This window comes from Mus caroli, unplaced genomic scaffold (assembly GCF_978045245.1).
Source record: "Mus caroli unplaced genomic scaffold, Mus_caroli_1 scaffold_2, whole genome shotgun sequence".
NCBI lineage: Eukaryota > Metazoa > Chordata > Mammalia > Rodentia > Muridae > Mus > Mus caroli.
In genome coordinates, this window is record NW_028227257.1 from 100,612,221 (window position 1) to 100,756,399 (window position 144,179).

A 144,179-nucleotide genomic window follows, 5' to 3' on the forward strand; every position below is an offset into this window, starting at 1 on the left:
ATATCTACCCACTATGCTATTAGAATGTACTTCCCTATGGAAAACCTTGAGTTATTGTTTACTATGTTTAATCTGGGCTGCTCTTAACTCCAATTGGCCAGCTATTAGGGCCACATTTTTATGACTCACCTAACCTATAGCAGCCTCTCCTCTTTCATCTTCTTTTCTCTCTCCCTCATGGTTCTCCTCCAACCCCCAGTCCTGGAATTCTAAGCCTTGTCTATGTCTCTTCTGCCCAACAATTGGCTATCAGCATCTTTATTTGCCAATCAGAAATAACTTGGGAGCAACACCACATAGTGTTACTTGGCTCTACTCTCTCCTCTCTGGGGCAACCAGCTCTTGGTGGCCTCACTTAGTATTACAAAACACAGCAAAAGACCAACCCTTAACAGATATACATGCAATAAAAATACCCATACATATAAAATAAAAATAAATAAATCTTTAAAGGTAGTTTGTTAGTCTATGAGTCATATACATGTAATTAAATTTAAAGTAATTGGAAAAAGTCAATATGACATTTACCTAATACTAAAGCATATGCACAAACCAGTCCTCTGAATTAATAATAACAATAATAATATAAATAAAGGTGTCCCTCGTACGTTACTATACCAAATGCTGTTCCTGTATTAATTTATTTTATACTGATACTGGCCATTGCAGTTTATCCTATTGCCAACTATGCTTTTCATTTCAAATGAGAAACCTGTGAAACAAAGAGTTGAGAGAATTTGTTTAAGTTCTTCCATTTAAATGAACAGCAGATACATTTCAAATCCAGGCACTTTTTTCAAGGCCTATATTTTTATCACAAAACTGTCATTGTCACTATCTAATGCAACAGTCTTGGGAACAGTTGGTGGAAGCCACCCAGAGCTCTACAGCCACCTTTCATCCCATTACATGTTCTCCACAGCATGTGAGTTAAGAGAAGAAAACGGCATGTGTGCAGGATATTGGTCACCATGAAGATCATCTAGAAAGTTGGCCATGGTGCCCTAAATTGACTAGTAGGCAAAGTTTTTTCTTTCTCTTTTAAAATAAGGACAGATTTTTATAAATAGAGATATGAAAAAAATCTAATTTAATGGAAATCCTAGAGTGTCTTTTCAAAGTAACTACTACTGTGAGTATAAACAACAAAGAGAAGATGAAACACGGCCATTACCCTTTTACTCCATGCTGTTAGCCTAAACTGCTTCTCACAGTTCCTTAAGATCCTCTTATAGGTTACGTCAGTGGTGGTCATTATGTGCCTTCTCCTATGGGCCTGAGAAGACTTCCTATCCTGCCTTCTGTATTTGTATACTATAGATTCATCCTCCAATTCTACCTCCTCAGAATGGGCTGCTCAGAATCACAAAATGAAATTAATCACTCAGTGACTCTCTCTCCTGGTATTTAGTTGTGTATAGTTTTATGTTACTGTACATTCCTCCCCCGCCCCCGTTAACCATGCATACATACTTACATACTACTTTTAAACACAACAGAATCAAGAGTTGGTTTCCTTATTACATTACCAGTTAGGCTTCACCTCCATTATATGTAAGTGAATATAAAACATATGAATAAAATTAAATTTCTGTCCATCTTTTAATGACCATATTTTATAATTTTTATATTTAATGGCCACTTAAACATATTTAAATTTTATTACCTTTTCAAAGAGAGAACAACAACCATATTTTACCCTTTGTTACCATTTTCTAGCTATGGATATTAAGATTCATGTACTATCATATACAAACCAATTTTCTAGCCACACATATTAAGATTCATGTAATGTCATATATACAAAGTTGACCCCCTGAAACTGTTATTATTTCTTGCTCCCCTGACTGCTCTCCAATTACCACAAATATGTAGTTACTATGGGCAGCCTTTTGTCACTTGATATATAGTAAGTGATTTATTTGTGGAAAGAAGAAAAGGGAAGAAATTGGAGAGAAGGGGAGAAAAGAATTGGAGAGGGAGAATGGAGAGGAAAAAAGATAGTCTATTCTTTAAAATCGTTCCTTATACTTTCTTTTTAAAATTTCCTCTATTCTTAATAATTTCTTACATGTATATAATGAAGGATGATCATACACAGACCCTTTGCTTCTCCCCAATTTCCTCCAAAGCCCCCTAAGATATTTTCCTCCTCAAATTCATGTCTTCCTCTTCACTGTATGTGCAACTATGTTCATAAAAACTACAATAATAACTGGAAGCCATTAAAAGGGGAATTATATTGTCTTTTGGTTCCTTATTTATTTGAAAAAATTAAAGATTTGTTTTGGCTCACACTTTCAGAGGGTTTTTTAATCCATTGTGGCCAAAAAGAAATGGAAAAACAGTTTAGTTCATGATGGTTGTAGATGTTTGTGGCAGAAGTTTTACACATTGTGTTGGAGCAGAAATCAGAGATGAAGCCAGGAAATTGACAGGGATAATATACCCATAGGATCTGCTCCAGAGGCACAATTTCTTTTGCTGGTTCTCATCATCACCTAAGATTTCAGAACCTCAAATTAGCTTCACTATCTAGAAACAAAGCATTCAAAGCAAGAGTATAGGCATGGAGAGCATTAAGATTCAGACTATAACATTTCATTGCTAGACTCCAATTGTTCATGGCCAACTTAATATGAAATACCTGAAGTCTGACTTGACTAGTTCACCATAACTTAGCATTTCCACAACGTTGAAAATTCCCCAGTTTCAACCCTGATTTGAGACTCAAGGCAAATATGAGGTCCTATAAAATAAAAAGTTGTGTATTTTAAATATACAATGCTATAGTAGATACAGTTCCATTCCACAAGGGAGAAATAAAAGCATAAAAACGAAGACTAGAAACAAAGTAATACCAAACTTGTACAATACAAACATTAAATCCAGTAGCTCTATGACCAGTATTTTGGAGGACATGGTGACATCATCTGAGTTTTAACAAATTTGGAGTCCTCACCCCATTGATCTTACTGTTTTCAGACAACATGATGTGCCCATTTAGTGCTTTTTTTTTTTCTGGCAGTTTACATTTTCCCAGCATCTCTATCATCCTGGGGTTTCTTTTTGACACTTCACCGTCCACTGTGGTTTTATGTTTTACTTTAGTCAGGAGAACCACACAGGGAATCCATTTCTGCTACACGTTACCTGGCTTCCCAGGATGCTATTTGGAATCTTTGTGCTAGATTCTATGACTCTTGTGTTGTTTCACATGCATGCAAAGTGGGTGTCTCATGAACAATGCAAACTATTGATACTGGCTCAGTCAGTAGATGGGGTCTTGTGAACCAATGCTGTAGCAGCTTCTAAGTGCCTGTGTGGTTAAACATGGAAAAATACCTCCTTCAGGTAGTCTCCTCATAGGCCAGTCTTTTAGATGAACTTGAAGCTTTGAAACCTGTAGCCTGCAATGAGTGATGGCTTCTCAATTCCTGAAATTCCATCAAAGCCTTTTTTTATTTTTATTTTTTTTTATTGTTGCAATGAAAAAAACTTGGGGCTTTTTAACAGCAACAGTCTCTATGACCACTTTGGTCCTTTGGCCACAGAGCTGAGCCCACCTGTGCTCATTTTCCACATAACAGCAATATTTATCAATTTCTGCTCCACTTTTGCCCCTGATTATCACTGCAATTCTGGCCGAAAGCAGCCAGCTATAGCAATTCCACAGCCTGAGAGCTTAGCTGTCTTAAATCTTCTAACAAATTCATCAGTCCATTCCTTCTTATTTCTGGCTCAGTCACAATTTTAGGATATGCACAGTGCATAAACAAATTATTTGACAAACTCTAGCATGAACGTTTAAGATCTACACCAAGATAGAGTTCCCCCATTTGAAAGATCATTACTCTGTCATTAATTGCTTCCATTTCTGTAAGCATTGTCTTCTCTTGAGCTCCATCAGAATCAGACATTCAACTCTGTTCACAGTCTTCTCAGGTTTCTCAAGCCTGCAAACCCAAGCTCTCTTAGATTTCTTCCACAAGAAAGAGCTACATTGCTTGGTTTGATCAGAGCAATGTCCTCTACATCTATGGCACTAGTATTTTACATCTGTTCCTTTTGTATTGCTATGACCATGATACCAAATAGAAATAACTGAAAAGAGAAAAAAATCTATTTTTAGCTCATGGTTTTCAGGGTTCAATCTATCACAGCAAAGAAGGCCTGACAGAGAGGCTCAGGTCATTGCACTGGGTGCATGTTACAGATTGCACGTGCATTCTTGTCACAGCAGACCAGCAAGTTTGTGGTTTCCTTCTAAATAGCCATTTTAAAAATTCATTTAGTGTTTCGGTATTTTTCTAAACTCTGATAGGAAGTTCAACACATGGTTTCTACTTTTATTATGTATGCAATTACATAATTTACACAATTAAAACAGAATCAAAGGCAAGGGAATCAAAGTAGTTATAAGATGAAGTTACTCTTAAGCAACTTCCACTCTACTCAGAAGATACCTGACAATAACGTCATACATCACTAGTGACAGCCATATGATAGCAACATTAATGAAGGAGACTTCAGTGACATGGTCTCCTAAAGTTGTTCTCAGCCTTACCTTTTTAAATATCTTTCAAAATTAGACACTGGACAAAACGTTGTTGGAAAAACCAAATGGACAGTGAGTTACTCCTCCAGCTAATATGTTATCTCCAGATAGTTCTTTTAAAATCCCATAAAACTCCCTAAGGAAACAAATGGCCTCCTCCACTACACACAAGACTTGTCAAAGCAGCTTTGTAAGTCATTTCTAGTCACTGTTACACCATGTAATTGACGTCTGACACAATATGATAACTATCAAAACTTTGACAGACTTTTAAGCACTTTGGTTAATTTTTTGCAGGTATCAGTAAAAACATTTCTGGATCTTTCCTTAGACAAGACTATTTTAAATGATTAAATAAGGCAAGAAAATACTGTACTCCTAATAAAGTGAAGAATTTTTAAAATACATGTCACTTTGAGAGAGAGAGAGAGAGAGAGAGTGAGAGAGAGAGAGAGAGAGTGTACAATGTGTACAATGTTGCTTGTATTTTTGTATTTTTGAAATCATGATATAATTACATTGTTTTAATATTTTTTTGTCCCTCCAAACCCTTCCATGTACTCTCTCCTGTTCTCTCTAAAATTCCTGGCCTCTTTTATTTAATTGTTGTTACATACATCTATAACCCCAAATATATAAATTCAACCCTGATGTCATTCATGTGATTCATCAGATGAGCACTATATTTATACCGCATATATGTTTACCTTTTAGAGAAATTATTTTTTTATTAGTACATCTCTGTATAAAGTAAAGAATTGTTTCTGTGCCCTCCTTGGCGTAGAAAGGCCTACTTTATCAATAAAAAGATAACTTGTTTTCTATATAACTCAGAAAATTGTTAACTTCCAATTGATACAAACATCCATCACTTTGTCTTTTTTAATAGTAACTTTTTAGTTTTAAGATTATTTTTTTTGGTTTTTTGAGACAGGGTTTCTATGTATAGCCCTGGCTGTCCTGGAACTCACTTTGTAGACCAGGCTGGCCTCGAACTCAGAAATCCACCTGCCTCTGCCTCCCGAGTGCTGGGATTAAAGGTGTGTGCCACCATGCCTGGCTATTTTTAAGATTTTAATGACATAATTTTCCCCTCCCTTTCCTCCCAACCCCTCCCATGCAGTATCTCAAATTTATGACCTTTCTTTTATTGACAATTATATATATATGTATATATATACACATACATATGTATATACATACATATATATATCCATATATATACACACACATACACACACATACATATATACACATATACCTAAATATGATTTGCCCAGTCCATATGGTACTTGTATGCATTTAAAAATTATAATTATAAAGGGTTCTTCTGCCTTACCCAGTTCATTTACATGCACATCTGCCTTGTACAGTGTTTGTCCTCCTGTTTGCAACTTTACATAAACACATGAGCAGTTTTATAATCACAAAACCAAACCAAGAGTCAAGACTCTGGAAAAGCCACAGATTGGGGCTAGAAGGGAGATAAGAAAGGGTAGGACCAGGTTACTGTCTAGAATGCATGATATACAGCCATAAAATTGTTAAAGAACTAACTTCATTAATAAAAAAGGAACATTGCTAGCAATGAAGGGATATCGATTAATCCAAAAAAGGAAATATTAAATACATCTGAAAATTCTGAAATTAATGTCAAATGACTAAAGCATGGTTTACACTATTTGGTTTCATGTTGTAATTCAGCAGTCTCTAGCTCTGAGTAGACTCTGAAATAGGAGCTCTGCTGGAGCAGATTGTCTGCATTTCCGTGCAGTGCCTAGGCTTCTTCACGTCCACACATGATCTTAAGTAATGGAGCATTAAGAAGTAGAATAATTTACTGATTAGCATGAGTCACTTCTAGCCAAAGCATCTGCCTTCTTCATAAGAACATGAAACCTGTATCGGATGTCTGAGGACATTTGCCTGTTTCTCATCTAGTTGGTTTGTCATGACTCTGGTCTGGGCAATAAGTCACAAATGCTTCTTGATTTATCTTCCAGCCGTGTGTTGTCAAGATCCCTAGTGTCATCTCAGAGTTTCTGCTTCAAGATATTTTAAAATATTCATCCCCTTTTTTATGGTTTTCCAATCAGCTAGTTTTAAAGCATGTAAATTAACATATGACTCATTGTCCTCTTATGTAATATATGCATGAGGTTCTTGGAAGCGAGACAGTCTCACAGTGTAGAAAGACTGTGAAACTCCTGACAGGCCAGAATGTGCTGAGCCTTATTTTCCAAGAATGAGTCATGAGGTGAAAGTGATGATAGGTGTGGGTACTTAAGAAAACGTGATAAGAAAATCAACTGACATTCTTCCTTGGTACTTTGGAGAAAATAAAAATAAAATGATATTTTCTAGGCGTTTCACAAACCATGTGCCCCTCAGCCACTACTGAACTTTACTTTGAATAACCAAAGGCCTTTCACAATGCTATAGTCTCTAGACAGCAGTTCTTCGTTTGGAGAATCCTTCCATCCCTCTCGTGCAATGCAACAGCCACCTCTTCTTTTAGGTCTGTGCTCAGCGGCTCCTTCTTCTATACTGTCATCTCGGAATTCTCCAAGTAGTTTGTTAAGTCATCTTCTAAGCTTTCACAGGAGTGTGCTCATAAATGTTTTAGTTTTTGTTTTTCCCAGTTGAAAAGTAATTTGGGGGCAGGAGCAAAGGCCTAGGCAGCAGAGCACTTGCCTCTCAAGCATAAAAGCCTGAGTCTGGATGCCCAGACACCACAGAAAAGGCTGGGCCCAGTGGTGCCCACTTGTGATCCCAGTGTTGGTGATAAGGGCAGATGAAGATGGACCCTTGGCAATCAGTGGTAAGATAATCTAGCATATTTGGCAAAATTTCAGACCACTGAGTAACCCAGTCTCAAACTAAAGATAGAATAAAAACCAAGGTGATTGGCTTTTCACCTCTTCATGATTATGCATACATGTACACACAGGTACCCACACACGTGTGCACCCACATATATGAACAGATACATATGAAACTAATATTAATATTTACTGTTATTGATCGATATACATGGATGTTTACATCCAATCCCAAGAAAGCAAGATGCTAAGCATGTCCTTGTACTGGTTACTCGTCTGTCATGACAACGTCGCCTCTTTCTACATAGCCACTATTGTTTCAATAGAATACTTTGTCTTGGATTCAGTCTGTCCACCAAAATGTACCATTTCATAAGCTTTTAGTAATGACTCATGGCTAGTAAACTCTCTTAAGTCTGTGCATTTCTAAAATGGTTTTTGCCCTTCTACATGAGTTAGTTCAATTGAATGAAATGATACAAGTTTCAGAATTTTTGCTTTTTGAACTTTGATAATTCTCTACTGCTAAATAAAATCTAGGACTACTGATTTCATTTCAGAGAAAGCTGTCATGAAAGGTCTGATCTCTTGAGAAACATTCAGTGTATTTTCCCTTAACATTCTCAAATTACACTAGGGTGTGTATGGATGTGGGTGGCAGTTTTCTATTCAAGCTTCTAAAACACTTTGGATTTTCCCAATATTTTAGATGACTCATTTCATCCTGAATTTTTTTCAGTAACCTTGTGGTTTGAGATTGCTATTTATACTTACACTGAGCATGCTCCTCCAGCAATATCATTAGAATAGATTGCATCAGATAGATTCCACTGTCTTACTAAGTGAGTATACATGTTTGAAAATAGAGGCTGTCCTTGGGTATTTAGGAGGAGGATCAAGTTGAGGAAACTTTTCACACAAATAACTTTTTTGAGGGCCTGGATCGCAGGCCCTCCTGGTTGTATGTCAGTTGTTAAATCAACCCCATTTCAAAGCTGTTCAATCTTGTCCTTGAAAACAGGGAGGAGCAGTGCTTCCCCATTTGAGTTCCCTCTTTGCTGTTTGATGACGACTCATGCTCCACTTCCTGACTCTCCAGACCCTGCCCACACATGAGGGACTCTCCAAGGGAAGGAATCTCCCATGTATATTAAACAATCCTCTAGGGTTTATCCTAGGCAACCCCTGCTCTGCCAAATGCTCCTGAACTAGGTATCAAGTGAGGTCCAGAGAGCTGTGGCGAGGGTCTTCTCCTCTGTCTTCATCATTATGAGCTGTTGTTCTTCACTACTTCCTTTGAGAAATGCAGGTTTGACAAAATAGCAACTTCTCCTACAATTCTCTTTTCTAACTCCTCTAAAAGAAGATGGTTCTATCTACAACATAGCTTCCATTATTATACATCAAAAATTTTGATCTGCTGAGCTCTTTCTTATTACATATAATTTATATACACATGCCATATATATTCACACACACACACACACAGCTTTTAGACAATGTATTCCTTTCCTTTCCCTTGGGAAGTCCCTCGTGTGGGCAGGGTCTGGAGAAACAGGAAGGAGAGCCTAAGAGCCTGCGCTGTCTTAGAACAACAAGGAGGGAACGAAAAGAGGAACCACTGATTCCTTGTCTTCAGCACAAGCTTGGACATTGTGTGCGTGCATGCGTGCATGCATGCATGCATGTGTGAATGTGGGTGGGGGTGGGTGGGTATGGGTGTGTAGTACTAAAATATTTTTATCATTGTAATTCATCTCAACAGGTTTTGGAAGTCCAATAGGACAGACAAAAGGATAGCATTATCTTGTTGTTAATTCTCACAAATTTATATCAGTGTACATGTTCTCCATAAGAACACAGTAGTTCTATAACTCCCCATTGTCTGACTCAGCAAATGGAGAGAGTGGAAATAGAAACACGAAACTAAAAAAAAAAAAAAATCATGAAGGAATCAAGGACGAGATAGGCTTGACTTTTCTGGTAGTGGCAAACATCAATGGAAACATTTTAGGAGAGGGACGGATGCTGAGAGTTTGGAACGAATGAGGAATGCGGCAGCTGAAGATCCTTTTGGATGACATGAAGGTTGATCCTGATGCCTTGCTGAACCTCAGCTCTCCTACTTGGAGGAAAGAATGTCTCCTGTAAAATTATCAAGACCTTTTTTTTCTTCATCTTAATTACATGATCTGAATGAAAAATTGGAAATCAATCGAGCCACCTGGTGCCTCCAGACAGAGGCCACGCATGGTTTGTGCTTGTCCTGGAACGGGTGTGGCTGGGCCTTGGTGGACTTTGAAAAGGACTGTCCTTTATATTCCTTCTCTGCAATTTATGAGTAGCTCTGTGTGTACATTTTGTCCTGTAGTCCTTAGTTCCTTCTTCATTTCAACCACAATTTCTCTGTGACTTACTTTATTGCTATGTCTATAAAGCTCTGATAAGGCACTAAATGATAATAAAAGATTCGCCAGATAAAAACTCCGGGTAAATGTTTCTTGTTAGTTATATACAGATTTTTAGGGCAATATTAATCTTTTATTTTTCAAAAGTCTTTATAAGGAGAAAAGTTAACCCCCCCCAAAATCATGTAGTTGAATAAATTTGCCATTATAAAGCTAATTTTCATTTAGATTTTTGGGGCCTCAAATGATGGCTTCTAATTATGACCCCATAAATCAAAACCATAATAAACTTACTACCAAGAAACCCAAAGCCTTTAAAAGATAAAAATCAGACTAGTTAAATAATATACTGCATAATCAAATTGGTTTGGAAAGACAGGCACACTGCTCAAATCATTCTTAAATTACAGTTCCTTGAGTAACAGTCTGTTCCATCCTGCCTGTTATTAGGTCTGTAGAAAAATTATACCTATTTTTAAAATTCTATATTTAACCTAAAATGTGGTTTCTTTCCCCCCCCCAGTAGACACTAAAATGATCCGTTCTTATTCTTTACATTTATGTATATTAAAATATTTCCATATACTTTTGTCAGGCCACCCCAGTCTTAAATTGGAACCAGAAAGTGCTATGGCAAGACTATCATGATTCAGCTGTAACATCGGTGAGGCTCCCCACACTGCTCCCATGGCCAGAATGGATAGCTGATCTCACTTGCTAGCTGAAGGTCCCTCCTCCATTCCAGTTCTATGCATATTTCTTCCCAAACTGAGCACTCAGTCAGTAGTAGAGATTGTGTTTCCACTATAGGAGACAAGTACTTTTCAGTTGATGGCATCTGAATAGCTGTATCCAACCCCTACTCCCCATGTGCAAGCTCCAAAGGAGCTCTTGGGACTAGTTAACCTAATAAAAATCTTAATGGGCATATATAATTCCATAGTACTAAGTTACATAGTACTAAAGTTTGAGTTTTCCAGAACAATTCTTGACGAGTAAGAGTACAAAATGCAAGAGAGATTCTTTTGCTTTGGATCCCGGTGGCTTAAAAGTAAAAGTAAAATTGATCAGTAGAATAAATAAAAGTAGTTAGGTCTCCTTGTGTGTGGGGGGGGGCGGGGGGGGAGAGGGGGGGGAGAGAGAGAGAGAGAAGAGGAGAGGAGAGAGAGAGAGAGAGAGAGAGAGAGAGAGAGAGAGAGAGAGAGACTTATATGCCAGTATTTCTCCAAGTGAGAATTCTAGATTTAAGGGAAGTTTCTAACAAAAGTTTTCAGAGTAATTTAAGAAACAAACCTAATCATTTCATTAATAATATGGGATAATAATGAAGGTTATAGAATACTGAAATTCTTTAATGCTAGTGGGAGCTAAAATGTTACTATTACTTGAGGAAGCTATAAGACAACACCTGAATAACATCTATCTAACCAACTCTATCAGGTATGTTTGCCCCACCCCCACCCTCACAAGGAATTTTACATTTCTCATCACAGCACAAAATTGGAAACAGGACAAATGTTTATCAGCAATAAACTTGTGAAACAACTGTAAAGGAATATTTACGAGCAAGGGGGGGGAAAGCATGGTTTATTACTAAATACCAAAAACAAGAAGAATATATATTGTCTTAGTTACTGTTCAGTTGATATGAGGATATTGCATGACCAAGGCAACTCTTACAAAAGAAAGCATTTAATTGAGGGTGTGTTTATAGTTTCAGACGGTTAATCAATGAGCATTATGGCAGACAAGCACGGCACTGGAACAGTAGCTCAGAGCTTTATATCCTGATCCACAGGCAGCAGACAGAAAGAAAGAAATTGGACCTTGTGTGGACTTTTGAAAACTCAAAGTTCATTCCCAGTGATACACGTGGTCCAGTGAGGCTATACCCACTCCAACAAGGACATACCTCATGATCCTTCCCGAACAGTCCACTAATTGGTGACAAAATATTCAAATATACAAGTCAATGAAACCGGGCATGGTGGCACACGCCTTTAATCTCAGCACTCGGGAGGCAGAGGCAGGCGGATTTCTGAGTTTGAGGCCAGCCTGGTCTAAAAAGTGAATTCCAGGACAGCCAGGGCTACACAGAGAAACCCTGTCTCGAAACAAAACAAAACAAAAAAAAAACCTAGTCAATGGAGGCCATTCTCACTCAAACCAACACACCTTGTATGATTTATTCATAAGAAACTAAAAAGCAGGCAAAGTTGATTGTAATAAGAGCACTAACTACTGTTACCTATGGTATTTGGGTTGGATCAAGTTACCGTAAAGAGTTCTAAAGTTCTTGATCAGTCTATATCTGTGCTTGTTCTGACCTCACGGGCATCATTCACTCACTGTTCTCCCCGCCAAGTTCATACTAGGACAGTGTATACAGAGAGTGCTCCATCCCCAAGACAGAAAGTGTTTTTGCTTAAAATAAAATTCAACTTGATGAATTTCATTGAGAACTAACTCTGGAACGATGAATATTCATCAATTCTCTGTATGGACAGTGAGATGAATGTATTATGATTTAATAGATCAAAGGGACTTGCAATCATCATGAGGTGGATGAGAACAGGACAATTTTTCCATCTTCTTGATGAAACCCAGATGGCTCCATGCATTGAGAGCTGCTGGATGGGAGTTCACAGTTGGAAAGCATGCTGGTGCCACTTATCCCAATTCAGAGAGCTGAGAGAGGCTTTCCTTTCTCTGCCTCTTGCCCCCTCACTATCTATTTTAACATTTAACAATATGAACAGCTGGCATCATGGGCTTCAGAAATAATTACAGAGAATGCGAATAAACATAAAATTATGTAATATTTCACATGGAAATTTCAAAAATAATATACTTCAACTCTATAGCTCACAATTCCAGTTTACTTGTGGTGTCTAACATAGTCTTAAATTGATATTTTACATGATAAATAGTATATTCAGTGGATGGTAATCAAAATTAGCAAAAGAAACTATAATGCAAAGAAAATGAGGAAAACCAAAAAAATTCATAAACACAAAACATGCACAGACTAGACAAGGCAAATCCTCTACAACATATGAGGGGTGCCAAGGAAAGCATGCTAGAACTAGAGATCATTATTTTATTTTTTTGTATGTGTGTGTGTGTGTGTTTGTATATGTGTGCTCACATGTGTGTATGTGTGCCTGTGTGTTTGCATGTGTATGTGTCTTTGTGTGTCTCTATGTATATCTGTGTCTATTTTTGTGTATATGTATGCCTGTGTTTGTGTGTATGTATATGTACAGGTTTATTTGTGCCTGTGTATTTGTGTGCATATGTGTCTCTCTGCTCATATTGTCTATGTTTATGTGTGTCTATGTGTGTTTTGTGAGTGTAGAATATGAATTCACAGTGTATGTGACTGTATGTAGTTGCATGGGTCTCTGCCTATTTGCTCACTGAGGCCAGAGGATATTAGGTTTCCTGCTCTACACCTCTCTACATTGTTCCTTTGAGACAGAAACCATTACTGAACTGGAGCTGTTCTGATGGCCAGCAAGCCACAGAAATCTTCTTGTCTCTGCTTCACACAGTGCTAGGTTTACAGATACACATGGTTTCTTATGTGGGTGCTGGATCAGAACTGGGGTTCCCATGCTTCCGTCTGACCTACCAAGACAAGTTTCCAAGCCCCACTGTCTTCTTAATTCTCAAAAACTTAGATGTTTATGAACATCTCGTGTTCCCACTCAATTTTCTGTTAACTAATGACCTAGTGAGTAAATGTCCATGAACATGGACATGGTTCAGAAAGATCGCAAGAGCTTTGAGTGAATTGGCTGGAGAGATGTACTTCAGTCCTTTCAATTCATTATACATTGCTCTGAAAACACTCTAAACTGGGAAGCCTTGAAAGTAAATAGAACTGCTTTTGTTGGTAGTGGTGATATTTAACAATCACTTTTCTAACATCTTAGATTGACAACTATAAAAGGAAAGGGGTAAGGACATTTAAACATGCATGTGACATTATGTGGCAGAAGGGAAATTTTATTTGTGCAGGACTCCTTTAAGTCATTTCTGTGGGACCTTACATGCCTGGTTGTACATGTCAACCCATGATACAGGAGAAATTATAATATAAAGAACATTTCAGAGAAAGGCACAGCTGATAAAAACATGGTTCTTGTCAAGGGAGTTTTTAGATATCAAGTTTCCATCACGTTGAAAGGTAACAGCTGAAACGCTGTGGGATAGTTTATCTCACTTTTGGCATTTCCTGTGAGTCATGCTTCATACCTTTTCATCAATGAATATTTTATAAACACAACCTCAATAACATCTGCATTCTTTGTGTTGTTGTGTAAACGGAGTGATAAGCTACCAAAGGGCTCATAAAGTTGATGGTCACCTAAGCTGAGGCTGGCTTCCTGTAAGCACCCCTCCCATGATGGCCCGAATTCAAATTTGAGAACTGACCAGTAACCATCCTAGCAATTTAGACTCATGCCTCTAACTCTTTAGAAATGGTGAGAAGAGGCACAGCCCTGGGGAAAATACCTATGTGTGTGTACAGATGGGTCTATAGACATAGACAAAAAGATCTCACAGAAGGAGTCAAGGCAAGCTGCACTAAACTGATGACTAGAGGAGAAGCCAGAAGAACCTGGCTCCCCATCCTGAATACATCCTGTTTACATCTTTGAGAATATAACATAACAGAATTCTCTTGACATTTGAGAAATGGGAAATGTTTGGAATTAAAAAGAAAATCTTGCCAATTGTTATGTGTTGATGTCTCTCAACTCTTGATTAGAAGACAGGTTTCCTGCCTTTCTTAGTGACTCCTTAAGGTTTAAATAAAAATCTCCATGTTCAGAGGCCAAATGAGCTGCCTAGCCATTTGTAAATGTACTCACGTCCCAGCGTCAGAGCGTTTGATGTGGTATCTGACTTTGCTGTACTTTCCCTGGAAAGCTGAACCCACAGTGCTGCTGGAACTTCATGCTGGGGTGGAGGTTACATATGGGCATTGAGTATAGGGTACGGATTTCAGCTCTAGGTGGTATAAGCCACAGAACTGACCTTGAATGGTGACATTTGAAAACAAGTGAAAGGACTTTCATGGAGAAGCCATTTCCTCATTATAGACACCAGTTCTGAAAAGAAAATGCCCAGTGTATGCTTTAAGTTCAGTTTTTACCATATTCTTTTATGGTAGAGAAGGAGAGCAGATGTTGTCCCCTACAGAAGCACATGGGAAACCATCTAAAGATTAGCTATCTCCTCATTAGACAGAAAGGTCTAATGCCTCTTAAGTTTATTTATTCTGTGTTACCCTTCCTTATTCACTGCCTGTGGATTATTCTTCAAATCACATCCAATTAAAAATAATAATAAAAATATGGGCTGCAGATATAGTTCTTGCTTAGCATTCACTAAGGTCTGTGTTCTGTCTCTAACACTAGATAAAGACAGGCATAGCAGTACTGTTACATATTGAGGTTGAGGCCAGCCTGGGCAGCATAGGACACACATCTTCAAACAAACACTTAAGAAATTCAAGTAAATAAATAAAACAGATTTCTGTTCCATACGAATAAAATCAAAATTAGATTTTGTACATAATGTAACTTTGTATAAGATAGTCATTCTTCTAAGCATATTTGAAATGCTTCAGGTAGAAGCAAAACTAGTTTAACTGCAAAGAAGTTACATAAATAGATAGCCTTACCTCGCAGGGACAGATTTCCTGTGGATCTGTTCCCCCACCCCCATGACATTTAGAGGAGCAGAAGAGTTTTGTTTGTTTCATTTATTATCAATGATTAGTTATTCTTCTGAGACACACCAAGGAGCTAAAGGGTTTCTTCTAATCAAGCTTTGTTGATGCAACAGCTCACAGCTTCAGATGGCTTGCTGCAGAGCAGAAGCAAGTAAGTGGAGAGGCAAAGGCGGTGAAGACAAAGAACTTCATTATGTTGAACTTGCTGGTGGGAAAACAGCAGGATTCTCCTCTGAAAAGGCCATCCTGGCTGAGAGGCTGGCTTAAATAGGAGATGAGCAATCAGGAACAGTGGAAGCCTCCTCACAGGTGGAGAGTGTGGCCAGATTTCCATTGATGAGTCATATGATGATGATAGGAAACGTTGCAAATCGCAAAGCAAGGATGTTTATTTCTTCGTGCTATGCTTGTCACTGATTGATTCACCACCAAGACAGTTTCTGACCCTTTTACACAATGGCTACACTAGGGGTGACAGCCGACCCAAAGCCTTCTGGCTGATCTCCACACTTTGAGAAATGGAACCATCAGACCCTCCTAATTGTGATGGAAGCCAACCTTCTCAAGAGATTAACCAGGACGTCCAGCATCAGAGCAGATCTCAGGGTTCAGGCACGGTGATGTCTGATGCTCTGTTTGCAGTAATAGGAACTATCTTTTTCTAAAGGGCTGTTGTTTGGAGTGTGTACTGAGTGCCAGTCATGCTCCAGGCTTAGGGAATGGAGAAAGGCTCTGAGGAAGATGAATCAGAAAGAGGTGGCTCACACCTCAAACACCACCACAACCACACACACACAGACACACACACACAGACACACACACAGACACACACACACAGGTACACACACACAGGTACGCACACACAGGCACACACACACAGACACACACACACAGGCACACACACACAGGCACACACACACAGACACACACACACACAGGAACACACACACAGACACACACACATAGACATAAACACACAGGCACACACACACAGACACACATACAGGCACACACACAGACACACATACAGGCACACACACAGACACACACACAGGCACACACAGGCACACACACACAGACACACACACAGACACACACACACAGACACACACACACAGGCACACACATGCACAGGCACACACACACAGACACACACAGGCACACACAGGCACATACAGACACACACAGGCACACACAGGCACATACAGACACACACACACAGGCACACACACACAGACACACACACAGGCACACACACACAGGCACACACACACAGACACACACACACAGACACACACAAACAGGCACACACACAGACACACACACAGGCACACACACACAGGCACACACACACACAGGCACACACACACACACAGACACACACACACACACACAGGCACACACACACACAGACACACACACACAGGCACACACACACAGACACACACACACACAGGCACTCACACACACACAGGCACTCACACACACACAGGCACACACACACATTGAGGTGGGTTTGGTTGTTATGAACAGGAGGCTTTGAGGACTTGGGAATCAGAAACGTGGAAACCATTCTCTTTCTTTGCTGCCCTCAATGTAGTGTTTTAAAATTCGGGTCAGACTGCCTGCTCTCTGAGCCCTAATGTTCTGATGTTAACACCATATGAGGTTCACTTCAAAGTCAGCTGAAGAGCTGCAGCAACAGAAATAGATCTCAGAGTATAAACACTATGTTATCCAGAAAGAAAACAAAGATGACAGGCTATGTGTTTTAAAATAAACTCGCTTACTGTGGTTTTTAATTCTCAATTATAACCTTGAACTTTATGAGTATTGATTCTGTAGGATAAGGAAACCTATAAGTGCTGCCTTTCCTAACTATTTTTTCATTCATTTTAAGTAAGGTCATTAACTCCCCTTCTCCCTTTGTGACATACTTCAGACACTAAAGCCCAGTGTTGCTGATGGCATGGCAAGAAAGGAACACAAACGTGATGTTTCTTATTTACTTAAGGTCATATTTTAACCGAGTCCTAGGCCAGAGGTTCAGTTCAGGGTGTTGTGAGTGACGACTTAGACCAGGCCACCAAACTCAGAAAGCAGCTGAGGTAAAAGGCAAGAAAGGAATTTAACCAACAGATACATAGTGGGAAGACAAGAAAGATGACAATCAGAGTGTATTTTCAAGACTAGGCTCTGAGCTTGGGTTTAAACAGAGGAGGAAATAGGCAGGGTATGCTGAGCATGAAAAAATACAAAGCAACGGCCGGTCTCTAGTTGGTCATCACTCATTTTAAGTCCAAGGTGACTCTGAAGCAATCTCTATGGCATGAAGGGACATTCTTATCTGCATGAGCTTACTGTCCATGCCTTAAGATCATTCTCCATTTCTATCCTGGGGTGAGTGTTTCCGTTTAATGGGGAATCTCATCTTGGGTGACCTGCTATAACACAGCGAATTGGAACCTAAGGGTTATAACAATCACCAGAGACTTTTAGGAGGTCTGGAACATGGCATTATAAATGCTGTCGGTAAAACACCTCTCTTACTTTACCTTTGTGCTGTCTGCCTTAAATAAAGATGAGATAAATGAGGTATGCCTCGAATGATAAGTATACATACCTACATGCACAGTTAAGCAGGAATCTGACCCATGTTAAGACCAAGGGGGCAGGCAAGATGAGGGCAGAAATGTTAACTAGTAGGCCTTTTAGACCCAGTGTTTTTGTTGTTTGTTTAGTTACTTGGTTTTGGTTTTAATTTAGTAATAAAAATATATTCTTTGATAATTTTATGAATGTCTATATTGAATTCTGATTCTTCTCACTGAAGCCCTTTCTCATCCTCCTCCCGCCCTATGTTTTGTTTGAGACAAGCATTCCTAGTCACCATGCCTGCGCTGGTGTTGACTCACAGTGTTCTTCTCAGCCTCTCCTCCTGGCTCCCGGTGCTGGGATTACAGGTGAGTGACACCACGTCCAACAGATCCAGTGTTTTGACGTGAAAGCAGTTCCTAAATCTGTGTCTGTCAGAGATTTTCCCATTTGTCTCTAGTTATCCTTTCCTACAGGACTGTAATTCCCTGATCTTTAGACAATAAAATTGAAACCCTATGTTCCTACAATAGCAATAGACTTGAAACTAAATCTTACTAGTGTCTCCAAAGTTCTTCTGCGCTCCTCCTTACATGAGTGAGATCCTAGCCCCGAATCCTGACTTTTCAGGATGCCTAGAAAAGGCACCCCCATGTCCCCTCAGAGAACAGGAAGCAGCTTCAGAGGATGAAGGCAAGAACATGTTTAAAGTCTATCATTCTATTACCTCAAAGTTCCCAGACGGGCCACATTCCATCCCTTTCCAGCATTTATTTTACATCGAAACTGGACTTCCACAATCCTGCATTTGACCCTCTGTTGAAATCTGTCTGTGTCCTGCTCAGAGTCACTCCACATTGTTCTTCAGGGTTTGCCCTTTCCCCAAGGGACTCCATTTTTTAAAACTCAATTTTCTTTTTATCCTTTTAAAAATCATTTTTGTCAATTTTTTTCATTAATTACTTTATATTACACCTTCTCCTCCCTCATCTCCTCCCAGTCCCTCCCTGCATATGCTGTGGACAGGAAAAGTTGTGGGTTGACAATTTCGTGGGATGAACTAAAAACCAAGGACAATGGAAACTCCCAGGAATCTAAGAGGGTAACCTAGTAAGATACCTAGCAATAGAGGATATGGAAACTGACACAGCCCCCTCTTATAACCAGGCAAGACTTTCTATGGAGAGATGGAACCCCAGCCCAGGGACTCCATTTTATACACAACATTTGAATCATTATAAGTACAGACACAGAGACAGGTTGACTCTGTATGTTGTGGATATAAACAATACTGTCTGCCCAGCACCATCCACGAGGCACAGACCAATAAATAAATTATCCCTAAAACTATAACTGTATACCACCCTATCAACTTAAGCTGAGAGACTGGGGCCATACGAACACAAAAGTCCACTAAAATCATATTAGAGAAAGCAGGTCCAAGAGCTTATCAAACACACCAAACCAAGGAAAAGGTGAAGCCCACCTCGCTTGGAAGCCATAAGGAACAGGACACCTAACATTGTCATGAAGAAAGACTGCTGATCTGTCAACTAACCATCCAGTGTGTATGTCAAGGGACTCAAAGGCAAAAACATTCAGGACTGTCTCAGCCTTACTGAAGCTCTACTTCATCTGCACTGCTGATTCTGGGTCCTCAAATTACTGTGAGTCAATCCTTTCATCTGTCTGGACCTGGTCATGCACTTCAACTTATCCCCTCCACAATCTCCCACCTCATGTCTGATTCTGCTGCTACTCTACAGATGTTAGAGCTTTGCTCAAACGTATAATCTTTGGCATCTCCAATGACTCTCCAGTAGGACTTGCTATCTAATTTCCCAAAGACCCTTGGTGTGTATATATATATATATATATATATATATATATATATATCCTTCTACTTCTGCCCCCAGTGAAGCCTCTTTGTACATCGTGAACCCATTAAACATGTCTGTCTATATGTCTTAACACAGTGTGCTCCTGACACCCTCCCAGCCTCGGGTTCCTAGTCTAGTCACTTCTCTCCTGAAGTTGCATTTCTCTCTTTTCTTGTTAATCAGAACTACATTAATCTAATCATTCTAAAGGTCCATTTCCCATGGCACTTCCATGTCACGGAAACTCTCAGTCTAAAGCTTTCTTTCTTCAAATGCTCAAGTTCTTTGTTGGTTACCACAGTGCAGGATGTAGGCTAGGCATGTTTCAGACATGTTCCACAGCCCTGGTCTTCTGACGCTTACTAATGACAGCCTGGAAAACCCTCTCTATGAGGCTCAGGATCTTCAATTACAAGGTAGAGAGCAGTCTCTATTTCAGTAATACCTACCTTGCAGAGCTGTTAAAAGTGACTGTATCATTCTTCAGTCAGTGGTAACATGTAAACAGACAATGATGTATTATTTCTAATTATTAAAAAAAAAAGTTCATGGGACTATGACTTTTTAATTTATTCTCTGATGATCTTGTGACCATGAGCAATCCAGTCTATTCCAGTAATGACAAAGCTAGAGCCCACTTTCATAAAGAAAACGATATCCAGTCCCATAGGAAGTATCATTGTTTCCTTACTTTCTGTATGGAAGACCAAGGTCAAATGAGGCAGGGTCATGGCTGGTGTGTTGAATAGTCTCACTATGCTTCTTTCTGTGCTGCAGACACCTGAGTTCAGGTCTCACCAGTGTCTTGCCTCTCTGGTAATTGTGTCTGTTCTCTAGGGCTGCAGGCACATTCTGACTCTTTGGTGTGTTGATTCTGTTGTGTTGGAAGCTTCTATCTTGAAGACCAAGGCAGTGTGCCTGCTCTTGCCTAAACATTCTCTGCTCATTTCCATTCTAAGCATCTGGTAATTTTCCATGGCTTCATGTATCATAGCTCCCTTTTGGAAAAGATCCACTCTTTTAAGATCACGCCAGGTAAACTGAGCCAATGTAAGTAATAGAAACCCCATTGGAGCACTTTTCTCCCTATCATTTGACTCCAGATTTCTCAGACTAAAATGGAACTGGCATTCCCTATCTGGCAGTAGCTCTCAAACTTCCTAATGCTACAACCCCTTCACATACCTCCTCATGTAGTGGTGACCTTCAGCCATAGCTATTTTTGGTTGCTACTTCATAACTCTAATTTTGCTAATGTTATGGATAGAACACATCATTATATAAATGTCTAATATGCAAGATATGTGATTCCTGTGAAGGGGGTCACAACCCACGGGTTAAGAACCTCTGCCTTAATATTTAATACACAGAAATTTTAAAGAATCTCATCATGGTTCTCATTGGCCTGAGCTGGGGGTACAATAAGGTGAGGGAATGTCCAATAAGTCGTATCCAAATCTCATGCAAAGAAGTCTCTCTACTCAGCAGCATGGTCCTATTCCTCAAGGTGGGGCCTAAGGGCAGGCCAGCAGAAGCATTCTCTTGTCTTTTAGCAAGTCACACATGGCTAGTCCAGCATCTCAGTCATCTTCTGAAACATTGTGTCAGAGAAGTAACTTTTCCTTAGACATTGATATATTGTTCTTTATCTTATGAATTCATTTTTAAAACCTTGCAACAGATACTGGGCCCCAGGAGCATCTAAAAGATGACCTTATGTCATCATGGACCAAGGGATCTTTTCCTTGTCTTTTTTTTTGGGGGGGGAGGGGGCAAACACTACCTTAACTTTTTCTCTCCGCTTACAACCAAGTTTGATGGCTTTTCTCTCCCAGGATTCTTCATCTTTCATTTTCCAGTTACACACATCATATAGATCTGTGTTGCACCCAACTTTGATCACAGGAGGTTCTTTTCACCGTGGGTGCTGATTAATGCAGAGTCTTCATAGCTGTTCAATGTGTTGAGTGTACGTAACCGTGAGGACTGAGCTGCAGATGAGTATCCATGGCAACCTTGCTTATCTAAGGCCAAGAGAACATTGCAGAAGAGGAGTCAGAAAGAATAGAAGGGCTGGCAGCTGAAGAATGGTTATAGCCATGAAATCCTGTCTTCTGGAAATGTGGCTCTGCTGCACACCACAGCAGCTTTGGCCCCTTCTTATGGCCTAATGAATCCAGTCAGAATTCCAGCTTTGGCAGGGAGGGCCTCCTGAGACCTTCTCCTTTGAGGAGGTGGCTATGGGCAGTTGAAGTATGTAGAGGGAGGGTCACTGTCCTTTGAGGACATGGCCCCTAGCTAAGTTGTCCATACCCCTAGTAGAAGGTCCCACTGTACATGTGGGCAGCACCAGTTATACTCATGGGGAAATTATTAACGATAGCAATGCTACTTTTCTTGTTGTTCTTTGCTTAGAATCCCTAACTTCCCCATGGCTAGTCATAAGCAGTTGCTTTAGATCACCTACATTTTGTCCATTCATTTTATTTTGAGACAGGGTCTTGCTAGGCAATCCTGACTGGCTTTGAACTTGCCCTTGTTTTAGCTCAGGCCCATACACCCTAGGTCTGTGATCTAAGACAGGTGTTTAACTTAAATTATGGAGATTACAAATTTTTTCCCTCCATCTCCTTGAAGATTACCTAGACAAAGGTGGTCTACCTACCTGAGACCATTCTTCAGAGTCCGTGCCTTGAGAAAGCAGTTTACATGAATGACACAATGGAATCCCACCAGAGAAACCTCAGCTGTGTCATACCCAGCTTCCCAGAAGCCCTGTGGTATAAAGATGGCCACTCTCAAGGGAGGGGGCGTTAGAATCTCATATATCCTTCAAAAGATGAGGCCAGAATTGAATCCCATGGAGCTCAGAAACCAAAATCAATTTTCCCTGTGGCTAGAGAATCACAAACAGCTTATGTCTGGATGAAGTAAGGAGACGTAAGCCAAGGCTCTTGTCTCCCTACTGAAATAAAGAAAATATTACGGAATTAAACACAAAATAATATAAAAACTATTATCCTCTATGGGCCATTAGGGATAGATGCCTGACTAACATTCCCTTGGTTTCACTATAAAAATAAGAACAAATAAAATTCTATAGAGATTCCACCTTTACTCAACATGAGGTCCTGCGTGAACTAGTAGAATAAATATAATATATTTTTCTGCAAGAAAATAACTTGAGACCCCAAAGAAATGACTGCCTATGGAGACCCAGAAGAAATCCACCTGTACAGAGCTTGCACGGAGATGCTCGCCCTCAGCTACGATCCCCATACATGTCCTTCTGAAGTTCGCGAACACAAACAAGGAAGGCTCATTCATTTATAGGTTTACATAAACAAGGCTGACAGAGAAAAAGATGAGCTGCTGATATTTTTCCACTTCATCTTGTGGACACTTCACTCTGGAAATTATCACCCAGGCCCAGGTCTTCGGGATTGCCATAACAAGACTGTTTTACAAGGAAGGCAGATCAGCCGGTACTGGGTGAGTTACTTTAAACACTTCAAATGCACACTGCCCTAGAAAAGGAATACTTCACCCAGAGCCTCCGACAATTCCAAATATGTAGCTGCTTGCAGCAGTTTCTACCCTCCACATGCCAAATGTATAGGGAGGGAATTCAGACACACTTACACTGCAATGCAGCTTCTCCAGTGAAGTGCAGTGATGATCAGAAATCACACTGCATAACTGTCCATCGCCATGCAAATATGGTTCTGCCAAAATTTAGCTCGTCTTAGCCACATTTGATAACATATTTGATTCCTACTTTATTTACCAAGTCCACGAACTAGTCTCCATTACGGACACTACCCTACCATTTCCCTGTAAGAAATTGTAGTGTTTCAAGCATTCTATATATTTTAAGACAATATAATCATCGTGTTCACTTTTTAAAAAATTGTGATAAGGAGTTGTAAGGCATTGGCTTAATTCTGAACCTTGGGGGATCCAGCAGCTTTGCCATATTATGTCATTTCACCTGCCTTTGGTTCACATGTAGAAATTCAAGAATCTTTGAGATTTCTCCTGCCTCTTTTGATAAGCAACACCATTAGACAAAAGCAGGATCCCCAAAGCAGCCCCTCTCTTCTGGTTTCTTTCATGATGTTGTGCGGGTCCTGCAGACCCCATTACTTCACAGCAAGACCGTGGGTGGGCAAGACTTTAAATGTCCTTACAGAAACTTTGCTGTTTGAAATGTTTTATGAGCCACCCCTTTTAGTCCTTCTGAGGTATTAACAAAAGAAGTTAATAACTCAACCTGAGTTTTATCCTTTTCAGAGCTGCATTTTAAAAGTAACTCTAATGAGAAAAAGGTATATATGACAGTTTTAAAGTAGATACTTTCAGGTCCTGTTTAAAGTGGTTTTGTTTGTTTAGGTTTTTTAAGTTCATGTCTTGATCTTTATATTTCATTGAGAAAAAGAAAAGGAAAGAAAAGAAAGAGAAAAAAAGGCCCATTTCTCCTCTTTAAAGATTTCTTCATTTGAGATTATCATTTATCCATTTTCTTCTTTCATTGCGTCTCTCCAAATGCTCCTATGTAACATACTCCTGGCTCTCTTTTCAAATTAATGGCTTGCTTTCCATTAATTAGGATTACATGAATACACACACACACACACACACACACACACACACACAGATGCTCGCACAAGCTCTCGAGCCTTTAAATACAACCATGTTGGTCTGTATAATGTTATTTGCATGTTTTGTTTTCAGGGGTGGTCATTTGGTATTAGATAACCAATTGATGTGCTCTCTCCTGGAGAAGACTATTTCTCCTGTTCTCAGCATGTCTTAACTGCCTGTACTTCTTGGTGCAGGGTTGAGGTTTTGTGGTCAGTCCATGTCCACTTTGGCATACCTATGGTTGTTGTGAGACCTTGTTGGTCTAGCTGCTGACATTATTAGGAGACACAGTCTTAGAGCAAACTCCCTGATCCTCTGGCCCTTAAAATCCTCTGTCTTCTCTTTTAGAAATGTCCCCTAAACCTTAGATGTGGATCTTGTTTAGTAGATGTATCAGTTAGGGTTGGGCTCTGCAACTATCTTACTTTGATTGGTTTTGGTCTTCGGCAATGGTCTTCAATTGCTGCGAGGAGAAGTTTTCTTGACAAAGGGCAAGGAATACAGTTCTATCAGAAGATTTGGAGCAGGGGTCTTCTTTCTCATTTGAGAAAGAACATCTGATGTTTGTCTTTCTGGGTTACCCCACTTAGTTTCTTTTCTAGCTGCTATGTTGTATACTTCACCAGACTGTACATTTATTCAGACACACCAGAAGAAGGCATCAAACTCCATTACCGATGGATCTGAGCCACCATGTGGTGGCTGGGATTTGAACTCAGGACCTCTGGAAGAGCAGCCAATGCTCTTAACCCCTGAGCCATCGCTCCAGCCCCTGTACATTTCTTCTTTGCTGCATTATCACAGATGTTTACGAGGGCAGACTCCATGCTATCATCAGAGGAGCCAGGCTTAACCTTCCTCTACCTTCCAATGTCTTCCTCACTTTCCCATGAGCCTTCACCGAACCTACCTTGAAGCTGTTCAGATTCCCACTAACTCTACATGAGGACTTTTGGTTTCCACGAATGCCACTCCAAAGCTAATGTCGGTGCTTTTGGTTACGGCAGCATCTCACGTCTGGGTACAAAATCCAACAAGAGCATAAACTATCTCCAAATGAGTATACCAAACAGTAACTAGTGTTCATGGACCTACAATTTTGCCAATTTTTGGCAGGAACTACTTATATTAATGTGGTATCACCTCCCCAGGTGCGGTTGGACTTAACTGAAAGCTGGAAAGAACATTCAGTATAACTGGCTCCCAGGATCGGCAATGTGGTGCAGTCTACTGCACAGGGATATATCTAGAGCCGGAGGCCATAAGCTTCTCTTTTCCATGGCTCATTCTCCCAAGGCTCATCTTTCTCTTCCAGAACAGTAGGTGAGACCCAGTGAACATGCATCTAATGAGAATAACATGAAATCACACGACATTATCTTGTCATAATTGTGACAGTAGCAGGCTCTCACCTCCACTTTCCCTGTCCCTCTGCAGCCATAGATACACAAGCAGTTGCAGAGGGAAGACTTAAATTCCTTTAAAAATATATACTTATACGAACTCACAAGTGCAGGTGCCTATAAAGGCATAAGACAGACGGCATCAGATCCCCTGGAACTGGAGTTACAGGTGGTTGTGACCCATCCAGTGTGGATGGCAGAAAGTGACGCTGGGTCCTCTGAAAGGGTAGCGAGTGCTCTTAACCACTGAGCCATCTCTCCCAACCCCAAACTCCAGGTCTGAATGAAAAAAATAACTAAGTTTCAGAAGAGAAAATGGGGGGTACTGTTGGACTCATATTCAGAAAACAGTTTGCTATAGAAAGAGAAAAAAATAACTGCATAAGGACATTGATTTTAGGGATATATTCCTTATTCCCGATGATCAAATTATAGAAAAAAAAACCTTAAAACTCTGTATTATTTCATGTTCCTCTGTGACTAAATATATGTCTAAATGGAGATATAACTATAATCTTTGTTTCTTACATATTCTTGCCAAACAAAACCATACTAAATTCAGGATTATAATAAATTCATGTACCTATTTCTACTCAAGGAGAACTTTATTTTCATAAAAAAGTAATTGTCAAGCTGAAGGCTTTGTATGGATAAAGTTCTCTTTTGATTTTTTTATTTCTAAAGTCATATATACATAAACATCATATACATTACAGAGTACTATGTGATATTTCAAATGATGTGTACATTATTTAAGTCAGGTTAAATGTATACTTCCTATTGTTTACTTTGTTAAAATATTTAAAATTATTTTTATCATTTCTTTTTAAATATGCAGTGCATGGCCTAGTAACTCCAGTGTGTGTACTTTCTCACACTACTATGACTGTAACTCAGGTCTCATCTGTGACCTGCTCCTTTTCCCTGTCAGTACTGGGGATTCAGAGCCTCATGTCAGCCAGTTAAGTGCTCAGACATCTCACCTCCTCCTGCCTCTTTCCTTTTTCCCAGCCTAGAGTAGATACCAGTCTCAATTTCTACAGGACCAACTTTTTTTTTTTTCTTTTTAAATCCCACATGACATACTTACGTAAAAACTTCTGGTAGTCATTCCCACAACTCAAGATAAACAACCAGAAACTACTTAACTTTTTTTGGCAATAAGTATGAAATCTCAGATAAGCCACTTTAAAACCCCACAGACAGGCTGTGAAGAGCTTACTGTGTACAGGAGGTTTATCTAGTATTGGACCAGAATATTTTGAAGATGCCTTAATGTTTCTTGTTTGAACAAGAAACAGGAAGTTGGCAGTTGGCACCACCTCTCAAAAGTGCTCTCTTTTTATTATAGGTACGAGATGTCATGTCAAGGTCATGAAATATAGATATCCACACTTCCTGATTCTGTCTTTTAGACAAGTCACAGTTAAATGTCACTCCATTACTAATCTCTTGGCTGGAACTGCTCATTTCCTTCTACCAAAGATACTGCCTAGTCTAAAGTGTTTTCATAAATGACTGTCTTAAAGTATTTCCAATATCTAGCAATTGAATATTTACTCTATTCCAGATTTGATGCCTTTCAGAATTACATCAAGTTGAAAGTCAGTTGGCTACCACACATCAATTAGAATCTAACATTCTGAACGTTTCACAAAGCAATTAGAGTTTAGTTTGAATATATTTTGTTTGAGATATACATGCTATAATAGTAAATCAACTCATTTAATTTAGAGTTCATAGTAAGAAAAAAACGGGGTTGGAGAGATGGCTTGGTTGGGAAAGCATTTGCTGCCAGGCATGGAGACCTATGTTTGATTCCCAACATCAATGTGGTGCCCTATGCATACAATCCCAGATCTAGGGAGACAAGTATGTCCCTAGAATTCAGTAGCCAGCCACGTTAGCTGAGACTACAAAGCTCCAGCTTCAGTGAGACACATGGCCCCCAAAATAAGGTGGCCAATAACATAAGGAGACACTCAGTGACACACCTGTGGTCTCGAATGCACACACACATATGGACACACAAACGCACACCATAAACAGTAATTGTCTTAATTTGTTTCCTTTGCAAGGACTATCTTCTTTAGAGGCTGAGTCTTACACTGTAGACCAGGCTAGCCTGGAACTCACTATGTATTCCTTCACAGGTTCACCTTGAACTTGTGACACACTTCCTGCCTTAGCTTATCATGTGCTGAAATAACAGGCATGAGCCATCTCACTTAAATAAGGCTTTGAAAGAGTTTATATTTCACAAGAATATTTTTCTAAATATAAAATAATAAAGCCCGGTAGTGATGGCACATCACTTTAGTCCTAGCATTCAGGAGACAGAGGAGGGAATCTCTAAGTGTGAGTCCAGCCTGGTTACAGAGAGAGTTCCAGGACAGCCAGGGTTACACAGAGAGACCCTGTCTTTAAAAAAAAAAAAAACCCTATAAAACAAGTATTGGTGATCTGCTAATGTCTACCCTCTTCCAGCCTCAGTCAGCACCCTCAGCCTTGTGCCACAGCCTTACAGGTACAGACTCACACACAGAGATAAATTTTTAAAAATTAAAGAAATTTTATTATCGGTTCTTTTGATTCCTTTTTCTAATTGAACAAGGAAGGATGGTAAAATAAGTGTAACTGTGATGAGATTTTAGATGAGAAAATAATAAAAATATCAATGTTTAATATTCATCATTTGAATACTTTTCTGTTCTTAAATAAGGCAGGAAGGAAAGAATGCGTGCCTGACACTGCATCCATTCTAAGGTTCAGCCCAGGAGGATCTGACTCTGTTGATTTGAATGAGGATGTATAGCAGAGGCCAGCAGAGGTACCCGCATGAGGATGTATAGCAGAGGCCAGCAGAGGTACCCGCATGAGGATGCATAGCAGAGGCCAGCAGAGGTACCCACATGGATGCATAGCAGAGGCCAGTAGAGGGACCCGCATGGATGCATAGCAGAGGCCAGTAGAGGTCCCCGCATGGATGCTTCACACCCACGGCCAGCACATCCAAGGAGATGGAGCCCAGAGCAGAGGTGAGCATGATTTCCCCAAGGATTTCTGAAAGCAAGCTGGGCAGCTGGGCAGTGAGCAATGCAGCTTTGCCACCAAGGTAGGCACTGATAGCAAGGGAAGGGCTCTCCTTCTCACATCATGCCAGAATGTCATCCACTGAGAGCCCGGTGGAGAAGCAGGTTTGCCTTCACGTGGAAAACTGCAATGTTCCTCATTGCCATCTCAACTTGTCCTCGTGTGCAGAGCTCTGAATAAACATTACTTCTCTTTGAATGCCTGTATTTTATATATATTAATAAGTAATACTGGTATAATCTCTGGCCAAATATGAATCTAGATATTCACAACTGAGGTTTAAGTAATGACCCTAATTATTCTAACTGTGCCCACGCACGCTGTTATATGCTTGTGAGTCTAACTTAGAATCTGCTTTATAATACTTAAAGGTGTTTATGGTTTTTTTTTTTAAATAATATCTTTGGGCTGTAGAGATAATAGAAGGAACCATGAATCATGAATTCATGGACTTACTAAGCAATTACCTCACAAACAGTGTTTAGCGTGGTTGGCCTTGTTTTTAATCACGTAATCGCTTCCTAAAAAGGAATGGTACAGCATGTACTTCAATCTGAGGAGCTGCCCATTGTTGGTGTATCATTCAGTAGACAAACCTTCAAAAATAATCTCAGGGTTTCTTCTGTGCCTTCTTTGGGAAGGCTCTTGGCACAGCATCCTTGAGCTATGAACAATATGCATCTCTGAGAACATCACTCTCATCAGGCACATGGGAATTTAAAATCACTTTTGGTGTTCTGGATAACATTCACTAATGTTCCTTATAACCTCATATGCTCTAGGTCTCCATCTTTAATCTAACAACTTCACCCAAACCAAAAGACATGGGTGGACTTTTCTGACTGCAGTAAATGACACTCAAATTCTGACAGCAGAAATGGGCACTGCTAAGCATACCTTACATTAAAAGATGCCTGTATTTTTTCAGCGCCCTTCACGACTCACTCTATATAGCATGGTGGCTTGAACATGGTAACTTCCCAATAAACCCAGGAAAGAAAAAGAACACCAATGATGAGATTCCCTTTATCTATATGCTAAGTGATTGGTCTGTTGGCTCAGCCTAGTATGCCAGTTGTTAGACCAATGATTTTGATATCAAAACTTGAAATTCTTATTCTGTTAGAAATAACCCAAAATTGGTTTAAAACCTGAATAGCTAAGATTGTCAATGCTTGCATTAGTTCCTATTTGTTTGGAATATCTGGCTTACATGTTTGCCATCACCATCATAATCAGCTTGTTAAACTGCTGAATAATTTGACTAACAATATTTTTCTTCAATTTTTCTTTATTCACTTACTTACCCATCATAGCCCCTCTCCTTCTCCTTGCAGCCTTACCCTTACAAATCCCTCCCCGACCAATGTCTACTCCCCTTCCCCTCCCTTGGCTACCACCCCACCCTGGGACATCCAGTCCCAGCAGGACTAGGCACATCCTCTCCCACTGAGGGCCAACTGAGGGCCAATAAGGCAGTTCAGGTAGGGGGAAGGGGACCCAATTGCAGGGAACAGAGACTGAGACAGCCCCAGTTCTACTTGTTAGGGGAACCACATGAACACCAAGCTGCATATTTGCTACAAACATGTAAAAGGTCTAGGTCCAGGTTCTGCCTGCTCCCTGATTTGGTGGTCCAGTACCCATGAGCCCCCGTGGTCCCAGGTTAATTGACTCGGGGTCCTTGAACCCTCTATCTTGTTCAATTTTATCCCCCCACACTTTCACAAACTCCCTGAGCTCCACCTGACATTTTGCTGTACATCTCTGCATCTGCCTCCATCCACTGCTGGATGAAGCTTCTCAGAGGACAGGTATGCTAGGCTCCTGTCTGCAAGCACAGCAGAGCATCATTAATAGTGTCAGTGGCTGGCTTTCTCACATAGGATATATCTCAAGTTGGGGCAGTCACAGATGGCCATTCCCTCAGTCTCTGTTTTGTCTTTTCCCCTGCACATCTTGTAGGCAAGACAAAATCTGGGTTGAAGATTTTGTGGGTGGGTTGATGCCCTCCTCTGGAGGTCCTGCCTAGCTATAGGAGGTGGCCACTTCAGTCTCTGTATCCCCCTGTGGTAGGAATCTCAGCTAGGCTCACACCCATAGACTTTGTATCTCCTCCCCCAGCCCAGGCCTCCAACTGGTCCCAGAGATGCTCTCTACCTATTTCCATTCTTAATCCCGGCCCCTCCCATCGCCCCCCGACCTATTTTACCTCAAGACCCAGCTATACCACTCCTGGGCATATACCCAAACAATGCCCCTCAGGGACACTGGACCCCAGCCACAAACTGGAAACAACCTAGATTTTCCTCATCTGAAGAATGGATGAAGAAAATATGATACATCTGCTGGATGGAATACTATTTAACAATTAAAAACAAAGATATCATCAATGTTGCAGGTAACTTGAGACTATCCATCCTGAGTGAGGTAACTCAAAGCCAGAAAGACAGGTATGGTATGTATTCACTTGTAAGTGGACATTAGCCATAAAGTGCAGAAAAACCAATAACCACGCTACAATTCACAGACACAAAGAAACTGGGTAAAACGGAGGCCCCAAGGGAGGATGTGTGAATCTTACTGAGAAAGGGAAACAAAAATAGTCCTCAGAGGTGGATGGAGGGGTGGGTCTGGGTAAAGAGGGGGCCAGGAAGGGGAGAACAGAGATAACAACCATATTTTAATATCTGTTCCTTTTCATTCGTCTTTTGAGGCACAGTCACTTGTAAGCCCAGGCTGGCTTCAAATTCCTGACACTCTTGCATCTACCTGTCTGATAACAAGATTATAGGCATGCATATGATACCTGGCTTCTTATCTGATCTTCATACTTTAACTGTACACTTTTTAGTAGAAGTTCAAACTGGCTTAACATGGGATCATAGCCCTGGATCTTTCTGAGCCCAAGAGTGATGTACTGCTGTGTCCTCGTGGTGGTGGAGACCGACCAGGGAGGGAAGGCCCAATAAGCCTTTCAGACTTCATTGGTTAGCCCTCAAACGTAATCCAAATTCTTCATGTCACAGCTCAAAAAATAAATTTAACATTTTAGGCAAAATAAATTCTTTATTGTTTTAATGGGGGTTTTTGTTTTTTTAGAGATCAACCTTTGCGTGATAGTTCAAATATTTATAAACTTTTTAGATACTCTTTCAAAGGATGCTAACCATTCCATTATTCCAAGCATTTTGACTAAAAATTTTCACACAAAGTAACACAATAGGAGTTGAAAATTACAAATACTAAAAGACTAATTTCTAATAACATTTGGTTGTTACTTTATACATTTATTTGACATATATAATACCAGATAGGAAACCCTTTTCTTTTTTTCTTTCAGAAAAACCATGAGTTTTCACTGGTTAAAACTGAATTAAAATCATTTATGCATGAGAAAAACAAATCTAAATCTCATTTGGAAAAACAAAAACCAGCTTATTCATTTCTATTCTATCCATTCAAGTCACAGGCCCCATTATCTTGACAATACTACTTAGTCTAAAAGACAGAAGAAACACCTTAAAGTAAGACATTTGGACAATGCAGAGAGTACATAGTGCTTACCACAAGGCACATAGCTATAATGCAATTACACCGCAGAGAGTACATAGTGTCTACCATAAGGCTCATAGCTATAATAAAATTACAATTGTTGGGGCAAAGCAACAAGGCTTACAGTGTAAGAACATGAAGTAGCTGTAGGTAACCTCATGAGATCTACCCTACTGCTTCTCAGTAGCCTCCTCAAGAATTAAGAGCAATTTTTACAATAGAGCCATTAGTCTCCTTGGAAGTGACCCCAGTGAAGAGCAGTGGAGGGACAAATCATGGGTTGCTTCAAGCTCTCAGAAGACGAATCTGTTATTGCACAGTAAATACCTCATGGAGGTCAGTGTTGTAGAAGCTAGCCTGAAGAAATAGGTCATTTATAAGTTGGTTATGTCTGAAATTCTTCAAGTTTTACAATTAACTCTACATAGGACATCAACTGGGCAAATATTGACATACAAATAAATACTAGGCTTTCAAATGGCCACTCTGATAGTTCAGAAAGGAGTCAGCAAAGTGCCTAAGTTTCTACGTTTGTTTTCTAAAATGTTTATGCATAGAACCGTAACCTGTACAGAAATGCACACTGTCCATTGTGTACAGTAGCCCAGCTCAGTAGAAAATATCTTCCATAGGACAAACACCACCGCCACCAGCATAAATCACTGACAGTGCCTACATTAGTTAATGGGATCCATCTCAACCCTAAAAAGAAGGAAAAATGAATATTAAACATTCTTTAAATACTATTTTGAAAGTTCTTTAAAACAAATGTGAAATTTATTCAAATAAATCCATATATGTGGCATAGATGTTTCTATCTCTATCTATCTATGTATCTATGTATCTATGTATCTATCTATCTATCACCTATCCATCCACTTAACATATATATACAATTTCCTGGGTGTTATACATTTTTGAAAGTTAATAATTTTACCCTAGGTTTTGAAAAGAAATTGTATGACTTGCTAAGACATAATATTTATAAAATATTTTCTTACTTTCCACAGCTGAAATTATATATCAACATTTTTCATATCACTGAATAAACACCTTCAGCTTTGAAAGTGTTGTACACATTATTATTCCTTGGTGTGTTCAATAAACATTGCTATTAATAAAAATATATATAATTTATAAAATACAGTTATAGCTATTATTGTAGTAAGTCACATAAAACAGTCCTTAATAAATTATGATTAGAAGTGGATCTATAGAATATCTGTTCAAATGACAAAAATAATAAGGTAAGGCATTAAAATTTTTTGACTAATTCTCAAATTCTTGCCCACACATTGTACATTTGAAATACAATTTAATTAATATTAAAGTAAGATTCTGGTCTATAGTCCAACTCCAGGATTTATTTACTATAATGACTTTCTATGTAAGAACACACTACAGGCAATTCTGTTCTTAAATTAAATTGTTTATACATATGGGTTGCATATGGTTTTCATACTGTAGGACAACTATGACATATTTTAAAAATAAAAGTTTAGCTAGTTAAAACAACTTCACTAAGAAAACAGACACTTATGAATCAAGTGTCAATGTGTACTATATCCAGTCCCATGAAGACATTACTAAACGTTACCGAATGCGTCCCGCTCAGTGGCTGTCCTGCTTAGGACCAGGTGCTTTACTTGAAGACACTGCTGCCAAAAGTCCACTTACAATTTCTCGTCTAATTTCCCCAACAATAGACTCTTTAATCTACAATGGAAAAAGAAAAATATGCATTGAACAATATGACCACGCTATTTTTCCTGTTTTCAGATAAAATACAGACTGCCTAATTGTTGCAGTCAGCTAAATCACAGAAGGCCAAGGTTTACATGTGACAAGCACAGAAGAGACACCTGGAAGGAAAGCCCACCCCCTATGTCACATCAGAGTCCTGTGTAGCACAACCAGCCAAAGGCATTACGAAAAATCACTTTACATCTTTTTTTTTTTTTTAAGACTGGGTTTCTCTGTGTAACTTTGGCTGTTCTGGACCTTGCTCTATAGACAGGCTGGCCTTGAACTCACAAAGACCATGCTGACTCTGTCTCCTGAGTACTGGGATTAAAGGCATGTGCCACCACTTCCTGGCTAACAGAATCCCAATTCTTTGGGAAGCGTATGATAGAGCTTCTCATAAGTGACTCCACACAGCAGCCTGCAGGACTAAATGTGAGGCTGGCAGGAAGTCAGCAGGTCTCATTCATGTTCTTAATGCTAAGAAAACCTGTAAGTGGCAAAGCAAGACTCGGGCAGAGATGATCTGCCTGTTTCTACCAACTATAAACAGAATATCTACACAAGTTTAACCTAACACACATTTTCAGTAGACAGAAAAAAATCTCATTTAGTGATACTTAAATTTTAAATATTATAACATACATCAAACAGCCCTTTGCTCTATGTTTTTTTTAGTGTTATGACGAACTTGTCGCCTGCTGCCCTTGTCTTCGGTCTCACTTAGGTAAGAACTTTCATCTTCTGTGGGGAAGTGGCTGAGTAAGTGTAGTGCTTACCATGCAAGCATGCGAATCTGAATCTGACCCCCAGAACCCATGGGAAAAACAAAACAAACAAAAACCAGGAAAGTAAACCCTGGGTTACATGTGCTTATACTTAGACACTGGGGAGGCAGAGCCAGGTGGCTCTCTGGAACTGAACTTGAGGTCAGTGAGAGACCCTGTCTCACAAAACAATGTACAAGTCTCTTGAGGATGCCATCTGAGGTTATCCTCTGGCATCCACATGCATGCACACATCCATGCACAAATAAACACCCATACATGCACATACACACACAGAATGTATACATCTCATTTTATGGCTGATAAATATCAGACCGATGGGCAGGCACCAATCCTGACACTATTACTAATACTCCGCTATACTTGTAGACAGTAACCTAGCTAGCATACCTGATCTCAGAGGCTGCACCCAACAGCCAATGGAAACAGAGCAGAGACTCACACCCAAACAGATGGAGCTTGGGGATTCTTACAGTTAGGAGAAAGACTGAGGGACCCAAAGAGGACAGCAAAGACCAACAAAGTTAACTATCTTGGACCCTTATGGGCTCCCACAGACTGAATCACCAACCAAAGTGCAACCACAGGCTGGACTTAGGCCCCCTGCACCTATGTAGTAGATGAGCAGCTTGGCCTTCATGTGAGCCCCCCAAACAACTGGAGCAGGGGCTGTCCCTGAGCCTGCTGCCTGCCTGCCTACCTGCCTGTTTGCCTGTAAGCCTTTGTCTGGCCTCAGTGGGAAAGAATGTGCCTAGTTCTGCAGCAACTTGAGGTGGGGGATGCATGGGATGGGGTGTTGAAAAAATGTAAAATCTCTAACAAACAAACAAACAGACAGACACAAAATCACATAGACATGAGGCAGCAATCACATCCAGATATCTAAATCCTACATAAATACTACATGCCTTCTTCCTCTCTTGCTTTCCAATGATATAGCTTCACCTCCAAATAGCTCTTAGTAAAGGCTTTTTTTTTATTAGATATTTTCTTTATATACATTTCAAATACTATCCCAAAAGTTCCTATACCCTCCCCCACCCTGCTTCCCTACCCACCCACTCCCACTTCTTGGCCCTGGCATTCCCCTGTACTGGGGCATATAAAGTTTGCAAGACCAAGGAGCCTCTTTCCAATGATGGCTGACTAGGCCATCTTCTGCTACATATGCAGCTAGAGACACGAGCTCTGGGGGTACTGGTTAGTTCATATTGTTGTTCCACCTATAGGGTTGCAGACCCCTTCAGCTCCTTGGGTGCTTTCTCTAGCTTCTCCATTGGGGGTGTGCATTTCCTGGAGTGAATTGATAATGCATTCCCAAATTAGCACTGTGCTACTCTCAACCAGCTCTTAAAAATTCTACATTTCCACAGTTTCCTGTCAGCCTCATCTATTTCCTAAAACATTCCTAAATACATCCTGAAAACACCTCAATTGGAGTTTTTCTCAAAATGGCTGTGCTATGGAAAAATGGTACATAACACATAGACTTCTATATGATTCTTCACAGAATCAGAATAGGGCTGGAGAGATGGCTCCATGGCAAAAGGCTAGGCTCATACAAAGGCAATAGAAACAAAACTGCCCTTTGCTATCGATCATCATCTGCCCTGCTGCACATGTAAACAATACCATCATTTGTGAACATTAAATAACAAAGGGTTTCAGATGTATTGTACTTTAGATCCATTTTAAGTAGGTATGAAACATGAAAATCAGAGTATTGTAGCCACAATACATAATGCAAATGCAGTATATAGAAAAAGAGCCATTGAAATTCTGTATTATACAAGATGTTAAGCAGTGTCTAATAAGACAACTTTATTACATCTCCTTTGTGCTTATCATTCAATTAAAAATGAATGCTAAACATTAAGGTAACACAGATATTTCTAGTATAGAGTATAATAAAGTATCTAAGAGCTTGGTATGTGTAGTCCCATCAGCATTTGGGAGGCTGAGACAGAAGGAGTATTTGAGAACTTGAAACCATCTTGAACAACACCATCTCAATAAAAAAGATAAGAAACAAATGAACATGAATCTCTACTGTCAAGTATATTTTACTGTAGATGATCATAGAAATGATACCACCTCAAAAATAATAAAAGAAAGATGGGGATGCTGGTGCATGCTTTAATCCTAGAATTTGGGCAGCAGAAGAAAATGGATCTCTGAGTTTGAGGCCAGCCTAATCTACAGAGAGAGTTCCAGGACAGACAGGTTACATACTGAGACCCTATCTCAAACACCAAAACCCAAACCAACCAACCAACCAACCAACCAACCAACCAACCAACCAACAGCAACATCAGTAAGAACAAGAACAAAAAAGAAAAAGAAAAGAAAAAAGAAAAAAGAAAAAGAAAGTGAAAACAGCACAATGCCTGTAATAAACCACTTCACAACAGAATTGTGAACAAATAAATTAGTTCTAATGTTTCCCATACTTTAGAGAAGACATGAGGGTTCAGAATAAGAAAATTCTAGACTGGCTAGTAAAAGGACTTCTGTGAGCACAATTTCCAACTAGACACTTTAAAAAAGACTGTTTATTGCAACACACAATGACTTGAAGATATGACATGTGAAGCTGAATCAACAAAGTGCCTAGAGCCCCAAAGCCAAGATCCTTAGATGGTCTCTAAAACATTCCAAAGGAATACATGAGAGGCTGTGTTTTCACCCAAACACATGTTTAAACATGTCAGAGCTACTGACAGTTGTAAACCAAGCCTAGAAGCTAAAATAAACACAGAAAACTTTTATGGAAAGTATGCCAATCTATGCTATTTATTCTTGACTGAATTTCCTCTGAAAATAGCACATTTTCGCGTATCCTATAAACCATCTTTTTATTCCTACACATACGTACATTCTAAAGTATCTATAAATGGTTTTTGGCCATGATCACACATATCACAAACGACTCTGACAAATTCTAAGGCAGTACTGTTTTGTTCCCAACTGGGATGTGGACACAATCTGAAAGGAGAAGACGCATCCTTGGTTTGACAAAAGTTTAAGTGGAGACTGTGTATTCACCACCGTGTGAAAGAACTCTGTGAGATGTTCTCCTTCCAAGGGGGATTCAGCTGATGACTCTTTACACCTCCCAGGGCGCAGTGATGGAGACAGAGGCCTGACAGATGGCATTGTTTTCATGCACCCAGGAGTGCAGTAAGGAAAAGAAAAGGTCCCTGAGAGTGCCTGCCAAACACACTTAATCCTCACCTGCAGAGCTGTTCTATCCAAGATCAGATCTTGCCTTCCTGAATGCTGGCTTTGTTAATGGGGTTAAGGGCCACAAATTTACTGGGAAGATAGAATCAAATTTTATTTCCTTGGTAACAAATACAGTAAGCTTAGCAACTTGAAATTTAGTACCATGGACATTTAAGGTTAAAGAATTACCAGCTGGAAATAAATGGAGTAAAAAAAAATCAGTATTTGAAATATTTTATAAACAAATTTTTAAACATAAAACCACCTTGCTGAGTTAGGATAACAATATGAACTGGGTTTTGAATTTGAGCTAGCAATGAACCAAGGTATCTATTCAAGTGTGATCTCAAAATACGTCAGAACGTTTGATTTGCTGTGCACATCAACATCCTTGCGCAGGGTAAGCCCTCCTCTGCAAGGGTGAACCCTACAGCACATCTCCTTCACGTGCTGCCACAGTCTGAGTTGAACGGCTTCTCTCAAACGCTTTAGTAACACATTCTGAAAAGTTTGTCAAACATTTGCCTTCCATGCCAATTTAAACGCTGACAAAGTATAACATCTTTCATATTTAATAGGCGATTCCTATAAATGATTAAGTAATTCCCTAGGACCAAGGCAGCACAATGCAAACAAATGGCTTCTTCTATAGTCTGTGCTACTGGCCAAAGAATCAATATGCTAGTCTAAGGCAAACACTTTCTTCCTAGGCAATTATTTGCAACATGGATCAGGCCAATAAACTTTTTAAAATAAAAACTCAGACATGCTTTAAAGGAGTAACTGTGCCAAATAAGCAATGGGAAGCCAAGTTTTCAGGGGAACTTCAAAGTAAAGCACATTAAGAGGAACGAAAGTATCAGAATTTAGTAGAAGAAAGGAGTTAGCAAACGTGTCAAGAGCAAACGCAGTTCAGGCTGAGTAACTACTTAATCTAACCCAAGTACAGACAAGTTCCTAGGAACGGGTCCCTGCTCATGCTCCTACTCAGGCATACCCGACTGAGGAAGCTGAATGCACACTTTGTGAAATGTTAGTCAGCCACAATCAACTTACAGAAATAATTCCATTTTCAGAACAAATAACTGTATAGAATTGAAGCCTTCCACTAGTCTGTAGTCAAGTCTGGAGAAGAAATAAAAAACACACACCCTGCACCTATACTGATTTTGAAAATGGTCACTTGTGTCAACATATCAGAAATCCTGGGTAACAATTTGCGTGTAACACAAATGACACATCTGTTTATTTGAATTTCATCCTCAAGATACATGGGTGGCCACAGAAAGCTGTCAGCTGAATCCAGGAACTTAGAACACAAAATATAAGCAACTTAAAAATCTCATAGAGGCAGGGGGAGGGGGAATGGGATAGGGGGCTTCTGAAAGGGAGACCTGAAAAGGGGAAAGCATTTGAAATGTAAAAAAGGAAAATATCCAATGAAAAAAATGCAGTGATAGATTGAAAAAGATGTCTAGCAGCAAGGTCAGTCCTGAGCACAAGGCACTCCACTCAGCCCTGGTACTGCAGCTGTGTCAGATTCCAGGCCATTCTTTCACCCCATCTTAGTACCCAGCAAGCTCCAGCCCTTCCAGGCCTGATCCACAAGCACAAGTCAAATGTTCCCTAGGTTAAGTACCATTTCTTCATTGTAGCATTATGTTTCCTGACTATGTTAACTATGTATAAACCATGCTACTGCTTGGACTAGTTTTATATTCTTTGTCCTTTTCCGTGTCACTGGTGAAGTTTGGAATGTCATCCTTCCAATCCTATTCTTCCCCAACAAGTCCTACAGGTTTTAGTGCATGTTTTCCCAGCACAGATACTTTCAGGAAGATATTATCATCTGTGTGTTCACAGCCGAGCCTAGTGCTTCTGTTAATGGACTTTCCACGATATTACTATGCAAGAAATGATGGTACCATATGTGTAGCCACTAATCTTAGGCCCCAGAGGACCAATGGCCCTTTTGACTATGCCAAGAATTGATTCTAAAAGTATCACATTTACAATTACATTGAAAATACAGTCTGAGAAATAGGCAGGCCTAATTTCTATGGCTTCGTTTGACTTACTTGGCTCCTAATGCATTAGTTCTTAAATAACTAATAAGATTTAGAAATCTGCATTTATGAGGTAAGAAATGTTGCATACTCTGTGTGTGTGTGTGCGCGCGCGCATGTGTGTGTGTGTGTGTGTGTGTGTGTGTGTGTGTGTGTGTGTGTGTAATGCTTTCATGGACTTTAAGAACCCCAAGTCTTCAAAATAAAAAGGCCCAAAAACCTGAAAACTTTTTCAGGGCCATTGTGCAAGTTTTTAATTTTTCTTGAGTTTTTTGGTCTTGTTTACCTCACTGTAATTTAAGGATTTCTTAGCCCACAGGTATTTTCTACTACCTTTGATGATTTGCGGGTTTCTCTTTGTTTTTCCTTTTGCTTGGGCAGTGCTGGGTGGGGGGATTCACATTCATGGCTTCACACATACTGCTGAGGGTCACACTCAGGGACCCATGCTTGCTCAGGGCCACCTTAGCTGGATTCACATTGTCACTAAGATACAGTTCAACCCCTAATGAGACCTTTAAAATATATATGTTGTTCTTTTTAATTAATAACATAAAATAAAAGGGTGTTTATCATCAGGAGTTTTAGGAGTGGTTGGAACGAAAAGTACACTTCCTCTTTGGAGACAAAACAGAAAAATATTCAACATATATAACCTATAGAGAACATTCAATGCATATAACCCACAGAGAGAGCAGGTCCAAGTCAATAGTCAATGTATATAACTTATGAGAGAGCAAGTCCAAGCCACTCTGAGGTTTATTCATGGTGCTTTTCTTTTGAAAGGGGATACACCAGTTTATAGTAATGGAACTCAATAGTAAAAACCATTATAATTTAAATCTGTAATGGTCCCAGAGGCTCTAATGCTGAAGGTTTGCTCCTCTATATAATGATACTCAGAGGTGCTGCTTTTGAGAAGTCAGTAAATTAGTCAGTCCCCAGAAGGGCCAGAGAAACGTAGAAGGCAGGGCCAGGCAGAAAGCAGCCAGGTCATTGGGCTCAGGATGGTGGAGGCTCTGTGTTATCCTGACCCTTCAGTCCCACCCTCTCTGTGCCCTGTTCTAGCCCAGCTGTCTCCCATGTTCTCTGTTTCACTATAGGCCCATGAACAACAGAACCAAGTGCTTTCAGGCTGAAACCTCGAGAGCACCAACAGAAAGAAACATCCCCCCCCCTTTTTTTTTAGCTTGCTCTTCTCAGGCATTTTCTCCCAGCAGTAGAAAGCTCACAGTCATTCTATACATTTCTCCATTAACTTGGACCCTGAGTGGTAACCTTCATACATGCTCGTGGCCCCTTGGGAACCCAGAACTCTGGTTAACACTTCAGGTTCTCATGTTCTCCTCATCCAGGGTAAAGCCCACTTCACACTGCAGTTGAGTCTATGAACAAATCACAATTTCTATGCTTCTCCAGCCATCAAAGGAAAAGAGAACAAATTCTTTACCATTATCAACCTCCTCCTTTTCCTCATGCCAATTGGAATTTTATCAAATGGCAGCTTCTAATTCTGGAAGAGGTCTAAATTGTAATTCTTTACTTTATGCATGTGGCAATGAGAGGTCTAAGGGCTTTCCCTTCTTTAAACTTTATGAACACCATTTCAGCGACAGTGGACAAAGCAGCGAGATGTCTGGCAGTCTCAAATCTGCAGAAATGCAGTCAATGGGAAAGCTGACCTAAAGCTTTCTACAAATTACTGTACATGGTGAAATCAAAGTCTAGCAAGAGAGCAGCCCCTGAATAACTCCCCCATGACACACATCTGCAGCTGACACGGGCTCAGCCTGGACCCACCTCTCGGATGACTTGCTGCAGTTCATCTTGCTCCACATTCCTGTGCATCTCCTCAGCTGCTGGCATCAGTGAGAGATCCTCTGGCTCTTCCTCCATGTGAGATGTAAGTCCCACCACTGGGGAGGCTTCCTCAGCTCCTCCAGCTTCTTCAGAACTCTCTAGATCTGGAGGTGTTTGCACAGAGCCTGTTCTAGAGGGGGCAGTTGGTGTCAGGGCCACAGAGGCTCGGAATATCTTCTTTCTCGCCACTAAGCGGGCTCTGGGTTTGTTCCCAGGTAGCCCTCTTGATCTTCTGTTGGTATGGGAGGGGCTGGAGCAGACAGAAGATGACTCTGATGTGGCTTGAGAGAAAACGGACTCGGAGCTCTCTCCAGGAGGAATTTCATACGCCATGTCTCCAAGGCCCAGGCCCAACTCAGACTTCAGGTATGATTGCTCCCGCATTAGCTCTGTGACCTGGAAGCCAAAACATTATTCTTCTCTCTCGCTATTATCACTGGCAATTAAGAAGGTTACATTCCCAGCTATCCTACTGTCCCAAATCACGAGGAATTTTAAAGGCATAATTCTATTTCATTAACTTATTAACTGGTCAATTTTATTCACACACACAAAATTAAATTCATAGTAATCTCAAGCTATACCTTGGAAATCTCAGACTGACAGTGAAGTGAAATTTTACTAGTTAACATAGAGATGTCTGGATTATTTCATGGAAGGGAAATTAGTGAAAACTAAAACAGCTACTCAGGATGTCTTGCCAATGAGTCCAAAATGCACTGAATACATCCTCAATTTGCAGGCCCTGTAAGGACCCAGCATCTGACAAGAAAGGACGCCTTGGAGTAGAGAGGAACTGTTCCCATGATGCATTATGTTCTTTTGGTTATAAAGACAAATCACCACGACAATGAAACTAGCTTTCTAGAGGCCCAAATTGGCACTGCACTTCAAAGTGGCAAACTCACTTCCAACTTATTTAACTTCTTAAAGTCTGCACTTTAACCAACCACGAGCTATTACAGCACCCTTCCCCGGGGACTTGAAGGAGAGGCTTACCGGCTCCATGACGTTCAGTGGAGACGGGCATGATAAGTTATCTACGCTCCTGCTGCCACACATCCCCTGAAAGGCAAGCACAGCGCAGGCTCACACACAGACGCATTTCCTCAAACTGCAAGTGCTCCTAATAATGACTCGACTACATATTTCCTTGAAATACATCTTTATGTCACAAGCACTGTAGTCAGCCACCCTGCAGTCCTAGGGCAGGATAAGGTTCAATCTTCAGCATCAAAACAAAACAACAAAGAAGAAGAAGAAGACCTCCTACCCCCCCCCCCCCAAATAAGTCATGGAAAAGAATTAAACTGAAAACAAAGGAAAACTTCAAAGGGGTCAGCTATTTACTTAAAACAGGGGCACGGGGGGGGGGGGGGGGGTAAAAGGAATAATTCGTTCTTTGGAGTTACAAGTAGAGACACAGGTTTAAAGCAGTCATCTTTTAGTTCACTAGAATTTCTCCTTCAAAACTAACCCTTTTGTGTTGATTTTTGTTTTTTCGATTACTGAAAATTATCAGTAAAATTTTCAATTACTGCTAAATATACTAAATGTGAAATTTATCAGACTGCACATAAAACTAATGTGCATGAAAGTTACTTGAACAGTATGCATGGTTCTAAAGCATTAAAACAAATGGGTAGAGTGAGGTACCCGGTCCTAAATCCCACATCATGAATAACCCTACTGCAGACTCTGGACCCCAACAGCATACCGGGAGCGCAGAGGGGCGGAAAGGTGACGGCACCCGCACTGCACGGAGCTGCTCATCCAGGCCCAGCAAGCGCTCCTCCAGCTGCATCTCCAGGTCCTGCAGTTCCATTCGGACAGAGTTCCGCAAACCCTGCAGCTGATCAACTTCATACCTGTCAAATTGGGACAAGCATAACTTTGGAAAAGTTGTAGCTGAATGATTTCTAGTCACCACACTTTTGAAAAAGTATGAATTAAGGAAAGGTACTGCAATCTTATAAGTTCAGAGAGCAACCCTGAAGTACTGACTAGGTCTTTGGTCCCCTGCACTCTCACCTCTCTGAAAAGCAGACTACTCAGTGTGGAGATAGGTCAGTGAACTTCACATGCCTGTTTCTTACCTACACTGCTTTACTACACATAGTTCAGAGTGTGGACAGAGCTGGCCTCTGAAGAAGCTATGCTTAAGGCCTGCTTCTCAGAAGAAAAGGCTCTGACTGTACTAAGACAACTGACTGTACTAACCTGTCCTCCTCTGTCATATGAGGGTACACCACGGTTTGCTGCCGCAGCATGGCCAGCTCCAAGTCCATCATCTGCGTTCTGAACAGATTCAGGCTCCGCCTCACGACTTGAAGCTCCTGGAAGGTATTCTGAAATGCAATATATCAATCAGAATTACACTTCAAAGTCACACACATTATTGCAACTCAACGATTTAAGGGGGAACTTACTTCATAAAGAGGTAGAACAGACGACTTCTGAGTACTGTATGGAGCAGCAGCAAGATCAGGTCCTCTCGTCATAGGATACTTCAAACAGATGAAACAGGATTAAAACCCAGGTCAAAGTGACTACTGCCAAGTTCTCTAAGGTGTTAAGGTAATGTAAGGCATGCATTATCATTTCTTTTTGAGCTAAGTCAAACCCACAATGATGTATATTATAACCAACAACAAAAGAAATTAGTCTCTACTGCTACTGATTATTCAATATTCTACGTCCAAATTACTGTTTGGGAGAAGACGTAAAGGAAAACATAACCATATACGTATGTGTGTATCTGTGTGTGTGTCTGTTTGTCTGAGTGAGTGTGTCCATGCACAAGGAAGTGTATGTTTACACAACTTCCTTCTTGCCTTGAGAACGTAAGTAGAGAAGCCAAACAGAGACCCAGAGATCTGTCAGCAAAAGCAAGGGGAGACTGCATCACACTGCTGTGGCTGGAGACAGCAGCAAGTGGCCCCCATCCACACTCTCAGTGAGACACACTCTACTGTTATAGGCAGGGAAGACAAAAGCCCACAAAGTCCTCATCTCAGTGTAAGGAAATGAACTGTGAAAAGGAGACTATGGGAGTATGCATTCGTGTGTGAATGTGAATGAGTGTGCATGCATGAGTGTGTGGACGTGAGTGTGTGTGTGTGGAGAGAGAGAGAGAGAGAGAGAGAGAGAGAGAGAGAGAGAGAGGAGCTGTATCATAAAAGCAAATGAAAATTCAGTAGGTAAATATGCCTGTAGCTGTAACATGTGACCTGAGCTTTAGACACTTATCAGGACTTTGCAGTTCATGAAACAAATGGCAAGGACAGAGCCCCACAGTTGGGAAACTGCAACAACAACAACAACAGCAACAACAACAACCAGCCAACCAACAACCAATCAACCAACCAACCATGTGATATGTGCAGACCACCCAAAGTTCAAGAATCCTGAGAACCCTGAAGGCCCTGCTGCCCAGTAGCACTGGAATACACACCTAAGCAGAGACTGTAGAGTTATCTGTCCACTGGGGTGAGGTGGGAAGTGGGGAGATTTATCAACTGAGTTACTGATAGGATATTCATGGCCAACAAACCACAGCTGGAATAGCTTGCCTGGAAAGGCACACTAGAGATGTACAGATAGAGATGGCTGTGACATCCCCCAGCCTCAAGGAAGTATAATCACAGCCTGAAGTACGCTTGCTAAGGAGAAATGGGTATGCTCGGGTCAGGCTGCAAACTATTAGGGACACCTGTCAGGAGGACAAAGAGGTATTTGAAAGGTATATCTTTTCGTAACTGAAAATTTGATTTTTTTTTTAACCCAAGTGGCTGCTTGCCCACTATTTCATTCTCACAGGTGGCATGCATTCGGAATTCCCACTTTACCTGATTCTCTTTGGAGTGGTTCCAGCTTTGAGCCCATGGAAAGAGACTAATTCTGTGCCAGGAGGCCAGCATCAGAGGTGAGCAGGTGAGCAGGAAAGCTTAGGCAGAGAGCTACAAAGCTCAGGAGAGCAGGGAGCCACCGGAGTCAACGAGAAGTCTTAGAAAGTTAGAGGAGAGCTGCACATCCAAATGGCAGAGAAAAGGACAAAAAGGATTGAGAAGGAAGATGCTTTTAACAGGACATGCTGAGGGTCACACCGAGAGAATGAAGGAAAGGCCGAGAGGAGAAATACCATGGAACAACGCCTCCTCTACAAAGAGGAGATTCTCAGATGAACTTGGTTCAGGATTAGTGACAGCTTTCCCCCACAAAATGAGAGAGACGTCTAGGAGAGCATACAGGAAAATAAGATGAGGTGGCTTGTCTGTTCCATCCTAACTTGCTGAGGAACTAGGAGGAATTCAGAGAAATAAAACAGATCTTTTTGATCTTACCTGTGAAAGATTCTGTAGTGAGCTTCTAATATCGTGCAACACTCTCCGCAGCTGCATCTCTATGGCAGAAGGGGGATTCACAGAGCAGGCCCTGTATGGGTGGGCAGCGTGTCTGTGTGAATAGGGACACCCGAAAGGAGAGAAGGCACTACATGCGGCACCTGATATGTTGGGGACACTGTGGGCACTCAGAGTCCTCATGTGTTCACACAGGGGCCTGTCCTGCCACTCAGAGTGGACAGAGTGAAGGGAGCAAGTGGACTGGGATATTGGAGCGAACTGTGGGCAGGGGGCAAGCCTTCCATGGTGGCATTCCTCCAGTCGTGTCCCCTCACTCTGAGGGGCTTCTTCTTTCTTCACAGAGGGTGGCGGGATGAAGATGGTAGATTTAACCAAAGACTGACCATCGTGTTCAGTTACTTGCTTTTCCAGTTCTTGTTCCTCTTCGGGTGTGTACTTGTAGGTGAAGGACGGTGGGCTGCACCTGGTCTCTTTTCCTGGAGATAATCGCACATTGACAGAAGACACCACCCTTACTGGGCTCAGTAAAGTGGTGGGCAAAGACTGAGACCTTCTCAGAGGATAGCCAGCTTTTGCGAGCAAGTACCTTTGTTTCAACAGATCCTTTGATTTTATTAGGCTACGCCCTACTCTCTGCCCAGACATACTGCAGACCTTCATTTGAGCTCTCTGCAGGGCAGTGTTCACTCTGTCCACAGAAGAGGGAAACCCAGTTTTCTTTTCAGAGCCCATACCGCTGCCCTGCGCTTCAAAGGAAGCCAAGGATCTGAGAATATGGTGTGTGGTGTACTGGGCAAATTCACATTCACTGCCTTTCTCTACGTCACTCTCGCCACTCCCTTCCCTCGGGAGCTCTCCAGTGGCTGCCAGAGGTGGCTGCTCCCCTGTTTCTGTGATCTGAGGACCAGGCTCACAGGGGCCCTCCGTGGACTCATTGTTTCCAGCATCCTCTGCGGTCACACACTGAGGGGAATCTTGGTTGTCTGCTTTCCTTGTCCCAGCCACTATTTCCACCTTTGCTCTTCCTTTCTGCAGAGGGGCCAGGGACTCCTCCTCTGACTCATTAAAGTAAGGCTGGTCTTGTGCTGTAGGAGTCACGTGGTCCTCACCAAGCGATGTGACAGTGGTTTCACTGTCACAGCTGTCAGCACTGCTCCCCATGGCTTGCAGGGACTCGTTCACCTGTGAAGGAAAGCATTTGAGAGGCTGAGGATGAAGTCAGAGTCCCCACTGACAAGACCACAGATGGGATTTGTAGCTGTTCTGCTTTTTACCACCCTGCCCCCCACTTACTCATCAAGATTGTCTCAGATAGATTTTTCTTACATTTCCTTTCCAACACATGAAACTGACTCTCAGAGTTGGACAGAGATGTCTTCCTATGCTTCCCCAACACACATACTTTCCCTAGTTCTCACCATCTTCTCTTCATTTTGAAAGGAATTGTGTCTCCTTTCCACAGCTAACCTGGATCCCCTTGCTCCAGGACCAGGGGTCTCTCAACATCCCTGTTTCATCCCAGATTCTTCTGGGTCAAACTCTTCTTATACTATGGCCCCTTCCCTAACTTGACCAACTTAGCTCCCATGTTGAGACATAGAGACCATTACAAGCAGTCAGACTTACTTCAAAACCTAGCCAGAGACTTCCCTTTCCTTCCTCATCACTGACACATGCCTCAGGCTGCCTTTACCTTGTTTATTTCATCACAACTACATCCACTCTTCCCATTGGCCAATTTTTTTGTGTACTGCATTATTCTTTATTTTAAATGTATGTAATATACATACCCTGTCCAGTAACATATATTAGCTCATTCTATCTTAAGCATGCTTATATAAACTTACAAGCAAGCAAAATCACTTAAAATAAATCTTACTTTTTAATAAAATATTGAGTATCATATACCCTATTGAATAATAAATGGGAAACAAAATATATCAGTATGAGAGAGATAGATGGCCACTCTGTGAACATGGTGGAATGCAAAACCTCAGAACACAGAGCACACACAGTCCACGCAGAGCACTACCCATTCACTCCCAGAAACCCACACTGGATTACATGCACTGTTACTGTCCTGTAGCATGAGAGGTCCAACCAAACACTGAAATCCAAAAATGTCTGTGCAACAAACACCACTCCTGCAGCACTGTAAAGCTGCAACTTTCCGATCAAGGAATTCCAGCCTGGAGCAGATACCCATCTGCCTTTATCAATACATTTTACATTACTTTCATATTACTATCACATTTCCATTTTAACATGAATATTTCTCTTCAGTGTTTTCTTTAATAGTTTTTAATTTATTCTCTTGAGAATGTCCTGCACATCATACAGTGAATTATGATCACAACTACAACCCATTTCTCCACTCTAACTCCCTCCAGATCCCCACATCATGTCTCCTTCCCAACTTCAGATCTTAATTTTTTTCTTGGTAACACACTGAGTACCAATCTTATCCATATGTACAAGGGTTTAGGGTTACCCACGGGAACATGGCAACCTACTAGTGGCTAGAACCCCCAAAAATGAGCCAACTACCAAAAGCTCTAGGGTAGAATCTTGTGAGCCCCTCCTCCCACATGATTCTTCCTGTGTCTCCTTAGGTGTATTTCTTGCCTTTTTAGCCATGCTTCTAGAAAACTTTTTAACCTTTTTTGTTTTCCATATTTCAATTTTCAGATTTTATTAATGACATTTTGAACTCCTTTCTTGTGCATTCTATGACTCTATGTACCTACCAACCACCAGCTTCTGAGTGAAAAAAGCACCTGATTTCTGGGTTGCCTAAAACATCTTAATTTTCATAAAAGTTCATAGAACTAGAAGGAATGTGAGTTTTAAAATAAATAAAATGTATTATAAAATACTAGAGTATAATAACTATAAGCAAGTAAGAAAAACATCAGACCAGTTTAAAACCAAAGTAATTTAGTTACTAGTAATAAAATAACTAAGATTTATTTATTTTTTTATACCCAGAGATCATGAATAAGTAAAACCTGAAATTTATAGTCAAATACATAGCCAAGATCTACATTTTAGACATTTTTATTCCTATTCCCATTTGATAGCGAACCTTACAATATGGCACATGGACAGACTGACTGCCTTAGAGTGAGGGTAATGACAGTATTGACTAATGCAAACAGGAAACTGTACCAGGAGGTGGTTGAGGGAGACACAGTCTGTGGAGTCCTCAGCAAAGCCACTGCTATCGGAATGCTGACTTGCAGTTCTCAACAGATGATCTGTCAGTAGAAACATATTATTAAACAAAACCAGTGCATAGGCCTGCAATGGCAGTGACATCATCACAGATACGGTCCCCAATACAGCAGCACAAATTATTTATGAAAACTTGCAGCTTCAAAGCACAGCAATAACTCAGGTTCAAATAAAAGCTGAATCAGGCTTTCTATCAGAAACTCTCAGCATTCATTCGTTTGCTTAGTAAGCTCTAATGGCAAAGTATTTGTAAATCTGATTACCACAAATGTAACTTGGATGAAATAAAAATAAACAATTTACAAATTATGAAAATCTATAAAAATGGTTAAGAAGTGAAATTAGAAGTTTATATGCACAATTCAGTAAAACATTCTGTATTTGAAAGAATGAAAGTAAGGGCTATAAACTAAATCACTGGAAATAGGAGGGTATTCAAGTTTCTCTAGTGTCTCTTATGACGCAAGTACCTGTGCTAGGAAATAATTTTTCATAACAACTAAAGAGAAGCCAAAGAGTCAATTAATATGTGACACTGCTAATTTAACAAAGACATGTTTATCATTATGTCTCAAAGTTCTAATCTCTAAATATATATACATAAGTGTTCTTTTATGAAAGATAATACATATATAAATAAAGATATGTTCTTTTACATACAGTAAGCAAGATAGCATTCTATCTACATTATGCTTACCACAAGAGGGGACTTTATATCTTGTACATTTGCAAGGCTGTGTGAAATTCTTTCAGAATTTCGAAAGCAACAGGCTAAATACAGTGTTTACCACATAATCTAAACCAGATAAAATCCAAAATTAAACTTCACTTGGGTTTAAAAACATTTTGCTGGCATTTGAAGGTTCAAAAAATAGTGATTATATCCCAATTAAAAACTGAGAAACACTTCAAGTCTTATGATATTACTGCAGCTGGATAATTAGTTAAAGAAGTGTTCCATCTCCTTACCAAACCTAGAGATGTTGGAATCCCGACGGAACTGGGCTGTAACAGATTGTCCCCAGCAGTCTACCTGGGCATTCCATTCCTTCAGAACGGACTAGCCGTCTAGCCAGAGCAGCTGCCACTGTCTCTCTCTGTGCTGTGTTTGCATGGTTTTGTTTTGTTTATATCTAGACTGTGAGCCCATGAAGACAGGAACTTTACTTATTCTTAATGTTCTGCTATGGAGAACAACATGGCAATGTTTGCTTAATGACTCAGTGGTAATTCTCAACAATTAAACAGTTATAGAAATGATCTAGAAATTGAAGGGCCTATTGGTAGGGAAAAGGGAACTTCTCTGAGGTACAAAGAAACCAGACTCAGTTTCTTCAAAGATCTGCTGACTGTGCAGCAGCATAAGGTCTGGGCCGGTTGGTTCCCCTCAAAGCTGAGTGCCATGTGTCCCACAGTCTGATTGGCAGTGCAGACTGAGCAGGCTTCCGAGTCTGTATGGGGAACTGAGCAGCACAAAGAGCTTAAGTTCCTTCTTTGCCTCATGGTGTAAAGCAGTAACCTCTCTCTCTGCAGGCTGGGAGCCCAGTTCTCCACTGCACAGCACTGCTTCAGGGGAAGGCAGGCATGTATTCCCAGAGCTACAAATCCCACAGGCAGTGCCACGCTCATCTACAAACCCAGAGAGACTGGCAAGTGGAGCTTGAGTTTGAAGCTAGCCTGAACTAAAGAGAAAGGCTTTGGCTAAATATAAGCAAACATTCTAAAAGTATAAATATCACAATCTAAGGTCTTTAGGCAGATATTTCTGTCCCATGAACTGCATAGTTCTCTTGGGCTAAAGAGATGATAAGAGCATTTGTTTTTGCACAGGACCTGGGTTCAATTCCCAGCACCCATATGGAGGTGGACACACAACTGTTAACTCTGGTTCCAGGGGATACAACACTGCCCTCTGGCCTCGGTGGCATCAGGCATACCCATGGTGCACAGACATTTGTGCAAGAAAAACAAGTAAGGAAGCAGTACCAGTAAAGTACTTACTGATAAAGGAAATACATCTTATAAAATGAAACCACAGTTCTATACTAGAGAAATTTAGACCTAAGGATTGATGCTCAGTTCTGAAGACATAGGATATTACCTTAATTTAAAAATTAGATGAAACATTTAAGTATGAGCCAAAACAAAATATGAAAAGCATCTGTTTAGTATCAAAATCAGTATATTCTCTTCTAGGTTTTCATGAAAAACAGTTATCTTCTATAAAGAGAGCAGAGTAGGGCTTCTAGGAATAGGAGGCTGCCCAGTAAACACTAGGCCAGGACATGAGCTGAGCCACTGAACATCTCTCTGTGCAAGAATGCGTCCCTGCACTGAGACTACAGGAGTGCACTTGCAGAGCCTACCAGTGAGGGCACGCCTTGTTTCTATTCTACTTGTGAAATGACCATGCTGCTAATTCTAACTATGAAGTTATGGCCAGTCTGTGATGTACCACATTACCACAATTCCAGAGGCTACCTTCCAAAATGGACCAAATGTCACTGTTTCCTGTAACCCTTTATCACAACTGCACATGCAAGACTCTTTTTCTGTAACTTTATAGAAGATTTCTTGGCAAGTATGTAAATGGTTTTATTTGTGTCCTCATAAACAAGAGACTGAAGACTGGTAGCCAGGAGAAACTCCAGTTTGACCATCACCTGAATATATCTTCTGCACTCCTCACAGCTTCCCTAGAACAACTGAACGGAAATTGCCCATAGTTTATCATCCTTTGACACATGAGTCAGTTGCTTTGTTCAATATTGCCTCTGTCTATTCCCTGTACACTTCAGCATCAGAATATCCAATGAGAAACTTCGCTTTGTGTCTGACCAGAGCTGAAGTGACTGAGAGCCCTGTTCTTTAATGCCACACTGCAATGACAGAGAAGTCACATGCAAACTGCTCCTCAGGAAGACTAACATGTAATTTTCTATTCTAAGAACATACATATAAATTTTTGTTAAAAAAGAAAAACAACAACAGGTGGTTTGGTATGTGTGAAGTTTTAAAAATAAACAGTCCTCCTTTCAGTGGTCATTTAACTTCTTCCTCTTTCTTTCTCTAAATATCAAATGCTTTGTAAATTTAAAACCAGACAGCATTTTCTAGTGGATCCAAAGGTTCTGTGGTCAATAATTAATGATCCAAGAAAAGAGCAAAATCTGCACCCGCTCACCTTTGATCCACACCTCTGTAGTTAACTTGGCTTAACTCTTGCCAGCCAGTTTCTGCCAGAGTTATACTACATGTATTATACTTACAAGATATATTTGCATAAAAACTCAGAAACAGAGGACATAAGAGAGTGTACAATCATAACAATGTAAAAGTAGTCTGTGTTAGTTCATGTGCAGATTTGAAAACTAGAGCACGGAGCAATTTTTAATGAGGGTTATTACAGGAGAAACAATCTAGAATAAGTTTGTAAGCATAAAAGTCTCCCCCATAAAATCTCCACAAGAACTATATCCCTCCCCCCCCCCACCCCGCCCCTGCATCCTCATCTTTTCACACTTACTGCTGCTCCACACACGGAGAGACACTCCTCTCCTTCTTAGCTGACAACACAGAGCAACTATAGGAAAGAGTGGCCAGTGGTCCACTTACCTCTTTTTGACTTGGCAAGACTTAGCTGGCAAGTGGCTGGCACGTGAGGGGCTTCTCCCTCTGTGCTCTGGACCTAAAAGAGAACCATATGTAGTTCAAACTAAGAGAATTTATGGCAAAGAAGAGTGTCTCTAGATGGTTACTCATTAAACAGGTCAGTCTAGCTGAAGTGCTCCAAACATTATGTAGGTACTTTATCTCAAAACTGGCAGCATGTCCTACAGGTTCGTTTTCCCACCTACTTCCCGCTGACATGTAGCACTCAACCTAGGGAACTGGCAGAGAAAAACAGCATATAAAGTAGTTGCTCATATACAAACGTATACAAACCTCCACATAGAAAGACTTTGTTTCTCAAAAGTTGCTATATGTGAAAGATGGCCCACACCAGGAGCTTGCCCCAAATGTTAAACATTAAAGTAGTTCCAATGTGAGGGAAAACGGTAATCTGTGCATCATAGAAGATGATGGATGACTGAGCCCTATTTGAGGCAAACACAAATTTGGTGTCTATGTAAGTAGGACACCACGTTTCCACTATGAAGTTTTCTGAAGTCCTCCAAGTTTGAGGCATCAATTGTTGCTCATGTATAAGAATGTTCTGTCCTGATAAAAATGTTCTTTTAAGACGTAGTGGTATTTTAAGTGGGAAGGAAATAGTAATACAACTAAAATCTTGCAGAGTCTTACCCATAAAAGTCGCTCTAAAAAGTCTATTTAATGGAAGTACCAAACCTAGAAAAGTTGCCACTTTCCTACCTGTACAGCTATAGCATTATTTAGGAAATTTTGATTCTAATGCCATCCCCACCCTGTGGAGGAGGTGTTTGTTCATTTCTACCACTTTGCCACATAAATGGAAACAAAATGGTAAAACACAGGTTTTTAAACATGAACAAGTCAATCAACAAATAACAAACTTTTCATTTGAAGCCTGGTATACTTGAAGCTACGAATTAATTTAAAAATAAGAAATATCCCATAGGAATGAATAGAAGGTCACTATACACAACCACACAACCACACACACACACACACACACACACGAGAGAGAGAGACAGACAGACAGACAGAGACAGAGAGATAGAGAAAGAGATAGAGAGACAGAGACAGAGATGGAGACAGAAAGAGAGAAAGCACACATATACATATACCACCACCACAAAACTTAATGGCAGTATTCCCATATTCAGGAATGTCTGATTGTGGTGACTTTTGTATACAGTCTCATGAACCTATAGTTATGACCTGAATAAAGTGAAAGTAGTGACCATTTTAACACTCTCCTGAGTCTGACACATAAAGTCAGCTTTACTTTTATTTGCTACTACTCAAAAATTATATTATTCAAAGCAGCACATACAAGTCCAACCGGAAAACCATTGTTTTAAGTGCAAGGGAACAGAACACATTTTCTTTTTATAATCAACAAAAGGCCTATTATTAGCTGCTACTCTGGCCCAGCCTAATACAGTTTTCTAAAACACAATCATTAGCTAGATTGAAAGAGTACAGAAGCAATCCAGATAACTATTTATATCTTAGGAATCTCAGCTAGACACGACAAATTACGATCTCCTACTTTATAGATGTAGGATTATAAAATATTCTATTTCCTTAGAGATAAATTAACCACAACGTGGTGAGAATCTAAAAAACCTATGTTCTCTAGCCATCTATCCTTCATGATGTTATTCTAGGGAAAAAATATTTCTCCTCTTACTACAAAGCCCTTCATCAATGCACGACAGTCTCTGACAGTGGAGAGGGTCATATTTTCTTACACAACTGCTAACATCAGGAAGACTATTCTCAGCCAAATCTTACTGTATTAAGACCATGGCAGCAGGAGTGACGACTTAGTCTCAGTTTTACTGGTCACAACTATGCAAAAGTCAGATTTCAGTGTAAAACCATGAAGAGAGTACAGAATAAAGATCTATACAGCAAGCATTCCTAGTGCTGTAGGTAAGTTGGCCATGTACTCTAGGTAGCCTTTGATTAAAGTTTTACAAATATAATCAAACAAAACTGAAGCCAGTAACAAGTAATAGGTTTTATCATACAATTCTTGAAACTTTAGGTTAAGTTCAAAACTTCCCATAATAAAAGGAAAACAAAGAAAGTACACATTAAGCTAAAACAACAGAGCTGCTTTCTGAATTCACATCTGGCTAGCGTGGCTTTGGTTTCTTGATGGAAGTACCTTTGGATACAGCTTTCATCCTGCCCTTCCACTCAGGACCAAAACAACACTAACCACTCTGTCATTTTAAACATACCAAAAACAAAATAATGCTGAAATAAAATTTGAATTAGAGTCTTTAGAAATTAAAATTCTGTGTGGTATCACAAAAAAGAAAGAAGGAAAGAGAGAAAGAAAAAGAAAGAAAGAAAGAAAGAAAGAAAGAAAGAAAGAAAGAAAGAAAGAAAGAAAGAAAGAAAAAGAAAGGAAGGAAGGAGAAAAGAAAGCAAGCCGAGACTGCTCTGTGCTAAGTTGTCCAGGGCTGTGACAGCACTTCAGCTTCAGCTTCTGTCCACTGATCTCACGAATCTCCTCCCTCGTCTGCCCCATGGCAAATGTATGGTGCAGGTCAAAGGAGCCAGACCTGAGTTCAAGTCTTACTAGCCAGTCACTGGCTTCTAAAAACTACCTGTGCGATTTATCTGGGTTTGCAATTATAAAATAAGGGTGAAAACTCTTCTCCCACAAGTCCTTAAGTCAATCAAAAGTAACTACAAAAGTAACAGAGTAGCAGAGACCCAGGATAGCATCCCTCAGCAGCTTCCCTCAGACATCAGTCCATCTCCTGAAGCTCTGACACTGGAGCAACTATGACTTCCCTCAGAGAAGAAGAAACCACTGCTGGGAAGTAATATCTTAGTGTCATGAAGGGGTAAGGGGAGGGGAATGCATTCAAATGACCTTTGTATTAGTTTATTATTCTGTAATTACTTCTAAGTTACCTTAAAGAAAAGAAAACTAAGTTTTAAAATAGATGGCACACAAAGTTTGTTTCCACTGTTATGTAATTTTTAAAGACTCAAGAAATTATAGATTAAAAAAAATCAAAACAAAACAGCCAGAAACAACCCAGTGACTATCTGGGATTTGGGATATCAGGACAGATACCAAATATCAGAACTCATATTTAAATTCTTATCTTCAGAAACTACAGCTACAAATAGGCATGGTGGCCCATGCCTGCAATCCCAATATTTGGGAGGCTGAAGCAGGAGAATAGCAGCATAGCAAGATCCTGTCTAAAGAAACAAAATTCACAAATTTGGAAGGCCAAAGGAAGAATGCCACTGTTCCTCAAATACCCCACTGATTCGGGATTATTCGAACTCAGATAAATGAGTAAACCCTAAAACTTAGAAGTTAAAAGTAATAAGTTGTTTAGTACAAAGGGAGACTTACAAACAGTTATTTTAGGAGCTCAAGCAGGATTATGTATGCACCTAGTAACAGTTACTTTTACATAGTTCATCAGCACACGGGCGGGTGAGAGCTCCCTCCACTACTGCAGACACATCCCCAGGCAGGAACAACTGCTCACTCAGCAGGATCACCTTGACTGGGACCCCTTCTGACTGATGATGTCTAACTCCACGGACTGACTTACCATGCTGTACTCAAAAAGCCATCCAAAACAAACGAGAGAGAGAGACAGAGACAGAGAGACAGAGACAGAGAGACAGAGAGAGAGAGAAAGGGACAGGGGGAGAGAGAGAGAGAGAGAAAGGGACAGGGAGAGAGAGAGAGAGAGAGAGACAGAGAGAGAGAGAGAGTGAGAGAGATCCGAGCCACTAAGAATTAAAATCCTTTCCCACACCCCAACCAAAAAATGAGAAAGGGTTTAGAATTTCTGAATATTCTGGATACTCTAAAACATTTTTAGAAGGCAAGTTGACTTTTAACTAAAACAGTCTACACACTTTTTTTTCCTGTTTTTCATTTCTTAAATATAAGAAAGGCATTCTCTGCTTCTAGCCTGTCTCACTCAGTCTCCTCCTTTGTGAAGCTCTCTTCACACTTAAAGGGCATCCCCCTAGATCCTGGCCACCTTAGGCTTCCCTCCTGTCTCACCTGATTAAGCAGCCTCACCCACAGAGCCAGACTGCAACCTCCTTCCTTCCCGACTCCAGCCCCAGCTGGAGCTGCTGCAGTTGAGGCCTCTCCTGTGAGCTGGCTCTGAGAGACAGAGAGCTCTAACTTGTGTCTACTCGCTGCTCACACAGGAACAAATGTTCTCCTCAGTGATCGGATCCCAACCAAAGCAGTGTCAGAGAGACGGGCACAAGCTACTCTAGATGGGATGCAAGCTGGCCTTGGGAAGACTGTTTTCTTTGTCTGCTAGTACAATTCATATCATGCCTAAGAGGAAATGAAAATAACACATTTCCCTGCTTTATCCATTGTTCTAAAAGTTTCTCTAAAGTTTCCAAAGGAAAAAAAAACACAATTCTAGGAGGTTTTTAATAAATATTTTAAATAGATATGAAAAAAGCAAGGATTCATTATCCTTAAAGTTCCTCTATTTACAATAGACAAAGTTGAAAGTGAATTTGTCGTACATATTTGAGAAAATCTCTTAATAGGTACACCAGGCTACCAGCCTAAAACTTGCTATGTAGCTTCAGCTTATCTCAAACTCATCCTTTGGATGCTAGCTACTACCAACATACAACACCATTCCTAGTGACCACACACACACACACACACACAGAGAGAGAGAGAGAGAGAGAGAAAGAGAGAGAGAATCTAACATTCTTTAACTATTCATGTTAATCTTCACGTCACAAAAGGGTTCACGTTATTTTGTCATTAATGTTTTTTCCAGCAGAGGGCGCAAGCGAAAAGGTGAGTGCCACCAAACTGCACCCACCATTTGACAAGCCTTACACTTCTGCTTAGAATTTGAGTTCTTTTAAAAACCTAGAAATTACAAAAAGGACATTGTCAACCTACTGCTATCCAAACTGAGTCACCAGCATGGAATTCCCAGCTACTGCACACTGTATAGATTTGCATAGCACAGTGCAGGGCTAAAGTATGGAAGCTGCAGGATCCACTCAACACGGAGGAGTGGGCACAGGAAGGGCTGAACTTATACTCAGTCCTTAGGACCAGCTGGGCCAAAACAACACTCAACAGAAATCAGCAGGCCAGAGCCAGGGATTGCAAGCTGGCATCAGAATCCTCTCCCACACTCACGCTGCTAAGGCAGAAATCACTTTAGTAATTTAGAGAAAAGTAGCCTACAAGAAAATGGACAATATTCCACAGAGCTTCTTCTATTCTCCTTCACTTTACTCTTTAGCCAAATTAACATATAAAAATGCAGAAGCCACCAAAAACATAAATAACTCTATCAGCAACTGAAACTTTGAAATAAATAAAAAGTCTACACTAATGTGACTAATACAAAAGTCAGCAAAGAGAACATTAGGGCACCATTATTTTCTCTCCAAGCCGAGAGAGAAAATGTGATTCTGAAGCTAATACGAACTATTACCAAAGCAAATCTTCCATATTTTCAATAAGAAAAAGTACATATTACATTATGCATAGCCACACACAGATACCTCAGCTTCTTCCTGTGTAACAAAAGACAGCATTTTTGAGCTTTTCTCCTTAGGCCAAGCACAGTCCCTCCCACAGTATAGTGCCCTGGTCCACATAGCTAAATACAGTATAGCAGCCAGTCCCTGTGCCTATGAGTTCTGGATGAACCTCCCGAGTATTTTTACATTCTTGATTTTATGTTAATTTTATGTTAATTCTAGATCTTATGTTAATTAGCAGGAGTATCGATGGATAAGACAAAGTCGCCCAATGTTTAATCTGGATTTATAAAACCCCACCCAGCAGCCTTCCAGAGCCTTCCTTTCCTCTCAGGCAGGCGCATCACCAGTATCAATCCACAAGTTGCCTTCACCCTCACCCTGGTCACTGGGACCCCTGAAGCCTGAACTACATGCAGCCCTGTTTGATCTAGCATTTTCACTGCTATGCAGTGAAATGATTTGGATTTGCATATACACTCTCAAGGCTCTCTGCTATCAAAGCCTTAGGCAGATAAGATGTCACTGGATAGATGCCAGCTGAGCCTGAGGGGCGTCACAGCACACTGTTCTCAACCAGCTCTTGGTTTGGGAGCAGAAGCAGGAGTGTCAACAGGAGGATGAGTTTATTCCACAGTTATGAATGGTGGCGACCTCCCTTTCTATAAACACTCCTGGAGATTTTTCCTCCTGCCTATCTACTTACAAAGGCACCCCAGGAAATTTTTTGCCTACCTCTTCCATCTCGAAGGAGTCTTTCTGCTGTGTCATTATGTTCCGTATGGATGGGATTGTCAGAGGTGCACAAGGCTCTTTCTCGCTCGAGGACGCCTGGGCACTTTTCAGCTCACTGTTGCTCTCCAGCTCGCAGTGGCTGGACATGCAGCCATCATGACCAAAGTCGGGATCAGTAACAGCAGACTTCCGGAGCGGGTCCTTCTCCTGACTGTGAGCGTCTCTGCTTTCTTCACTTTCCTCCTTGTGGCTGATGTTACTATCTGCTTCCTCAGAAAGTCTGTCTGCATCAGTGCTGTCTGTGATGGTTGATGAACTACCTGAGACTTCCTCTGTAACCGTCGCCAGCATCGAAGACGACTCCTTCTTCTTTACTACTTTCTGAAGCTTAGGGTCGCTCTTGCTGCCGCTGCCTCCGTCTTCAGACAGTGAGATGCTTAGCGCCCTTCCTTTCTCAGCGGCGGGGGAAGAGCTCCCTTCTCCTTTCTCTGTTTTATCAACACATAAGTTTAGTTTTGATAGTGTTTTCATCAGACGGTTTGCAGTGTTGCTTCGAGTTAGAGGGGGCGGGGAGTCTGCCACCTCCTTGGAGGAGGTCACCGAGGACATACTTCCAATCCTCTGCAGTGGAGTTCCAGAGACTTGGGAATAGAGAGAAGAAAACGCATTGGCCACAGTAGTGAGGACTTCAATTTGGCGAAATCGGCCTACAAAAGGAAAAAAAGAATTTATATGCTTGTGTTATACATACGTCTTGTAAACAAATTCATGCTTATGTTATAGGTACATACAGTAAACACATGCTGTTTAGAATTCTAGTAATTTAATTTAGACCCCAAATATTATGAAATCATATTTTTTCCTAAGTGAACATGTAAGCCACTACGTTCCGAGGGTAGAGAGGAGGAGGAATTTTACTGTGAAGATGAGAATTCATACTTTAAAGCAATCAGAAATAAGCACAAAAACAGATGATAGTACTCTGGATAACAGAACCAGCTAGGAATTATCTCTAGTTAGGAAGTATTTACTGTTTGGTCATGGGCTCCATTAAGACTCTTGCAAATGCCCTCCTAAAAAAATACACATCCGAGTATATTCTACACTGAACTTCAGAGTACAGTTAAAGCACACATAAGGTTGGTCCACGAGCAACCTGGAAGGAATCCTGTTTCAAGACACCATTTAACAGAGAAAAAACAAGTAGAGGCCTAAGGGAAAAGACTCAACTGGCCAATGTATTCTAGATTTACAGAAAAGCACCTGAAATGGACTGATCTCATTGAAAATTAACAAAGCCCCTGCCCCTACTTCTTTCTTTCTTGAACAAATGCAATATGGAGATAAACAACAGGTTCTGCACATATATTATGCTCAGTTAATGAGGAGGGGAAGAGACTAGCCTCTACAGATAGATGATAGGTAGGTAGGTAGGTAGGTAGATAGATTATAAAGATATAGATATTATAACTAGAATAATTAATTCAGAATGAGTAAAAGACCTAGTCTATTATTAATCTTTTTTTTAAAGTGTCAGACGTGAAAACAAAGATCATCTGGCCTAGTTGCTCAACGTTTCAAACACCTCACTAACATCAGAGCCCTTACTTGTCAGAGCATAGTTTGGGTTCTCTACTTCCATCCGTTGCATCTGTGCACTCAGAAATACTTTAATGTCTATGCCTCTGGCAAAGGATGATGAATTAAAAAATCTGGAAGGAATTTTAGAAGCAATATCTGGTTCATCTCGTCCAAATCCAAGATTATATAGAATTTCTTCAGGATCTTCCTCGTAAAGCTCCAGCAGTTCTGAGACACTACAACAAAGGAAGAAGACATAGAGATGTCAAGTGTGCTCAGAGGTCACACTGCATGTCAATCAGTCCACAGCCCCATTTTCACTCCCTTTGGCTCAGGTCTTCACATCATAATATCTTTCTGTATCTTCTGATACTGCGCATGCATAAGATACACAATCCTTAGAAAGGATATATAGGCACATTTTCTCATGATACTAGTATTGGAAAATCAGAAACAAAAGTCAGAAGGCCTAATCCCTAAGAACACAAAACAGATCCTCTAAGGGACTGCTCACCTTAGTTTTTTGGTCATTTTTAAAGGATTCTCCAGGAAAGCAGTTCAGACCAAGCATGATAAAGAAAGAATAGATTAAAGGGAAAACACCATAGGGAGTTGATACAGCTTGGGTACTGAGGACCCAGCTGTGAAACCTGAGCTTTGCTCACATTTTGTTTTTCTTATAGGAGGCAACTATCTTAGCATAAGCAAAGAAGGAGACAAGCTGGGGTCAGAAACCCAAGGAGGAGCTTCCCTCCAGCTCCTCTCTCCCCACAGCCATGAAGGAAGTAGGAGGAGTAAAGTGAGGAGGAAGTGGGTTATACAGAGAGAAACTTGTCCCTGATTCCACTGGGAATTCAACATTAGCCTACCCTCTCACTGCAGTGATAATCTGAGCTTTGGGGAGGCTTCACAAGGGACTAAGAAAGAAGAAAGGTGGAACATGTCTAGAAGATGGCTAACGCTGCTTCAGAGAAAGAGCTGTGATGCAATAATTTGTATAGCAATTTAAAAACTGGTCCACAGGCCCACAGAGTTGATTTAATTTACATTTTAAAGGTCATTGGTTTAACACATTGAAAACAAATTTAGCCTTAAATATCAAGCTGCTAATAGAGACTGAGTACGCTGCTTTCTATGTCAGAGTTCCTCAAAGCACTCTGAAGTTTGTTTCGGCTCCTTACAAAGAGAAGTTACCCCACTATGGGGTTTTTCTCTCCAGGATGCTCACATAACTTTAACCGATCCTTAGGAGATTCTAGCACTGGTATGAACAGTTAGTGCTTTTTATTTGGTTCCTTACAGGTATCTCACTGGTTTTTGCATAAGAAGCTCTTGTCTGTTATGATGGTCTAAGAAACACTTGGGGCCCTTTGATTCACACTCTCAGCATCAAATCAAAGACCAGAAGGTGACAGGTTCAATACTGCATGGTCAGTTTTACCAGGACTGACCTTGACACGGTACCACTGCTTTTCCCAGACCCAGTGGAATTCATACTTCTCCCTTTCTGATGAAACTGTTGTCTTCTCTCCTTGGCCAAGATATTGTTGCTAGAAATATAATAAGATACTTTAAAACTCGATTTTCTATGATCCCTTTTGACTTTTTAAGAAAGGAGCTGACCCAAACAGATACATACCAGTTTTCAACTTGAGCATCAGGTTCATGTAGGTGATTGGCTACAAGTAATAAACAAACAGACAGACAGACAGACAGACGGACAAACAGACAGAGAGCACAGCTGTTAGAAGGAAATGGCATAGTTATGGAGAAGACAGGTTATCTACATCGTCATGGTTGGCTTGTTAGATATCCACTACTGAAACCACTGGACAGTGGGGCAATAACTGCACCAGCAACTTTTGGAGGTGGCTTGTACGTTCTGGCAATGCAAAACTACTTCTAGCTGAGTATTTAAAAATTAAGAAAAAAAAATCTATAAATAATCAATTAAATTTCTGGAACCCGGCTGATGAGTAATGAGGGAGATGAGCAGCATATAGTGGTGTATGTAATGCTATTAAATTTCAAAGCTGTCAATCAAGAACATCTTAAAAGTAAACGTGACTGGGTGCCATTAAGGAGAACCACAGTATTCACACATTTCTTCTGTGATTTTAGAGTTAGTATCAGCCTTTAGTGGATAATGTGAACTGCTCTCCACCTTTCAATGTAACGTTCCCTTTAAAAACTTCCTCTCAGCTTTAACCTAGATTAGCAAGGTCAAAGCAAACAGAAGCCAAGGTTTAGAGTTAATTTCATCATAATTGTAGAAAAGCAAAACAAGTAAGAGTAATAATCAAAATGTCTACTTCAGCAGTTGATTTTTTTTATTTCTGATGTGCAAGACTGTGAGAAACTTTTGCTTCTTTATACTTCCTACCAATAATATCGTTTGATATCATGAAACCTCCCAGGCAGATATCAAAAGCATCAAATGCATTGCTTACAGGGATGCTGATGTACATCTCCATAAAGGACTGACAAGATTTTTAAGAGCATTGACTTGAAAGAAGGAAGTTAAGTTTTCAATTATTCCTTGAAAAACAGATTGACAGAGATAATGAAAATATGCATTCTATACTTTCTGATTCTAGACTGTTCTAAATTAGTAACTCATCTTACAAATGGAAATGCAGATCTAAAGAATCAAGGACACTAAACTCAGTGAATAAATTCATTACATCATAAAATAAAACAAAAACCAAAGGGCTCAGTCATGGTGGCTGACACCTGCAACCTCAGCACCAAGGCGGCAAAAGCCAAAGAACCTTGAATCTGAGGTCAGCCTGAAGCTACACAGAGAATTCAAGGCCACCTTGGCTACACAGTACCGACCTGTCTCAAGACAAAGTAAACTACCTTTTATAATAACAGCAAAATTGCTATAAAAGAGAAAGCTAGCTTTATAGACTGGGAAGCTCTATTGGCACCTACAAAGGATTTAACGACATACTTTTACAGTGCTGAAGCCACCTGAAAGAGGCAGCAGCATAAGGATCCGACTTGTAACTCTATGTGGGCTTTGTCCTTTAATCTGTAACTGTCACGGGTTAAAAGAGGGAAAATATCAGGAGAAAGGAAAACCACAGCTCTAAGTGTGACATGAGTCTACGTCCCACAGCTCTAAGTGTGACATGAGTCTATGTCCCACAGCTCTAAGTGTGACATGAGTCTATGTCCCACAGCTCTAAGTGTGACATGAGTCTATGTCCCACAGCTCTAAGTGTGACATGAGTCTATGTCCCTAAACCAAAACGAAGCTTCAACTTAGTTTTTTCCTGCGTAAATATTTAAGCTCCCTTCTGTCTTCGGGACAGATTTCCTCTCATTTATATCACCATAGTTTTTGTCATAAACAATTCCTCTGCACATTTAGGTCAGGCAAGATGGTATTTCACAGGCGTCCAGACAGGAATCCTACAGGGTAAGGCAGTAAATGTGGCCTACTGTCAAGGCCTTTAAATCTATCTGCAAGAGCCTTCGATTTGACAGTTCTCCCTTCATTTCTTAAGGTAACTAAAACTCCATAAACATAAAGAAATAGATCTAGTTCCTCAACAAACATACCTTCAGCTCCCAGGGACAGGTCATCTTCAAAGCTTCCTCCATTTCTCACAAGCACACCTAAAACAGAGGGTGAAAATTCAGAAACCACACCCCCTGCTGTGCTGTTTACCACTAATCCCCGCTACTTTATGACATCATTAATTAAACAAGTCTACTAAGATATTTCACAAAACCTAGGAAAATATCTCAAACCTGACTATGCTAAAAAAATTATTCATATTATGTCATTTCAAAGAGCAAACAAACTTTTTCTCTGTTGTAAGGAAACTAGGTTTGTGACCAGGTAAATTTTCCAGAATTCGGGGTTCATACTTTATATTCCCTTATGCCTCTGAAGACATTTGATTAGAGAAACTACTTCATCAAAGAATTCCGTAAAAAACTAGGTCCCAAAGCAGCCATTCCTTACACCTTCACGGTATGTCAGGACCTCAAACTATATTTTCCTCACACCGAGAATGCTTCTCCTTCACCTTGTCATCACCTGCACATTCTTGCTGTACTTGGAACGTGAGAATTTTGTCTTGCACAGGTGCAAAAATCCCAGGTGTGGTAATTTCAGTTAGCACAAGCAAAGAAATGCTACACTATAGTTAACCTGGCTCGCTCACGATATATTTTCTTTATATTTACATATCAGAGTCTGTATTTACTCCGTCTTTATAATATCTAACTGGGCAATAAGAACATAAGGATGGCATTGTGAGGAGCTTCGGGAAACAAAGCTACTGAAAGTTACTATTCTTTTATGACTTATGACAATATTTCCCCCTTTGGGCTTCTAGCTCACAATGGCATATTTCATAAACATGATCCTCACTCGTGCAATTCACACAACACTTTCGGCTAAAAGTCGATGGGAGATTCTCACTTCTGAAAGAAGATAATGCTCTCTTACCCTTCGGCGTACCACTGCTTTGCTCATCCAGCGAGGCTCCCAAAGGGGTGCTGCAATCACAGAAACCCAGAAGCCTCAGTCTTCTGAACACCCATCTGCAGAACTGTCCCTGGGCAGCCTCACTTGAGAATTATAGCTAAGCAAGCATCTTAATCAACTTAGCACTCCTCCCCAAACACCAGGAATGTGGGTGGCTTACATAAGTAATGTCCTTCTAACCCAGCAAATAAATACCTGTTGTCAGGTCAGTTTACCAGCAATAACCTAATCACAGGTCTGCTCTGCAGCAATTAAGAGCTGGGATGGCCATAGCATATGAAATGAATTGTTATTTTCTTTGCAAAAATAGAAGGGAGGGGGAGAGAAAGAGAGAGAGAGAGAGACAGAGACAGAAAGAGAGAAGGCTAAAGAAACACTCAGTCCCTTCTACCAAAACAAGCCAACAAGAACAACAACAAAAATACAAAACCAAGATTAGAAGAAAGCACCTTTTCAGTGGTAAGTAACTTCACACAAAAACGGTTACAGGCGTCAGGAAGAGTTCTTAACTCTTGCCTGCCAGTGGAGCTGGCAGCTCAGAGCACAACCTAGGCAGCCTCGCCACCTCCACAGCCGCCTTTCCTCACAAACACAGGGAGGCCTGAGCATCTCTGTAACCTTTTAAACTCTAACAAGTACACATTCTCCTCCCTTAGCTTTGCAAAGTCCTCAGCTCCCCTTGGAATCGGAGTCAGGGATCAGCCAATACTGACTTTTCTCTCCCTCAAGTTTGTAGTTCAAACACGAATGTCTCCCAAGTTGTTTTCAAACACAAAGATATCTTTACTTTTCCCAGTTTTGTGACTTGGATCACAGAAATATTATTTTATTCTGAAGGTTCTAGTCTGTGATACAGACTTCAGTTTCTCTGTAAGAGTTCATATCGCCTAATGATTTCCATTAGAAGTGGGGTGCATTCAGCTTCAAATACACGCTGCTCAGTGACAATCACAAACACAAGCAAATCCCTAAGCAAGGTGGTCCTGTGAAATGCAGTGCTCTTGAGACTCGAGTTGAAGAAGAATCACCAGCAAGTACCATATGGGCCCTGACAGAACTTCAATTTTTTTGCAAACATTTCACATTTGTATCATTAAAAATCTTTTTTTTCCCTCCTGGTAGCTCTTTCCTTAGTTGGGCCCAAACACTATGGTGGTCTGTGTCCACAGCTGCCCATGCTGTTCTTCACTGACAGAAAATAGCAAGTAGGCAGAACGTAAACGGCCTTCTTCAAAAGCAGTTCTCTACTTCTGGACACCTCCCTCCAAATCCCACCAGAATCTTCTACTGCTTCTTAGACATTGTGTCAAGTCATTTGGTTAGTAAATGAATAAATACAGTTATCAGAATAAAGACTCCACCGGAAAAGAATCCCACCAGAATCTTCTACTGCTTCTGACATTGTGTCAAGTCATTTGGTTAGTAAATGAATAAATACAGTTATCAGAATAAAGACTCCACTGGAAAAGAATCCACCAGAATCTTCTACTGCTTCTTAGACATTGTGTCAAGTCATTTGGTTAGTAAATGAATAAATACAGTTATCAGAATAAAGACTCCACTGGAAAAGAAAAAACATGACATCTTTGCCCAGAATATGGATAGCAATGAGGAAACAGTATTGCAGAATTTACCAAGGGAGGAAAATGTCTTTCAGATCATCTGCATACAATATACAAATTATGTTAATGATCATCTCAGTTACACACAAAAACTGCTTGTACATTGAATAGGGGTAAATATAAGAACAAGAAAGAAATCTACGACAGGTTTCCTAGGATAATTATATAATCTGTGCACATTAAGTTTAGCAATGATACTTCTGGAATTTTTCTGGACCAGTCCTGAGTCCTGGTCAGTGTTAGCATTAGACTACTTCATTTATCTAAAATCTGTTTTTATTTTCCATCTCCTTGATATGACTTCTTCTACAATCTCAATTCCTATATATCATTTTTGAAATGTGATTTTTCTCTTGTTCTTACATTTGAAAAAAAAATCCTTTGACTATCCCCTTGAGATAAACGCTAGAAATTTTAAGACCTGTTTTAAGTGTAAGCCACTAGCATATTAAGGAGTGGATTTTAAATGAGACCAAGATGTAAACTTTAAAGTCCCAATAAACGCAAGGACAGACTACTCTGTTCACTCCTTGATGTGGAAACTTCAGAGATGCTGCTTTGTAAGTTCTCTCCTAGAAAGTTTTGAAGATGTTCATTTAAAATCTTAGCCTTCTAATCTAACACTGCTTTGATGACCAGCCCCTGGCACACAGTCTAGTACTGTGCTTTGTAAAGGCCATATTCTAGTAATTTGGAAATCAAGGGGTTAAACGAGGCTGATGGTTAACCTAAAGATGTCTTGAAGCAATGTATTTGCCTCTGTGCATCTTTAAAAGGAATGCCTATACATCCCATAATATTTCAGACAAGTCTATGATGCCTAAGTAAAATTCTGCAGCTAACAATCAGTATGGCTCCAGTTATGGACTAAGACAGAGACAGCTATTGGTCTTTACAGGGAAAAAAAAATAATTCCATATGTGAGTCGCTTTCAAAAAGAAACAGAAAAAAAAAAAACAAAAAACAAATAATCCCTAGGATAAACATAATTTGCTTTGCGAAAACAATAATATGCCCAGAAGCAAAAGCCAACCAAACTTTAAAAGCTATAGTCCTCACACAAGGTTTTTCAAAGAGCAAATAAACTGGGAAAAATAGAAGTAAAACACATTTTACTTTAGTCAAATTTACTTGTAATACAACCCATCTCCTCTGTATTTTATCAAACATTTTTGTGCAGGTTGCCAAAGTATGTAACTAAACAGACTCATAAAGTATGAATGCCTTCAAAGCTCCATTTCCTTCTTCGAATTCCAATGCCATCTGACAAAACCCTGTCCGAGGACTTAAACTCCAAGGAGCAAGTTGGCTAGTTTTAATAGGTCCCCAGAGAGACTTAAGGCACACAACACAAATTAAATCCCAGTTAGTGTAGTTAAGTAAATTAAACTCGTCTATAACACGTTTGAAAGGAAAATGATTCCATGCCAGATATGCAGATGCCAAAATAAAGAAAAATAAAAACGTCCTGTGAAACATCAAATTTCTTTCAAGAGAAACCACGACCAGCCAAAGTAGCATCACTGTGACCTGTTTTAGTTTCTGATCTGCTGCTGACATCATGCCCGGACTGCTGAAGTCGTAACTGTAAAGTCAACTCGGTCACCAAATAGTCAGTGGCCGCAGCACTTCCAGTTCTAATCGCTTCTAGAAGGAAGCTATCGGCCGGCTCACTTTCCGGTTCCTAGCTTACAGTGGCCACGGGACCCAGAGACGAAGTCGAACCCTCGCTTCTCCCCCAGGCAACCCCCCGCTTTACTTACCGGCAGTCTTTGAGCCATATCGCGATCTTCTCGTTGGGCACGTTTCCTGCGGGAGTAGAGCGAAGGGACAGCTCGTTAGGGACCCCAAACATAAGTACTCAGAGGCTGTGCCATCCTGACACTCCCTTGCAGGAGAATCTGCCCTGGCCAACCCGTAGCCTCCGAGAGCCTTCCCGGAGCCCGACCCAGGGGAGCCAGCCGGCAGCCAGGTGCACATGCTGGCGCTGAAGCGCGGGTCACGCGCGCTTTTAAAGTTCGGGGGCGTCCGGTCCCCGCGCCCGGTGGCACGGAGCACACCACCTCCCCGATCGCACGTCCGTGTCCCGCGCACCGACCTCGCCCCGCGGGTGCCGGCAGCTTCGCGCCTGGGAGGTCCTCCTCGTCGTCCTCGTCCTCGTCCTGCGTCGTCGTCTCTGTGGACAGATCCTCGGTCTCCGACGCCTGCCAGGAGCTGCGGCACTTGGCCCAGGCCTTCCTCCTGCGACTCGCCACTTGCCACTCCAGTTCCTCCTCCGCCTCCGCCGACAGGGGTCGGTTCATGGCCGCGCCGGGGGCTCCGCGGGCCCAGCCGGAGCCTGCGCGGGACACAGCGGCGGCTGCGGGGACCCCCGCCGCTGCTGTCAGCGCCCAGCCGGGCAGGGGGCCCGGGGGAGCCAGAGCGGGCGCCGCAGGAGGAGGGGACAGGGAGGGGGGAGGGAAGGAAGGGAGGGAGGGGCGGAGGGCCGGCGCTTCACGTGAACCCGGCCTGGCGGGGCGCAGGAGCGCGAGTGGCTCCGGCAAGCCGGGTAGGCGCCGAGCGCCCGCCCGGCCCGGTCCCGCCTACTCTAAGACCCCGCCCTGCCCCCTTTCTAGCCACGCCTCCCGCCAATGCACAGTCCAGCCCCTCGCAGCTGTGCGCCCCGCCCACGAAGGAGGCCACGCCCCCTTCCGGTGGCGGTCTTGCGGGGAGGTGAGGACTAGAGTCGGGGCGGGGCACGTCCTGACGGGCTAGGAGCCGAACCGCCCCTTCGCGGTGGCCTCAGGAAAGAGCCAGATTTGTTTGTTTGTTTGCTTCACAGCCTTTCCTTCTCTCAACTCCTCTCTCGTCCAGAAATAGAGGTAAAGTGCCAAGGCCAAGTCTCATAAAACGCCCCCGCGTGCAAACAAGTGACTGGGCTGCTGAGACTTAATCAGTGTAGGATGCCTACAGGATTGGGCAAGGATGAAAGAGACGTGAGATTGTACTGTCTGCTTGTAAAAGCTTACCTTGGTGTTGCTCGCACTTTTGAGAAATCCGTGTGTCCTGGTTATGTGAGGTATGAAAATCCAGTGAGAAAAAAATGGGTATATCACATTGAAGCTGCAGACAAAAAAAAAAAAAAGGGAAGTGAAGAAAGTGACCTGGGAGTGTAGAGAGCTAACTGCTTGGATTTGGGAGTTAGAAGATGTAACAAGAAGCAGGTCATGCCAAGCTTCTGAAACAATTCTTAAATCCCAGCTCCCTCCCTCCCCTTTATCATACTTGTATCTCCTATGAGGAAAAAAAGATTAAAATTCTATCCAGATTGAAACAAAGTGTTACATATCAAACAGTGAATGTTCTGAACCATCTACAGACAATATAGAAGGCTTCCAACATTTTATTGTGCATGGCTGAACTCTGCAAGCAAAGTGCGAATAGTGTTTTCCTTTGGTCTATTTTTATGCTTTTTCTTGACTAAAAAGGACATTTTTACATAAATAATATTTTAAGGAAGAAATTTTCCATTTGAAATAGATATTTACAGTTCATAAAAGTCCAAGTGAAGTGTGCATTCATAACTGAAGGAAATAGTTTTTGGAACACAGAATGTAGTGTCCTTGAGATGAGATGGAACCTAGTTTCTTGTGCAGGCCCTTGCACATAATCTATTCACCTTTAAAGTACCACAGGGACCTTCCTGTCTTTGGTCCTTACTTCTTTCTAGCATGGTCCATATGTTTGATAGTTCCCAATACATCATTAATTATTGATAGAAACAACAACTCCTGATGGTTTATCAATATCCCCAAAAACAATTCCAAAATCCAAGCTGGCTTCCCAGAGCCATCCCAGCATTATCATGGCCCTCCTGCACTTACAGTGAACTGTAAGGGGAGCTACAAGGATGGTACCAGCAACTCAGTGGCTTGACCTTTCACTGGTAAGGGATCATTTAGTTCTTAATATGTCTTAGACTTTCAGGAGTTCTATATTAAGGATGAAGGTACCTCTTTCATATCCTTCCAATGCAGCTGCCTGTGGAATATGAGACATGAAAAGAAGGTGCCTAAAGAACTGTTGGTATGGTTGGTCAAAGGCTGTAGAGGACACTGGCTCCAGTGGTTTTATCCAGGGCCCTGTTGGATTCTGTCCCATCCATTTGCTGTCTCCAGCTTATCCATGTGCTGTGGCTGGTTCTCTGTCCTTGCTTTTTAATTCATTCCTGTTCTGTCTACTGCCTGCATGAACCAGCTGATCCGGAATGTCTTCACTCTGTGGTTCCCCCAGTCATGATCACATCCTGTTTACAGTTCCTTGATATACAACAGAATGTATATGCTGTTCATTGGGGGGAATGAATTAAGCAGCAAACAATATGATCAGATCCAGACAATGTGTTTAGTTTACCAGCCACTTTGTAAACATGAGAGATTATGGACCATATTTTAATATCTTTCATGTATCCACAATACAATGCTGAGTCTACATAGAATACTGAGTACTCTTGAGGCAAGATGTCCGTTGCTATTGTTCTTCTTTAAATGAGACAAACTCAGATTTTGTCTGTTTTGTGTTTTTTTTCTCCAATGCTTTTTTTTTTTTTTAATTAGCTTTGCTTGTACTTTTAGAGAGCAAAGAATTCTGGGGAAAGGCAATAATGAAGTATGGCTTATAATTTACAGGTCATTCAATCACAGTCAAAGAGAAAGGGGAGTAAGCCCAGAAAGTATAATTAGAGTATAGCAATTATAAACTCTGAATTAAGAATATTGTCTTATTTATTGATGTTTATGAAGAAGAGAAATATAGTTATATTAAATATGGACAATTTAACCTAACAAGGTAGAGTGGAAAGAGGAATCAGACTCAAGGTGAATGTTTTCCTTCTATTTTTACACATTACTGATCTCTCTGGATATCGCTTCCTTCCTATGTGAAACTGCAGTCATAACCACCTTCCCAAGTTACCGCAAGGGTCCTAACAACTGAAGTAAGAATTCATTAGGGCCATTGCAGTTATTATGCTGAAAAACACAAAATAAGTCAATTTCATATGGAGGAATATTCTAATGCTAATGAATAGCTTCTTCTATTTCCATTTCTATGTAAATGTTCCTTAAAAGTATAATAAATTCAGGGAAGAACAGAAAACATACTCTGATTAAATAACAAAATTTTAGGTGGAAGAGCTTCAATAATAAGTGATATATGATATAAAATTCTAACTTTAACATAGGCCTCAAAATTAGAAAATAAGATCTATTTTGACTGTAGTTAAATTGAGGCCTTTTGGTTCTAGTAAAGAAACTGTTTCAGTTATATTTATGTAATCAAATTTGTATTAAAAGTCTGATCTGAATGGCAGAATTGTAGTTATATCAAATAATTTTTACCCTTTTTTGGGATAATACCACATATTGTATTACTATATTGTCCACATCTATTCAATATCTATCCTGACATTAGATATTTGGAAATTTCTCAAAATATATTTTATGTGAGATTGGTATAAAATTTACTGTAATAATAAGACATCTTCAAGGTTTATGCTAAGCAAACATGACTTACTTGTGCTTAGCCCAATAATTCTTAAATTCATTTCAGAAGGAAACCTTCTGGGCCCCTCAACATCTATTAACATTCCCCATGATAGCAGAGGGATATTTTCCAAATAGAATGAAATAGAATTTAAGGAAAATATCAATCAATATGAATCAATAAACTCTACAGAAACACCCCATGATTTACTTATAAAACAAGTATAATAAATAAACTCTGCTGAAAGCTACGTAGTTTAATTTTAATCAGCTCTTTGATGTATTCCATTAAGTTATTATTAATCGTGAAAATTGTTTTGTTTTATTATTTCTAGTTTTGTACCTATTTTAAAGAAATAAAATCATATCAGGTATATAACTCAAACTATGTTTGACTTTACAGACTAGTAAAAATTTAGTGGTGATTGGATTGCCTTTCCTTATTGGAAACACGAGTATAGCAGAGCCACTTGCCATGTCTATTTTCTGTATTTCATCAAGTCCATTTCAGAGGGAAAGGGCTGAATACGAGAAGAAAACTGCCCTAGAGATGATTTACTCAACAATCCTGTACTTACCCCATTACAGATTTTCTGAAGTTAGGGCATTGGAGGCTTGCCACTTTTCCCACTTGTTCTGGGGTCACATTTGTTGAATAATACTAGTCTTACCCTCTCCACAGTGAATTTATAGCCAGCTGTTTTGTTTGTGTTTGTTTGTTTGTTCACTGACTCTGTTCTCTCTTGTTTCTGAGCAACAGGTAAGAATGTCCAGCCGTTCTTCATCCACAATGGAGAAGCAAGATTACATAACAGAATAAACAAGCTTCCTTTGACCTGTTTTGTGAATTTGTAAACTGCTCAAAGGAGGCTTTGGAATATTTCTACTGGATATATGGGACAGCAATATGGAAAAGCCAAAATATTTGTAATCCAACTGTGAAGTCTAGATACTCAAGTATAGATTCATCTCTTCGCTCTTGCTCCTCAGTCTTGCCCGAAAATGTTGCTTTTAAAGATCTCAGACCTTTTTAATCATACAAGGTTTTACATAGGTTTATGGGATCTGTATCCAATGCCCACACCATGACAGTACTTACTGATAGCAGTTTTTCTGCAGTATATGACAAAATAGGATAATGTCTTAAGTTCCCAGGTATTAACACCATCCTGTAATGTGATTAATTTTTTAAACCACATTTTCTTCCTAATCTGATTGTTTTCAAATACTTGTATTTTTATATATGATTAAAACCACTTAGAACTTAAAAATTCACTATATGTAGGTTTACAATTATGTATTCCTATTTAAAACTTTCTTTGTACATTTTATGGAGATGAAAAAAAAAGAGGTCTTAGTGTCTGGATATACCTCACATCTATCTAAACTGGTAGATTTTAAAGGCTTTCTTTATGAGTATAGTGTTCATTATGTTTGTTTCACATGTGAGCATGCATGAGCATGAACATGTGCACTAATCATATACACAAACAGACACACACACATTATATATATTAACGTATATTCATATATAATATATATATAAAGGAAAATCAGTTCTTTGACACGTGCTTGATCCTGAGAAATGTGACCTCTCCTGGCTTCTCCCAGCCCATTTCCTGAGTCTAATCTCCTTTCTGCAGCTACTTCATGCCCACTGCAGAGCAAACAAAATCTACATTCAGAACAGGACCCTTCACAAGTTCAATGGAGTTATTTTGGGTGAGTCATTGAAAACACAGTACAAAACCTTTCCTCACTCACCAGAAATGCATTTTAAAAATAAAGCCAAAGTGAACAAGGCTTGGCAAGTTTCAGAGTAAAATGGGGAGAGAGTGGGGCTTTTGCCAGCCACAGACAGGATTTTGGCTATCTCTTAACTTCCAACTTCACCAATTCCTTTTGTTACTACTAACCAAAAAGTGCAAAGTTGAACAGGTAAGTCATCAACATAATGACAGTTCGACTAGCACCTTCACAGCAGGGCCCCTGCAGAGCCCATGTGTCTTGTAGCTCAAAACTGTTTTAAGACTCCTTTTGTGTCTTTCTTTCCTGCAGAGCTCTGGGGCACACACATTGAGAAATCGCTGTCTTCAGGCTTTTTGACAAGTAATTAAAAAGTAATATATAAATGTAATATCTCTTCCTTTAAAATAGCTTTTAAGTAAGTGAGGTCACATGAAAGTTAACCCAGCAACAAAGTATTTGACGAAGTAGAACTATGGAGACAGAAAATAAGCTAGTTCCTACAAAAATTTTAAGTTGAATTTTATAATAAGTAAATCTTTGTAATAGTTTTGTGAACCTGAGATACTTAACATAGAGGTATTCAAGATTTATAAATCACTTTGATTACTTCCTATTAGCCATATTACTCAACTAATATTGTGAAGAAATCTTATTGTCCACAAGGCACTGCAGATCACACGCACAGGTACTCACATCTCATAAGCGAGGAGAAACTCAGAATCTACAAGGAGATATAAACTCTGGTTTGTTATTCTGAGTTATGAGTATTTGTGCGTGTCAATACCCAGTGTATGCATGTGTCCCAAAAGCCACAAGCTTCATGACCCTCCTGAGGCAGATGGTGGAAACAGAACCCTCACACCCTTCACAAGAGCAGCCAGGCCCCTTAGCCACTGAACCATCTCTCCAGCCCTGGGGAGATAGCTTTAAAAAAATATGGTAACTAAAAACTCTTGCTACAAAATTTCATAATGTCTAAATCATCAACAGGTTGACCCAGATATTATTGTGAGCTTATTAAGTTATACTGTAGAGGATCCTACAGTACGAAGTATCCTGTTCCCTCTTTGATTGTTGGTTTAGTGCCTGGGAGCCTTGGAGGGTCTGGTTAGTTGATACTGTTGTTCCTTCTATGGGGTTGCAAACCAAAGAGCACACATGGGGGGATCCATGCATGGCTCCAGCTGCATATATAGCTGAGGATTGCCATATCTGGCAACAATGGAAAGGGAGCCCTTTGGTCCTGTGGAGGCTGGATGACCCAGGGTAGGGGAATGCTAGGGCACTGAGGCAGGAGAAGGTGGGCAGGTGAGGGAGCACCCTCATAGAGGCAGGGGGAGGGACTAGGGAGTTTGTGGAGGGGAAACTAGGGAGAGGGATAACATTCGTAATGTAAATAAATAAAATAAACAATAGAAAAAGAAAAAAGATATCCTAGTCACAAAAGTCCCATCTCCAAGCTATAGGGAAAGGCAAGAAACACTGATTTACTCATACACATATTACCCTTGGGTCCTGAAAATCACCAGTTTTCACATGTCAGGGTAACAACTGTTAGTGAGGAAATAAAATTTCTATATTTGAAATTTTAATCTGCCCATAGAAATACAAGGGCCAAAATAAATAGATACCATGCTCTAATTAAAAATGTCATAGTATTCCATTTCCTATATTTGGAGGATTTCTTTTCTTTCACTTCTCTTTTGGGGTAAAGTGGTGGTTTTTAAATAGTAAAATAAGAACTTGCATTTCTTTTAAAATGTATCTCTTCTATCAAGGTATGATTTTATGTTGTTTATTTTTATTTAAATGTAATCTACATAAAATAAAGTTTCAAACAATAAGGGGACTTAATATATATTACCATCAAGAACTATGAACACCAAGAAAAACTACTCCTCCATAGTCTGCATCAAATGAGTAAAAATGTAAAGAAAAACCCACTGAAATCGTATCTCATCAGGGCATGAAAATTTCCTACAGCTATGACGTAGCAATGTGTGGCCTAGATTACATTAGTACAGATCAAACAGCTTGATGGCCTGTTTATTAGGAGATTGTTATTAAGTAAAGAAATCACAGAGAAACAGGTTGTTTGGGTTGATTTTAAATATCTCTCTGAGTCTGTGAATTTCCTATCTTTTTTTTTTTTTTTTTTAGAAAATCATCTTATGAGTGGCACTTTAAACCCTTCAAACACACTGTATTACTGATATGTTTGATTATGCTTGTAGAAGTTCTAATAGAGCAGTTATTTCAATGGATTCATGACTATATTAAAATGAGTAGCTTTAACTGGGTATTTGCTTTGTGACCAGTCATTATGTTTAGAGCTATACTAACAGTATCTCATTTAATTACACAATGTTTTCTAACTGTGTTGCCCTAGTTTTGGAGTTTTAGAGATTTTCTGAGATATTAGTGCTCCAGACCACACACTAAGACACTGCTTGAGTCTCAGAGTACAACCAAGGCTTCTACCAGCAAAGCTCACACTCTAACCCACCCTGCACCGACCCCTTCCTGGACCTTCAGGCTCTTAAAGCTCAGCAGCTGCTTAGGTCAGAGGGGCCTCTTCACTTCAGCTCCTGGGCAGAGAGAGGAGTAGGAGAGCTCAAAGCCCGTGGACTCCTGGGAACGGACTTTTTTTTCCCCCAGGGCAACCAGACTGAGTCAGAAAGATTGCCTAAGGGCAACAGGTGGTCAGTGACAGAAGTAGGTCAAGAGTCCATACCAGCCTTCAGTGTGCTTGCTCATCTACCTCTCAGGGATCCTGCCAGGAAGTTTTAGGCAACAATTGGTACACATCTTAATGCTTTAAATTGAACATATTGGGAAACCATACATGAATTTGGGGGCTTTTAGTTTTTTGTTTCTGTCTTAAATAGAAAGATTTTGCTGAAGGCACCCTGTTATAGCTGTCTCGTATGAGACTATGCCAGTGCCTGGCAAATACAGAAGTGGATGCTCACAGTCATCTATAAGATGGAACACAGGGCCCCCAGTGGAGAAGCTAGAGAACGTACCCAAGGAGCTGAAGGGGTCTGCAACCCTATAGGTGGAACAACAATATGAACTAATCAGTACCCCCAGAGTTCATGTCTCTAGCTGCATATGTAGCAGAAGATGGTCTAGTCGGCCATCATTGGGAAGAGAGGCCCCTTGGTATTGCAAACTTTATATGCCCCAGTACATGGGAATGCCAGGGCCAAGAAGCGGGAGTAGGTGGGTAGGGGAGCAGGGCAAGAGGAGGGTATAGGGAACTTTTGGGATAGCATTTGAAATGTATATAAAGAAAATATCTAATAAAAAAGAAATATTGCCAGCAAAATGAATACATTTAGGGTCTCAGCAACCTCATATACTACTCTTGCAGAGATCCCAAGTTTAATTCTCAGGACCCATATACCAAAGTCTCCAACAGCTTGTAACGTAAGCCCTAGGGGGATCCAATGCCTACGGTACACTCATGCCGCTCATGCCCCCAGACAAAAAGACAGGCATACACATGGCGAAAAATAATGACAGTGACACATAAATACTGGCTTGAGAGCCGCACTTAAAGACCCTAACTGCTCCTTTAGCAGACCTGGATCTGTCTCCCAGCCCCCACATGGCAGCTCACAACCATCTGTAATTCTAATTCAGGCAATCTAATGCCTTGTTTGACCTCTGTTGGCTCCTTGTACCCATAGTACACATATATGCAACACAGGCACACACATGCACATATTAAATAAATAAATATTTTAAAGATTAGATAAGTTGAAAAGCATTAACGAGAACATACCAGATGACAAAAACATTCGTGCTAAGAGTGTTTGCAATCATCGTTTAAGAGAGTGTTTCAGAACCCTCTGAAATATTTGTTTATCTATAGTCAGGAGAATTATGGTTAAATGCAGGACAGTTTTCCTATTTTCCTAGGGAAAAAAATTCTTTTTTTTTCTTATCAATGTGACACCACTAGATATTTCATTGTTTTACACTAGACTTATTCAGATGTATTTTGTGTTTTGAAATGAAGTCTCTCTATGTAGCCTGAACCTCATGATGAATCTACCTCTACCTATCAAATACTGAGATTATTTCTTATTGCATTATCATGTAAAATTCCTTTACCAGGTGGCTCATAGAGTAGGGAAACTCTGAGTATGATGTTCACTTTGGTCTTAATTATACATAAAACTTATAGTCAGAAAAAGTCTACTCTATAAAATATTTTATAACCATCAGGAAAAAAATCAAGACAGTCCAGCAATAGGATACACTTCGTTAGCTTTTTGTCATCTTCCCCAGCCCCTGTCTGCCCAAGTTCATGCCTATGTGCTAAAAAACTTGGAAGCAGCTGCACCCAAAGTGAACCACAATGGGGAAGCTCTGTCTGTTAGAGCTTATGTAGTCACTTTAAGGGTTAGTTAGGCCAGGGCAAGGGGTAGCATGATATGCTGGTGGTTCAGAAAGAAGTGTGGCAATTCTGACACAGCCTTTTCAACTGATGTCTGGTGGAGAGGCTAAATTTACCACCATTTTGCAGTCTTTTGAAGTACTACAAGCTTCTATTTATTAGTGGCTTCTTTGATATATATAGATATAGATATAGATATAAATATAGATTATATCTATAGAGATATAGTCGTTCAATAGCTAAGCAACATTTCTCCCTCTCATTCTCTGGGAACAATTGTATTAGACTTGATAACATTCCTATAAGTAATTAGAGCTGCCTTGAGAGCCATCCAGCATAGAAACATATTTAGATAACCTACGTGCCTATTGATTACAGTACCATATATATTAAGTGTGTAAGATACTTCATGGCTAGTAAGAAAAATATTCCTTTCATATAAGCCATCTACCTTGAAGGGGTATTTTTTTGATAAAGGTAAAGATGGAAAAGGCTTTTTATATTATCAAATCCTCAAAACGGGTCATACTATTTTAATATCTAAGTTCCTCACAAGCATGTAATATTAAAACACCTTGGTAAAATTGATATATTTCAGATCCCAAACCTTTCATCTACACATAAGTGCCCAGGAATGGGGACAGAATCTCTGTCAATCTGAGGATATTGTTTAGCTTGTGCTCCATCCTTCTAGGAGACCATAATATTCTACACTAGAACCAAAAGGCTAAGACTGTAGCATATATGATCTGTCTACTTTCTTGTACTCAGAAGTATTATCTAAGGGGAATAGGTTCTTGATAAGAACATGAATGATACAGCATCTGAACCTAATATCTAGCCTTCCCGGCAAAGCTCAAATGGCAGGTGTAGGACCTGACACTAAGGACTTACTGTCAGGGCTGAAGCAGTAGCTGAGAAGTTCAGAGCAATGGCTCCTGATCCAGAGGATCCAGCATCCACTTAAAGATGTACACAGGCTTAACTCCTGTTCCAGAGAATCAAATGCCCTCTTCTGATTTCCAGGGGGCATCACACACATCTTGTGGACAGACATACATTCACACACACACACAAAACCCATTCATACAAACTAAATCTTTTTAAAAGTTAAATATTTAATATTCAAACATATATTGAAGGGTGTGGAAATATTGACTACCCAGATTTGATCATCATATGTTGCCAACAAATACTGTTACACTGTACTCCAAAAACTTGTACAATGTAATTAAAATAAAACAGTCTAACTGGAAGAGGAACAAAATTCAAAGTTTTCTAAAGGATACAGATTTAGCTTCTATTGCAACTATTCAATAACAGTATGAAAACATGATTGTTACAATATATCAATATTTACCTAGGACTTAAGAGCAGTCTAGGAAATAGCCTGCTGCTTTGCTGCTTTGATAATAATCAGTGGTTTTCATAAAGACTTTTTTTTTACAGGGCTTCTCTGTGGTTCACACAGTAACACCTGCCAGTATCAATTCTGCATGTGAACAGAGATATGAAAGTAGAATGCACTATCTCAGAAAGCAAATCTTTCAGAGATCATTAAGAATGTCATCCTTCATGTTTGGCAAAACTCTACATATGAGGAAACAGACATGAGAAAAAAATTACATAAAATCCTGGTAGGGGTAATCAGAAAGTTGATTAGCACGAGGGCTCTACCTTTTCATAGAGCATTCAGCATTAGCAAACCCATCAGGAATAATAAAGCACTTTCGTGAATCTCAAAAACAAAACAGATTTTTTTTCATCTTTGATTCTCTTTTAAGAGAATTTCCATAGAAACAACTTCAACTTCTTCTTCTTCTTCTTCTTCTTCTTCTTCTTCTTCTTCTTCTTCTTCTTCTTCTTCTTCTTCTTCTTCTTCTTCTTCTTCTTCTTCTTCTTCTCCTCCTCCTCCTCCTCCTCCTCCTCCTCCTCTTCCTCCTCCTTCTTCTTCTTCTCCTCCTCCTTCTCCCTCTCCCTCTTCTCCCTCTTCTCCCTCTTCTCCCTCTTCTTCTCCCTCTTCTTCTCCCTCTTCTCCCTCTTCTTCTCCCTCTTCTTCTCCCTCTTCTCCCTCTTCTCCCTCTTCTCCCTCTTCTTCCTCTTCTGATTTTGTTGCAAGGACTGTTGAAATGACCAGGCTTTATTTTTTTGACCTCACTGGTACTGGAAACTAGATAGTTGACAAAGTTTGTGCTGTATTGGCTGCTAGACAAATGGTGCCAAGCATGTGGCTTATGCAAGGCAGATGAGTAGGCTGTCACGGTATGCATCTTAAACCTTGCCCTGTTTCATCCCACCCTGCTCCCTGTTCCACTTTCATTTGTTCTGCGAAGTAGCATTTTGGGTTTTAGGGGGTTTGTATTGTTTTGTTGAACATCTTTTTCTACAATATAACAAGAAACAACTAAGTCAAGTATATTTGGAAAGTATACAAAGTTATATTTCATCATGAAAATACATACTTTATAGAGAAAACAGGAAAATGAATCAAGAGACTTTTAAGTGACAGCATATGGCTAACTCTTCCAAATTGTTTGAGACTGTATGAACAATATAGCAACAGGCAGGGAGACTACTTGAACTTTGACAGCTATAGCTATTTAAGTAGGAATTTCGGGGAAGTATATACATGAACCCAAGTAATATCTTTCAGTATGATTATATTAATACATGTGAAGAACTATCATAATTGAGATTGAAATAGTAGGTAAAAGCCCATTTTCAGTCATCATCTTGAATGTTTGTGTTATTTAATTTTTTTTAACTAAAGCACTCTATTGAAAGATACTGACTTTAGAAAGAGTTGGGCGGGCCTCAGGCATGACAACCAGATAGGGAATATATTCATTGGTATTTGGAACAGATGATAAGCACCTGGGTTGGGGCAGTAATGATAGGCTCTACACACAATGCCAGCAGCTTAGAAGAGGGAAGAAACAGAATGAATTCACAAGGCTGGTTTTCAATTTTTGTTAAAAATTTATGTATTTGTGTTGTTTGACCAAATAGGAAGTCTTCTAAGGAAAGAATATTTTATGTTAATTTGTTTTTGAGGAAGGTGAACCAGGCAGATAAAAATGCAGTATGTACATTACTGGACATACTGAATGGCAAGTGTTTGTACAGGACATTGATTGAGATGTGTCTTCAAGCACTCAAAAACACAGTTCAGAACTACAATTGTGGATAAAATTTGGCTTAAATAGTATGTGTGTTTTGACAGTCTCCTATCTTCACAGATCTTGTCAGGAAGTCTTCCTCCTACTTCCTATGGAAGCTATTATATACCCAGTGAGGCTGAAATTGGAAAAGACCTATAAAATGCAAACACCAGTGGTCATGTTCAAAGCCCTCTTTATAGCTAGCCTTGTAACTTTTAGAAGGATTCACTGCCTTTTGTTCCTTTCTGTCCTGTTCTTTTGTTACTTTGTTTGTTTTGTTTTTCCTTGTATTTTTTTAGTCCTTGTAATTAGATCAGTTCACCCCAGATATATTCCTGTGTTCTCAAAAATTTCACCATCAGGTCAACTCTCCCTGGGTGAGGAGAGAAAGAGATAACTCTCCCACAGTAGCGCTTTAGGCGCCTGAAGAAACGTGGTTCTGATTTCAGTGTGAGGAGAGGTTAAGCAGGAGGATTGCTTGGTCTGACTCATGGGTTTGAGACCGACTCTGGCTGTTCTTTATAAATGTGACTAATGTGGTAAAGATAGAAATTGGAGAAACAAAATTTTTAAAAAATGGAGTAACAGGGTTGTCTCAAAGTGGGAATTTGGACTTGGTGCATCACAAGATGACAAGTTATATCTTGAAAATAAAGCCAGCAGTGCTTGCTGTGGGTTAGAAGTGGTGTATAACAGACAGAAGGCGAGTACTAACTCTTTTACTCATTGGGAAACTAGAGATTGTGCTCAGAATGAGGCAACGACTTGTAGTGGGACAGTCTTGGGAGAGAAAAGACGATTGAATGTGTTAAGTTTGAAGAGTTGCTTAGATGCTTAGATGCTTAGCTGGACAGAAGGAGGCTGAGAAAAAATAAACAGACGAGATAGAAAAAGAAAAAGTGGAATCCAGAGAACAGGTGTGAAAGAGGAAGAAATCATTACCTTTGCCGTTTTCACCCCCTGAGGTGCTAATTAGCATGAAGACTGAGAACTGGCTTCTGGTTTGGCTGTGTAGAGATTATTCCTGATATGATCATGATAAAGATTGTGGCTGGAATGGTGAAGAATGGAGAATTGATTAGAGTGAAAATCTGTGAGCTAGTTCCATTGAGAATGAAACAAGAATCAATATGGGTATTCACACTAAAACAATTCACTAACACAACAAAAATGCAGGAAAACCATCATACAAATATATGGCCATAAAAATAAAAAAAATGAGTTTTTCTCAGCTGGCATTGAAGTAAAGAGCAAGTGCTAAAGTTTGTACTCCCTCTGGTCTTAATTTTAATATTAGCCTCACAATTATCATCAATTAGTTAGTAGACAAGAGGCAGGAACACATCCACACATGGAATGTTTATATATATGATAGAGAAATACATGATAAGAACAGATGTAATGCTTTGAATGAGAATTACCCCCATAGGCACTCAGATGTTGCTCTTGGTCCCCAGTTTTGCCATTGCCTAAGGAAGTTTGGGAGATACAGCTTCACTAGAGGAAATATATCACTGGGGACATGTTCTGAGCTGAAGAGTCTTGTGCTACTTCCAGTTCACTTTCTCTGCTTGGTGCTTCTGGTTTAAAATGTGAGCTCTCAGCTTCCTGTTCCTGACACCATGCCTATCACATGCAAATATGTTCCCCCATCACAATTGACTCTTGCTCCTCTGGAACCATAAGCTAACTAAGCTCTTCCATTGCGTTGGTGATGATGTTCTATCACAACATCAGGAAATTTGTACACAATAGCCAAAATAGAACACAGAGTTGGAATTACATGTATATTACTACTCTCTAATTGAGAATAAATTTTGGAATGCACATATGGTAAAAATTTTATAGTATTTGTTTTGTTCTTCACTTATATCACTCAACATGATGTCCTCCATAGCCATCCATGTTGCTACAAATGAAAGGTTATTTTTCTTTCTATAGCATAGTAGTATCCCACCATGACTGCAAATCACATCTTATCATTTATCATATCGGCATAGGTTTATTTTGTACATTCCAATTGAAAACATCATTGCAGCAAACAAGAGCACAGATGTCTCTTCAGGTTTCTCATACTGATAATTTCCTTTGGGATTATACTCATGAGATTGTTGGATCATACAGTAATTCTGTGTGATTCACTCCACAAGGGAAGAAGAAGAAAAGGAAGAGGAAGTGGTAGAAGAAGAAGAGGGGGGGGAAGGAGGAGGGGGAGGGGGAGGAGGAGGGGGATGAGGAGGAAGAAGAAGAGGAAGAAGAAATTCAATTTTGTTCCCCATATCACTGAGACATTGTCAAACTTCCAGTGTTCAGCTCCTTAAAGAAAACTGAGTCCTCCACCTGCACCCTTGCCAGAAGCCATCAATCATGAAGAACATTCTTATCACAATTTTAAAGGATTTTCTTTAATGGCTTTCTGTCAAGGTTGTTACTTTGGGAAAGGGTGGGTTGGGAGCAGGGGTTGTCACAGAAGCCTTCTTTGTCTCTTTCCCAACAGTGGGTCTGCAGTCACCTATTCCATTGTAAAGGTAGAAGGAGGGACCACCATGCCAGTTTCCATAGTGACTCTACCAACTTACATCTCATCAGTTCAGGTCTTCCCTATACTTGCCAATACTAGTTAGTTTTATTTAGTTAAAAGTTATTGTAATAGATGTAAAATTATATCTCTTTGTTGGTTTAATTTGCATTTCCCTGATGATTACCAGTATTGGATAGTTTTTCAAATACCTGTTGGTCATTTCTTTAGATAAATGTGCATTCAGGTTTTTTTCTCATTTGAAAAACCATTTATTTTCTTGCTGTTGTGTTACATTCTTTATATATTTTAAAACTTAACCCATTATTGTATATATATATATATATATATATACAATACAATACATATGTATATATATGTGTATACACACACACACACACACACACACACACATGTACATACATACACATATACACACACAGTTTGCATTCTCCCTAAAGGCTTGTCTCTTCACCTGGTTGCTGTATAGAATCTTCATAGTTTAATGTAACCATCTTTGTTTAATTTTGCTTTTGTTAGCAGTGCACAAGAAATCATGTCCAAAACAACAAAACCATTGCCTAGATGAACAACATTTCAGAGGTTTTCAGAAAGAGACCTCATTGGTTCTGTATATACTCAGAATCAGATGACCTACTAAAGTAATAGAGCATAAGACGTATGGAGATTAAAAAGAAAGATTTGGAGTTATGAATTATTCTCAAATCAGAACAGAAAACTAAAGAGAGAAATAAAAACTTGTTTATCCAAGCTAGATTACTCTCTAAGCAGCTAACTCAATTACTTGTGAGTTAGCACATTTATTCATTACTTTCCTGTGAGACAAGTCCAATTATCATTTGCTTCTTGCAGCTGAAATGAAGAAAATACAGAATGGACATATTATTTTCTCAAGGGCTCCCAGCTACAACGGGGGCCAAAAGCAGCTAAGCCCCAAACTTGTTAACATATCTAGTGATACTTCCGCATTGCAGAGTATCTGAGAGGCCCTCTTCAGAATGATATAGCTGTATTTGGTATGTTTCAGACATACAGGTGTTGAACTTCAAGAGCAAAATTTAAGTTCATTAAGATAGGCATTTGAACATTGAGCTTGGGTATGATGGAGACACACTGAGATTGGGTATGATGAAGAGACATTGAGCTTGGGTATGATGGAGACACAGTGAGATAGGGTGTGATGGAGACTGTCAAAATGGGAAGTGTTCAGGATTTAATTTTTCAGGTAAACTATTGAGATAGAAGAGGAAAGTCATGAAGGGAGGAAGAAGGCTAGTTGAGGGTCTCAGAGTGATGATATTGTGTGATGTTTTTTTGAGGTTTTAGATTCCTGTGAAGCCAATGGACTTGTCTGATAGCAGTGGGGAAGAGTTCCAGTTGGAGGAATAGGCACCGAGGTTCAGATGTTGACCCTGTGTTGTAGTTACAGGAGGTGAGGACTTGCTGGGGATGACTAGGTAGCAGTGGGGCATGTCACTGGTGGCTGACACTTAAGTCCAAAGGAAAAGGCTTATGCACCTCAGAAGGTCAAGCAATTGTAAGTCTAGGGTGTTGGGTGGGGCACCCTTATAAAATACTGAAGTCATGTATGAATCATGCAGGATGAGACAGGAAGCAGGGTGGAGGAAAGGCCTGCAGAGCCCAATGTACTGCAGTGTGAGGCTATGAGGAACGAAAGACAGAGGAAGTCACAAGACCAGGTTAGCAGTGAGCAAAGTCCAGTCCAGCCCTTCTTGTAGCTACCTGCCCCTGGGAGTGTGGTAGGAAAGCTGAAGGTTCTATGCCATGAAGGTGCCTGCACTGGCAGCATTCCTGAAAAGCTTTTGAGAGGCTGAACTTTTGAAATGACTAAAGCATTAAATTACCTCGGAGGTCCAACACATTAGTAAAGTAAATATTAACAAGGATTAGTCTATCAAGCCCATTTAAAACTATTAGTGCTTTAAGCACAAATAAGGCTCTGAAGGTGTGGACAGCTTTTGAAAGTCTGGGAGTAGAAGGAGGAAAGAAACATAGGAAACAGCCCGAGGCAGGAGGAAACAACTACCAAGCAAGCGTAAGCATGGGGAACTGACTAATGCTGTGTCCTGGCAATGCTGGGGAGAAAGGAAAGAACAAATGAGCTGGGGTCCTTAGTTCCACACGCTCAACAGAAACTGTTTTAATTGTTCCAAGTACATAGGTTGGGCCTGAGGACAGTTCCCAGCTCATACAAGATGAAGGGTCTCCAAAGGGAATATTAACATTTACAGATAACAAAAGGACAGAGGGTTCTGCATAAGTATGACAGTTGATCAACATTCTGTCCCTGAATCAGAAAACAAGGTCAGTTATATCCTGTTACAGAACAAAGTCCATATTCTTGAGGAAACGGCATTAGTCAACAAATATCCAGACTTGTCTCGGTAACATTAATTGTTGGTTACTAACTAAGCCACCACTTCTCCTTCTTAGCAACTGAATCATTTTTATACCTCTGTGCATTGGCATGAAATATGACATTAAGAGACAAAGCAGCTATCTTGTGACCACAAAGGAAGCAAGCTCAGAAGACTCTCTGCTGAGAAGTTCCTTGGGTTTGAGAAACAGAAATGTGTAGCAGTCAGCTAAACTAGAACTTCTGACAGCAGAATTGCATAGCATATAGTCAAAAATTATGCCTTTTTTAGTTGAAATTCAAATTCCACCAGATGTTGTATATTTAATTCTGTAAGGCTGGGTGTTAAGGTTGACAAAATGGGCATTTTCAAAGACCCCCACCTCAATGAAGAACTGCCTAAGCTGCTGCCCCAGTCAACTCTGCAGAATACCTCAATTCAAAATATTCTGATATTGGTAAAGTCTCCTAACTAGTAAGTCAGATCTATTTCTGTATTTTCTTTCACTACCTGTCAAATGCATCCTAACTAATAGTAACTCTCACTCCCAGCATGTGGATAATATGTATTGTTCAGACCAAGCAACAACTTAGACATTTTAATTAACATGTTCAAAAGTTCTTAAACATGAAATGCATGTATTCCAGGACAGCCAGGACTGACAGAGAAACCCTGTCTTGAAAAACCAAAAACCAAAAACCAAAAAAAAAAAAAAAAAAAAAAAAAAAAAGAATTCCTAACTTTATACCTTTGTGTAGCATATCACAAGGATCATTGTGTGCCGTTTGTTATACATCAGTGTCTTCATTGGCACAGTTTAACTGGTTTGGATTTTCTCTAGGTTCCTAGTTTAAAAAGATTATTTGGGCTGGTGAGATGGCTCAGTGGGTAAGAGCACCTGACTGCTCTTTCGAAGGTCCAGAGTTCAAATCCCAGCAACCACATGGTGGCTCACAACCATCTGTAACAAGATATGACGTCCTCTTCTGGAGTGTCTGAAGACAGCTACAGTGTACTTACATATAATAAATAAATAAATCTTTTAAAAAAAAAGAGACCTAGGATCTAGCAAGATTTGTAGGTCACAAAAAAAAAAAGATTATTCTTCAGAAACAAATGAGTACATAGTATAATATATGCTAAGGTGAAGAGGATATTTTATTTGTTAAACCACCTAAAATTCTGGTATACAGCAGGTTTTATCTGGCATGAAGATTCTTTATGTAAAGGGCCCATTTTAACAGCAGTCATTTGTTTTGAGAATTAATGGAGCTATGCATTTGTAACACCAGCCATCATGGAAGCAGTAATTCTGTGCCTTCTGAATATTTCTGAATTATGACTAAAAGTTAAATCATAGTCCTGTATCCATGTAAATATACAACTGTGCCTGGCAGTATCACTAAGAATGAAGTAGCTTCAAGTCTTATCAGGTAATTCTCTGAAGATCTTTTGGTACCATAGCTGTAGTCACTATGCTTCAGTACCATGGCTGTGGCCAGAGAGGTTCAAGAAGAGAATAAAGTTTCTTAACTGAGCTCCCAGGATCAATAGGGAGTAGCTCACCCTGGCAAACAGGAATCCTTTCAATTCAACGTATGCATTTGTGGCCAAGTATGCACATGCCAATCAATATGTGTGTATGCTAATGCCCTGCTCCAAAACCACGTCTCTTCCATAAGAGGCCTGTATTCTCCCCATATGACCACACTGAGGGCATCTTCGCAATACTAGAGCAAGTGAAGTCTCTTTGCTAAAGATTTCCACAGGATGGAGATGGAAGGAGAACACTACAAAGTCCACAGCATCTGTCCTTGTGCCTAGTAGCACTCCTTGAAGATAGCACTCTCTAACTTGTTATGCTTCTCCTGGACACTGTCTTGCTTAAATGAAAGTAAACTGTCTTTTCAGGTATGCACATTTAAGAAAGAAGGTACTAGTTGTAGGAGGCATTCACTAGAATACCAGTACTCTCAGACATACCTTTGCCAGCCTTCCTGTATAGAGCCCCCACCAATAAACATATCATAGTATTCATCCAGATTTTTTCAGCCTAGACAAGTTTTTTGCATTTGCTTTGTGAAAAGAGAATTATAGCACAGGCAAGACCATACCTACCCACAAGTAAGACACATATGCTTAAGAAAAGAAAAGGGATGGAGGAAAGGCTGGTCTCTGTGAGCACCCACACTCACATGCACACACATGCACTTTCTTATTGTATATGTCCACCACATTTAGATAATTCTTAAAACTGTGTGTGTGTGTGACATCAGATACAAAGTAGCATTCAGAATTGATTGTCAATTTGAATAGTAATGATTTATCTTGTTTCTGGTTTGTGATTATTCTTAACAGTAAATTTCACTGTTTAGAATTCTATTTTGGGTTTCTATTTTTTATTTTAAGTAGGCCAGATTTTTGTTCAACAGTCACCAATTCTAACCCTCCATGGTTAGACCTTCAGTGGAACATGGTATAAAGATTACTCAGATTTCTGCACTGGCAACTCCTCACAGGACTTAACAGAACGTGTGAGGAAATAAGCACTGGTGTCAGAGAAATACCACTAAAAATACTATGCCATCGGGCAACAAAATATGCTCTTGAAATTGGGACATTTTACTCTGGTCATATTTAAAAGTCATTTCCCACCTTGCACTGGTTCATTTGTAGATGGGGAAAAAAATGTCAGGCAAAATATCAAAACAGTAAGTTCACTTGACTCAGGCCACCTGTTAAATAAACTGCCACTGCTTTTAACCTCAGAGAACTTTAATGTAGCTGCCAACATCTATAAATTTATTTTTTAGAATTTCTGGTTTTCCCATCAGATCAACTTGACTCAGCTACCAATAGAAAAAGTGACGTGGCTGTCAATTGAGCTTCGTCAAAACAATTGTGATACATCTAATCTTTGCACCAAAATTTTTCATTTATAAGAAACAGATTTATAACATGAAAATTCTAATAGAGAAACCATTCTCTATCTCACTCACACACATACCTGTGTGTGTGTGTGTGTGTGTGTGTTTGTGTGTGCGTGTATGTGTAAACTTGCATGGTTATATGTTTACCTATAAATTTATAAATATTCGTTGTAAATTAATTATTTCTAGTGAATTAAGCTTAGCAAACAAATATTAGATACACTTTAATCATCTTTGTAAAAATGTGTTTTTACCATACCTTATTAGTAAAATGCTAAGTAGAAAAAAATGTTAAATACAGATTATAATATCCATGTACACTCTCGTTCATTCTGAGAATAGCTGTGTTGTATTTTGCACAACATGATCATTTAGACCCTTTGAAGCTCTAGACAAATGAGGACCACACTGAAGAGCTTCAAACGATAAAGCAGTGTTTCTCAACCTGTGGGACATGTCCCCTTGGGGATTGAATGACTCTTCTCACAAGAGTTCCCTAACACCGTCAGGAAACACCCATATTTACATTATGATTTATAGCAGTAGAAAATTTACAGTTATGAAGTAGCTTCATAAATTTACAGTTATGAAATAATGTTATGGTTGGGGGGGGGGTCACGGCAACATGAGCAACTGTGTTAAAGGCCACAGCATCAGGAAGGTTGAGAACAACTGGTATAAAGTTTTTCCTCTCAGTGGTCATCCAACCACTTTAACATCAATCACATTTTTGAGACACCACAAAGCAGCTGAGATCTGAAACAAATCAAAGAGCACTGAAGAGCAGTGAGAGATTCCTATTACATTTTCCTCCCCTCTCCCTTGGATTGATTGATTGATTGATTGATTGATTGATTGATTTAATAGAATGAGAATCAATAAGATTTCAAATTTCTGGGTTGTTGTTGTTGTTGTTGTTTTAAAGCAATGAAAAGAGTGATTTTGAACAAGAAAAGTCTGTAGGTGAGAGAAAAACAAGGAAACAAGCAGCAGGAGCCGACTGAGGATTCCTTACATTTTCAAGGCTATGTAGAAACATGGAAGGCTACCGATTGGTTTGTTTTGTTGTTTTCCTTCTACAACTTAAAATAGAAAGGTATTAAAGTGAGAGAGAAGTTTCATATCTAATAAGCTCATGGATTTATTACAAAGTCAGTGTTGCTGCCATATAATTATTAGGACCAAAGATACTTTTAAAAGAAATTAATTAGGAAAGAAACTTCTTTGGAAGAGGCAAGGGCAGTGAGCAACAGTGTACACAGGAAAGGGCTTGCCAGGTATGGAATCCCCAGTGTCAACTGGCTGAATAAAAGGCCTGATTATCCAAATGACATCCCTTCATGTATCTAATGTACAGATTGTCCAGACTGAAATGCACCCTTCTTCTTCTTCTTCTTCTTCTTCTTCTTCTTCTTCTTCTTCTTCTTCTTCTTCTTCTTCTTCTTCTTCTTCTTCTTCTTCTTCTTCTATTCATAATAAACTTGGGAATTCAGATTGCAGGGAAAATAGATCAAAGGTTCACAATGAAATATCTTGCTTCAAAGACAACAAGATATACTTTACAGTTTTGGAGAAACGTGTTTAGAATCTAAAACAAATCTTAGTGTCTATCAATTATGATGTCTGTATAAAGTATTCAAAAATATGGTATTCAAAAATACCATGCTACTGATTTGACTTTTACAGTCTTTTATGAATTATTCCATAACCTAAAACTCCCAGTTAAGTGGGTGTGTAGTGTACAGTTTAGTTTTAAAATACTTATGGAAGTTGGGTGTTTTTAAAAGACAGGGGAGCTGGCAGTCCCAATAATGTTATCATTCATTGGAATTAAGATAAAACATTAGACAAGTTAGCACTAATCAGATGTTTCTCTGACCTATATAGAGTTTCGGTCCTCCCTTCTTCTTCTAGTTACTGGAGAAAAATAATTATGCTGAGTTACCTAATTAGCTTGTGTTAGTCCAGGCTGGAAGGTGTCCTATCTTCAGTATCAACTCTACTATGTATGTAATTCATGCCTGTATTTTAGTACCTATCATAATTCATTATGAAAAAATTTTGTTTTTATCTACATAAAGAGAGGGATTTTTGTGGGCCCAACTAAATCTTCTGGCATCCCTAATGTTTAGAACAGTGCCTGGCATTTGGTATATACTTTCTTCATATATTTGAGTTAAATACCACATAACAGAATTTCTGACTCTGAGATTAATGCTTGTATTGTTCAAAATACTGATATATACAAGTAACTTGTGTATAAGCTACACATGGAGGAATTAGTGAAATATCATTTCTTCTTTCAAGATGTTTTTCAAAATTGATAAGATATTTTGCTGAAATTTTATCAACCATTCAAATCATTTCATTGTAATTATCTCAATGAGTTTTAAATGGTAAATTTGCCCTGATTCTGGAAGCCTATTGTTGGCAATCAGTCTTCAGGTACTCTATCTTGAAAAGTAGAGTTTACAGTGATTTTTAACTTGGTATTTCTCTGAAGCTTGGGAATCTTAGTTTGTAAATGATCTCCTGCCACAAGAATGGCTAAATCAAACACTCAAAACAATAGTTTTACACAAGAAGTCATGAAGATTGTTTCCCATTAGAAACAAAGACAATTGAGCATATGATCTTAATGTAGATAAGTTTCCTGGGGAAAGAATTCCTGGAAGTGAGAAAAGCATTTCTCTCAATTGTTAATCAGGTTATTTTCCTACAGAATACACATTATCTATAGGCACGTCTGACCTCGGCAAGACTGAGGTCAGACACATACAGATTAAAAATACATAAGAGGACTTTAAGTCATGCCTCAGTGTCCATAAACACCAGCCTGCACACCTGAGGTGCAGATGCCTGACCCCAGAATATACATTATTGTGTACACTTTCCGGTAGTGTCCTTGATTAAGGAACTACATTCAGACTGTGCCTTTTATAACCAAACTTCACCTCACCGGAGACTCCAAGACTCCATGACTCCATGTTCCAGTCAAGCTGACCTGCGCAGTACCAGTGTCCCCCATCCTCTCACAGCTTCTGCACATTCACATGCAGAACAAGCTCTCCATCCCTTTCCCCCTGGATGCTCTGCTCATGGCATCTGTCCCACCCAAGCCCAGGATCGAATTCCAGTTCACACTTCAAGACCAGGGTTAGTTAGAAATGTCCATGGAAGCCAGCCCCCAGCCCTGGGTTAGAGTCCTGTGAACAGTACACCAAAAGCTCATGTGAAAAAAGAAAAAGTCTGTTCTCTTTTTACTTCCTCTTCAATATGTTGTCTTTAGGGGCTGTGACTTACTCATCCATTATCACAGTTTGATAGTATGAAGGCAGTGAGTCAGCATGGATGTGGAGAAAAGCGTTTGAAGTTGCAGAGTCTATAGCTTGTTGCCAAGTTAGTTTGAGTCGGTCCCAGAATCTCAGGCTTCATTCCATTGCCTGTGAAATGAGCTCACATTGCCTTTTGTGTGGGGTTGATAATAAGCACTCAAATATATACTTGGTGCTTTTTCTAAGTTCCGGCATGCGTTACCCTATTGCTTAGTACAGCCTAATGCAGTAGTGAGGTTAGTGAGTACTTTATAGTGTACTAATAATTAAAAACATGCAGTAACTTGCTCAAAGCTGCACAGTTCATGAAGCCATATTATTTCATCATGAATCCACTTGGTTCTGGACCACGCATAAGTCCTGCGAACCCCAAATCTTTTGTTTGTTTTTTTGGGTTTGTGTTTTGTTAGGTTTTCTTTCCTTTTTTTATTGGATATTTTCTTTAATTACATTTCAAATGTTATTCCCTTTCCCAGTCCCCCCTCAGAAGCCCTCTATCCCATCCTCCCTCCCCCTGCTTCTATAAAGGTGCTCCCTCAACCACCCACTCCCACCTCCCCGCCCTTAGTTCCCCTACACTGGGGCATCAATTGAGCCTTCATAGGATCAAGGACCTCTCCTCCCATTGATGCATGACAAGGCTATCCTCTGCAGCTGGAGCCATTGTTGATGGCTTAGTCCCTGAGAGCTCTTGGGGGACTGGTTAGTTGATATTGTTGTTCTTCCTGTGGGGTTGCAATCCCCTTCAACTCCTTCGGTCCTTTCTGTAACTCCTCTATTGGGGACCCCGCTCTCAGTCCAATGGTTGGCTGCAGCATCCACCTCTGTATTGGTAAGGCTCTGGCAGAGCCTCTCAGGAGACAACCATATCAGGCTCCTGTCAGCATGCACTTCTTGTCATCCACAATAGTGTCTGGGTTTTGTAACTGTATATGGGATGAATCCCCAGGTGGGGCAGTCTCTGAGTGACCTTTCCTTCAGTCTCTGCTCTATACTTTATCTCCATATTTGCTCCTGTGAGTATTTTGTTCTCCTTCTAAGAAGGACCGAAGCACCCACACTTTGGTCTTCCTTCTTTTTGAGTTTCATGTGGTCTGTGAATTGTATCTTGGGTATTCTGAGCTTCTGGGCTAATATCCACTCATCAGTGAGTGGATACCATGTGTGTTCTTTTGCGATTGGGTTACCTCACTCAGGACGATATTTTCTAGTTCTATCCATTTGCCTAAGAATTTTATGAATTCATTTTTAGTAGCTGAGTAGTACTCCATTGTGTAAATGTAGCACATTTTCTGTGTCCATTCCTCTGTTGAGGGACATCTGAGTTCTTTCCAACTCCTGGCTATTATAAATAAGGTTGCTATGAACATAGTGGAGCATGTGTCGTTATTACATGTTGGAGCATCTTCTGGGTATATGCCCAGGAGTGATATAGCTGGGTCCTCAGGTAGTACTATGTCCAATTTTCTGAGGAACCACCAAACTGATTTCTAGAGTCAAACCCCAAATTTTATTCTTACATTCTTTTTTCCTTAAGTAACTTCTTAATCACAAAATTAGTCATTATATTCCTAAAATACAATATCAAATAGAGTCGTCTACAAAATTGAGAAGACTTTCAAAATTTCTAGCAAGAACTGAAACACATCATTTTTTCTAGATATGTCATATTAAAATATCCCTCAGTGGGCCTGGGGATGTAGCTCAGCAGTAGAGTTTTTGCCTTGGGCTTAACTAAAACAAAATTGAAAATGCTTTCAGTGAGGCTAGTGAGTTTTAGGGAGCCCCCTTCTAAGTTCTCTGAAAAAAATAAAATAAAATCATTGAAAATCTTTTTATAGACAGTCTGTTATACCTAAAAGTGTCCTATTGTAGTCTATTCTCTATCCCAACACAGAAATGCGAATGTACATAAATCTGTTATGCATTTAAAATTTGGAGAAAAAAAGAATGCTACCCAAATGGGAGAGCACAGGTGGAGCCACAGAAAGATCGAAGGGAGAGTGAGGGAATGTTGCTGAGAAGTGAGCACGTGATGGGAAAGGCTGAAGAGCAAGGCAGGCTGAAATCGTGGAGCTTTGAGCACTTGTGCTATGTCCACAGTTCCTAATGCAGGCTTCTCACAAACACGGGCAAATGTGATCTGCTCTCGCTTCATTCTGACCTCTGAATATGTATGTGCTTTGCCTACACGCTCAGTGCAGCAGATCATGCATCCCTGTGCCAATCACAATTTCAGAAACCTTTATTTATTTGCCAGGTATTGTTTGAATGTGAAAAAAAAATAAAATAATATGACGCAAGTAGTCTCCTCTCAGTGGCTGCATTGTTTGCCCAAGCTGCGATTGGATATGGTCCAGTAATACCTTTAAGATAGGGTGAGACATAAATAAATATGTAATGTGGATTTTGAAAGAAACTCTAAGAGAAGTCACATGGTTTCATAGTTCTAAATGACCTTAGAAATCAGAGCCCAACCCCTTATTTGCAAAGAAAAAAAAATCTAAGCCTAAAGGAGGTCAAAGGACCTGCTCATGCTCACCAGACTAGTTACTGGCAAACCTACAGCCAGAAGAAAAGTGGAACACTCATTGCTACTCCAGTGAAGATTGTATGTGCTGTTCTGTCTCCCAGTAAATTTAGAAAAGTCCAGGATAACAGCAGTTCAATCCTCAAGATATTCTAAAAATTCATACTTTTTCCTATATAGACTAACCTAGCCATAGCCTGTATATGCCTTGTCATCTGAGACATTCTCAAGTTAAAATTCCAGAACCACTTAGTTAGCTATGTAAGCAGAACCTCGTAAGAACAATTTTAATCATGTATGTAATATCAGTTGTTAAGCAAATTAGTTCACCTGAACAACTTCCCAGATCCTATCTACCTGTTGTTCAGTTTCTCAGGTCAGAAACCAGAAAACATAATGACTGTCTTTCCCATGGGTGTTTTGAAATGGTGTGATGAATGATAAGATTCCCACAATAATTTAAGCACATAAATTCACAGTGAAGCAGTTTAGGAAAACATTATAATGAAACATTAGCACTCACTCTGGTCAGGCAAGGCTAAGTTACTACACTGTCTCCCCCTCCTTCCCTACCCATCCTCGGCAATGAAAAGAAATAATCTGCTTATTGGTGATGGTGATACTAGTCGACTTTTTAGCATTGTTATTTCTAAACCATGACAGTGACTATACCATTCTCTGAGATATTGTTCTCTGCTAATGGTGTATATTGAGCACAATATCTGTCTGCTTTGACCAATATTTGTAATTGAAATATTTTATATAACTCCATTTAAAAAAACTTCAGCACAAACTAACGTTTATGAACACCCTAAGAAAACAACCCCAAATGACCTATCACATACACATAGATGTCCGTTTTCAGTGTGGATGACTGGAGGTAAAAGGAATAGTTACTCATTCTGATGCATAGGCTTGAAATCTACTAAACTAGAGCAGAACAGAGGAAACGCTCACATGAAAATAATAGATAACAGAATGCAATAATAGATAACAGAAGTTAAACTGAGGCCAGTTTATTTGTTAGTTTGTGGAAGAATTTCTAAGGTTTTCAGCCTTCCTTTTTTTAACTGATAAGGAGGTCACAGGACAAAGCCACACATATGCACCTAACTAGGTAGGTAGGCTCTGACAGATACCAGCTTAGAGAATCTCACTGAGGCAGAGAGGGGGCTGGGAGGGACAGAGTTGTTATTTAGGTGGGAGCCCAGGGAAGTCAGGCAAGGCAAGTGCTAGCTGGCAAGGACTGCACAGGCAGAGCCCAGGGTCCAGGAAGGCTGAATTGAAAAGGAACCTCCAGGACAAAAGGAACAGAAAAGGGATGACTTCATTTGTCTCCTCCAGGGCAGCAGGCCCTTGAACACAGAAAGAAGTTCTACCTGTCACTGAATCAGAGGAACCAGGGACACCGACCAAGAGCCCAGGACTTCGCCAGTTTAGAGCACAACTTAGGAACCTCTTAACAAACCAGCAATTAGCTTCAATTAGCTTCAAAAAGAACTCACTGAGGACTAAGCTAATGAGATTCAAATGTGTGAGATATGAAAGTCTTACCAGGCTCTGGGAGAAGGTCATACAATAGTGGGGGGGGGGTAGACCTGGGAGAACTGGGGAAGAGAGTGTGATTGGGGTGCATTACCTGAAATTCCCAAATAATTAATAAGAATATCATGTTGGATAAAAATGTCTTCTGAGGCAATGAGAATACTGACATGATAAATGATGATTCTACTCCATAAGCTGTGTCACCTGGAGACGGATTCAGAGTGATAAAACAGTTGAAAACTGCTTGGATAATAAACCCAAAAATAGTCCTAGTGGTCATAATCAAGGATATTAAACACTGAAAATAGTAAAATACATCTCATAAATTCTGGAAAATCATATCACAACATATTAAATTCATTATCTAAAAGTTTCTTAAGGTACTAAACACAGTATTAAATGTGGCTGTAAACGTAATGTCTGCTCAAACATTTGATGATTCATTTTACTAGGAATTACTTTACTGTCCTTAATATGCTTAATAGGTTTTCCTACGACTTATAATCTAGGTTTTCAGTTCTCTGCTCCCAAAATACAGACACTAGCTGAAATATTATCTCAAAACTTTTGTGCTCATAAGTAAAAAATAGCTTCTTATTCGTTCTTCAAATTTTCTGATTATTTTTTTCAATGTTGTTTGGCTACAAAAGTAAATAATTACAACCTTAATGGATTTTGGCCATGTGACTAAAACTGAAGCACCAGTGAGATATTGTGCTTCACATTTGTAATTTCGGCCCTTGGATCACCATGTGCAGGAGGATCACCATGACGTGGAAGCTAACCTGCTCTGTAGAGTATGTTCCAGGCCAGCAAGGGCTACACAGTGTAACTTTGTCTCAAAAACAACAAAACCACCCCCACCACTACCATCACCACCACCACCAAAACAAAACAGTTCTTATTGCTGTAGCTTACCTGATTGAAGTGTTATGAGGACGAAGAAAATCTCTTCCAAAAATGCTTGCAAGAAGACCAAGGACATTCACAGCCTGCAGAAGTGAGGCAACCAAAAGAGAAGAGACTCAGCTGAAGTGGGCATCTTCAGGTTAGCCTCTTACTGGCCTCTGCTCAGCCAAGGATAGTGGTCCTCTTCTGCACAGTGTGGCACAGGGTGGTGTGACATGGACCTGTTCTTTCAATGCATGTATAAGGAAAACTTAGCTTTCCAGGACTCTCAGAGGGTTATTGTCTCATTATTTGACAGTATTACATTATTTTGTTTCAATTGTTTAGTTATCCATGATCATCTAAATGTTGTGATGAGTAACCCCAAATATGTACATTTTGCATTCTGGAATCATTCACTCTTCCACTCTTCCATCCCCATTAGGTAATACAATGTGTGATATTTTATATATAGATATAGATATAGATATAGATATAGATATAGATATAGATATAGATATAGATATAGATATAGATATAGATACATGTGTGTATATATAATATCTGTGCATATGTATATATTATATATGTGTGTATATATTTATATGTGTGTATATATTTATATGTACATATGTGTGTGTATGCAATAGAATTTGGCATAGTTCAGACATGTGTGTATATCTGTGTATACTTGAATATGCAAACACCTACCCCTATAACTCAGGCAAATGTGTTTTTAGTCTTCATGCTTGAGCAAACCTTTCTGCCTTCTGTTTGATCAAACTCAAAGACTCTGTGATCAGTTCAACAGAATATTGAGTAGCACTCCTCACATACTCTTCTTTACTTTCTGGGGTTACCTGAAGTCTCACAGTTTCCTGTCAAACATTCCTGAGCCTACCTCAGCTTCTTTCCTAGGTCAGTCTGAGGTGTGGATTTTTCAGTGTGTGTGAAGCACTACAAACCCTGCCGGATGCCCACCTGGTAACAGTTGCAGGAAGTCTTAGTTGACCCTGGACATGTGACCAGGAGTGGCCACTTTGAGACCTCTTGCTTTTTGCTTTTTTTTTTTTTTTTCCGAGACAGGGTTTCTCTGTATAGCCCTGGCTGTCCAGGAACTCACTCTGTAGATTGTGCTGGCCTCAAACTCAGAAATCCGCCTGCCTCTGCCTCCCAAGGGCTGGGATTAAAGGTGTGCGCCATCGCGCCTGGCTTGAGACCTCTTGCTTTTGAGGAAGGCCACAGGGCAGCATGGAAGCAGGGGAAAGGTTGTAGGTCTGGAAGCAAGCACTCTGAGCAGCGCTATTTTTTAAGCACAGAGCTACAAATGTACCAAAAACCCTTAAGTTGGAAGATTTTCTGAGCTACATTTTTGAGGTAGAAGTGATATTTATCATGATTAACAATTCCATATATTGTATGTGGGCCTCGATTTGTACTCTCTTTCTTGGCTCATAAATATTAGATGAAAACCTATATATACCACACAGAGATCTCATGTTCTCTAACATTATTTCTGTATAAACATCCAAGAGGATAGCAAGTGATCTCAGATTGTTAAAGTGTACACTAGCCTGTGATTTCATATGGTGTACACGTTATTTTGAATTGCTTTCCCAACATGTCTCAGCTTAATATTGTACAACCTGATTAATCAAAACCTCATTCCCATGCAGCCCCACCTTCCCTACTTGGCACCACTTACGCTGGTAACTCCCTTTTGACACTGGCAGTTCAGCAACATTTAAAGGAAAGGGCCATTAGGACTCGAAACAATGTTGTCTAGGTTTGATTTTAAGTAAATTCTATACCTTATCACAGGGTAGGCAAAACTGAAGGAAAAAAAAAAACTCAGGTAGGAATAACACATCTTCTTTTCTTCCCGCTCATCTTTTCATTTTCTTAATCCACACAAAACTTACGTTAAAACTTTTTCTAAACACACAAAATGGAAAACCCCCAAACAGAAACAAAGTTGAACCCCCCTAATCATTACAGTATTCATGAGAAACTGTTTCAAGCCATACTCATAACACTTCTGTGCCCATTTATGGAGAATTAGCTACAGGCAACCAAGGGACACACTTACAATGCCATGTGGAAAATATGGTATAATAAATATTAAGCAACAGAAAATAGTGGGTGCTTTGTTTGTTTTCTGTGGTGCTGCAGGTTAACCTCGGGGTCTCACACCTGCCCTGCGAGCATGTTAGCAACAAACAATAACCTTTAGCCTATTTTCACTTTAATTCAGAGGGAATTTTGCTATGATGTACAAACAGACTGGCCTCAAACTTGTAGCCCTCCTGCATCGGATTCCAAATGTGCACAGCTACAACTGGCTAAGAAAACAGTCTTAGTGCTAGTCTAAGACAGGAAGAGGGACTCTCGTCCATTGGTGAGTCAAGTGGATGAAGGGTGTGATGAAGGGCAAGAGAGTGTTCCATAACCACCACAGTACCTTAATGGTCTTTGCTTTGTAGAGAGGCTCTTACCATGAGGGCCAGGTTTCCCTCAAACCCGTCATCCTCCAGCTTCAGCTTCAAGTCATTTAAACTGTTGGACTATGTACACGGCTCCGTTGCACATTTCTTTGCCATCAGCCCCACTTGGAGCTGGTTAAGCTAATGGATGCCTGCCTTGTTTACCCCAGTACAGAGAGCAAGTGTCTGTGAACCTAGGGAATACCTGATAACTATGAACACTTGAGGCATTCTGGAGTCTCCTTGTTCTAAATAGGGAAGGTATTCTATCATATTGCTTTCACACATAACTAGACAACTACCAGAGCAGTCTGAACGAGAGACTACAAACATGAAAGAAACTGGGCATAGGTTTTCCAGATACTACTTCAGAAAAGTAAGGCTATTTACAAAAAAAACCAAAACAGAACAACAACAACAACAAACAAACAAAAGCAAAGTGTAAAATGGCCTGTATCTTCAAAGTAAGCAGATATTCTTAAATGTTAGCATTTAGTAGCATCATAGTACACAGGCAACAACATCTGATTTTCTGATGTTAACCATAGTGAGTCATTAAATTGCCAGAGCCGTATATGGCATAAATGATGAGCTGACCACACTGTACACACCCAATGTGTCATAACTGGTGATGTTCAAAGTACATGTTCATAAGCCATCTGGATTCCTCAGCGTATAGTTCTCTGAAATGAAATCATCCCAGTGGCAGTGTTCACTCCATTCCACATGTCAAAATATGGTTACCATAAGTCATGGGAGCCTGGTCATCCTTAATTATTCAAGCCATGAACCCCCTGGTGTAAATTCTGAACCACAGCATGGTCTACAGATTATGGTCTGGGGGGAAAAAGGTATACCTTTGATAAAAATATGTTGATATGTGGGACCAAAGTTGTGCCTTCAGAAATTATACGCTTATAAACACGCAAAAGTTCAAGGGGAAAGAGATGGCTCAGTTGGTGAAGCTCTTGCTGGTGAAGCAGGAAGATCTAAGTTTTGATCCCCAGAACTCACGTAAAAAGCCTGGTATGGCAGCAGTCACCCTAATCTTAGTGCTGGAAGGCAGAGGCAGAAGAGTGAGGGAGGCTCAGTGGTCTTTGAAACCGCTAGGGAAGGTAAAAAATCTTAATTCCATTTGTATGAAGAACACAGAACGGGGAAATCCATGGAGCAAGAAATTAGATAGTACACAATTGCAAAAGAGTGGAAGTTTGTTTTTAAGACCGTACTGCAATGGATACTTTTAGTTGATATAGTCTTTGACATGTAAATTATATTTTTATATGGGCTTTAAAAAAATAAATCACAGTTAGGTGCCAAAAATATTTCTTCTGTTCCACATAATAGGGTTATAGAGGCAAGCATGCTGCCTCTGGCGGGGTCCCAGTTGTATAGAGGCAATAGAATTCTTCTTCCCTCTAAGATCTCTATGATTCAGAACCAGAACAATAGCTCACTGCTCACATTCTCATTTCCCTGTTGCTTTAGAGTCTGGGAGTCATTGCACGTCACGGGCTATCCTGTGAAATCAGTCATGAAGGGCCTTAGCCAAAATAGCAACCCTGTACATGGAAATGCACAGGACATTAACTTCTTAACATTCATATGAATAAGCTTATGAACTTAGCCAGGCATTTCACCGAGGCCCTGAAGGAATGAAATGTTAATTAAAATTTAAGGGAAGAGAAAAAAGATTCAGTGCTTGGCATACGGCCCAATGCAGTGACTTTTAGACTTTTAGAAGTAAAACCTGAGAAATGGATACAAATGTGGAATGGCCCCACAGGCTACCTTTTGGTGGTCATAATTTACCTGCCTCATTCACCCCTTGCTCCTCCATGTGAATCAACATTTGCCACCCAGGCTACAGGTAGTTATGCAGTTTTACTCTCTGGCTCTTTATGCTTTAGTATGCAAGCAGTAAATCTAGGATTATAAATCCTAATCCTTGGCAGAGAGAAGCCACTGAAGTGTTTTTAAAAGGGCAGCACCATGATCAGCTGCTTTGGAGTTACCTCCGTAGTTGTGAAGTGAGACAGATTTATAAAGGCTGAGACTTGATCTAGGGAGAGAATCTAGAGACCAATAGCCCTATAAAACAGTATAAAGATTTCAAAGCAAAAACAGCTACAATGGACATAGAAGGCTTATCTAAACTTCCCTTATCTGACCAAAACAGAACTTTATGAGAGTCAGCTGCCACAAATTGCCAGGAAGTCTCCTGTCAGGGAGGCAACTGGCTTTGACTGGGGACATTCCAAGAAATTGTATAAACAAGCCTCATTAGAACCTTCTTCATTCGAGTCCCCAAATTCCTTCTGTTATGTAAGTCCTTACCCCTGGCTGCTCAGGGAGTCAGGCATTGGATGCTTGCCCACACTCCTGAGCATATACTTTCACCATGCTGATCTACTGGCAACCGACTTGCAGGCTGTCTGCACTGACGTCCAACCCTCTGGGAATACTTGGGAGATTTTCTTTTTTTCTCCCAACAATGGGTTGAGAAGCTTTCACAGACTTTCTATTGGGAAAGCAACAGTGGTTTGTCCTAGGGTAGCTGCAGATGGAAGTATAAGAGCAGAATCAGCAGGCCCTGGGGCTTTAAAGCATTAAGGAAGAATAGAGAGACATGACAATGAATCTTTGCTATCTTTCAAGAACCTTTCAATCGAGAATGTTCTCCTGGCATAACTGTCAAAACCTAAAGTGAGCTACAAAATCTTGCATGACTGTGAGATTGGGGGCAAACAACTTAAAAGCAAGCAATAGAATTTTCTTCTTTTTAAAAAATACCAAACCCAGACACTATTGTTGATGCCAAGAAAAGCTTGCTGACAGGAGCCTGGTATAGCTGTCCCATGAGAGGCTCTGCCAGAGCCTGACCAGTACAGATGAAGAGACTGGCAGCCAACCATTAGACTGAGCACAGGGACCCCAGTGGAGGAGTTAGGGGAAGGACTGAAGAAAATCAAGGAGTTTGCAACCCCATAGGAAGAACAACAATATCAATCAACCAGACCTCCTCCCAAGAGCTCCCAGGGACTAAACCACCAACCAAAGAGTACACATGAAGGGACCCATGGCTCCAGCTGCATATGTATCAGAGGATGGCCTTATCTGGCAACAATGGGAGGAAAGGCACTTGGTCCTGTGGAGGCTCGATTCCCCAGGAAAGGGGGATGCTAGGGTGGTAGGGCAGTAGTGGGTGTATGGGTGGGGAGCACCCTCATAGAAGCAGAGGAGGGGCTATAGGATTAGAAGGGGAAACCAGAAAGGAGGGACAACATTTGAAATGTAAATAAATAAAATAACCAATAAAAATGGTTAATAAAGTTTTAGGAAATTAAAGAAAAACTGGCCTCTACTGAAAAAAAAAAAAAGATGTCATTATAAGACAATGTTTGTTCTTTCTGTTTTGGAGAAATGTTAAAAATGTGCTTAAAAGGGACTGGCGAGATGGCTCAGTGGGTAAGAGCACTGACTGCTCTTCCAAAGGTCCTGAGTTCAAATCCCAGCAACCACCTGGTGGCTCACAACCACCCATAATGAGATCTGATGCCCTCTTCTGGTGCATCTGAAGACAACTACAGTGTACTTATTTATAATAATGAATAAATATTTTTTTAAAAGTGCTTAAGAAAATAATAATAATAATAATAAAACAAAAAACCAAAAAGCACCTGATAAAGGAGACTGTTTTTCTTCAGTTTGATAGGAATGGAGCAGGTGTTCCAGGCACTGGAGAAGCAGGGAAAATAGCAGAAAGCAAAAAGGATGAGCTGAGGAGACATTGAAGCTAAGTCCTGAGCAGAGCACGCAGACGGCCAGGACTGTTAGTGGGCAGGGCTGTCTGGTGTTGGTTAGCGCTAGGTGGTAGGTTTGCTGTGAGAGAAAGTCCTCTTCTTTGAATCCAGCATAAAACGATCACTTCCTACTCTCAGCAAGTACTCAGCCTATGAATGTTACGTAACAACGTTCTCGAAAATTATCCTCATGAATTAGTAGTTTATGCAGTTTTGTTCTTCATTCCGATTTCTACAAACCTATGGAGTTACCACACTGTTTCCTGAGTAACTAGCTCTTCAGTTATCACACAAACCCCAAACAAAACTATATTGCTTTATCTCCCTGAGTAGATAATTAGATCTCTAGTCTGAATCATCCAATGGAAAGGCTGTGCAGAAAGATGCTTCACAGCAAACTAAGTGTGTAGTAGAAGTTGTGTATGCTGGGTTAGGCTTTCCAGACCATAGTTTGTTGATTTTGCAAGCCTGAGCCTAACTATATACCTTGAACTGTCTCTAGAGCCCAGGCTGTCTCAAGCTTCTGATCTTCCTGCCTCAGCTTCCCAAGTGCAAGGCCACACAAAACTAGCAAGTTAAGTTTATCATTTTTAACTTTGTGGTAGAAGAAAAGTTTTATAGTAGTTATACAAAGTAGGAAGTAGACAAAGTATTTCTGTTGTTAGACATCAAAAATTCAGGAAATGAAGCAACCAGCTCTCTTTAGAGTCCAGCCTGCTCCTTCTATTGTTAGAGGCAGACCTATGATTTAACAATCTTCAGGTCTCTCCAGCCAATGTTCACAGAGGTATGGTCTTTGTATATGCTCTTCGTTTCAGGAAAGCAAGAGAACTGCCCCAGAGACACTTACTCAAACAATTCCCTCCAACTCTTCGGCCATCGAAAAGAAGTCAGACGGCAGCAGAGTTCTTTCCATTTACTGTGTGCATGGGATGGAACTATGCAAAGTAAATCGTTACCAATATTTTATCGCTGGAGTGTGAACACTGTGAACTTTTTGAAGGGTAGGCACAACAAGAGGCTGTCTCAGGTTTAAGCCTATCAGCTATAAAAAATTAAGAGAAAACATACAAACTTCATGTTGCTGAGTGGAAGGGTGCTACTGTTGACTGCTGACATCGAGCTAATTGCCATACCTTCAATACACGGTAATGCTATTTCTCTCTTCCAGTATAAAACAAAACACAGCCCATCCCATGAAACTGGTAAAAGTAGGTAAAAATAAGATATTGCAACTCAGAGTTTTTTCTTTCCATTTCAAATATATAAGCTTTTACACGAAGCTTAACCAAAAATAATTGGCATAACTAATAAAATTTCGAGGCATGGACTTTAGCTGTTTGCTGCAATTCTGAGAGTGGGAGAGATGAAAAAATAAAATTCCTGACATGTCTCCCTCCTACTGCTCTTTCTTCACACTAAAGGTCATAGAATTGCTTCAGTCTTCTCTGCAACAGATTGGGTGATGAAGTACAGGAGCCAAAAGCAACTCTTGTAGTCACCTAGACACCATCATTGTCTTACACACAGAAAAACTGAGATCCAAGGTATTGAAATGAATCTCTTAAAAATCATGAGGCTAAAAGTTAGTAGACAAGGAGTTAGAGAACAATAAGCAGGAAGAATTTTTTTTTCTGTTAAATATCCATTGTTAGCATAACATTATCTCAGGAAAAGATTAATTCAGGTAAGCCAGCAATAAAAAAAAAAAAAACAAAAAACCTCAGATCAGTTGTCTCAGAATACAATGAGGGGAGGGGAGGGGAGGAAAGGAATATTGGCTACTGGCTCACAGAATGAGTAGGACAACATATGGGGTTTAGTTTTTAAGTCTTTGGGCCAAAGTCAAAATCACACTTACAACCTTGGTAACCAGAAAGAATCCTGTTCCTGGAATACTTGTAGAAACCTGAGTTAGTGGTAAGCTTCTTAGGAAAGAATTCATCCTTTGTTTGATTCTGCAGAGATTCCTGATGAGAAGGGCAAGCAAGACCCACTCATTGTCAGAGTAGCCAGAGCTATGCTGTAATTGCAGGCATAAGTAATCCCTTGGAACCTTAAAGAATCATTGGTTGTGAATGATTTTATTCTGTAGGCAATGATCATATGAGGCCTGTCCTTGCTGGGTCTTTATCTCCTATGCCAGTTGGTGTTAGCACAACCGCCTTCATGCACATGCTTGTGAAACTCAGAGCAGATAGCACTGATGGAATTTCACAGTATAGATGGTTCAAAGTGGGAATTATCCAAAGTTTCTTTGCGAAATCTCATCAATATTATTTAAAAATATAAATGAAGGGAACTGAAATGTTAATATTCAGAATAAAATAATTCCACTCAGTTTAGGCCGTTTGGTCATTTCAAAGTCCAGCTTCTGGTTTTCCTTAAATTAGGCTGCTCACCTTTCCCATGCCAATAAATCTGTTATTGCCTATGGACAAAGATAAAATTCCTCTGTAATCTACTTTCACAAATAGGCTACTGATCAAAAGCTCCATTCAGTACTTTATTAAGATTTTACATTTTATGTGGAGATGAAAAAAAAAAGGCTTTCTATAACCTAATGTAATGCCAAGTCCTGCTTCCTAAATTATCTACAACAAACAGCATTAAAATACAACATTTAGAATAGTGTCTGGACTCTTCCTGACATTCCAGAGACATACTTGAAATCACTGATGCCAGAAGAAGCTAAAAATGGTGAAGGAAATTACAGAAGTGTTTGACTACCATCCAAAAGATTCTAACAGTTCACTCAAAAGAAAAAGACTCTCCATTCTACAAGCATCGAAGGCTCTGTGCCAAAGAAGGTTAAAGATTTTAATGGACTGTCAAATATATAGCAAGCGACAAAGTAGTTTGATCAGTACTAGAACTTTTTCTTTATATTTTCAACTGCTTCATAAGAAAAATTAAAGAAAGACAAGAACCAGGAATGGTTTTTATATGAAGGGCTCCATTCCATCAATCTTTTATAGCAAACAGGACCTTTCAACACTTAAATCCTTGATTCTCAGGTCTTCCTCATGATCCTCTGTCTCCACTGAAACGCAGGGAACAATTCCTTGGCTTATGAATAAGCATGAAATTTGACACCCTTTCTTTCCCTTTTCAGACATGACTCATTGCTCTTGATGTAATCCCCAAGGTCCTGAGGCTCTTCTTTAAAGCATAGAGACAAAAGCAACATCTTTAATTCAAACTGGTTTACCCAGAGAATTCTGATAGTTCTTCTCCACTGACTTCTTTATGCATTATAAAACTAAGTGCTCTGAGTGTCTTGCCTTCCCTTTCCCCGGGGAAATAGATGCCTAAAAGCTACAAAGGGAACAAGACTGGTAGGAGTTGAGTCCAGCTTATCAGTTCTACTTAGCCTCTCATTATCTCCAGGATGCTATTGAACACTAGCTTTGGGAGTATTTTATTTTTAAGGTTTGAGATCTTTTTTCTTCCAGACTCATCTGCCTTTGGATACAAAGAGCAAGTGAAATGAGGTCTTTCTTAAAAGCCAGTCTCATTTAAAATCTGACTGTTGCTGAGTAAAAATTACCACTCCAACCCTTAGATTTGAAAGGTGCTGCAGTTGATTTAAGGGGTCTTGAAATACCAGAGTGAATTCTGTGGTCTTTCAAGCAATATTCAAAATTTCACTTAGCCATCATCGAAAATACAAAACAATGAATGAGAGCTAAGGCTAGGTTACTATTCTAGAAATACTTGATCCCAAGAGAAACCATTTCTTGCTTTGGAAGATGACAAGAGTGAAGGTTAAACAACCTTTTTTTTTTAAGTTGAAAGAAAGAAAGAAAGAAAGAAAGAAAGAAAGAAAGAAAGAAAGAAAAGAAAGAGAAAGAAAGAAAGAAGAGAAGAGAAGAGAAGAGAAGAGAAGAGAAGAGAAGAGAAGAGAAGAGAAGAGAGAGAGCAAGCCAACAGAAACAATTGAACGCGCCATTGGACAAGTTATTTCCAAGCAGATGTTCACTGTCCCAGGGAAAATTCACCCCTACTTTGCAGCTTAGCTTTTGCACATTTTGAAGCTTAAATATTTTTTCATTTGAAGTGAACCATATGGTCTGAGTAAGATTATAAATACAAGTGGTTACATTTTACTAAATAAGTACAAAGCAAGAACACCAATAGCTACTGCCCAGATTTCTTTTTTTTCCGATATTTTATTAGGTATTTACTTCATTTACATTTCAAATGCTATCCTGAAAGTTCCTATACCCTCCCCCCCCCTGCCCGCTCCCCTTACCCACCCACTCCCACTTTTTGGCCCTGGTGTTTCCCCTGTACTGGGGCATATAAAGTTTGCAAGACCAAGGGGCCTTTCTTCCCAATGATGGCAAACTAGGCCATCTTCTGCTACATATGCAGCTAGAGACATGAGCTCTGGGGGTACTGGTTAGTTCATATTGTTGTTCACCTATAGGATTGCAGAGCCCTTCAGCTCCTTGGGTTCTTTCTCTAGCTCCTCCATTGGGGGCCCTGTGTTCCATCCAATAGTTGACTGTGAGCATCCACTTCTGTGTTTGTCAGGCACTGGCATAGCCTCACAAGAGACAGCTATATCAGGGTCCTTTGAGCAAAATCTTGCTGGTGTATGCAATAGTGTCTGCGTTTGGTGGCTGATTATGGGATATAATATATAATTGCTGAGTAGTACTCCATTGTGTAAATGTACCACATTTTCTGTACCCATTTCTCTGTTGAGGGACATTTGGGTTCTTTCCAGCTTCTGGCGATTATAAATAGCTGCCCAGATTTCATATGACAAGGTAATTCAACTTATAGCCTACTTAAAATCTCTAGCTTCTAGAGGTTTTTTTTTTTTTAATTAGGTATAGTGGAATCCCCAGAGATGTATTAAAAATGAGGAATTTAATAATATTAGTAACTTTTGTAGAATATTTGACAGCTATCTTTGATGTGTCTGTCTTAGGGTTAATATTGCTGTGATGAACCCCTAGCCAAAAACAACTTAGGGAGGAAAAGGTTTACTTGGGTTACATTTTACATCTTTGTTTATTATTATGGCCATGGAGGGGTGCTGCTTACTGGCTTGCTCCCATGAATTGTTCAGACTACTTCCCTATAGAACCCAGGGCCACCAGCCTGGGAATAGCACTATCCACAATAGGCTGAGCCTTCCCCAATGAATCGCTAATTAAGAAAAGTCTCTACAGCCGGATCTTATGGAGGTGATTTTTCAATTAAGGTTTCCTCCTTTTAAATGTCTATAGCTTGTGTCAAGTAGACATAAAACTAGCCGCAGAGTGTCATTGATCATTTTAAATGTAGACACTAAAGCTCAGACATAGTACATAACTTGCCTAACTCATACAAGAATGGAGTTGTAACATTGGCATCTGAATAAAAGCACTCTTAGACTAGGATAGGGGTCAGTACGCCTTTCCTACGAATCGCTAGACAAAACTACTGACAAGCAACTAACCAATGAGGCCTTCGCTGGGAGAAAGACAGGGAACTGATGTATCAGTGAAGGAACATGGCTACATTTCAATTAAACCTGATTTATAGATACGGAAACTTAAATTATATATAATCCTCATATGTCACGCATACCGTGTTTCACATATATTTATAATCTGGCATTCTCCACAGCATTTAATGCATTCTTTTCACCTTTTCCCAACCTAAAACTGCAAATGTAATAGTTAAATCATGGGCTGTATAGAAGGGGGTGGGGGTAGGATGGATTTGACTCAGATTCCTTAAAAGTAGTGCTAGTGCAAGGAAGGAGGGCAATGGTGTAGAAAGAAGAAAATAAAATGGCAAGAAGAGAGCACTTGTGCTTTTGTTGGCAGCAACTGTAACTCATGTTGAGTCTTTACTCTAGCTGGCACCTCTGTGTGTGATTAGTGCTTTAGGGAATGCTGGTTTATAGATTATTTCTCTATGTCACACATGAGATTATTGGCTTCTTTCTTAGAGACTGAGAAACATCTGAAACGTGAAAAGTCTAGTTTTAGCATTCTGAACTCAGTACTAGTTTTGATTTTATTTTGTAGTTTCTTACTTTCTCTGTTTATTTTTTTTAGTGTGTGCAGAGAATATGAACTTTTCTGCTGATATGTTAAAATGTAGGGGAAAAAACTGATACTCTAAAAAAAAAAATCTCACACTTGGTAAAGCTACACCCATTTCAATAGCCATTGAATTTATTAAAGGTGCATTTTGTTATAAAACAGATTCTTGTTTTCTTTGTTTTTCCATGTATAAATAGATTATAATCTTATCCAAATTGCAGCTTCTTGGTATAACAGAATTCCAAAAAATAATATAAATATAAATATAGAAAATTCATATTTCTATAAATATATTTTCTTGACTTTAGAAAATGAGAGAAATTGTAGCATTATAGCTTATGACTAGTTTTCTAGTGATCATTAAATTAAAAAAATTTTAACCAATCTTAGTTGGAGTGACAGATTGCAGTGAAATCTATCCTCCAAGGCCAATATTCCTTGGCAATGGGTGCTCTGAATGTGGACAAGTTACTCAGACTCCATGAATCTAGATCCCTTCAACTGTGGTTTGAGCAAAAATGTTTACCCAAAAGATCATTATAGAGACTTAACATGATAATGCAGTTTAGTATACAGAGAAATCAAATAATAAAATCATATTACTCCTTATATTTCAGTTTCAGACTGTCCTAATTCCTTTAAGAGGGAAACCATCCTGTAAAACCTAGTGTATCTGGAGTGCCAAAACTGTCTGTCACGGAAACTGCTTAGATAGTGTCCTCTGTTGTTAGCTTGTGCCTGTGCTTTACTATTTCACTAAGCATATCACCTACAAAGGGCAATAGTCAAAACTACTGTAAAAACCATGTCAAGACAAGTAAGATTGTCACAGTCGTCCAATATAGGTAAATTTTGTATGAAACAACCAATACAAAAAGAAGATTCAATTTCTGAGACAATTCTACATGAAAAATGGTTGACATAGATGGATAGCCTAGAATGTAGACTTAGTTTTATTTGCTATTAGAAAGCATTATGAAAATATAGTTCTAGGGGCTGGGGTATTCCTCCATGGTAGACTATTTGCTTAGCTTATGGGAGGCCTTGGGTTAAGCCCCAATATTCCTCCACAAACCTTCTCGAAGAATAAATCAGTTTTAAGGGCTGGGGCCAGGATAACCTATTCTGTCTCTGTCTCTGTCTCTGTCTCTGTCTCTGTCTCTTTCTCTCTCTCACACACACACACATATACACACAGAGAAAGAGAGAGAGAGGGAGAGAGAGAGAGAGAGAGAGAGAGAGAGAGAGAGAGAGAGAGAGAGAGAGATTTCCCTTTCTTTCAGGCATGGCATAGAAACAAATTCCAATGCCTGGCCTCTTCCACAATTTTCCATCTTTATTTTATGGCAGGTTTCTCCCTTACAGCCAGCTTTGGCTGTTCTCACTAACACTATCTCAGTTCATCAAATATTTTATTTCCCTTCATTCAGCATTTACTTCAAAGTCAGTTTTCTCTCTCATATACACCAAGTAAGTTGTAAGCGAAAGTGGAGTGGCATCTGCAGAAGGTGAGGGTGATAAATAAGGTTCTGTTGGCCTCTGGGGAATCGACATGTATCTTGTTTTGTTTTGTTTTTTCCACAAAAAAAAAAAAAAAATGACATGAAGAAACTTTTAAGCTAACTGTAAGCCTCCAGCTTGATGATGTTAATGATGTCTTGGTTTTAATATATAACAGAACAATGCAAATGTTTGAAGGAAACTGGGCAGTATTTTTGTTGTTATTGTTGATGGAGGTTTTTGTTTTTTAGGTTTTTGTTTTCTTTTGTTTTGCTCTGATTTCTACTGAAATGGAATCACCATTAAAATGTGATTTTTATCTAATTCACTGCAGAATTTCCAACACAAGTGTTTTCTGAAAAATGAGAACTGGTTCCTAAGTGTCTGCCCAATGATTATTAAAGAAAGACTGTGCACAGTGACATCCAGGAGCAGTGATTAAACAGATGATGATTGTTCTGGCCCGATGAATCTTTCTTTATCCACAAGTAGAAGCAATGAGGGAAATTATCCAGCAGTCAATCACACAAAGCAAGCCTTGGTAATATGAACACGACAGGAGCGCAAAGATAATGTGACCATTGTCATTTTGGTGTTGGTAATGAGCAAGGAAGAGAAAACTGGACAATCCAGTCAGATCATTATTGTTAAATAGACAAGATCCAGAAAGTTCAGTTTGAGAATACAGGTGATTTTGTAGGCCAATATTTAAGAGGAGAGAGAGAGAGAGAGAGAGAGAGAGAGAGAGAGAGAGAGAGAGAGAGAGAGAGAGAGAAGGAAAAAAAGAATGAAGTCATGAGAAATTAAATTAAATTGTTTTCAAACCAAATTCTGACATTTTAGCATTCATTGAGCTACAATAAGATGTGTGGGGCTTTTGGACATTAGGAATTGGACACTTCTTGTATGTGTGCAGGGATGGGGTGGGCCTGGCCATACCTGTGCTGTTGATGTGCAGCAGCTATCCTGCCCTCCCTCCACATGCTAGCCAGGATTTCCCTGCTTCATGTTGTGACAATTGAAAAACAGCTCAGGGCTTGCCAGACTAAGAACCACCCAACAGAAGAGAGTGAGGAGACCCGAGGCTTTCTAAGGAAAAGGATAGAAGAGCCGCCCACAATCATATCATTGCACCTTAGACAAGGGTTGAAATCTCAGTGTAAGAAGGAAATAGGGGGGAAAAAAGCAATGTTCATCCTGTCTTGTGGGAACAGGAGGAAAGAAGAGGCAGATCATGTATAAACAACAGGGCATTCTGACATGTTATAAATTGAATACATATTCTCCATTTAGACAAACAACCTTCTGCTATAAAGAGAACATTTTTGGGGGGGCGGAGAGTAAGCGGGCACTGTATTACTCTGAATTTCTAAAGCTAGGTAGCTTTTATATTGAAAAATATGATGAAATGAATTAAAGGTCTAGGAATGTCTTCATGAGTCTCTGAAGCACTGCTTTGAGATGTCTCCTAAAGCAGATAATCTAGTTTTCAAAGAATATTTTAATAAAGAAATGGCATCATAAAATTGTTTCGCTGCTGAGTGAGGACATTTGAAAAATGTGGAATGCCTATCGTAGAATCCACCAAAACCTAGCTTGAGTTCAACCAATATGAGTGACTCACTGATATTTGACAACAACCAAGCAGAATCCCACACATAAGTGATGTGTCTTTGATAGAAGCATTTATAGTCCCTGTATAATTATATTTTAAATGCTACAATTACTCTGCCTTCTTAAGAAGCAGTCATGTGCTAGGTGTGGACAATCTTCTACTAAGATACCATGGATGTTGGCTTGATTCAAGTTCCACTTGATGTTTGCTGTGCCTCACCCACCCCATACATTCATTTATCATCTCTCTGGAATAATTACAAAAATAATGACTAAGCAAAAGTTTAACAGTAAAGCTATTTTAGCCACCACAATAGTAAAATCAAAGCATGGCTTCAAGGAAAAGAGCCGTTTTTAAAAAAAGATGAAGAGAGATTTTGTATACCAAAATGGAAATTCTTAATCACATCCTCAAAGATAAAGTACAGCCCCACCAATACTAAACCAGAGTCAGTCACACTAAGCCTAGACAGCTGGAGCCATGCAACAGTTTCTGTGGCCTGCTTCAACTTTACTATTGCATAAGCCAAAAATATAGCCTGACAATTTCATTATAGCTGATGATACTGTGACAGCATTGCTTAATTAAAAAAAACAAACAAACAAAAAAACATTTAGAGCTGGGCATGGTGGCACACGCCTTTAATCCCAGCACTCAGGAGGCAGAGGCAGGCGGATTTCTGAGTTCGAGGCCAGCCTGGTCTACAAAGTGAGTTCCAGGACAGCCAGGGCTGTACAGAGAAACCCTGTCTCAAAAAACAAGACAAACAAACAAACAAAAACATTTAGAAGTTTAAGAAAGGAGACTAGTTTCACGAGTTAAAACCAAATTAATAGGTAGTCATTTCACTGACATTATTTCATGCCATAATTTTCTTATGAAAGTTTTGGTTCACTTGTGGAACATTTGGATAACCTTGTCAGGTAAAGGCATGCTACAATAATTTCTTTCCAGCATTACCAAAGACATGCTCACATTTCACATGTCATGGTTATACTTAGGTGGCTTCAAACCCCGAACAAATGGAAGCTTATCCAATTCTTTATCCCTTTTGGTGATCTTCCTTTTAGAGGAAATGCACACCTGAGGAAATCTAGTCATATGCACGGGAGAAGAAAAAGATGCTACAGAGAAGATCAGTAACAGCATTTGACTAGGTTCTTCTTTGGAGTTGGCAGAATCTCAAAGCACAGTCTATGCACACTGTGACTTCTAAGTGCAAGTTAGTGAGAGAACAGGGTCCAGCATGACCTCCTCAACAGTAGCAGTGACTTTCCCTATGCCATACCATCACCATCACCATCACCATCACCATCACCATCACCCCGATGAGCTCTTGGAGCCTGCGGGACACTCACTAGGAATGTTGTCTTGCTTCCTAAGGATAAAAATGGGACATTGAGTTTGTCTGTAATTAGTAAGCACCTACTAAGTGTATGGAGTCTGATTTTTATCTTAATTGTGTTTTCATTAAGAAAACATCAAAATGCAAAATGGCCTGTCATGCTGGCATGAAGGCTGCTGAGACAGTGATGCAGGGCATGAAGCCAAGTGTGGCTTATGGTATTTTCTGGAAATGATAAGAACCAAGCACTCAACCAGCAAGCAGAAGCACACAGGGGGCTAGTAAGTGTTACTCACTACGTGCCTACTTGCCTAGAGAACCCCATACCAGAGTAAAGAAAAAATTAACTCACTGAAAAATTGTTTTGCATGTATGAGAGAGAGACGTTATGTAACCAGTTACATTTTTGTACGAGATTAACATGTCTTTCTGAAGTTCATAAATCATAAAGATTATTTTATAGTTAGAACCGGTCAAACAAGATTTGAAATCTTTACCATGGATAGAGATAGTGATACTTTCTTCCATAGCAATAATATTAATATTTCAGTACCATCCACACCCACAACCTCTTGCTTTGCATGCATTTTCTACTCTCAAACCAAGAGGAATCAAGCTTTAGACTTTGTTTTTCTTTTTCTTTAATCAGAACCTTCAAGTAATGAAAAAAGATCAATTTAGCACTATTTTACAAGTATTTCCCTTAAGTAAGCTTATTATTTTAGAACTGCTCATTTGTTGAATATAAAAGCATTTAAGTAGCCTAAGAAAAGTTAGGCAAAGAAAGAAGGTAGCTCTTTAAACTCAGATCTTACCTGGAGAATTGAAATGGAGCAACACCCTCGTAAGCCTCCCTGATCTGGGGTACGCTCCTCAAGAGACAACTGAACCAGAGCAGCCCATGTTCTCAAACTCTCAAAGAAAAATCAGGAAGCTTGATCTGTACACAGAATGGTCTGCATAATGTAAGAAAGCACCGTTTCTTGGCAACTAGAAAACAATCCTTTTCAATTAACTCACAGCAATTGGCCCACATTTGTTGTTACACACTGAGTGAGGAAAATGCTTTAAGAACTGAAAAGAGCCTGGTAATAGCTCAAGTTTAAGTATGTTTACTTGGAAAGTATGGTTTTTTTTTGTTTGTTTTGTTTTGTTTTGTTTTTGTTTTGTTTGTTTTTCTGTTTTTTGTTTTTTTTTTTTTTAATTAGAAGACTCCCATCCCTCCCCATTCTAGCTGCCGTTGCTTCCCAAAGATCACCTATGGGCTAACCCATCTTATTTGTTGATTCATACTCTTTAGTCGAAGCCCTAATCCTGAGTGTTATGTGCTATCTGAACAAAGAGAAGGCAATGATCAGGTCTTGCCAACCAGAAGTTTGTGGTGTTATCTTGGTCTTGACTATTTTCCTTTTGCTTTCTAAAACACCAGCATGAATGTTATCCTGATGTTCACTAGGATGCACTGGCCTAACTATCATGCATTATATTCTCTTAGCTGTTGAAGATGGCTTGGCTCCAATGGAGGCCAATTGAGCTGATAGGTAGTAAATTCGGCTGTGTGAGATCTATCTTACTCTAATCTGACAAATCTGGAGAATTCACAAGTACCTGTGAGTGTGAATGTTCTTCTTATGATGCCTTGGAGTTTCACACATGTATCAGAAATTTCTCCGATTAATAAGGGCCCATATGGAGGACTTCACCTTTAAAAAACATATGGGAAAGATATAAACTAGTCATAGTTGGGGTTTTTTAATCACTTAAATCTATCCTAGTTGTCATGATAGTGATTTAATTAACTAGTTAAATTATGTCTTTAAAGTGAGCAGACAATATGGATAATTTCTATATCCAAGCAACATCAAATTGGATGATTTTTTTTTTCTTCATTACCCTTGCCCTTTTGCCAGGATTCGGTAAAAGTATGCTTTTACCTTCATTATCTCTCTTCAATATACTCAGCTTTAATGTAAATATCTCTCAAAGTTGGTTACCTTGTCTTCCTATTCTTGACAGGCAGCTCTTAGGCACACTGTTTAAAATGTAGACTTGGGCAGTATCTCAGCACAAAGCAGTCTCTTTGTTGGTGGGAACTTAAGGCAGTGTTGTAAGCTGGGGAAGGTGATGTACTTGAGTAGACCGGCTGGCACCTTCAATTCAGACTCCTGACAGCTGTGTACACTTTCCATGGGTAGATCTCGCCGGGATAATTTTACAAGTGTTTCTTCAGTCTTAATACTGACTCTTCACTGGCTCTATGACCTCAGGCAGATTTGTTAAACATTTTGTGTCCAGGTCTCTTATCTGCCAAGTGAAGGTAATAATATTTACATCATAGAGAGTGTTGTCAGGGTTGACTAAGGCTGCATGTGTAAAGCTTCTTAAAATACTGTCCAGCAGGTGGTAAGTGTTCAGAGGATATAATTAATGCAGTGTTGTTATTGGTATTCCTGAACTTGGTGAATAATCACAATGTTTTTATCACCAGGGTCACAGTTTTATTTCTTATATTCTTTTTTTTCTTTTTTTTTAATTTTTAATATTTTTTATTACATATTTTCCTCAATTACATTTCCAATGCTATCCCAAAAGTCCCCCATAGCGCCCCCCACTTCCCTACCCACCCATTCCCATTCTTTTGGCCCTGGCATTCCCCTATATTGGGGCATATAAAGTTTGCAAGTCCAATGGGCCTCTCTTTCCAGTGATGGCCGAATAGGCCATCTTTCGATACATATGCAGCTAGAGACAAGAGCTCCGGGGTACTGGTTAGTTCATAATGTTGTTCCAACTATAGGGTTGCAGATCCCTTTAGCTCCTTGGGTACTTTCTCTAGCTTCTCGATTGGGAGCCCTGTGATACATCCAATAGCTGACTGTGAGCATCCACTCCTGTGTTTGCTAGGCCCCTGCATAGTCTCACAAGAGACAGCTATCTTTGGGTCCTTTCAGCAAAATCTTGCTAGTGTATGCAATGGTGTCCGCGTTTAGAAGCTGATTATGGGATGGATCCCTGGATATGGCAGTCTCTAGATGGTCCATCCTTTCATCACAGCTCCAAGCTTTGTCTCTGTAACTCCTTCCATGGGTGTTTTGTTCCCAATTCTAAGAAGGGGCACAGTGTCCACATTTTGGTCTTCATTCTTCTTGAGTTTCATGCGTTTAGCAAATTGTATCTTATATCTTGGATATCCTAAGTTTTGGGCTAATATCCACTTATCAGTGAATACATATTGTGTGAGTTCCTTTGTGATTGTGTTACCTAACTCAAGATGATGCCCTCCATGTGGCCATTTACTTCTGCTTTGAATGCATTTAAACAGCTGCTGCAAAGCCTCGTATTTAAGAGGAATTGCATATTTTTGTGTGTTTACTGTAATCCCATTTTTGTTTTACAAATTTATGATCATTATGCTCTAATCCTCTCCACTTCAGAAGATAGGTTTAATCTTAACTCTGAGATTCTAGCCCAATCCATGAAGTAGTTGTTTCAGTCAAAATCTCATACCCAATCCCTGCTAGGAAATAATTCAGAATTATTAGAAGCAGGTTAACTAAGCCAAGCTGGCCAGGAGAGATTCGGTTCTGTGTTTATTGGCATGGGACAGTAGTTCCTCGCTCATTATTTTTGATAGCATTGATTTGCCCCTGCATCTTAAAGTAGAACATGACAGGGGAAATTAACCAGTCAAGTCTGAAAAGGGAAAATAAGCCAAAAGGACAAGATTCATGTGAGGATTCAGAAGACTGAGTGTAAATTGTAACAAATACCCTGCAGCGAGTCCACCTGGTAACCTGGTGTCTCCCAGAGAGCAGGGTGATGTGGATGGAGGGTTGCCTGAACTAGTGGGAAAGCAATTACTCCATAAAGCTAACTGAAAAACAGGCAAAAACTAATGAGGTAAATAGGATATATTGCGACTTTTGGGCACCTTTGCCTGTAATTCAATGACGATGCTGCAGAATAAGGATATATGCAGACATTAACATTCACACAACTACAATCCATAATATCATATAAAATATAGATGTGCCACAATAACCTTTCCATAATCCATAAATGAGGTATTCAGATGGATGTCACATAAACTGATGGAGGCTTTAATTTGACTCCTCTGGACAGTTTAATGATCAAATACTTCACATAATAAAATATTTTATAAGCACCGAGTATATTTGTCTTCAATCAGAGATTATAGAGTGTCAAAACCAAATATTTTCAAGTTGTTTTGGGAGGAAAAAAAACCCTGAAGTTAAGAAACAGCTTAATTTTTCCATTGGAAGTATGCTATTTCTACAATCCAAGATTCTAATTTTCAAAGTCCAGGAAAAAGAACTGTGTGGGTAAACTTTTGGAACATGCAGACTCTTGAAGTCCAATACTAAAAACACTAAGGATCCTCTGCAAAACCAATGAATATACATTTCAGGAACCCCCCTGGAACTGATGTCCTTGGGGGGGGGGATAGCCACACTCAAGAACTAGGAATTCAGGAAAATCTAGGTAGCTAGGAGCCTTGGCTTGTCTAAAAGAGAACATTTATAGGATTGTAAGCAGAGGAAGGTGCCTATTAGGATAAAACGCAAAAGTGCACCTCGGCTTTCTTCATCCTGAGACCAGAATGGGGAAGAGTAGAGAGTAACTTCTTGAGAGATAAACAGAGACATACATAACTGCGGAGACTCTGCTCCTGTACCTGAAATATCATTTAAAGTGTGGCCTTAGAGCCCTGCTGGTAACATTTCCCTTTCCTCCTGGGCTCTACTTGCTGACCTCATTTGGCCTGTTGATTGTTCCTCAAGCACAATGGCTTCTATTTCCTACACTCTCCATAACTTTTAATAACCACCTTCTCAAAATCTTTGGGAAATGACCTCCCAAAGTCACCTCCTACCCCCTCCCACTGATAATGTTTTCTTTCTTCCTAATTCTGTCATTTACTAACGCCCTCTATACTGAGGCTGCTCATTCTCCTGTCTTCCCCTCCATACTGTGAGTCACAGATGGAGAGGTATTGTTCTTTCTTATTTAATGGTTTCTAGAATGATGCTTGGCATTCTGTTTCTGCAAAGAATTAGAAGTACAGAGCCTGGCCTGAAGGACACAGCTCAGTGGGAGAGCACTTGCCTAGCGACTGTGAGCCTTGGGAAAGTCCAGACCAAATAAAACACAATGGTAATAAAGTATCATATAGTTAAAATGTATCCATAAAAAGGAACTACTCAGCACTGGCAATAAAAGCACAGCGCTATTGGAGTTTTTAAAAATTACTGTTTATCCTTCTAGGGAAACGTCAAAGTAAAGGAAGCATACGTGCTGCTATAATGCTTGCAGGTATATTGTTTTTCAGTCCTCACAAAGGTAAGCATGAGGAGTTATTGTTTAACCTCATTGAAAGCTAATAATTGTGCCACACTAGCCTTGGGGAATGAAAAACAGGAAACCTTTTATCAAGGTACACAGATTTCATAAGTAATATTTTAAACGGTAATGTGCACGGTGTTAACAGAATTGTTTTTCAGTACTACAGAGATGAAATAAAAATCAGTCTTTGTGGGAGCCTTGAAAAGAACACAGAAATTTGTCACTTATGTCCCGTTTCTTTACAGACACAACTTAACTACACTGTTATTGTTCCTTGAACAAAACTATCATAGAATGTAGCTTTTAGGAATAGAACTAATTGTTCTACTTAATAATGGTGAGAGTATTGCTTTGAAGCAGGTTTGACAATCAGATATCTATTGTACAAATGCCTAACATATAATTTAAAAACAAAGGGTGGGGGGCTCACCATTCATTTGCAAAAGAAGAAATGTCTAGCTTCCCTCAGAATCGTTCCTTCAACTTTTGATTCACTGTAAAGTTCCCTATGTTTGTGTATCATTTTGAACTCCTCCCATCTCCAGCCACTAAGATAAAAATACAGTGGCCTGATATCTCCCCCAACGTCTGTATCTAGTAGCCACTAAGCTTTGTTCACACGACAGATGCAGAGAAGTGTTAGAGGGAGCCTGGGAGCTAACTTAACTGCCAAAGTGCTTGCTATGTGATCTGAGGACCTGGCTTTGATGTACAAAAGCCATGTAACAAAGCCAGACATGAGAGCACGCCTGGAAACACAGCTCTGGGGAAGAAATCTGTCTGCCAGAGATGTGACTTTCTCAAAACGACAAACGTCCCCATGTGCCTCCGATCATTGCACGCCTGTTTCATCCTGCTTTGAAGTCAAGGTTAACAACTCAGTGTTCAGCATCACATCCATTCTTCAGTTCCAGGAATATTCCCTATAGGATCTGCTCCTAAACATTCCCTCCCCTTCTTCTCCTCCCCTTCTCTCTCTCACACAACACAGTCTATTGAAAATGTATGCTCATTCTCATCTAACCTAAACTGTGACTCTACTCTGTATTGAGAACTGATGGGTGAACTTCAAGAGTTATTTAACCCTTGCAACAACTGTAGGTGATCCATATGTTTATGCCTTGTTACATGGGTGGAAACTGTGCCATAGAGAGATAAAGTAAATTCACAAAGATCAGAGCTTCACCAGAGAGATTTAAACCAGATTTTAACTAACACCTTTTATTTTCAGTCGCTGACTTGGCCAACAAACAATTCTTTGTGAACTCCATGCTGTGTGAAATAAATAGTCGGTCACATAAATTAAAACCCATGACAAAGCCACTGCTTATGACTCTTTGAATGAATTTCATTAGTCCAAGTAATGGAGGGGGTATTTAAACAGCACAAAGTGCTTAAGGACAAAAAGCAAACATTTTCATGCATGGCTTTTTGTAATGATGTTCAATTTAGACCTAATCCTTTTAGCCCCGAGATGGAAGAGTGACATTCTAAACAAATCTCATTGTGTTGTGTTTGCTGCCATAACAAGGTATTTAAAGGATGAAATTCTTGCTGGCAGATGGACTTGCTGGCTTCGTTGTGCATGCACACAGAGAATTTTTTGTTTCAGAAGTTCAAACATGAAGCCAGACGTTTCTCAGTGGATGTTTCCACTTAGAAGTATGGTAACTGGTTGGGTAGGAGCATTAAGGAACAATAACAAAGTCTCGTTTTACAAGCATTTGTTCGGCTTATGTCTCTGAATGATCATTTTAAAGTACACTCATTGAAATGTGTCCTGGGAAGTTGGTCCCAGAATAAAATATTCCTACAGTTCTTCTTCACATCAGAAAATGAAAGCAAATTTTTATACTCAACACAGAACAAAGATCCAACCCAGCTGGATATTTGTGGCTAAGGCTGGTCCCTACAGTATCATCCCTGATAATTTAAGATGACTTGCTTATTATAAGGCTTCTTCCAGGTTATCATAACTCCATATATTTTATAGTTTAGGATTCTGTTCCTTTAATATAAACAAAGTATCTAATAATGGAAGACTATCTCCCCAACCCCACCCACAGCATAGCATTGTAAAAGTATCAAGAGAACACCAGGGTTGGCCTGTTGCCTTTAGACAAGCACAGTGCTTATTGTTCTAGTGGATCTCAGAGTAGAAATCCCATTTAGTGTTTCATAGTCTTAGCATGGTCCATGTGACTCCTTTATTTCCTACGCAAAGTCACTACTTCAGCAAGTATCTACCATAATCTTCTACAGATCTGTCACTGTCATAAGAGTGGGTTTATAATTACATTGACGATGTAAGAAAACCGATGTTATACTACCTCTAAACTATGTCAGAAAAAGTGATAACAACTCCCATCTTGTTCAAGAGGACCCTCCAAGACAAGGTTCTGAGTCATCATGTAGAAGTACAACTACCAGAAGCTGTGGTGATGTGAGGAATGCATAGAGACCACTGATAGACAACTATGGCTGACAATGAGACAAATTGCTAGAGTGTTAGCAAAGAGTGAGTTGTGAACAAGGAGTCTGGTAGACTCTTCTGTGGCTGGAGCACTGGCTAACAGTGATTACAACTGAGAGATCCTGTAAGTTCTACTCATTTGAGTCATCCTAACCATTGCAATCAAACAAGATTATAAGCAAAGAAAAGTAAATGTTGTTTTATGTTAGTAGATTTTAGATGGATTTGTTATATACTAACAGAAATTTGGTGCCTGGAATTAAGGTCTTACCAGGACCTCTATGGACACCGAAGTATTTAGTTGTTGTTGTTGTTGTTGTTGTAGAACCATGCTTTTCACCTTGAATCAGAGTCTGTTTGATCCTGGACATATGCTAAGCCAGTTACCAAGTATATAATGGAACCCAGAAGTTGCTATACTAACAACCACAAATTCCAGAGTCCTAGGAAGCCCAGTTTGAAGAACAAAGATTGTCAGTTTGCAGGGCACAGTTTAAGATACAGTACTGGTAGGTTTATTAGGCAGGGATATAAGGAAATCAACAGAAATATACAGGACTTGGCATTAGGAGAGCCTCATGACCTCAGACCTGATGACTTCACAAGTGTAATGAAACTCTGACTTCACTGATATCATGGAGTGCTACTGGGACTCATACATCCACTGGCCCACTAGGTACTAACAGGAAGGAGAAAAACTCTTGGGAAATGTGCTGATCTTAGAATCCTTGCAATGGTCCACATGATGAGGTACTATTGAGCAGATTGGAAAATCCGGTTTTGTCAAAGTGGGTTATTATAAGAGCAATGTACAGTGAAGCGTCATTACGGAAGCTTTAGAGTCCATGGGAAATCTGAACTCTCCTTTTTAGGAAGAACAGATTCAGAGAGTAGAGAAAAAGGAATAGCAGATATTTATATGGAACCAAACCAAGCAGTGAATTGTATTGGAGGCATAGCAAGAATGGGGGCATTAATAATAATAATCATTTTCAAAGTTAGTACATTTATTGGCCAGTAGCATAGTGATGTCTAGCCTTTAGCTCTAAGCCAAACCCATAACAAATAAAGTCCCAGGGCCCAGCTATATCTAGTAATTTACTCTTAGTGTATGAAATATAATCACAAAGAAATCATCTGTGGTGATCTAAGTAAAAACTACCTTTAATTTGGAGGCATCCAGAGCTACTGAATAAAATGAAAACATTTCCTCTCCACACCTTTCAAATTTGGTTGTTGAAAAATCATCCTCTCTAGCAAATTACACTTGCTTTGGGGTTCTTTTCTTAGCCATCTAGGGCCAAGGTCACAAAATAAGGAAGAGCGAAGGAGACATGTGGTCCTGACAGTTCAATTTGCCTCACGGATAAAAAGCTGGATGTTTGCTCCCATTGAAGACTGGAATTAAACAGGGAAGGCCCAGGAATGGACAAACCAACCAGAAGCTGATGATTTTAGCCAGTAAGAATCTTACTTTTCAGAGCCTATTCTCTAGTGCTGGGATCATTAATCTGCAATGATACAGACCCCAGATGTGCAAATGTCGGAAGAAATGTCTAATGATGTAGGGAGCGTGTGATGATTTAAAGATAGATGGCTTATCTTCCACAAGCCCATGGGCTGGAAGCTTGGAATCTCTCACTGCTGCTGTCTTTGCCCATCCAGAAACAGCACCCCTACATGCATACACACACACACACACACACACACACACACACTGCTTGTCCCCTCCGGGATAATAAAATCTTTGTGCTGAAAACTTGGTATTTGGGTGTGTTCCACGCTGGCTCCAGAGCCCCTTAGTCTTCTCCTTAACGTGGTAGGTCAGCTTCCCTTCTCAGAGGATTAGGAATAATACCCTTAACAAATTAACTTGAAGATTTTAGTGATGACTTGATGTTAAGACACTGCAAAATGTTTTTCAAAATTAAAATAGTGACCTTATCCTCCAGGAGGTTTTTCACATAGAGAGAACAAAAAAGGGACTCCAACCTATTTTTAAATACAACCTGTAGACCAGTTCTGTTCTGTTTTATTTCAAACCATTTGTTTGAATTTATAATACATTATATATTTTACCTTTTAGGTATGCTTTCATTTGCCACCCACTGTTAGAGTGTGAGCTGCTGACTTCAGTGCCCTTTTTATTCTGTATCTTCCTTCTCTTCCTGCTCTTCCTCCTACAGCAGTGCGTCACGAATATCCAGCATGGTTCCTGGTCCATAATGGATACAAAATCAATACTTCTGAGCTTTTAAACAAATAAGAAGACAAATGTGTAATGTATAGGCTGAAGGGATGTGGTAAAGGATGGGTGAGGAGAGAAACATGGGATTTAGCTGTGCTAATGTTTAAAATTAGGTGCCACGTTTAAATGCTGCCGCAGTAAACTCCCCGTGGTGTTTTTGTCTCAGAACATGTGACTACTCCCAAAATTCAGTGTCTCAGCATTTTTCTCTCATGTGTTTACTTCTGTGGTGAACCCTTTAGAAATGTTTTTACTGTAATTTTCATATTTCTGTTTTTCTACATGACATTATAGAATTTTCTGTCTTTCTGTGTTTATATGGGTACATGTGGGGCTCACATCAGGGCCTGAGTTTGGCAGTATTTTTGTCCACATACATCCTTGGCAATGGTATGTCAAAGTTCGGCTTTGTTTAGCCTCTGGAAGGGGCTTATCACTTCATATTCTAAAATGAGTAAATAGCTTAAATTTATTAAAACACCCATTGATTGAATCCATAAGACAGTCCAGGATTAAGAATGGTGTTTGACTGCTGGATACAGCCCCTTGCTCTACTGTTACTAGTTGTATGGTTTTCAGAATGCGTTAACCATTGGAGTCTCCATACTGACTTCATTGTCTGTCTCTTTGTGAAGACAACAGGATAATGCCTGGTCAGAACCTATCAGGATATATGACTTAGCAAGGATTCAAGTGATAGATATTGCTATTATACATGTTTTTAAAGCCCTATTTTGAAATATATTATTGAAATCTCAATTTCCTTTACAATTAGCTATACTAAAATCACAGATTCTATGGCATACCAGTGTAAACTTAGATTGACCGTATCAAGTTTTTCTAATGTAAGAGAACTTAACTCCCATGGAAAATCCATCTCTGTTTACTCATTTGTTCATGGAGATAAGTGCTCTCACTTTTTCAGACATCATGCACACACACACACACACACCCCATTCACATATGTGCATTCACCAAGACACACACATACATGCAAATGCATATATATATATATATATATATATATATATATACACATGCACACACATAAGCATGCACACATATGTATTCACCAGGACACACACAGACACACACACGAGAGGGGAGGGGAGAGGGAGAATACAGTAATTACCTCCTTTAAGGAACTATGTCCAGAATTATAAAATGTTGTCACACAGAAGCACTAATTCTGAGATCAACCCATCACCTAAGTGTCCATGATAGTATAGATCTCCTCTGTTCTTGCCATTGGATCTAATTCTGTGGCTTTGAAATACCCATACCAAAGGTGTTCCTCAGATCCAAGCCAATCCCCTACTGTTGTTTCCTATCAACAAGGTTTCCCCTGCTACTAACTCCACCGTGATTCACATGAGAGTCAGTTTCTCTAGTGTCAGAGTCTTTACTGGAAGAAGTAGGCCCTCATTACCAACAACATGCTGTGCATACATACAGTTTGTATTAACTGTTGAAACCATTAGGAAAGGTTCTCATGTGCATGTTAAGTGGGGTAAGCCGCCCTAACTGCTGGACAGCCAGCAGCATTGATCTCTCTCCACTTCCTAACTGTGGATGTAACATGATCAACCACCATAAGCTCTTGCCCTCATCACTTCCCAAAGATGGTGAACTGTACCCTTGAACTGTCAGCAAAAACAAACATTCCCTTCATTGAGTTGAAGGAAACTAATAACTGAGCCATCGTGAGATCCTACTCTTCCTGTGTGTGACTATGGAGTAAAAGCAGCAGCAGAGATAACAGCAAGCAAGAGAGAGTTTCCAAACTCACACAGCCCAGAGAAACCCCACAAATGTGACGACTCTGAGTGGCACGAGGGAGTCTGTGTCCTGAAATCTTTTCTTAGTTTGACCACAACCACATTTTTTCCTTGTGATTTCTCTGTAGTGTAGATGACAGTTTCTATGTTTTAAGGTGTGTCCTACAACATAGTTTAGTTACTGTTTAATAACTACTACTAAAAATGATAGACTTGGAGATAAATTTAGGTTTGGATTTCTTTAAAAGGGTCACACTGGCAAGTTTTTCACTGGCTTTGTTTTCCAGACATAATAAGCTCACACACTATTTAAGTCTGCCTCACTAACTGGAATGTCATCTGCAAGTGTTTTTGTCAGTGTGAGAAGGGATCTTGCTTCTGTGGATGGTCTAGAGTGTGTTGAAATTTTCTAGAAAGCTTTTGTGTGCTCACCAACAGTGTGTACCCCCCTGGGAGGTTTTGTTGTTGTTGTGGTGGTGGTGATTTGTTTGTGTGTCTGGTTTTGGTTTTGTTTTGTCTAAAGCACTTTCTGATTTCAGAGTTTGAAAACTGCAATCCGTAATCATTTGCTGACTCTATTATCTTTCGTTTTGTTATGATCCTTGGAACAGTCTGGGCATGAAAATTTAAATAATCAAATTTGTCTTTTGGGATGCTTTTCTTTTAGAAATTAGTGTTTGTCAAAGCTAGAACATAACAAAGTGGCACAGAATTTCTAGATAAAGTGTGGGTATATCCAGTATTATCCGACAGGCTGCATTTGAAAGCGGTGAAACAGACCAGGCGTTCTTTGTCTAAAGAGGACGTAACTGGACCTCAGTTGCTGAGGAACACGCATTTTGTAACTGATAGCAGGTTGTAATTAAGAAGAGATGTCCAGACACTGGGGTGAAAGCCAGATACAAAGGTTGATTTTTTTTTTTTTTTTTTTTTAGCAGTTGCTCAGACTTTGCTTGAAAGCACTTCTGAGGCAGTGGAAGCCACACTACCTCTGTATAGATGCGGCTCCCTTTTACTGTCTGCTACCTTTTAGAACATTAACAACATATGAGCAAAGACTTATCTTTACAGGAAACTGAGAAAATCAACAGACATGATTCACCCACTAGATATTTATTGAATATGTCACGGGTTATCTAAGATTAGAAGATACAAGACATGTCTTTTATCTTTGTCATTCTTAAGTACATAGGAAGCACAAGTTATTATGATACAAGGAAGAAATGCAGCCTTAGCCATTTTATTTCAGAACGATAACAGAGAAAGAGTTGTCATGCTCTCCCAATATTCAAGGTAACCCACAGCCTTCCTACTGTCAGTTCATCTGACTTTGTTCTTTTCCCATGCCTGTGCTTTTCACAAGTCCCCTGCAAACACGCAAAGCTTGGGGAACTGTATTCACGGTGGCACACACCTTTGAATTTATACACAGGTGTCTTTTCTGAGACTCCTCCCATGCTAAGCATAAAATAAGTCTATAAACTTAGAAAGAAATCTCATGCTCTGATCTCATTTGACCTTAACAATCGGATATGAGTGGAGAATACTTTTATAGGAAAGCAGACACCCAGCGACTGTTATCAAACATTTCAGATTGTCTCTAAATCCTGAGACTGGCATCCGAGTCTGGTTGCAAAGAAAATTTTCACTAACCCAGTGAATTGGACTTTATTGGTAGTTTGTAATTGTAAGAAAGAAAATGATCAGAGTGCAAAGTTCCACTGTCTCGGGACTGTGTCAGGAGATAGGAACTTTTTGCCTACTCTGAGTTCCATCTACCCTAAAGTGAGTAGTGGTCTGAAGCCCCAGGACCATCTATCTTTGCATTAGCAGGGAACACAGAACATGTGCTGGAGAGCCCTGTACAGTTTGGGTCTAAAGCCCCAGATTCCACATTCCACTTATACCTTATTTCATATATATATACACACATATATATATATATGTATATGTGTGTGTATGTATGTGTGTATATAGTTATATGTATATGTATACATATATACACACATATATGTGTATATATAACATTAATAATATAATATAATGCCTAAAGAAAATATATTAATATATAATAAACATTAATAATTAATAATTATAATTAATAATTAATTATAGTAACAGCATGCAATATTGTTGTACAATATATAAATATATTATGTATATTGCATATTTTATAAGATATGTGATATACTATATATTACATAATTATATATGTTATATGTTATTATATACATATACATACACATCATATACATACACATACACACACACACACATATATATATATATGTATATATATATCCCATGTAAGTCTCAAATTTCAGATTATATCACTTTCACCCAAAGCACTATTTTCCTTCTACTCTCAGCTCTGCTATCATCCTCATTAAGATCCAGTCTATTGTTTCTGTTTCCTCCTTCTCAGATGTTCCTTTATTCTTACCCCTAGATGTCTCATTGTGTTGTAGGCGTTATCAAGTGAGCTGGGAGGAGGAAGGGTGAGGGAATTTTCAGTGTTATAACACAAGCTGCCCTTTCAGACTCTGTTGACTTTTCACATCCTATGTTCGCTCTTGGGAAGGGCAACCATTTCCTGGGCATATCAATCAACGAGAAGCAATATATCAAAGCTCTTGCTACGTTCCAGGAGCTGTCTAGCACATCATCTCCTTAATGCCTGCAGAAAATACACACGGAAACTCTTCCCATTGATGATTCAGATATTCTTCTACTTCATTTGTTTCTTTATTAGTTTTAATTATTTTTACAACATATAGAACTCTTTCTAAGTAAATAAGAGGGGGGAGTACAACTGAAGCAGGTTTATGTATAAAGAAACTGTAAGTATTCATAAAAATACTCATAAAACCAATAAGGTATTATTAGCTAGGTTTATGACTTCTGTGTCTTTGTACAGTATTTTCTTCAAAGTTATCCTAATTGATAATGGTGCATTAGGTGTTGAACTCTGAAGAAAGCATAAAATGAACATAGACTTTCAGTTCCGGAATGGTGAAAGGCTATTTATCCTCCAAAAACCCCACAGATATTAGTAACTTCAAAACTCTCACAATAGAAAGAATCTTATCTGTCATCTACATTTCCTAGCTATAAACCCAGATAACAAATACAGCCAATAGCATCATATAGCATTTGACTAACTATAAAGGTGTCTCCTTGTCAAGCCTACTTTTGTTATAAACTTTGCTAAATTGGCGACTCCTTATTGTTCTGAATACAAAGGTTACCAAAAATTCTCCATTAGACTGCAAAAAAAAAAAAGCATCAAACTTGAGTATCTGGTTCTAGTTATTTTGCTGTTCAGTATATGACATCAAACACAGATACACACAGACAAAGACACAGACACACATACACACACACACACACGATAGGGAGAGAGAGAGAGAGAGAGAGAGAGAGAGAGAATTACTGACAGCTTCTTCCCTATTATAGTGTTCAGTATTACAAATACTTTGTCTTCAAGAAAAATAAGGCTGTTTGAACTCTTAGGTTTAAAACTCCTAAAACCCTCTGTTCTAATTCTTTTGATATATTCCTTCTAGTCAATTTTTTTAGATTATTTCAGTTTGAACACTCTGGTCTTATAAAATCAATACCAGTAGCAATTACCTGGGAAATGTTTCCAAGAACAGAGCAAACCCTGAAAGCCGTATCTTGTCAGGACTCAAAACTGTCACCTCTTAGAGGAAGCTTTCTAACCTTTATCCGAATATTCATTCAGACACTTTGCAAAGAAGTATGAATTTGAGGGGAATGAGAGTGAGTCACACTATTTCAATACACACACTGCCCTCCAGTTCATTTCTTGTACAACAACACACTAGTGATACTCCTCTGTTGTTGGTGTTTCATAAAGTGACAATATTAGTCACCTACAGAGCAATGCAAGAGTTTATGGAGTTCTTTTACTGCAGTCATTATACAGAAATTGGCACATGACCTGCTTGTGGGTAATGCCAGCCATCATTGGAGCCAAGTACACCAAGAGTTAGGATGGTTAGCAACCAATTTCCATTAATTTACTTCTACAAATACAGAAATGAAACAACCATGTTTTGTGTGAATCATGGCTACACATGGAATCCAAATATTCTTTTTAGACATCTCTATCTTAAAGCCACATTGTACGAAAAAAGAAAAACATTTATGGCTAACTTTACAGTAACAACACTTCTCAGTAGAAAAAAAGCCGTTTAGATATTCAAGTTTCTATCTTTGACTTCTCCCCCCCCCACCCCCACCACATACACACACACACACACACACACACACTCCTCGTTTTCTTTCATTTTTCCATGCAGTTCCCAGAGAATACTACTGGGAATACAGAGATCATTTTCCCTCCTTTTTTGAGTGATCAACAGTCTTGCCTACACCACATAACATAGTAATTCAATTTCTACATAGGCATTGCAGGCTTAGTTTTTCTAGCTATACCAAAAGTGCCTTAAAGGCAAGGTATATGTCTTACAGTTACCATCATCTAAATGCTTACCCTGCAGATCAGCAGTTACCAACTTGCAGGTTGCAACTCCTTTGGGGTGGGGGGTCAAATGACCCTTTCAACAGGATCACCTAAGACCATCAAAGAACACAGATATTTACATTGTGATTCATAAAGGTAGCAAAGTTACAGTTAGAAAGTAGCAACAAAAATAATGTTATAGCTGGGGGTTAAGACAACATGAAGAGCAGTACTAAAGGGTCACAGCACTAGGTAGGTTGAGAACCACGCAGTAGAGGGAGACAAATAAGGCCTTGCAAATACTCAAGCATTTCCAAATCCTTGACCTCTCTGTCTTCTTGTGCTTCAGTGTAGAATTCTCACCCCTGACATTGTCTACCTTACTCCTAATTTTTTTCCTTGTCTTCATAGTTCAAATTGGTAAGGAGCTTTTTGTAATAACAACTACTCATGTCTAGGGTGCTTCAACATCCTTAACAGGTGACACTACATCTGTTTATCCAAACTGATAGTGGCTTTTGCCACTATCATAGCAAATGGTCATAGCAAATCAGCCTCTTTCACAGTACTTGAATTTGCTTTGCATGGTAATGGAGAAAAATAAACATCAGCCTTACCCAGCTTTGAACCCTGCTTGCTACAATGAGCAGCCAAGCAAGAAATTCCCATTGGTACAATAATCTGCAGATGTCATGGGAGGAACCAACCACTTTCTAATTGGATTCAAGGTCTGAGCCACAAATGGAGAACAATACTTGGCATCCAGATGTGGGCAAGAAAGAACCTAAGTGTGTGAGGTCGTAGGTTCTCAAGGAGGATGTAAAACTATTACTCTGTGAAATATACTCTTAAACTGACTCGGAATGACTTGCTACACGCAGAGGTTAGTGCATCTGCCAACCCTCATCAGAGATGCTTCTTTTTGCAGTGGATACCAATTAACACACAGACTTGCAACTGGCCAATATGCAGAGAATAAGAATAATTAACCCTAAACAGAGCATTTCTATCCCACACACTCCTCCCAAGGCTCATAGAGCATTTTAAAAGAGGGTCAAAAATGTTGTAAGAGCCAAAGGTAATTGGTGAATATAAAAAAAAATAAGTGTTTAAGTTACACATATGAATTCACAGCAGTTAAGACAGAATTCACAAGACCTGTAAAAATCCAGGCAATAAAAATATCAGCCTAGAGAGTGGAGACTGGCACAAAGTCCCACCCCTACCTAAGGCGCTACTGGCAATTAATGGCTTCTGGGCAAAGGAGAATCAGGTTTTCTTTAGGAGTTCAGCTTCTCGTGGGTTTTATGTGAAAGGCCACACATCCTGTGTAGTAGCACCACTTGTTCTCGGGAGGTTAAAAACAAGGAGGCACATGCAGAGTATTTGTGTGTGAAATTCTCAGAAAAAAAACTATTTTAAAAATTAATACATTAAAAAATTAGAGAATTATGAGTTGTAAGAATCCCGGATGAACCTCTTCAGCACTGAAGACAGGATGAGGCGGTACTGTGAGATCCTGTAAGCAGCAGGAGATGAGGACAATCAATGGAGTGAGAGGCATATTTTTAGAGTGCATGGCTGGAGCCTGGCAGCTGCTGAGCAGGTTGGTGAAGAGATGGGGGAGATTTGACATTTGTATTGTTGGTTATGGCGAGTGATTTTCCTCTATCAGTTGGTAGAAAAAAAAAATCTGGTTTCTTAATTTCAACCTTACTTCTTACTACAGTCATTCAGTGGCAAACACACTTGAAGGATGGTGGCAGCACTCTGAGGATAGAGCAAGGACTGCAATTTACGTACTAGTTTTAGTTGGAACTTCCCGCATATTTGCCTCATGTTCTCAACAGGAAAACAAAGGCCACCTACCACTCCTTCTACTTCGTGGGTGTGGGTTGAGAAGGCTCAATAACAGAAAGCACATAAAATGCTGCCTGTGAATCAGCTACAAAACAAGTATTTGATTAGTAGTCACTGTTGGTCCCATTGTTACGATGATGCAAAATACTAAATCAGAAGTATGACTCATCAAAAATGTCTTAGGGAAATACTTAGAAATCTACCAACTAGCACTAAGGATTCTTTGAACTCAGAGGTTATGTGACATATGAAACTTAGAGATTGATTTTGAGTCTTTCACAAAAAAGTCAAAGTGGATTTTTAAGTTACTCAAATTTCATAACATTTTGTCCCTAAAGTGTGTGTGAGCTTATAGTATGAGTTTCCCATTGTTTAATGTAAGTCTTCTCATGGATATTCTGTATATCATTCAGAAATCCTATTACCTATATACTTAGGAATCAGTGGGTCCTCATACTTCTTCCTAAATGTATTCGTTGACTGTAGGATTTCTGTAGGAGCTCCTGTGACCTTTCAGATAATTCTCAGCATGCACCTCTGATCCTGTCAACCTTCTGTATAAAGATTCTCATGGCTTGGCTTCCTATTAAAACCAGAACAACCAATTGAGTTTTCCTCTGAGTATAAATATTATTTAAATATATAGCAACATATAAATCATCTCAACATCTCATGTTTCTCCTCTAAAAAGTATAAAATGTCCCAGGGAGAAAGAACTTGAATTAGAAACTGCCTCTGTCTTTGAGATCCTATCAGATTTACCACACTCTGACTATGATTCCATCTAGAAAAACACAGGAAAAGAACATCCATTTCATTGCTATGAACATCTGAAAGCTGTTATCAGGGCCTTTAATGTTATTCCTTAACATTCGTGAGATATTTGAGAAAAGCAAGACTTGAAATACTCTGATGGTATTTCTGGCCTTTCTAATTATAGCTCATGTCTAGGGTAAGCAGATTCCATTTTCCAACTAGTATGACTATACATTTTCTTCCTTTTGTATTGTGAATGAGAAAAGAATCTAATAAAGAAGAGCAGTCTTCAAGCTGCTCAGCCTGGAATGTAACCAGGGTAGAGCCTCCTGGATACACCATCACCAAACAAGGGAGAGAAAGGCAAAGAAATAGCCAAAAAGCATCTGTGAGATGATCTGGCCAAGTGCTCTTCACATCCAGGTACCGCAAGAGATGCCTTTCTTGAGCCGAAATCTAGTTTTAAAAACATCTGTAGATTGTTACTGGTGCTCTAACCCCACACATATTAGCTCCATTATATCATATCACCAGTTAGAATGTGCTCACATGCTGCTGCCTGCTTTGTAGAATTTTTGAAACCTTGAGTATGGACAGATAGGAGAGCTACCTTTCTTCCCTTCCCTTCTATTTGCTGACATTCCTTAGGAGTCTCTCTGTGATTCTTGCCCTCTTATTTTGGCATGTCCCTATCAGGGTGTGTCATCATCTATCCTATAGGGCTTAAAACACGGACACACTAACAGCTTCACATTTGTAAACATGTTTTACAAAGCCATTCCCTGCCTTTGGCTCAGACATCCAACTCTCTCTTTGAAATATCTACCTGACTATATTAAGGCCATTTCAATTCATTTTGTGTGGGAATGGTACTGAGCCATCACCACCCTTCAAGGTCACTTCTGTTCCTTAAATAATCTCTATTTCAGTTAGGGGTTCTACTATCTAAATACTTAGGAATCAATGTCCTGGAATATTTCTTCCTAAATTGATCTGTTACCACTGATGCAATCTTTGTAGGAACTTCCATTTATTCTGAGCTTAACTATCATATCATTCTTTAATTGATTTCCTTTTATCAGTTAACCCCTGATGGGATGGGATTCTGGTCATGTCAGAATCTATGCAGAAAATTTCATGGGTTGATTTTCTAGCTCCAAAGCCATTTGTCTGGACTCCTAATATGACTTCATGATTTGGCTCTGTTCTCCTTGCCAGCCTCATGCTGACTGCTAGTCTATTTTTAGATCTTCACACCAACCTCTCTCCTCCCATCCCTTACATTGTCTGTCCTGCTCAGAACCTCATTTCCATTCTAAAATCACCGACATCATTCATTTTACTCAGTTTAAACTGTATTTTTATAAAATTCTCCCTGGCTCCTAGATGACTGGGTACCAAAGTCCCTTAAGTATCTTGTGCCGTTAATCGTGTGTTTTGTAACATTTATTTAAATTACTGCTGTCTTCTTCATTGGATTTTAAGCCTGTGTAAATCCCCAGAATCTAGCCCCAAACAAGGACACTTGCTAGAAGCACAGCAAATCCCTGCAGTATAAAGCATAGACAAACGAAAGATCTGCTCCAGTGTGTATGTATGTTTGAGAATTGCCAGGTACTATTTGAGCAGCTCCCAGCCTTTGAATTGCAGGTCAACGGTTAGCTTCTTCTAGATAGTTCTTAACATGCAGATAGAAGGAATAGACAGTTTCTTGAATGGGACTTATATAACCTGCTTTTAGATGCAGGAGCTCTGCTGTCTATATCACGTGGGAATGGGCTCCACAATTCCGCATTTTGATTGGGTTTTGGTTTCCATCTGTTGCAAAGGGAAGTTTCCTTGATGACGGGTTAGGATAGCTCTTATCTGTGGATATAAGGACGAGTGTTTAAAATGTAGTTAGGGATTATGCTGGTTTAGTACGGTGACAGTTGTAGGTTGTCCTTCAGTGGCTTCATTAGCCCTGGGTAGTGGGCTATGGTTCCCTCTTGTTGAGTGGGTCTTAAGTCTAATTAGAAGCTGCTGATTACTATCAACAACATAACTTCTGTATCTAAGGCTCTTGTCCTTCAGTGGCTTCATTAGCCCTGGGTAGTCGGCTATGGTTCCCTCTTGTTGAGTGGGTCTTAAGTCTAATTAGAAGCTGCTGATTACTATCAACAACATAACTTCTGTATCTAAGGCTCCGGGATCACTGCAGAGAAGGGGGTGGAAAGACTGTGGGAACCAGAGGAGCAGGAAGTTTGCTGTGAGATTATGTCTCCTACTAATGTAAGAAGCTGCACCTATGAGGTCTCACCTAACATGAGCTGAGCAAGGATGACACCAATAGACATGCTAATGTGGAAGGGAGAACATCCAGGAGGCCAGAGCCCTACACAAATAACTACAGTCAACACAGAAATGTAAGGAGCTGGAAAAATAGTTTTCCCCAGGGAAGCACATGTTGTCCATTACCAAATGGTAAGTAAAAAGACATACATACCAATAACAGCGTATGTTCAGTCTGAGCAGGTTGGTTTTATGTAGTTAGAAATATATATATATATATATATAGTCTATCTATCTATCTATCTATCTATCTATCTCGATTAAAGAAAAAGAGGCCATGAATTTTGAAGAGCAAGACGAGGATTACATTGAAGGGTTGGAGGAAGGAAAGGAAAGAAAGGAAAATTATGTAATTGAGTTATAATCTCAAACAAGGTTTTTAAAAGATTTCACATAAATTTCAGAAGAACCTGCTTTGGGTTTCTTAGGAAAGCCAAGGTTAGCAGCAAAGATTCAGATAGTATAGGATCAGCATTAATAAAATTAAAAAATAGGAAAAGATAGGGAGGGTCATATCTCTCATATATCTACTTTATATTTTATATTTTTCCATGCCTAAAAATTTTATAAAGCATTAAATATTATTAAAGCTGATACTTGTCCTTGTCTATGTTTTATACCTATATTATTTTCAGGTAATATTTTTCCATATAAAATAGGGAAATGAATTAAGAAACAGGCACTTTCCTTTTCCTCAAAATTTTCCATTCTCTTTAATGGCATCAAATGTATCTTGAAAATATATTTTGGGTTAAATGACCGCCAAAAAGGAGGAAATGCTGTCTGGACCATGAGCTGGAATGGCAGAACTCTGAAGCAGGCCCAAATGAAGCCTCCTTCCTCCCTTTAGCCCTCTACCTCTGAGGACACCTCTGTGAGGTCTGGAGTAGATAGGATGTGTGTGGGTTCTAAGTCCTGTGGCTGTTGCCCTTGTACAGACAAGAAGTGAATTTAGGTTTCCTTCAGTGCATGGCGCTGATGGTATAGATGACAGGAAGGGAAAGCAGGTCATGTACTCTTTTCTACCATGTCCCATAATCTATATTGTGTGCATTATTCACGGATAATCATGAAGATGAGGATCCTTGAGCTTTCCATGCTAATACCAATAGGAAGTCTAAGTGATTGTGCAATTATGATTTCAAAAGTATTTCTGACTCCTTCTTCCAGACCCAGCTGAGAGAAGCATGGCTATAATTAGAGTGCATGCCTTCACCTCTGCTGAGAGGTCCTTGTCTGACCTGTTGTCCTTAGCTGGGCTCGCTATTCATGGAGGAATCTTGGCTCTCTAAAAAGTCTTTGAAATGTAAATTCTGTGGGCCTTGAAGTACAAATAGTACTTAGCATGACATAAACTCATTAGTAGTTTCTCTTTGCATGGGTGTATGTGTGTTTGTGTGTTTGGGGGTGCACATACATACGTACCTGTGCATGTATGTACATGCAAATACATATGTAGGCATATATGGAGAGAGCAGAGGTTGGTGAGTGTCTTCCTCAACCATTATCTATTTATTTACGGAGGCAGGATTGCTCATTTGAACCCAGTGCTCACTATTTCACAGTGTAGCTAGTCTGTTTGCTCTGAGGATCCCCTGTCCTTGCCTCTCAAGTTCTGAGGTTACAGGCAAGCCACCACCACATCAGCCTGTCACATGGGTGCAGGATTTGACCTCAGTTCCTTGTGACTGTATGGCAGACACTTTGCACAATGAACTATCTCCCAACCCCCCTTTTCAAGTGAGTTTGCTTATTTGTTTTTGTTTGTTTCAATTCTTTATTTTGTCTTGAGAGAATCTACCTAAGCCAGGCACTGAGATGTTTTCCTTTTTTTTTCTTCTATTTTCAACATAATTCATTGTTCCCCAAAGATCCACCAAGTAGATAATGTCACTGTTTTAAAACACAAGAAACTGTTTCAGAACTGTTAAGACTTTGCCCAAGGCCACAATGCTACATGAGTACATAACAGTAACAATTTAAGCTTTGTGGGCCACTGGGAAACCATTCTCTTTCAATTACAACATTTCTGCTTCAAACTGGAGCCTCACCAGCACCCTCGCCCCCAACACAAAGGAATCAAACAGAGACCAGAGTAGCAGGCACTTTAGTGGCTGCCTGCAAGACAAAAGAGGCAAGTTTACCAGGTTGTCAAGCATGGCTAGCTCAGCTAGATACTGAAGAGATTGCTAGGGTTCACCTCATTGTTTCTATAGTCCTGAGGATGGTTTTGGGTTTTGTTTTTTTTTCTCCCAAAGTAAGAAAAAACGTAGTTCCCTTTAAGGAGAACCTGAGCTACGCACTTCTCACTCACTTTGTGAGCTCTGGAAACTGAGCGGAACTCCTCCCTTGCCGGCTGCCCACTGCTACCAGCCTTTCCCACACCCTAGATAATGAAGGGAGATAATAAAGCCTTCAAATAGAAATTTCCAGATTATGAGTCATGGCTTACTCAGACTTTGTTACAGAGAACCTGGAAGCCTTTAAAATGGACTGTTGATATTGGCATTGCTAGCTCCCTTTACTGCTATCAAGAAATAAGTTACATGACTAATTAGCTTGATAAATTGCCTCTGGAATGAGTATATTGAGAATAGCCAATATTAGGGGATCTAATGCTTAATATATGCTCTTTAATAATGCTTGTTTGTATGAATAAGTACTTATTTCCTTGAACAATATTTCACTATTAATAGCTCCTCAATAAATATCTGCTACATTGTATTAAACAGACATATTAATAAAAGTTAATGTTATTGTCAGGTATTATGAGCTAAACATTGTATTAAGAGCCTTATGGAGATTATTTTTGCTTTCTTTTTGAGTGTGTGTATATGTGTGTGTAGACATATACAGGTACTTAATGTAAATTCATAAACATACATTACATGACTGATTTTGTATATGATACATAATAATAATATCTTATACCTAGTAAGCACTTAAGTATAGGTTTAATGAAGCAAAATATATGATAACAACCATAAATGTCATCATGGCTCCCTAACATTAGTTATTATTTTTATATATACTTCATAGAGATAATTTCTAAAACAAATTATTATTAGTTATACTAAGACATATATTATGTAGTTATCAAGAAAATGTCTTGCTATAGTTACTTACATTAGATATTACATAGTGCTTTATAATATATTAGCATAAATTCTATATCATTCTTACACATATATAACAGAAATAGTTATATAACCTAATTAGGCCTGGCTGGCAAGTATATAAAATTAGATAATGCTTATGAAGTATAGCTCCTATTAATCTAAGCTACCCTATAAATTACTGATATTTACTATAACTAAGTTGAGATTTTAGATTAGACTGGGATGTAAGTCAATGGTAGAACATTTGTCCAGTGTACACAAGGCCCTATGTTCATTGTCCACTGAAAAGGAGGATGGTTCTAGGCAGTTACATGGTTTGTTTATGAGAAAAAAAAATCTTGTTTGGTGTTGCCAGCACTGTTTAAAGGTGTGCTTTTCCAGGGCAGTGAGTTGGCTCAGTAGATAAGGGTTCATGCTGCCAAATCTGAAAACCTCGGTTCATCCCTGGAACCCATGTGATGGAAGGAAAGAACTGATTCCCACAGAGAATGGACCTCCACGTGCTATGGCAAGTGTATGCCTACAGATAGACACACACACACACACACACACACACAAAGGATCAAGAATGTGGTCAGAATGAAGAAATGCTGCAGTATTAATGTAGATCCAAAGGAGAGGTTTTGGAAGTTTGGTAAGTACCTTTTGTCCCTATGAAAATGAATAAAAGGGCTAGATTTTGTCTTGCATATTTCCTTTTTGCATATAGATCCAATGCATGAAACCAATGACTGTAGCTAAAAAGATGCTCTGAGGGGAAAGTGACTAACAAAAGTGCCAAGAAATGGAGCTGGGGAAACTGGATTCAGCCAACCCAAGGCTGCACAAATCTTGACTTCGAAGAACAATGAGTTTTCTCAAGGTTTAGTCCTAGAGACCTAACACAAGCCTCTGCTGGAACTTCTTAGAGTGAAAATTCTACAACCTTCCGGAACATCAGAGACAGGATGGGGTTGAACAAGTCAGGCTTTGGCAATTCTCATATAGGCTGACTTTGGGAACCACTCATCTAATCCAGTTTGAGTCATATTTCTCTTAATTCTTCCAAAAACTGATTTAAATGTCACAACAAGATTTGTAAATAAACACAGTGATAAAATTAACGAGAAAGATCACAGCCAAATATACTCAAATTGTGTCATGGTAACTTGAAGTGAAAAAGCGAAGGGAAGGAAACCATTGTGGTGCAGAGTGAGCAGCTTAAAGATCATGGAGACACACAAAGGCTTTGGACACAATCTGACAGGGTTCTTAGTCTACTTTCTATGCATTCCAGGGGCAGTGGAGAAAACCATTTTAGTTTCTTCCTTAGTGACATATGGTAGTGATTAGTGCTGTTTAGTGCATTAAGTTAATTAGTGGAGGGTAATTAGAACTTTCTCCATTATATCTGAATTACTCAGTAAATCAGTGATGATAATGATTTTATATACACACATATATATATATATATATATATATATATATATATATATATATATGCAAAACATTCACTTCCTCGGAGAGATCAAAGAAACAAACCACGCCTGACTAGGCTGACCACATTAATAGTCTCTCAATAAGTGGAAATGTTGGTGCCAAGTTACTCTCACAATGGCATTGTGTTCAAGTTATTATGAAATTTATGACTCATTAAATGGTTTGGTTAAAAGGTACAAACAACAATAATTTTATGTAAACATACATAAAAATAAGACTGGAAAGCAAAAGACTAGATGTTCACAACTTAACTGTGATATGCATGCATTTTATACAATAAAACTATAGTTTATTCTTCACATATTCTGTCTCTTCTATAAATCATTGTTAATGAAGCTTAATGTCTAGAAAAGCATGGAGAGTCAGACAATCTCCATGTATTTATATATAATGGCTATCAGTATTATATCATTTATCCTTCAGCTCCAAAAACATAGGTTTCTGTTGTTCCTATTGACAGCTTCAGGTCAGAACTGGCTACCTGAATTCAGAATGAACTTGTATCTACCCCCAGACTTCAAGAACAAGAATTTGTTGTTGATACTTCAGGCAAGAACTTAAGCCTACAAACCTTGAGCCCATGATCAGGTGCTTAATGAGGCAGCTTATCTTGCCTCAGATTAACCTGCCTGGGACCTAAGAGCTTCACAGTGGAGACTAGGAAACTGACCAAATGCTTGACATTAGAAATCCCAGGGGGTCTTGACCTGGAACCAGCCTAAGAGCACTTTTTCCACCTGCAGTTGTCAGAAATTAGTCTCTCCTGCCTAGGCTGAGCGATGTTAGGCAATTATGCAGTCAGGAACCATGACAGTGAACAGGGACAATTCAGGCCTTTAGCGAACAGTGACTTATTATAGGCAAATGCCCACTAATCACTATTCACTGATTTGCAACTATTCTCTTCCTCTTTATTCTAGTCTTAAACTAGAAGGGAGAGGGAGATTATGGAGGCCAATACAACACAGATGCTAAGAACTTTGCTTTTGACTTGCGGTCCCATGCTAAAGGTGAATTTCAGCCTTCAGTGCCATGCAATGCTGTCATGAAGTCTAACCACAATCATGTACGTACAATGCTAATCTCAGCATCATTAATAAATGCAGAGAAAACACTAAACAAATAAATCTCTAATAATCTTCACCTTCTTTTTTGTTTGTTTTTTCAAGGCAGGGACTCTTTGTGTAGTCCTGGCTGTCCTGGAACTCACTCTGTAGCCCAGGCTGGCCTCAAACTCAGAAATCCAATTGCCTCTGCCTCACAAGTGCTAGGATTAAAGGCATGTGTGCACCACCACTGCCCGGCTAATCTTCACCTTCTTGAGAAATCCTTCTTCTACATACTTCTTTATTAGTACATAATGATATCAATGATATATAAGCAACAAATGACATGGGGACCACAAACCTTCCAAATAAATGTGTGTTCTAATCCCTTTGGTGAGGGGAGACAGTAACATAAAGATGTTTATTTCCAGACACTGACATTTTAGTTATTTCAGAAATGCTAGGCTCCTAGGGACAAATAGTGAAAGGGAACTGACTTATTTATCAAAAGTATGACTTAGTAGCCTTCACTTGAAGCCTTCTTTGGTCAGAGTGAACTCGGCAACTCCCCTATGCTACCAATGCAACTTTTCAGAGACTCAGACACACACTGGGTTGACTTCAAGACCCATCTACATCATTTTAAAATGTAAATGGAATACCCTGGGCAAATTTCCCTGCCAAATTAAAACCACTTTTTCTCCATCCCAAGTCTGCATCAGAAGCAGGTAGATGCTGATCACCTTTGGACCAAAACTGGAGTGGATCCCTCCAACTTTGAGCAGCAGGAACAGACTCACCTCCGCGTACAGTGACTCTGGAACTTATTTCTATTAGTCTATGGGGCTAGCCCTCAGCCTCTTAGCTGTTCAAAAATTAGGAGAAAGGGAAGTCCAGGTATCATTGTCAGATACTCTCATTTCATATAGCCTCTCCATATTTATAACCTCCAGGGGAAACTACAATCTTTATTGAGAAAGTTTTTGTTTATATAATTAAAAGAAAAAAACACTTAAATGCTAAGCTATGTCTTATGAAAAGAGAAATGAAGGGGATTTGCCAAAACAAATGTGTATATATCAACAATGCATCTGTGTGTCCTTGTTAGACTCCTAGGTATGGGGGTTGGGGTGGGGGTAAAATATGCAAAGCCCTAAGCCTGGTTTAGAGTTACATCAAGTTAGAAAACAGAAGTGATCTGATCAAATGCTCTGCTTATTGAGAGAAACATCACAGCATCAGAGCAGACAGTTCTTTAAATACTAACAAGGGTACTTGCTAGGTAGACTTCTTTGTTCTGCCAGAATACCTCGTCAGAAAACCTTAGTTATGTCAGCTGTTTAAGGGAAAGACTTCTCAGCCCATCTGTTTTCTGCTCTGGAGGGTATGATCCTCATACTGTCCGTGACGTCTCTTAGTTTCATGTGACATTTAGAAACTGAAACTCACTGGGGGATGGAGAGGTGGCTCAGTGGTTAAAAACACTTTCTGCACTTTGAGAAAACCCAGGCCCAATTCATAGCACCCATATCCGGTGGCTCACAGCCACTAGCAACTTCAGTTCCTAGGATCTGATGCCCTCCTTTGGCCTCTTCTGGCAATTTATGCCTGGTACATGTAAACTCAGGTTGGGATACACATAAACCAAAAATACTAACGAATCCAATTTACAAAGCACAATGTATTATTTACTTGCTAGCTAGGCTCAACTTTCTCTTTAAAAAATTACAGTTGTACATTTTCTTCAGAACTTTCCCTTAACTATGTGTTCAATTTCATGGTGAATAATAATATTCAAATGAAGAAAACTCTTTTCATTATAAAGTTAACATAGAACTTA

General features: G+C 39.6%; 1 protein-coding gene across 3 annotated transcripts; it reads right to left on the bottom strand.

The window, feature by feature from the left end:
• Positions 1-32,024: 32,024 nt before the first annotated feature.
• On the bottom strand, positions 32,025-116,229 carry Itprid2 (ITPR interacting domain containing 2). 3 transcript variants are annotated; one of them, XM_085834739.1, is made up of 21 exons: positions 116,212-116,229; positions 98,631-98,704; positions 70,624-70,717; positions 69,714-69,974; positions 69,379-69,424; positions 65,955-66,004; positions 65,057-65,113; positions 63,126-63,165; positions 62,938-63,036; positions 61,514-61,722; positions 59,906-60,612; positions 53,600-53,672; positions 49,919-50,007; positions 46,730-47,932; positions 44,816-44,893; positions 44,607-44,734; positions 44,104-44,254; positions 43,386-43,451; positions 42,327-42,782; positions 34,302-34,420; positions 32,025-33,406 (listed from the first exon to the last, which is right to left on the bottom strand). In XM_085834739.1, the coding sequence occupies exons 4-20, from the start codon at positions 69,916-69,918 to the stop codon at positions 34,316-34,318; spliced, it is 3,762 nt and encodes a 1,253-aa protein (XP_085690865.1). In that variant the 5' UTR covers positions 69,919-69,974; positions 70,624-70,717; positions 98,631-98,704; positions 116,212-116,229; the 3' UTR covers positions 32,025-33,406; positions 34,302-34,315. The 3 variants fall into 3 exon arrangements, with proteins under 3 accessions (XP_085690865.1, XP_085690864.1, XP_021009797.1); XM_085834738.1 differs by lacking the exons at positions 98,631-98,704; positions 116,212-116,229 and adding an exon at positions 83,398-83,470; XM_021154138.3 differs by lacking the exons at positions 70,624-70,717; positions 98,631-98,704; positions 116,212-116,229 and having other exon boundaries at positions 69,714-70,069.
• Positions 116,230-144,179: the final 27,950 nt, after the last annotated feature.

Coding starts and splice junctions, on each gene's coding strand:
- Itprid2 (XM_085834739.1), bottom strand. CDS start 69,918: ATGAACCGACCCCTGTCGGCGGAGGCGGAGGAGGAACTGGAGTGGCAA. Junction 53,673..59,905: donor ACTCCTTCGAGATGGAAGAG/GTAGGCAAAAAA, acceptor GTTCTCTTTTAG/GTCCAGAGCACAGAGGGAGA. Junction 44,255..44,606: donor CATATGACAGAGGAGGACAG/GTTAGTACAGTC, acceptor CCAATTTGACAG/GTATGAAGTTGATCAGCTGC.